General features: G+C 41.2%; 2 protein-coding genes across 12 annotated transcripts; one reads left to right on the top strand and one right to left on the bottom strand.

Moving 5' to 3' along the window:
- Positions 1 to 2,173: 2,173 nt before the first annotated feature.
- On the top strand, positions 2,174 to 11,853 carry LOC142960076 (14-3-3 protein epsilon). 2 transcript variants are annotated; one of them, XM_076101680.1, is made up of 7 exons: positions 2,174 to 2,377; positions 6,371 to 6,570; positions 7,439 to 7,545; positions 8,141 to 8,347; positions 8,472 to 8,608; positions 8,957 to 9,008; positions 10,684 to 11,853. In XM_076101680.1, exons 1-6 carry the CDS (start codon positions 2,314 to 2,316, stop codon positions 8,962 to 8,964), a joined length of 723 nt encoding a protein of 240 aa, XP_075957795.1. In that variant the 5' UTR covers positions 2,174 to 2,313; the 3' UTR covers positions 8,965 to 9,008; positions 10,684 to 11,853. The 2 variants fall into 2 exon arrangements, with proteins under 2 accessions (XP_075957795.1, XP_075957794.1); XM_076101679.1 differs by lacking the exon at positions 8,957 to 9,008.
- Positions 11,854 to 15,928: 4,075 nt separating this feature from the next.
- LOC142960538 (glutamate receptor 4) lies at positions 15,929 to 112,709 on the bottom strand. Of its 10 annotated transcripts, XM_076102406.1 has the most exons (17): positions 112,414 to 112,709; positions 107,627 to 107,785; positions 106,676 to 106,693; positions 65,957 to 66,196; positions 59,961 to 60,145; positions 54,815 to 54,868; positions 53,551 to 53,709; positions 50,166 to 50,333; positions 49,595 to 49,699; positions 47,778 to 47,888; positions 40,075 to 40,281; positions 36,322 to 36,695; positions 25,015 to 25,213; positions 24,392 to 24,639; positions 21,433 to 21,547; positions 18,849 to 18,986; positions 15,929 to 16,124 (listed from the first exon to the last, which is right to left on the bottom strand). In XM_076102406.1, the coding sequence occupies exons 1-17, from the start codon at positions 112,547 to 112,549 to the stop codon at positions 15,960 to 15,962; spliced, it is 2,781 nt and encodes a 926-aa protein (XP_075958521.1). In that variant the 5' UTR covers positions 112,550 to 112,709; the 3' UTR covers positions 15,929 to 15,959. The 10 variants fall into 10 exon arrangements, with proteins under 10 accessions (XP_075958521.1, XP_075958525.1, XP_075958524.1 ...); XM_076102410.1 differs by lacking the exons at positions 21,433 to 21,547; positions 106,676 to 106,693 and adding an exon at positions 20,681 to 20,795 and having other exon boundaries at positions 40,096 to 40,281; XM_076102409.1 differs by lacking the exon at positions 106,676 to 106,693 and having other exon boundaries at positions 40,096 to 40,281.
- Positions 112,710 to 144,179: the final 31,470 nt, after the last annotated feature.

Here is a 144,179-nt window from a genome sequence, read left to right on the forward strand (position 1 = left end):
TTAAAATGAACAAAACACCAAATGTTTCCACAGCGCTCGCATAAGCACACGTTCAACACAGCCCTGGGGTCAGATGTGTAAATGATGCCTATGCACAACTATCACTCATGTCACTTCCCGAACATCTTTGTAGTAAGGAACGCTGAGCAGGTGCACATCGTGTACATGCATCATGAAAGCATATGCATAGAGTGTGACACGGTAGAGCGGAAATTAAAAATAAGATGATCACGAAGTGTCGCAGTCTAAAAAACTATATTGTTAGCAACTGATATTTGGTGACATTGTGCTCTTTCGTTCTTCTTGCCATGTCTTAAAGTCCCGGTTTGAGCATCTTTGGCTGACTGAGTAATCCCCAGTGAAGCAGAATATCTGAGTGATCGACAGTTACAAGAGGGATGTAAACATTTGTAAAAAATGGGCATGCTTAGAATGTAGCACAGTTCGGAGCTACAAAGGACTGTGGCTCCACACACACCTCCCTCTTTTCCAAAAGTTGCAGATGGATGAATGTCATATTATCAGTTTAAATTGGTTTGGTACAAGCTTACCTACTGTAGGCACACTTCATATTGTGTTTTACAGGAAGAAAGGACGATTGGATTTTGATATAAAATGTGAAAAAAATAAAACATTTAAAAAATGTTTTGCATATGTTGTTAAGAGGTGGACAATATATAACTGGGGACGAGATATAATAGAGTTAAAAAGGCATTTTTATTTGTATTATTATCTTTAGAAGTATTGATTTGTGTCCAGGTTTAGCTATTCATTCATGCATCTGACCCCAGACATCCCGAAGCGTCATCTGAGTCTTGTGGAAAGTTTCCCTCCATTGTTTGTTATTTAGACTCAAATTTAAGGAGATTATCTTTTGTATGCTAAATTAAATGCCATATTTTTTATTACCGTAACATGTGTTTATCAAGGTAATTTACAGCCCTGTATATATTAATAAACAATAGTTTTAAGTCCCCATATTCCATGTGTCTTTGTTAAGGTGAAATATTTGAGCTCAGCTAAATTATTGGAATTGAGTACATTCAGTGGTTAATGCGACGATAATTGTTGAGTTTGTGTAACTAAGTAGAGCTCACATGGATATATAGTTGAACAATTAACACTAAATTACTGTTAGTGACACTCCAATCGTTATGATTGGATGCAAAAGGGCCGTGTTAGTGATCTTAAGGAAGAATGCTTTAATAACATAAACATCTGGTGTGAGATGTCTCCCAAAACACGGTATTGTGCTGCACGGTATTGTGCAATTTGGGACAAAACAAAAACTGAAAATGCAATGTCAATTCTCAAGTGTAGTTATTTTTTTGCATAGGTTTGACATCAGTTGGATATTTAAAACGATGATGTTTGATTGTTTCCATATCCCTACAGTCCTCTCCCGTCGTTGAGTGGAAAGAAGTGATCGTCACAGACTGCTCCGTCTGTTCTGTAGCGGTCCTTTTTTCCTATTTGTTGTAATATCTTTATGCAAAAGGGGTTTATCTGGTATTGCATTCAGATGCATGGCACTGAACTCACTAATTGTTGCCTTTTACAGAAACTATTCTCATAACTCTGCAGTTAGTTGTTTTTATAAAGAAGATACCACTGATGATCCTACAATGTGCACCATATCTCCTTAAGTCTCATCATGCCAAATAACGTTTAATTGTTCTTTTAGTTTTTTTTATTTTATTGATCATACATTTTTGTTTTTGTGCCATTTCGACCTCACTTTGAAGAGGACCCGAACAAGCAAACACAGGATTTAAAAAGAGAAGAGATTGTATAATGTGTCAAATATATTATTTGAACTTAAAATGTACCTTTTTTATTTTCTGTAGCATGTAATGTGTTAATATACATTGTCAATAAAATGATACCAAATTGTATATTGTGTGACTGTGAGCAAGTTAAAAATTGTAAAATAAATGCTTACTTATGAATTATATTTATGCCGAATGGAAGAGTTGCTACATTTTAATACATAGAACAATCATAGACATTTTAAATGTATTGAAAAGTCACTTCTTCTGTATTTGCCATTGTTTGAATGGAGTTTTGTGAGAGTAATCTTGGAGAATCTTGGTTTATTTCGGGATTTGGCACAAGGGTGTATAGTGGGCGTAAATGAGACCGCTGCGTGGGTTTCCCGGATGGAGTAGCGTCGCCATCTTTACGCCAGTGTGCTACCTACCGGTGGGTTGTTCAGTTCAGCGGAGCAACGGTGCTGTTGCTGATCCACCACCGAGCAGCTAGATAATCCTCACTTTCCACTGGGACGAGCAGCCCAAAAAACATCCGAGCACCATGGCGGATAGAGAGAACTTAGTATACCAGGCGAAACTCGCCGAGCAAGCGGAGAGATACGACGGTAAGACCCCCGTATAAATGATAATGGTCACTGCAGAATGCCTGGCCCCTCTTTGCCCCTCCAGTCTCCGTGCGCAAGGGGGGCTTTTGGAGACGCAGGTAAAACACTAACGTTACGCATGGATCTGTTGGGTGAGGGACAAAATGGCGGAGGTTTCTCCAGCCGAATGAATCAGTAAACGTCTTTTAATTAATTTTTCTTTCGGGTTCAGACGGAAGGTGCATTTAGATTAGCGTGCCTTTGTCGCGTGGCCTGGTTAAATGTTAGCTTACGGTAGCTGGTGAGCTAAGCTAGTTCATTGCGTTAGTTAGCTACCACTGTAGCTACCTAGTGCTAACTAGCTAAACTAGCCATTCTTCAGCCCCCCCCAGACACGCGTCGCACCAAACTCCATTCAGAAATAAATCAAACGTCTCTGCTTCTGTTGTAACCGTTGGACTACACGTGGTATATATCTCCAGCTTCAGTCGGAAGATATATCAGAAAAAATGTATCCGTACCACCGTTAATGCTAACGCACCGCCCACACCGAGTGTGTAAGAAAATACAGCTCCAGTCTCACAAAACCAATGGTCAACTACCATTTGATACACTACATTTAAGCATTTAAGAGTGACATTACTTTGCAACAACTCGTTTAAGGTCTGAATTGTTAGTTGAACCCGGAACAATTAGGCAAACAATTAAAAAAAAAACTGAAATATGAAGCTCTTTGTGTTGGTCCGTCTGCTATTGTACTTTAATGAGGCCAGTGTTGTGCTGGTGTGAGTTAATTGATTCAGAGGTGGAGCACCAATGGTGGACGGGAGTAGGCGAGGCACAGAGTATTTCTTTTATTTCAGCACAGCAACGTTAATTGAGCTGCCTATTGGTACATTTACACTGTAGTTGATTTTAGATATTCAGTCAATAATGTTGATCCTCGTGGTGCACAGAGGCCTCATCGGTGTGGTGTGATCCATCTCTTACACTGATGGAGTGACTGAACTACACACTGCATCAAACATTTTAGTGACAACACACGAGTGCTTCTGGTGTGAGTTACTGCATCTTGTCAAAGACGTGTACTTAGTTCTTCATGATAACAACTCATTTAGTCATGCACTATAATAAATCATAAACATTTGCATTATTTCTTCTCATCAAGGCCCAGGACCCCGTCTCATTGACACATTGACATCTGTCTACATGCTTTAAGTTAACGCACATCTTTGACTATATCTCTGTACATTGCATATTTTAATGCAAAATTCTAATGTGTACATTTTTAGCAATATCTGCTTTTCTTTTTCATGTAATCTCCTGTCACTATGTTAATGTAATGCACCAAATCAAATCCCTAGATACCGACTTGGCAATAAACCGGATTGTGATTGAGGCGTGGATCTGCACGGCTGCTCACTGCAGCACATCCTTTATCATCCTTAGTTCAACATGACCCCACAGGACCCCGACCATGCACTGTATTGCATCAATTTATACCAATAACGCACACTGAACCTGTACACGAGCAGACTGCTGGTGCAATACAGGGACAAAATATCTTTAAAAAGGGAAAAGACACTGCAGGTGTGATAATGGCAAGACGCCAACAATGATCTGTTCATCTTATTACATAGAAAGTTATTTAAATTATAAAAGATGGTCGTTATAATTCTGTTGATTAGCTACAATTGGTGTGAGTTTTCACTGGCATCGAATATTGGTAGCTAGGACAAGTTAGCGGACTGCGGTTGCAGAGTGCTGTGTGTGTGTGTGTGTGTGTGAGCTCCAACCTTTGTGTAACACAGGGAAAGAAGCTCTCCATTTAATGAGACTTAAACGCAGTTAAGACTCTTTTGTTGCGTGAATAGTCGGCGGTGTTTTAACGTGTCCGTGTCACAGCTCTACTTGTCTGACGGAAGAATTCATAAGATACACTTTCACCACGACAGGAAGTCAATGAGGTGGCATGTTAAAACTTCTTTAAAGCAACCGGCCAGATATTTACGTCATTGGTATTGATCAACTCTACTGTACAATGGAGTCCTCCCCCCTAAGTCCTCTGGACACGGCTGCACTGTGGTTTAGCTGAGCTTCAGCTGCTGCTTCGTGTGTCCAACAGTTGTGTGGTGTACAGCTCTTTCATGTGCTTTGGTTTCTTCCTGCATCTGGTCTATTTTTAAATGTATTTGAAGACACGTGGCTTTGAAATTTAGAAAAAAAAGTTAAAATGCATTTTATGGGTTAATGTCTGTAAAAAGACAAACAAGCCACTGGGTGCTATTTTTGTTTCTTTCTTTGGTTGAAGTGGGTGAGAGACAGACATGCTGTTCAGTAGCATACACACCAAACTGAGAGCTAGACACCAAGGAAAATGACTAACAATGAAACCGAAAAGCACATGTTTGAATTTGTCTTTTTTGGTGTTCTGAGTGGACATTGGAACCACAGCGATGCAGCTGGAAAGGTATGCAACAATCAGTAGGTACATGGCCATCCATGATCATATATGCATTTTAAATTTGCACCATTGAGCTAAATTGCCAGCTAACAAAAACATAATTTTGTCAGACAAGCTGACATGCGTGGCTGAGTGCTGCTTCAAATGTGACCAAAGCACCCAAGACTTCCCTCCATCAAATAGCCCCAAAAGAGCAATGATCAGACTGGAGACACCCTTTTTCATCCTCAGAGGAAAAGCCACAGCTTGTGCATGCACCACGGGTGACAAATTCAACCTCTAAAATAACACAAATGCCATCTTAGCTGGTGGTTAAAGAAGCCCAGTTTGTTTCATCAAGAGACCGAGGTTGACTGATCAGTTCAATGGAGCTGCAGAGCTTGCAACGCTGAGAACAGTTTTTTAAAAAGCACAGAGAGGTCATTGAGTGTGTTTGAGTGCGCGCTGGGCTGGAGGGTAAAATGATCAAAGCAGCATTAGTGCTCCTGGCTTGAAACCATCGTGTATCAGGTTTCACCAGTATGCTGCGCAGCACCCTGCCATTGGCTTCAACAGATAACACCCTGTCTGTGAAGCGGAAAGCCAAAAGACTGGCACACCACTCTCTTACCTCCAGGGTAGCACGGTTAGCATGGGCGCTGGGACTCGTCTGCAGCTTGAGCTCGATTCCGCCATTAAAGACAGTCATCACATTTTTAAAAAGGCATTAGCATTCCGCACATGATGCTACTCGGACGATTCGAAATCATCCCACAGAATATGTAGTTGCATTTTGATATCGGCATATAAGTAATAATCAAATAATATCCTAAAGGCTTATCCAGAGACAACTGCTGCAGTAGTTTAGTTCGATGTTGACGTTGCCTTCTATGCCCCCTTGAACTGCTCTGGGATTTGGTTCCAGAGGCCCCATGCAGTGTCTGTTGTTAATCCCCAGGGAAACGGCTTGTTTGCTAATTAGTAGCTCCTTCAGAGCGGAGTATTAAATTGTTGTTTATTGTAAATTCTTTATCAACCACATCCTACTGAATCACCTTGAGAGGATGTGAGGCTCAGCCTTCTGGTACATAGTCCTGGCTCCGGTCCCTGTACCGTACCATCGGTGTCTATAGGTGGTGAATCTCTGCATTAGAGGAGTCTATACTTGGGCAGAAAGCTTTCTAGGCTCTGCTCTGTGGTTTGAACTCATTCTTAATGGAGGGTGGATGTGCTTCCTTTATGTAGGCCTTATTTGGGCCATGGTTGATGATATGTTCTCTATATGGATGGGTCAAAACATCATTGAACACTAGTACTGGACTGTTGGAGAAACCCAACGTCCCACTGCAGTGACCAATCTCGTAACTGCCGATCAGACCAGAACCCAATGGAGTGTGAAGACATGTTTCACGTTTAGACACTAGATTTGGCCGTGTGCACCAGTTAAATACCCACCGTTCTGATAGGCCTCACGCCCGGGTTAGGTAAAGTGAATGCTTCACACAGTTCAGGTTGTTGCTCCTTCTGTACTGGCCTCCGCCTTATGCTATTTGTTTCCCCGTGTCTCCCAGAAATGGTGGAGTCGATGAAGAACGTGGCCAGCATGGACGTGGAGCTGACAGTGGAGGAGAGGAACCTGCTGTCGGTAGCGTACAAGAACGTGATCGGGGCCAGAAGAGCGTCCTGGAGGATAATCAGCAGCCTGGAGCAGAAAGAAGAAAACAAAGGCGGAGAAGACAAACTAAAGATGATCCGGGAATACAGAAAAACGGTAATAACTGGTTATTTTTCACTGATTGTAAGCAGTGTGAGAATGTATCTTTTTGAGGTTTCTAAGCTACACGGTTTTGATCATGAGAATGCAGTTCTTTCCATGGCTCTTCCTGCATTGGAAATGCAAACCCCTACTTAGAGCTTTAGGTTGCTACGTACCTTGTTGTTTCACACAGATCAGTGTATCTGTAGTGTATCTGTCAGATAATCTCATTTCCACATTTAGTAGCGAACTTGCTGGCAATGTTTTGCCGTTTTTGGCAGGCCTCTTTCAGGTCTCCTCCCCTGACCTCTCCACTTTGAGAGGAGATGTTGAGACTTGTCTGAGTGAAATAACGAGCTCGCAGCAACCAAGAATCGGCTGTAAATCAATTCTTCCTCATTTCTGCTGCAGAGTAACTCCCACTCACTGAGCGCAGCAGTCTTCCAATCATCGAGTGAGAGCAGAAACACATTTTATTTGCAGGGTTTTGTACGCATGTCCTTTCCCACAGCTGTATGTAAGATGCTGGAAAAGTTTCATGGATCTGTTTTGTGTACATTTTATTGAAAAGAGCTCAGAGAGCCGATTGACTGGCTGCCTCGGAGACCACGGCCCTAAACGCTGCCTTGTGCATCTCTGCCCACCTGCAGCTATTGTTTGTGTGACAGTTTGTTGTGCATGAAATATGAATGTAGGGTATTGTTTTATAATGAGTAACTGATGGTTTTGGCTCGTAGACATTCATTTATCAACTATAAAATATCAAACACGGTTTAAATTGCAACTGATTAGTCAAAGGGAACTTTATTCTAGTACCTGTGAGGTTTTATGTGACCATACAGGCCGTTGACTGTAGTGTGTGTGTGTGTGTGTTGGTCTGCAGGTCGAGAAAGAGCTGAAATCAATCTGCAACGACATTCTGGATGTACTGGACAAGCACCTCATCTTAGCTGCAGTCACAGGAGAATCTAAGGTTTTCTACTACAAAATGTATGTATCCAACACATGTGTGTATAAATATTGACCTTATCTCACTTCTCTCCAATCCACAAATTACCAGGTAATCATTATAAGTATGTGTTTATCTGAGCCACTTCCTGTTATGGTTTCAGTGCAGGGGATTATACGTGGATCCATAACCAAGTAATTTAATATTCTTGTGTAGTGAGAAACTAGACATGAGCTAAACCTCATAGTGGCTCTAGGAGGAGATTTTCTGTCACTGCGTTAGTTGCTAAATGAACTGTTATGTAGTCGTGTCTTAAGTACCTTATTCAGAGTAAGCCAGGGTCCCGTCATGTTTTAAATGTGCCATTAAATGGTAGGTGAAGTTTAGGTTTAGTGGCCGAGGAGGGAAAGTTATGCAACCGACACTCTTTCAGTTCTGCGAAAGTTGCAAAGCAAGCATTAATAATTGTTGGACCAGCTAATGGGGCTCAGTATTCAACAATGTAAATACAATCTATAATATGGATTGTAGGGGTGCCTTGATGTTCTTGTCCCAAACTGTATTGTTCTATACGTTAACTTCAGCGCTGCTGGTTTGTTAATGCGTTTGTTTGTTTGTGTTGTTCCCTCTGTTCAGGAAGGGAGATTACCACAGGTACCTGGCAGAGTTTGCCACAGGCAACGACAGGAAAGAGGCAGCCGAGAACAGTCTGGTTGCGTATAAAGCTGCTAGCGACATCGCCATGATCGAACTCCCTCCAACGCACCCTATTCGTCTGGGACTGGCCCTTAACTTTTCTGTTTTCTATTATGAAATCCTCAACTCGCCAGACCGTGCTTGCAAGTACGTGTGATCATTTCATGTTGACATTGATGTACGACATCGTTTGTGATTCTCAGATGAATTTCCCTCCATACAATGCTGTCCACCTGTTCACTGAATGCAACTGTTGTCTTGTGTTGGACAGGTTGGCGAAGGAAGCGTTCGACAATGCCATCGCAGAACTGGATACGCTGAGCGAGGAAAGCTATAAGGACTCAACACTTATCATGCAGTTGCTACGTGACAACTTGACACTATGGACCTCAGACGTGCAGGGAGATGGTGAGAGAGCCATTCTGTTTAACTCACGGCTTCAGTTATAGTTGGCATCTACTAGCATCTACATTCATCAGTGATACTGAATGAAAATTAGTTGATTTCAGTTTCTGAGATACTTGTGTTTAAGTGCTGATGCCACCAAAAAGCATCCTGAAAACTGAAGAACAAACTTTTTCTCTAACCTTTCCCTTCATCCCTGTGGTTTCTCTGAAGTGAGTCTCTCTCTATCTCTCTCTCTCTCTCTATATATATATATATATATATATATATATATATATATATATATGTACACACACACACACACACACACACACTGCTTTAACTTCTCATCTCTCCACCGTTTGTCTGTAGATTCTTAAGGACAGCCCTCTTCCCTCACTCTTCCATTATACAAGTCTAATTTGTAAGTCATTCCTTCTGCCTGTCTTTGTCTGTTTCACCTCAAGCTGTCTCACCACCCTGGCATCCCTCACTAACCTCCTCACATTATAAAGGAATGTTTTTTGGGTGAGAGGAGATTATCTCCTGCCCTGTCTGCCCACAGCTCTGAAGGATTACGTGCTGCTTTTTCACCTGTTATCCACCTATTTCTGCACGAGTGTAACTCGAGTGCTGTGTGCTTTTAGTGTCGTCGGAGTGTCCGCGAGTCGCTAAAAATTGAAATAATGCTAGGTTGCGTTTTGTTTGAATAGTACTGTCCACTAGATTTCATTTCCCAGCTCCTCTTATCTTCTGTTACTCATTGTAGTCTCTCATTGAGGTTTTATTTGTCCCTCTTTTTTTCCACAATTTTCTCTCAACACGCTTCCAGTGTAAGTAATGGGGGGGGGGGGGTACAAAACTAAAAGCTAATACGAGGGGTGGAGCCACAATCCTCTGTAGCTCCATATCGCGCTACATTCTTAAGATTGTGATTCCGGCCTTGGAACACAGACTGAAAGAACTTGCGGATGCCTTCGCCGTGCTCGTCCGTCTCACTGAACACAGCCCGTTGGGGCGGTGCAGCAGTAAGCCCGTGAACGCAGCGCTCTGGAGTGTGATGTAACGGATAAACTGCAGTAACAGCGTGCGAGGCCGCGGCTCCGTCTCCCGCGGCTTTCTCACATCCCGGTTAGCCGTGTTGCTAATGAGCACTGTTGCGGTTTCTGTTCTAATCATGATGGATTCTCGAGCCTTTTGTTATTCGTGCCTCTTAATTCTTCATTACACGGATGGCTGTGCTGTCTCTATGGTAACCTTTCTCAGCAACCAGTCGTACAGGTTCACAAGGCATTTCCCTCCCTCGGTACGTCTGACCGCGGCTTGTTGTGAAGGCACTGTGGACTAACTGGCTCACTCGACTGCATGTTGACACGATCGGCGCTTAACACTGTGGTCTACTTCTACGTGTTGGGATTGTTTGTTGCATGGTTGACCAATCCACACACTTCTGATGGAACGATTGTGTTTCAGGGATTTCAGTTTGACTCTTCAAAAAGCACCAAATAAGCACGCAGACCTTTCCCTCGTTGTATTCCTTTACGCTTTCTAATAACGGCACGGCAAACAACGTCTTTGTGCCAAAACAAACTGCATATCCTGTTCATGAGAGAGGACAATATGATCTGCTTAATGTTGAACTGGTAACCCGGTTGGCAACAAGTTTGTACTTAATACTAAAACTTTATGCTATTAAGCAATGCTGATACAGCTTTATTTTGGCACGACATTAATGTATTTTACTGTTTTGTAGTGACGGGAAAATTTAGCAAGCCCCTGTTTAGTTTTTATGCCTTTAATTCAGCTATTGATTAAATGTTAATGATAATAACATAATGCTAATAACAATAGAAATTAATCATTCGTCAATAACAAGCCGTGTGTTGTTATGGATAGAGAATACAATAATCTCAGCCGGATCTGTGAACTAGTCTTCCTCCTGGTCGACCTCATGGAAGCTAAACACCCAGCAGGGAGGAGCTTCCTCTGGCTGGCCTGTTCATCAGAACGGCCACATTTAATTAAGCCGCCTTTTTAAAGAGAATCTCTCATTGAGTGTGCAGAGATGACATTGTGTTATGTTCCTTTCATTATCTCAGGTGAAGAACAGAACAAAGAAGAAGCACCACCACCGCCGCCGCCAGATGCGGAGGAAGAGACCCAGTGAGACTCAACGACACAAGACGAGTCCTCTTCCTCCTCCTACCCATCCTCCCTTTTTTCCTCTCCTCCCAGCACTAGCTTCTGTCCCCAGCCACAGTTTTCAACTGGGTTTATACTGCAGCCCACACTCTTCCTCTCCCCTCCATTTCTACCCATCTGTCTTACCCTTTCTCCTCATATGCATGTCATGTCCCAACCCCCCCCCCCCCCCCCCACAGGGCCCACTTCCCAGGAGTTTTACCTTATTTTTGATGACTCATTTTGCAAGCCTGTACCCTTTAAGGTTCATGTCCTCTTTTACTGTTTTTGTTTTTTGTTTTGCTTTACTTTGCTGTATTATCTGTTGCCAAGTACGCTTGCCTGTATTTCTAACACACATATGCAAGAGTTTATTTAAAGACAATACTTAGCTGTTCAACTTTTTCCTGTATTTGGGTGTTTCTAAACAATATATTGTCCGTGCAGTCAGTCAGTTTTGAAACATTTCAGTTTGCAAATTGAGGAAATAAAGTGGCGATGAAAGATTTAAAAGGGATGTGTGAAAGCTTTTTGGAAGAACTAAGTGCCCTCTTTACTTTGTGGTTACCAAACCTGCTCCTTCGACACATCAATAGTTGTTTTTTTTTAAATGACAAATAGCAGAATGTCCCCCTTCTCCAAGCATCACTCTGACCTCTATTCTTGTCCATTCTCGGACCAAGTAATGTGCTGCGAGGCTGTAGCGCTTTTGCTAATGGCAGATAGTTAGGTAATGGCTTTTTAGCAGACAGAACGCGTATGTGTGTGCGTGGGAGGGGAATGCTCAACACTATTGATTGTAATATAATGCAGTTTTGCATTGGCACCATATAAAAAAAAAAAAAAAAAAAAAAAACGATTTTGGGAAATAGAGACCTGCTCTATCTTTACTGTCCTGACTATTTCAGGTTTCCTCTTCTCAACTCTTTCTTTCCTACTCCTCGTTTCCTCTCTTCATTCTCTTCGGTATGTGTAACGTGAATCTGATTTGTACTACTGGATATTCTCAACGGAGCCACAAGTACCATCTGTATTCTTACGGAAACACAGCATGGAATTAACATTAAACTTCAAATTCAAATGTGTAAGATGTTGTCTTTTCCCGTCTTTGGTTTGATTTTTCATCACTAGAGGGCAGTGCTGGTCAGCAGTAGCAGAATACATCTGCTATTGCATTGAAAGCATTGATTCTGCTGTAGTGGTTCAAAGTAACGAAGTACATTTACTCAAGTTCTGTACAAGTACTATTTTGTGGTACTAGCACTCTAATAATATTCTACTATATCTGACAGTTGGCGTTAACGGTTTCTTTTTAGATGGTTTTACCTGAAATGTGATGAGCTTGTAAAAACACACGGAGACAACTCCGCGGTTTAATGTAGAAAATATATATTTTGTTTTGTATGTTGACTTTTCGGCGCAATCGTATGTCATGAAAATGGTATCTCTAGTATCTCATGAAAAAGCAACAGTAAATTGTAGTATAGCACATCTTACAGTATGTCATGGAATAGTCAGTCTAATGTCAAAAATATGATAGTGATAGTATAGTATGTGAAAAGAAGTCGGTGTCTAGTCATGAATACATAAACATCCATAGTATGGTTGGCTTTAGCAATAAAAATACATTGTATTGTATGCCAAGAAAATTGATGAAGACTTGGTCTAGTATGTGGAAAAAATGTAATCAAAGATGTAATGAAAAAGTCATAGAATTCTTTGTCATACAAATGGGTCATAGTATAGTACATCATTATAGTGTCATTAAAAGTAATTGTATAGTATTCCATAGAAATCTCATTAAACATCTTGGTACATCAACTAGTAAAAATCATAGTTTAGTATACCAGAAATGTCAGTATAGTATTAAAAAATGGTTGGATAAAAATAGTACAGTAGGCATAGTACAGTATGTCAAAACATTTCATGAAAAAACTTGTATAGCATGTCAGAAAAAGTCATAGTATAGGCTATTGAAAAAAAAGTATCAAAGTACAAGATGCCATAAAAACTCAGTCATAACTTTCATAAAAGTCGTAGTATAGAATGTCGTAAAAATGTCTATATTTCGTAAAAAGCATAATATAGCATGCCATACAAAGTAATAAAAAGTCATATTGTTACGTGCCTTTCTTTAGTCTTCTGTTGAATTCCATTTCTTTATCTAGGTTCAGTTCCCTAATGGATGATTGAGGACACCTGTGTGAGGATCTGTGCTGGGTGGCTTCTTACTCTGCACATACTCTCCCTGACACAAGACGGCAACAGCCAAGGATAACACCGCTTTGTCAAATCAATGAAAAAAGTTGTAGTATATGTCGAAAAAAGTCATAGTATAGTATGTCGAAAACTGTCATAAAAAGAGACTGTCGGAAAAAGTCGTAGTAGAGTATGTCGACAAAATTAATGATGAAAGACTATTGTATGACGAAAATTGTCATAATCTAGTATGTATGCAAATTGTCATGAAAAAGGTCGTAATATAGTGTGTCGAATAAAGTCGTAGTATAGTATGTTGAAAATGTAATGACAAAAGTATTAGTATAGTATGTCGGAAAAAGTCATAGTATCTAGGACCTTGGGAAGAGGTAATAAATTGAAATTTGTGAAATCATGAATGTGATTTGAAGTTAGCTCACGAATGAGATTTTGAAGGGCTTTAATTTTGAAATGCTACATCAGAATGTCCTGGTTCTCTCTGAGTGACACCTTGAGGTGGTCTGCTATTAGCCTGTAGTGAAATTATGTTGTAACTATGCACCATTCCCTCTCAAATCTAATCTGAAATTAGACAAATTGTCTCTTTTGGGAGGGTTAGGGTTAGGGTTAGAGCCTTGGAAGTGGACTCAACCCCCACTAATGTGGCCATTGCCGTTGGAGTGGTACCAGTTTCGAGTCCCTACGGCCTTCGGAAGGGGTCGAAACCAACTTCACCCCAAGTCCAAATTGGCTCATGGGCTGTTTTGGGAGGGTTAGGGTTGTTCTTTTTTGTCAGGCTGGCACTGTCCAAATGTTAAGGAGGCTATAAGTTGGACTACTTTTTGGCTGGGAGTATTGACTTCCTGGAGGAATAAGTGCATTTCTAAAAATGTTGAACTAAACTGTTGAACTACTTTGGTGTCTGTTGGAGGTCTGGGGCCCTCGGGACGTTATTTTGCTAGGCTTCTAATCTAGCCTTTGCAAAGAGGTCACCAAAAACCTTAGAATTCATCCTCTCAGGACCATAATATTCATGCAAAGTTTCAGCACAATGTGGGCATTTGTCGACATATTTTTCTTGCAGGATACAAACAACGATGCTTCTCTCTTATCTCTACATGAAATAATGACAGTACATTGCAATTTGAATTCTTTTTTACTTAAAAAAGATCAAAATAAAGATGTACAATTGAACCAAAATAAGACGCCATATTACACTTCAGCTCTAAAGACGGATGGCAGGACAAAAAGGCATGACCTGAAATTTCAGCTGGTTACTTCGCTGCAAACTTCCCCGTCCTGCCACATCGTGTGTACGGAAACAGATGAGAATTGGGAAAACAACGAAAATGTTTAGAACCAACTCCATCGTGGGCTGGTGTTGCTGAAGATGTGGCTTGTTGTATCCTATTGCAGATTGTCCTTCCAAGAAGAGATGAGGACACCCAGCGAGACTGGAGCAAATTCATTTCTGCTACAGTGTCCAGCCTCCCTGGACGATCCACAGTGTTTCAATAAGGAAGGGCTCTATAATCATTGTTCAACATATAAACAGTGGCTTCATCAGCTCAGGTTCGACGTCTTACTGGAATTACCATAGACACTTCAAATAACATAATGAGAGAGAAATGGCATTTTTCAATTTCGCATCATGGTTTTGATTCATGTCTCCACACACATAATGGTCTTAAAGATCTACCCAGATAGTACTGGACTGTCGACATTTAATACCAGGACACAGACAGTTTCTTTTTAAGTTCTCGGTACAAAAAATAGATCAAAGAGAATGAAAAAAATAGTTATATTCTGACTGCAGAAACTTGATTTGTAAAGCTCTACTCATGAGCAACTCTCTGGGGTCTACGTCTGCACAGTGAGGGGTGTGGTTTAAGGATTGGGGGTGGAGCTACTTAACATTCATTGTTGAATATATTAATGTATTTGTACGCAACAGGTATCAGAATATTTGGGCAGTTGATACCCCATTCACATTTAGAGTTTGAATGTTCCTATATAATAAAGTTAAGTATTCAACACGTAACAGATTTTAACACTGCTCTCCACGTCTCCTCTTTCAAGTGGCATCATCTTTTTCATTATTGCGATGAATAAGATCTTTAAAGATGATTTACAAAAAAAAAACAACTGTCTGTCCACTACAGTATCTATGTACATCTGTTTAAAAAGCAAGCATGTTACAGTCGTCCCTATGTACAGCTAACTTCTTCATTTTGTTTTTCGTGGAATATACATATTTACTCATTTTCACAGTTTCCTATGTTTCCTCTTATATTCAATATCAATAGATTTCATTTTTGTAATTATGAATACAAATCATTTTCATCATATCTTCATTGCACTGGGCTTCAACTCTCCCAGAGTCACTTGTTGATATCTAGTGAGATTGTTGTCTCATGGACGCTGCTCGTGTCTGTGTAGCAAATACTGTTGAGTTTGAAAACAATCTTGATTGTGGTTCAGTTTTTTTTAAAGTTTTTTTCTTTGCCAATTCACAGCAATCCAAAAAATGCACAGTTTTGAATTTCAAGTTTACAGTTTTCTGGTCTTCATCTTTATCATATTTCATGATATTATTCATTTTCTTTCTTCTCTGTTGCTCTTCACATCAGTGGCGTGGTAAAGGTAGAATGGCTCCAGTGGATTCCAATGACCCTTTGATTCAAAACAAACGCTTCCGTGTGGCCACACAGTAAAATAAAAACATAAAAAAACAAGATTTTTCTGCCTCTGGTTTCCACAGGTTTCTGAGAGCCACAACAAGTTGTGACCTCTGGTCACAACTTGGATTTCTTGCAATGGGATTACAATGGGATTTCTTGCTAGCGCCTCTGTCGGTCTCGTCTCGCCCACTGGAGGTAACCTGTTGGCTGTGTGAATCCTGTTTCTTCGTAGTACGTTTCTGGTTGTTTCGTGGGCGGTGTGATTATTGTTTTTTCTTGTTATTGGAATAAGGCACTTGAGAGGTTTTTGGTTTTCACGGGAGCTCGGAGGAGACCAGGGCGAGGCCGGAGCTCTGGCGGAGGGGAGGCCCGGTGTGGACGGCCTTGGGACAATCTGGCGTCAGCACCCGTCCGTTCTCCCCGACGCTGCCTGTGATGGACAGACGGGCCTTGTTCCTCATGGCTTCTGTGAATGTTAGCTGAGGAGAGAAATAAAGAGATTTTGTGTAGGCGCAGGTGGAAATAAGACAAATGTGTACATTTGCAGATTGGAGTTTTAGGATGTGTTCATGCCAGATATGATCCTCAATCAAGATACCTTATAAAGCTTTATGTTTTCTCTGAAAAAATATAGCTATTCCCATTCATTTCGTCCATACATAGTACGTGTTTTGATCCAGAATAATCAAGTCTTAAAACATCCCTAACAAACATCAAAAGAACATCAAAGAACAAACTTTATAGAAGTTTGCTTATGATATTACCTGCAAACATATGAAGTTCTAACCATCATTTATATCAGTTATAACAGCATTGTACTCATTATAGTAATTGCTGAGATGTGGGAACACAGCATCACTCAAAAGAAGTCAAATGTGGGAAGAAACACAAGCAGTCTGACAAACATACAGAAAAACAACAACTCCTAACTGAATTTTCCAACCTTTCAGACTATACTGAATCAGCAACATGTTCTCACTCCCAATCCCTCAAATACCGCAGCTTGGTCAGTGGCCCTAAGCTTCAAACTTTAGGTACATCTCTAGCGTCCGTTTTGGACTCGTCAGGGACGGTATGTCAATATATACTTGTTACATGCACAGTGTCTTTCAAAAAGAAACTTCCATCTTCACAGGAAGTTAGGTTTAGGCAACAAAACAACTTACAGTCAGGAAAAGATTGTGGTTGACTTCAACTTGACTGACTAACAATTGACGAGACTAGCTAGTGACGAACAGCTGATGTGACACAATTTCAAAGATGATTATTACATTTTACAATGGACACAAACAGCAGTCTCCTGGGTGAAAGTCCTGTGTTTGTCTGATGTACGTGCTGAAGTGCATTTACATATTCAGTGACTTTGAATTTTCTAATTGAACCGAACGGAACAATTAAAATCAGTAAAATAATTTCCTCCTCTAGCAGCTGTGTATTGGGCTCTGCTTAAGCCCATTGAAAACACAAGACATTCGCAACTTACTCGAAAAAAATGTAAAATGGCTATACTATGTTACATTACTTAGCCTAGCTAAACTTCCAGATGTATGACATTTATATTTTAGTCATGGCAGTTTAACTCAACAAGTGACATTACTTCTGTCACCCAACAACTTGAGTAGAACTAAAACTCCAATATGCTTCAACATTATCAGTAAAACAATAGGTATAACAGTCTCATAGTACGGTACAGTTAAATGTAACAAACAGTAGAGTAGCAAAACACCTTTCACAGCCATTCAGTACAGTATCAAGCCAGACAGAATTATTACACAGTGAGTGATAGTTGCAGGCAGTGGGACAGGGAAGCTGACTAAGCAACAGTCAAGCTAATGAAGAGTTTGAGCTGAAGTGCTGATGGGGGACACATAACCATGTTGGACAGATATACACCGGGTGTGAAAAGATTTCTGAAAGTCTAATGGTCAAGGACCTGGGGGAAATATCCAGAGGAAACAGCTCAACATCAATACAGTCAGCTCAGCTCAAGGGATACTTCTCTTACGTTGACTTTAGCCCTACAATGTACAGTGTTTAAACATGGCGTTATTACATAGGGCTTCCTGTGTGCTCAGGGTTGACTTCTCATTAAATTTGTTCTGTGGCTGTACATTGATGGCCTATTGTAACTGACAGACTGGAGACAGTAATATCACTCAGCTGCAGCATGTACTACTCAGGTTCAAGTGTGTGTACGTGTGTCTTTAGGCCATCACAAGGCTACAAAGAACTTTTGATGGTTCGCTATGAGAAAAACGTTGAGGTTCAGACACTAGATGGACAGATGTACTGCAGTTTGATGAAATGTCCTCACAAGTGTAGACGTGTGTGTACAAGTAAGACATTGGTCCTCATTTAACATGCCTTTCCTACCTGTTAATATGCTATGGGTGCAGTGGGAAAGCTGCTCCCCACAGCAACGCGTCTGAACGGAACAAATTCTCGTGTTAACTCGTAATACATCTTATTTTATTTGTTTAAACTTGCATTTTCATTGTAACACTACTGTTTCTAATCAAATAGCAGAATTTTACAAGGGTGATCAATCATGGGATTTATTGTATATTTTCAACGTTATTGAATTCTTCTGAATATTTGATTTGATTATCATCTTCCCAACGAGTTCAGAATGAGTAATACGTTTTTTGATTTAACCAGCAAAATGGGTCACACGGTATGCTCGCTTGATAAATGAGGGCCAACGTCTGCAGCCACACAAGCTGCGAAGCAGTAGAGGCGACGTCATGTCTGAGGATGACTCATCGCTTCTTGTCACATTGAGAAAAAGCTAGAACGTAGACCAGGACGTCACATGACCACATAGTGAGCAGTAAAGACAGAGAAGTGGGAAGCATTTTTGCCACTGGTCACGACAGTCACTTAGCATGGTAAAGCTAGCACGAGGATATGATAGGTTTCACTTACAGTCTGTGCAGGGAGCTAGTGAGGGGGGGGGGGGGGAAGCAAAGGCTTAGGCAGACCTTCTATGGAAACCCCAACTACATCTTATCAGCTTCCCCATTGCTGCCATACCCATTGAAAACCTCGCTAAACTCGGCTAAGTTGTGGATGGTGGGGCTGAGCCTTGGGCTCTGGCTTTGGCTAGGCTCTGGGCTATGGTGGGGGCTGCCTGTCTGGCAGGGGTAGCAGTGGTCGTGAGGATGGTGGTAATGGGGGTGTTGGGACTGGGATTGGTCTTCCACCTTCATTCTCTTGGCCTCGTTGCGCGACTTGTAGCAGAATTCGATGAGGGCCACCAGCATGGCCAGGCCCAGGCCCCCAACGAGGATGTAGAAGACCCCCGCCACGTTGCTCAGACTGAGGGCCTGGGATGACTTGTCCTGTAGCCGGCGGCGGGGAGAGGAACAAACACAAAAGTCAGCGCAAGCTTTAGCAGAAGCAGCAAAAAGTGTATACAAACACTTAACATTTATATATAAGACAATGTGGAAAAATTACACATCAACTTCACATGCACACACACACACACACACACACACACACACACACACACACACACACACACACACACACACACACACACACACACACCCACACAACATATATCACTACTCTTCCTCTATCTTCTCAATCTGCTGCTCCACAGCTGGACGTAGCCATGCTAGCAAAATGATCTGCTATCATCATAAACAGAAATCAGTTAACTCTCTACATTAAAGAATCTGTTCAACCAAAGTACAAAAAAAACATGTTTTCTCACTTATCCCCAGTGCTGCTAAACATGCAGATAGTTTTGGTTATATTTGCCCAAGTTTTGCACCTTTGACATTTTTTGCCTCTACCAAATCTGTGGTGCTCACAGCATTGAAAAAAATCATCAGCAACGTATCTCTCAAGAAACAATGTCCAAATTTACTTTGGGCAATCCAGTTTTCATCTGAAGGCATATTTAGACTGTGTGACAACAGTTATGGTTTAACCTTATTGCTTGTCACACTGTGAGGTAGAACATGTTGTGGAACCTTTCACAGATGCTTCTATGTATAAGCCTGTATGCTGGGTTCTAGGATGAACCCTGAAAGGGTTACAGTGAGAGCCTTTATAAAATGTTCTGGGCCAAAAAGAGTTCTCCCATGGGAACCGTATACTCTTATTTCCAAGAGTGTAGAGATAGTTCCTGCGAAAACTGCTGACAGCATGTTCTGTGGATTATCTAAAGAAACAATGACAATGTTCCTGGACAGAGATGCTGCTATTGATATTTAAAAATGCAATTAAAAATGATCTGCATGCCTACATATAACTAGTAAATGAGAAAATCAGTTTTTGTAAGTTGGATGAACTAGCCCTTTAATTTCCCTGCATATTTCAACAGCCTGCCTTGTCTGTCAGCTCTGACATTCACCTTTTAAACCCTTTTATTCAAATGTATGCAGCTGATCTCTCTGAGCTCTGACTCTTGCTCCTCCCTGTCATTTATCTCCCTTCGATAAATCACCTACTTCCTCAAGGGGCATTGAACGCATTACCTTGACACAAAAAGACTGCGTGTCATGCTTAGTCTCATTTTGCAGGTGATAGCGTGTGTGTGTGTGTGTCCTGCACTTACGGGGTCTGATTACGAGAACATGACTGATGTGAAAGGTGCATGCTGTTCTATTAAAATGTGGCAGCTCTCTCCATGCTCCAGTGCATCAACAAACTTGCCTCGTGTGTGTGCTACCACAGCTGAGGCATACAATACTGGCATCTCGTGTGACATACAGTAACGTCTGAACATGCCCCGGGTTTGTCTGAGGTGACAACCAATGTGAGCGGGATCCCTCATCTGCAGTTGCAACACATAGCTTAGCTGCTGTAAAAGTGTTAGCGCTGCTCCATGCCTTGTTTCTCTCATGCTGTATCCCTCAGGCTACGCTTTAAGTCTGTCACTTGCTCTCTCTCAAGAGTATTATGTGTGTGTGTGTGCATATCAGCCAGCCTGCTGTAATAGCAGAACAGTACTGCCAGCGTTATAAAGGTGTGCATAGAGACAAAGAGAGGAGGGGAGGCTCCCGGGCTGGTGGGGACTGACCTTACTTCCCGAGTCCTTGGGTCCACACTCCCCTTTATCGTACCACCATTTGTTTTTCAGTTTGTCTAAGACTCCTGCTTCACTCAGTTTCAATACGGCAAGGTTTACAGGCGTTCTTCAAATCACGGGGGGCGGGGAAGGGTGGGGTGGGGAAAATAACATAAATAACATCATAGGACATGTTATTTTATGTTATTCAATCAGAAGAAGCCCAACAAGAGCAGCTCAGTACTCTTCACAAAGTGATGAAGCCGGGAAGGGGCCCCACTTGTGCTACATGTCTCTTTGCTCATTGGTTGAGATAGTGGTTTGCAGGGTCGGGTTTATTGGAAGATATTAAGGGGATGGGGGCCGAGCTAACAGACATATGTGGGGCCCCGGCTGCATCGCTTTTCTGGAACAGGCACATGCTGCCGGGACTTTTTTTTTACAACAATCACAGAGGCCAGTACTGTCAACCCAAAACTATTGGCTCAGAAAAAGTGCTTTATGCTTAGTAGTACACTTAAACACCTAATATGGGGCTTTCGTGTTCTAAGATACTTATTTTAAGGAGTGGTTTTACTTTTCCAATCTATCGCTACACAAGCGAATATTTCTACTTCGACAGTACTCGCTCTCCTCTTTGGATTAAACGTTTCCTAGTCACTATACTGTAGGGGTCGACCCGGCAGATGCTCCTGTTACCAACAAAACACATTTTTCTTTTACCCACATCAAGGTCACATGGGCATAGCGACATAGCGGCTAACCTTCTCGCCACCGCCTCCGCTGCCACACTCTCCTTTGTCGTACCACCACTTGTTTTTCAATTTGTCCAACAGGCCTTGCTCATTGAGTTTTAACACTGCCAGGTTAACTGCACTTCTTGAAAACGATAAAACATATTTGGTGAGAGGGGGTGAGTATGCTGTCCAATTTGGGAGGGAAGGAAGGGGGGGGGGGGGGGGAGGAGTAGCAGTAAGAGAGGGACAAGGGTGGAAAAGTGCATTAATGCTCTAAACGGTTACATTCCAGGACCCAAACACACACTGAACACAGATCTCTCCCCTTTTAATGTGCTGTCTTAAGTAAAAAAAAAAATCTATAATATGAATCTTATTTAATTTCATAAGTTTATACTTAGCCTGATGCTTCTTTTTTTTCAATAAAAAAAATTTGATTTCAGTTAATATTCTCCCCGTCTAAAAGGGGGGAAGTTACGTGTATGTGTGTGTATCCATTAAGTGCAAATTTAAAACCTTATGCTAGGTTGCATTAAACTAATCAGCTCGAAACATTAAAAAAAAATCAGTTTTAAACCAACTCTCAAAGTGTTAGTGTGTGCAGCTAGCTGATTAAATGTGCTAGTGACAGTAGATGAAAACAATATGAAAGAAAAATAAAAAATCATGCCTCTGCTTCATCAACAATGTGAAAAATGACTTTTAGTCATTTATATTTAATGACTAAAAGTATTATATTTAATTGTATTTCTTTTACCTCCACAAGCGAAATAGCTCTTGGGATTAGACATGTCTGGTAATGTAATATTTCAGTCTGGACTTAAATATCTCAATATTAAATCACGGTCCCCAGAGGATGATCCCTAAGGACTTTCGTCTCGTCTTTACTCGACAGGGCATAATGAACAGAAAGTGGAAATTTAAATTTGTCCAATACTTTGGTTTAACAAAGTTTGTATAGGTTTACCTTTTCAGGCCTTAAACAACTTTAAAAATGAATCAACCAGATCAGAGAACATCACCGATATACTGAGAGTAATCTGGGAGTAGGGTCGCATATCAACATAGCTTTGCTTTAAAGGATCTAAAGTTTAGGAACCACTGGTTATAGGAAGCAAACATCCTGAATTTATTTTGCGACAAGCATACATGTAACTGTCCCATAATGTTTTTTTCAATCCTAAAATGGATAAAAGCATTGAAACGCAATACTTAATTTAGTAATTCATTTCTTTCTTTTTTTGGCACAGAAATGGTCCAATTTAAAACACTAAATATTGGCAAAAAATTTTGGCAATCGGCAATGTGAGTCACAGAATATCTGCACCAGCCAGCGCATTGATAACCAGACACCTCCAAATAATTTGGACCTGTTTTACACATGTATATAGTGTATGCACGTCAGCCGATTCAAAGCTCACAGGATCTATGAGCATTAAGCTGTTCTGGAAAATCATGATTGACTTGAATAAAATGCATGAAAAGCTGTTTAAATTAAGTGTGCATTTTAATTTCATGGGTTCTTTTGAAGGCTGCTGTAGCGATGTCTGATGATAGTGGAGAGGAGAGGAGAGAGAGAGAGAGATTTGTATCAGCGTGTGTTTTGATCCTTTTAATTTATTTGCATCATTATGAAAAATAAAAACAGTCAAAAATGGAAATGGATCAGAAACACAAAGCGACACAGCTGATATTTCATTTTTAGCTGATGATGTTAGCGGAGCCACGTGAAATGACAGCACTTAGCAAAACCATTGCCTGCTCATGATGTTGCTGGTGTGTTCTCTCGCTGGAATCCGGACAATTGACTGACAGAACACGATAATCCCCCAAAATACAAGATGGAGGCCCGGAGGAGGGGGACTATACAGATCTGCCAGGGACTCTTCCCGGTCAAAGCAGTGGCTGAAAACTGGCACCAGCCTGGCTGCAAAACAAAACAGTATAGCTGCTCTGTACTTCCGGCTTCATGTGCAGAGGAATTTACAGAAAACCACTAACAGGGTTTGATTTACTGGCTGTGAGGAGTTGACTGCTTTGAAACACATTACTTTGTTGCTACTTATCCACACAATGAAAAAACGTAAGGTTGCACTCTCTAATTACATGTGATCAATGATAGCAATGCTCCCCTATTATCTATTTACACAGCAGAGATGCTCAGAGCCTTTATAAAAAGATCTCTCAGTGGTATATTCTAACATGTTATCGTACCTCCGCAGGAATACATAAGTGCAAGCAATCATGGAGCTGTTCTCCGCTGTTTTGCAGACCTGTACACACTCATCCACAAACACCTGTTAATCTTTTGCCTTTAGTATATTTATCCATTCCCTTCAGTGAGACCTTGCCACCGGGCTTTGATCAATGAGTGTGCGGATTGAAAGTGCAACTCCCCACAGTAATGACACTGTATTCTCTGGCAGGTCTGTACATTCCACTATGTGCAGTGACAGAGTCTGGCAGAGTTACCCAGGGCTGAGCATTCACATGGCTCCCAAAACACTATTTCAGTCACTTAGGTGCAAAGAAAGAACCAGTCAACCGTGAAGGAAAGCTGAAGTAGCATTAGCAAAATACTCGTTACTAATTACATCTGTATATAAAGAATGCAGATTATCTAAAATGGCATTTTCCAAGTAAGACATTTTAAGGAGTTTACTAACAGCCTCAAGCATGCCATTCCAACATCTCTGCCCAAACAAGCAAGCACAAGCACAAATATTTACCTGGTGTGGAGAGCTGTGAAGAAAGAAATAATGAAATAACCACCCCTGCATGATCACAATGACTCCCACATGCATGCCACAAAACATGAATGACAAAAAGCCACTACTTCTGCCCGAAAACAAACACATGAAAACGCCCCACCCGCCCACCCACACTAAGCAAAGTAGAGACAAATAAAGATACAAAAGGCGGCACACCAGGGAAGGTGGAATACCATAACAACACGTAGGACATATTGTTACACTACTCCACCCACCTTAACTGTGAACCCTTGGGTGTAGCTACTCCGTAGCCTTTGGAGTCCAAGTTTCCTCCCACTTTCATCGTGTCGCATGGCTTGCGCTGTTCTGTGTACTCGTTCATGGTGGACTCCAAGAGGAAGGCGTATTTCCCTTTGGACTTTCGGACCTTCGCCACGCCTTCTGCCGTGGTCTTTGTGAAGACTGTGGGCTCGGCCGACTTCATGTATCCCCACATCTTCTCGTAGACGGCGATTTTTGACCGCTGTGGGGTTTTGAGGGGGTTGGAGGTTCAAAGGTAGATGTGGTGTGAGAGGTGGAGGGAAGATGGAGACAGTATATCCACAACACCAGGTAGATGAAAAGTGTTTTTAAGATTTGAAGCACTTTAACATATTCTTACTAAATACATCCCAAGGAGAAATATATGCACTCGTCTTTGTATGAACTACTTCTATAATTTACCATAGCTAGAAACAAAAATGTATGAAGTGCAGTAGTGAACGTATTTGTACGATTTTTACGTTGCTGCAAAGAGTGATCCGTTTAGCCTTTTTCTCTGGTGTGTAGAGGATGCATGTACTGAATAGGTACCTGTCTGCCCGAGAGTAGATTATTAACTCCAGGAACACCAACTCACCCTGAAGAACTCTTTGGTCGAGCCGGAATCTAAAGTGCCGTAAGCGATGTCTGTCTGCTTTGCCAGATCCTCGGCACTCTCAATGGGGGAAACCATCCTCTCCACAGTGAGGAAGGCAGCCAAGTTAGCCGTGTAGGACGAGATGATGATGAGAGTGAAGAACCACCACACTCCTCCAACGATTCGACCCGATAACGATCTTGGAGAGGAGTGAGGTGGAAGAGAGAGGAAGAATATTTCGGGGACAGTTTGAAAGGATTAGAAAGCAGAGAGGATAAGAGGAAGAGAAAAGGAAGAGTAAAGGAAACAAAAAAAGGGAATTGCCAGAAAGAAGAGCCAGGAAAAGGGTTATTGGAGTGGTAAGGAGGAGAGGAGGATGAGGGATCAGTGGGGTAAGATAGAAAGACAAAAAACAACCAGTCAGTGTTGGAAAATACAGTGAAATTATAGTAAAATTGAAGGAATGAAATATGACTGAAGCATGGAGAGACAAGCCACCACTGTGGACACCAAAAGTGCTGGTGAGCCACCACACGGTGGAGCTCTGACAACACTCAAACGCTCCACAGCTGTATTCACCCCTCATTAGTGCCGATTGCCTCATAAAAAAATCCCCCACGCGTGTGTTGACCAGCTTTGATACAGCAAAGATTGGCTACTCTGGTCCCTCCTTCCCCGCGCTCCCCTCTTTTGTGTTTATTGGTGGGATGAAAAAGAGCTGCAGGTTCCCCGGCCGGCGTGGCAGCGGAGGCACTGTTCTTTTCTTGTTTGTTCGCTCGGGGGAGACAGATAGCCCGCTGCTCAGGAGCAGCAGAAGGTCGTGAGGAGAATCTTAAACCATAAATGCTGCATTGAGGAGAACAAACAAGATCTCCCCTCAGTGCAAATCAGACAGCAGAGGATACAAAACCCTCAGGCCTCGCTGTCAGAAGGAGAGAGAGCGGGAGAGATGGGCATATGAGAAGGGGCAGAGAGAGGCATCTGAAACAGTCAGTGTTTTCTTGGCGGGTATTTCCACTGGGTCTTATTGCAATCTGGCCATATTCCATTGTTCCCCATATACACGTGACTTCTCTACATCCTGTAATCTCCACGCATGTGCCGCGTTTACAAAAAGGGCGGTAGCGCCATTTTTCTCAATTGAATCCTCATACAGTAAAAAAAAAAAATATGACACAACCCAAAGAACCTTGATTACCAGCACTGCTAAAGAACCTACTACTACTACTTTAATTGAACAAATAAGAGGGTTCTGCCAATTCAGTCTCACGCAGAACGGTCCCTCTAACCACAGATTTGGTGCGGAAGCCTCTGTTTTGTCGGTCTGTGGAGATGAAAGTGCCTGTAGCGGCTAAGGCGACTTCCAATAGAGAAAGTGCTGCAGTAGAGCATGTCTGCTCCGCACACAGGAGGCTTTGCCCATGAAATAGACTTACTTGACGTATTAGCTCTGGATTTGAATACAAATGACTTCCCTCTCTTTTTCTCCCCACACACCATTTTCTCCTTGAGACGATTTGAGTATTTCTGTGGCTTTTGAGCACAGAGAATTAGAACTGTAAAATAATGAGTAAAGGGGTGGAGGCGTGATAAGATGCCTGGATGAGTTTTACCATCTCCCTTTCTCTCTGCTGCTTTATTTCCTTTCCCTACCTGGCAAAAATCCCTTCATTCTTTCTATCAAACCGTTTCCATCTTTCTCTTTCTTGCTTTCTGTTTTCTCCACATGAGCAGCAGTGGATTGTAGGCGTGTAATAATGGGACAAGAGGAGGAGTGTCTGTTGGCGTTCCCTCCATCCCTCTGCGCTGTGTGTTCGCTGGCTGATACCCCTGACTTTGATCCACTGTGACACACTGCTGTGTCTTGATGGGCCCGTAGTAAACAGAGGGGATGGGGGTGTTTGGCTAATTCTCAGGCCACGTCAGTGTTTCCTCTATTCACCTTGAATTAATGATGGCAAAAACAAAATGGATACCACATCCTACACTTCATGATAACAAAGGCTCCATCATTAGGCTTTTATCCATCCATTAGCGATACCCGCTCACCCTTGAGGGTCGCAAGGGAGCTGGAGCCAATCCCAGCTGACATTGGGCGAGGGGCAGGGCACACCTTGGACAGGTCGCCATTCAATCACAGAGGTGACACATAGAGAACACAAACATTCACATCTACAGGCAATTTAGAGTCGCAAATAAACCTAACCGGTATACGATTTAATTACATCCACCTTGAGATGATCATTTAACAGAACGTATTTTTAAAGTTCAGGGTCATAATTGTGTCTGGGGTTTCTTACAGACATTATTAAATAAGTGTATTGTTAAAAAAAAGGTAGATGCAAAAATTCTAGCTTTAGCCTGCATCTTTGGACTGTTCATTGTATGTTTCATTGTTCTTTGCTGGGAGTTAATCACCTTTTTTTGCTTTAAAAATATATATATATATTTTAGCACAAAGTTTTTGAGTTATTACTTACTGACCAGAATACATTTCAACTTCATTACAACAAAAATTCAGGGTAAAATATGTCATGTCAGGTTTTCTGTCCTTGAAATACAAACTTGTCAAATAACGACACTTTGTCAGTGGTACTTGGTGCACTGACGCACAAAGGCCCCCTTTAACGATTGTATGAGATGCTTTTGACGAACCACAATGTGAACCCAGAGCAAATGGCATTGTATAAAAAGTGAGAAAGTCTGCATGTTGCACGTGAGACCAAAGTCAAAGTTGACTTACTTTATTGTATTTTAAGTGTATGCATATGTCTAGGGCTTTTACTATGAATGGTTAAAATGTAAAATGTAACAAGTGGCTCTATATGCACTGCTTTTGTCTGTAGTCTGAAAGGAGTATTCAAAGTTTTCAGTCTTGGTTTTGACCAAAAAGCCTCCCTGTTGTAGTACAATGTACACAACATGATTAGTTGATGTCTTTATTTGCGGTGCGATAGCTCAGAACAATTTGGCTACACATTTCTTATTCATATTTTACCATATTTACTGTTGTTATATTGCACTATAATGCACATATTTTTACACAGATATGCTTTTTTCTATTTTCTTATAAATTTCTCTAAGTTAATATATATTTCTATTATAGAATGGGAGCAACTGTAACAACCCGTAAGTATTTCTGATCCTGGCTCTGATGTTAATGTCAGCGTTATGTTCTCAGCTCTGAGGCTTATATGACTGTTGAATCATTTGCATTTCTAGTAATTCATGTACGTATATCTAAGTGTGGTCATTTCAAGAATTTGTGTGCAATGCAAAAGCTCTACCAAAAAAAAAAACAACGAAAAATTTGAAAATGTTTCACTGCAGTTGTATGCAGTGAAAAACGTTGGGGAGAACCTGACTGTAATGATGTACGAGTTCAGTTTTCCCAGGAGTGGAGGAACCAGACGGGGGAAGTATTAGAAGAAATAAAGTGGAAACAAAACAGAAATTGGCTCCAGTGTTGAGGGAATGGGATTCATCGCAGCAGTCCAGGACGCCTCAGGGTATAAAGAGTACTAAATGTAGAAAAAAGAAAGAATAATTTCAGCAATTATACAGCAATTAGTCAGCACTTTCCCCCTACTGGTTAACTTGTTAAATTAATTTGTATTTGATGAGAGATCTAAAGAGGCTGGCATGGTCTACACTACATGTTGGTGGCATTTCTGCACTTTGCCTGCAACATTTTATGTAATTAATCTCAGCTAAATATGAAGTTTATCATTTTAATCTATTCATTTACTTCACAAAGTGAGGGCCTTGGCCAATTTAAAACTCTCATGTGTTGTCCAATCCCACAGAACTTTACTCCAAATCTAAGTCTTACAGTTTCCAAATATACTAGAACATAGACATCATTCTATTTGATGTATCTGTGTAGCCATGAATATGGCGGCTTGGGTTTGGATATTTCACACAGCAAATGACTCAAATCAACCCGTTCTCACTCCCTAAGAGTCAAATAGCGCAGCTTGGTCAGCGCCCATACAGGACTTTCACCTAGGAGACTGATGTTCATGTCCCGTTTGAAACTAAAAGTCAGCATTGAAGTATTTTGTCAGTTGTTAGTACCGTTAGACCCGCGAGTCGCTAGTCAGTCAAGTAAATGTCCACCACAATCTCTTCCTAACTCTAACTAAGTATTTTTGTTGCCTAACTTTCCGGGAAGAAGGGAGCTTATTTTGAAGAGACATTTCACACTTCCCTCATTTCTTTTGATGTGAAATAAAAAGGCTGTGAGAGATGATGTGGTGCTTTTTTTAGTGTGTGTTTAGGTTTTCCAAGGGATTTAAGGAAAGTTTGTGGGACACAGAGAAAGAAATTGGGGGTAGAGAAGAAAACACAGCAACATGAAGTGGAGGAGGTGATGAAGTGAAAGACGGGGAGAGCTCTGACCTCGAGCAGAGCCTAAATAAATAAGGTGCTAGTCAGCTCCCAGGATGTCACCTGCAGCGAGACCACACCATTTGACTTATTCATAGGAGACAGACTGTCACTCAACATCCCACCCTTTGTTTCTATACTTCAATTTTCTGTCCGCAGCCTCCCTCCCCACCTCAACTGCAGCCTTATTATACTATTTACAATCTCTGTATCACTGTAATTTCTCAAATAACAACCAGCACAAATAAATAAAGCCACGGTCGTGTAAAAAGGTGCAAATCAAAGGAATTACCTGTACTGTAGGAGCACACAAGGTTATTTCCACCTTAAGAATAACACTAGTCCAACCAGTCATGTAACACTGCTGCTCTTTTGAATACTAATACTTGACTTTCACATATTATTCACATTGTCTTGTTATTTTCGTTTCTTTTCATCGCTGCTTAGCTACAGACAGCGAAACTCAACTCTTCCTGTTGATTTTTTGTTTTAGTTTGTGTCATTGTGTGAATTTGGTGAATCCAAACTAATCAAAGTCACACAGTAACACAAACAAACTAACAGACCAGCAACATGTGTCCTGCGAGGTAAAATGACTGATTCTTTCAAGTCTGGTTTTTGCAATAGCATAGATGACGGCTTTAGCTCCGGTCAGAATCATAGACTGTATAACTTTCTCACGGCAAAGTAAAATGGCAAATATGTACTGATTATAGTTTATAGTATTGATTTTTTTTATGTCTGTGTGTCCGCAGCAGTACATTGCTTTGCTACTCTGTCCGTACTCAAGTCTGCATCTCCAGAAGTACCTCAAACAACCCCACTTCAAAGGACAAAAACGATCCCTTTACAAGCCACCTACGTAAGTTATGTAACAAACGTACTTACTCTAACCCCAAACCGCATTATTTTCAAAAACCTAACCAAGTAGTTTTGTGAGCTCATGTTGCTGGACATTCGTAGTAGAACGCACGGAAAATGACAAACAGCTGTTTGTTAGATATCATACGATCCCTTGTATGAGGATACGTTGATGTCTATCTGTCAGCTCCAATGGCAGCACTGGCTGCTGAGAAGGCCGGTGATATACCATCAAAGATGACTTTCAGCTTGGGTGTTCTGCAGAACCCATTGCCCCGGGTGCATCATTACCCTTTTTACTTGCATGATTTTCATTTTACGCATATTTAATGAGGATTGTTGAAGGGATTTTACAGCAACTGCTTCTCTGTAATTTTTGTACACACATGACAATGAAAAACTGAGATAGCATCTCTCCATTAGCTCCGGGGACGATGCCTTCCAACCTTGAAGAAAAAGGTCTTTTCCGTTTTATCATAAGTGGATCAGTGGTTTTGCATTCACGTTTAAAAAATATGCAGTTTGTTGTTTGTCTTTTAATTTGTCTGGTCCACTGATTTCCTTCAGAGTAATCAGAAAAACACTTCAGATGTGCAGATGTACAGCCGAATAAACTACCTGGCTAAGTGTGATTTAATTTCAGGAGCAAGACTTTCATCAGGTCAAAATGAACGCAGATGTTTAGAGACAAAATAAAGGGTAGCAAGATGATTGCTAGTGTAGGAAATAAGGAAAGATAAATTCTACTACTGAACATTATATTTATTTTTTTAAGCTTTTGTCCAATCTTTCATCCTTTCCTGTGAAACACTGTTTTGTTTTACCTCTTTAAGGCCATTACAATGGTTTAAATGAGGCACAATTTAGCTCACAAAACCTCATGAAGATCAGTCAATGTATTAAGAGGTCACAAGGAAACAATGGCGGCACAAATATGAATTTAAATGGTAACTGGGGAGGTTTGCTTTTGATGAAAGCTATTAATTAGCAAGAGCGACCACAAAATCAAAGGGGGAGACCGTAAATTGGCTCTTGACTTTGAAGCTATAGACCTCCACTCTACATACAGATGCAATCAGAGCCTCTAGCAATGGTGATAATTTGCAGGAATAGTGCGACGAATCAACAGAGTGTGAAGAAGGACAAGCACTGCTGACATGAGCAATAAGCGACGCAGGAGAACTGCTGCGTGTCATTTGGATAACAAAGCTAATTGGCATTGAATTAATAGAATAATGGGAATCTTGCAGATAGACCACTTGAAAGTAATTTCTCCTTTTCAAAAAACGCAGCTTTTGTTGGCCTGAATTCACAAGTCAAATTAAAAAGTTGTACACTTCATCTGTAGCCATCATGGAACTTTCCATCAGCACGCACACACTCTGAGCTAATCGGGGCTAATCACACCAATCACAGCATCCTCATTAGCTCGCCAGAGATGTGGCAACTGTGACTCAGCAGACAGAGACAAAGAGGATTCATCAGAAGCAACGAGACGGAAAGTGACTGAAAACACCTGGAATGACCAGTCACACCTGCACGCAGTGGCAGATGGCTGCCTTCATGCTCACATTGATATGTTCTGACTTGTTACACGGTGATGATGTGACATCCTGCAGTCTCAGGAGAAAATACCAGAATAACTTGAGTTCTATTCACCTGGGATTTGTAGTCAATTAAAAAGACTATTGTGTCACCGTTTCATTTAAGCTCCCCTCTTCTCCTGTTACCACGGAGACATTACCATCGGAGACCAGGATATTAATCACGGAATTAATTATTATGGGCTGCCTTGAGGGAGCGGAAGGGACTATTAACCCTTATTAAGAGAGAGTAGAAGAGAGGGAGGGGAAGATGTCTTGCGTTATTTCAACCTCTGTCTTTCCTGTTGGAGCTGTGTCATGAAATGATTAAAAAATAAAAAATAAATAAATATAGAATGATAATTCTCTAAGAGAATTTTTGCTATAATATATTTGGAGACATCGATTGACTTGTATGCTCATTATTTCTCGCTGGTGTAACATTAAAGGCTAGGTTCTCCATCAAATACATGTATGTGTCTGGCCACTAAATATTGTGCCACTTGCTAAAGTATTCTACCCACTCACTCATAGCTTACGTAAATCGTCATTGTATACAAACTGTAAAAGGGTACATTCCTCTCTCCCCGTTCATACTACACGTTCGCCCGGATACAAATGATCAATCCTGACAGTGTGACCACCACTCACCGAAACCACCAAATAATTATCCGCACAGATCATGAAGTTATCATGCGATCCTTTTGAGGTGGATGGACACCAAAAGTTTCAGAGTCTGTGTTGCATGCAGACTGAGCTTCCACCGTCAAGCCAGCTCGCGACTGCAACTCGTGAGCGAGCACTGCGGCCCTCGACCCAAGTTCGTCCCCTTCACCTCTGTCCTTGTCACTCCCTCCTCGCCCTTCTAATCTCCCCCGTGTGAAGGGATTTGCATGTTGCCCTGTCAGGCTAAACTGGAGTGGAAGCGCTCCTGAGCTCTGGGGCTCTGTGCTGATGGATTGGGAGAGGCCCATGGGATTAGCAGTGACAGGGGGAATGCAGCGGGGACCACAGCCAGAGACAGAGAGGTTTGAAATGTAGCCTTTTCATTCTGATGCCAACATTGTTGTGCGGCTCTAAAATCCTTATCTGCACTACACAGGCGGAGATGTGACGAGCACTGGTGGTGATGGTGGTTGGTGGACGGCACACATGTGAACAAAGCAAGTGTACTCGTTAAATAAGTGTGCTTAATCACAGTCACAGGTCCACTGCAGTCTCCTCTAAAGGTTGCTTACGTGAGGCCAGGCTAATGTAACTCGGAATCCTCCATCTGATCTCCTCTGGTGTGGGGGGGAAGGCTGAAAGATACAGGCTGGTTTGGTCTACCTTTCATCTCCTAAAATCTTACCAACTCTATTACAGTACATGATCCATAAGGGCTTAAAGCAGAGAAAAGAGGTATTATATGACAGACTTAAATATAACTACGGAGGCCATTATAGCAGTCGCTTAAAATAGCCCAAACAATCCATTTGCTGGAACTTTAAGCTCGACAAAGCCATTCAAACAGATAAGAAAGGCTCGACAGGAAATGGGAAACCATTAAGAATTACAGGCTTTACCAGTCCATAGGTTTGACCCTTACAGTTAGGGCTGCACAATTATGGCCAAAATGATAATCAAGATTGTTTTGATCAATATTGAGATCACAAATTTTCATTAATTTTAGCGACAACATTTTTCTAATACACTTTCCCATTTAAATAAACAGTCCTTATTCACAGAGCCTAGAAGTAAAATAAAGAAAGAAAGAAGTACATTTTTAAGCAAAATAAAGTGCTTTCACTTTCACATTGCACAAATTCAGTGCATTTAATTTTGCCTGTAAAATTTACAGTAAATTAGGGCCCACTGCACCTACAACATTGCCCCCTGGTGGCTGGCTGTTAGTTTAGAAAGTGTTTGATTTGATATGCAGCGGAGTTCATGTGAGCGGATCAAAGATAATAAACATCATTATCACAGTCGATCCTGTTTATTTAAATGTAGGTAGACGATTGTTTGTGCAGCCCTACTAACAGAAGATGTGGGCAGAGAGAATGCCGGAGTGTGATGACGGACAGGAAGCCTGATCTTTGATTGAAAAAACAAAGACGACCAGCCCTTAAATGCTGCAGAGGAACACAGACAGACAGTTAAGTGTACAAGCCCTAATTTCTCCACCCTTCTACCAAAGTACTCCATGTTGATTAGACACCAGTCTGCTAGTCTTAAGCTTAAGGGATGCTGGGTTTGAGTCTCGTAATTTGGACAAAGGGAAGAGAAGTCACAGACACGGTGAAAGACAACACCTTGACAGTGTGTTCTCAATGAATCACACAAGTTTCATATACTATGGAGCAAACAGCGGCTCTACAGAACCACGGTCGCCAATGTAACTGGAGCTCCCGTAGACAGACGTGAGGCGCACAAGAGCCAAGCCACAACTGCCGAAGCTGACAGACGCAGAGACAACCTAATTCCCTAACAAGCAGACAACATAGTGTATGCAAGTCAGACAGCGAGGAACAATGCGGCTGTAGAAGAGAGAGAAAGAGAGTAAGACAAAAAATCAATACTAGCAGAAACACACTCTTTCTCTCTCTCACACACAAATACACCGCATATACACAAAACAAGTGCGATGCCACTGTGCATGTACAGGTAAACACAGAGCGTGAGCAGCAGACACACAGCTACGGCCTCATGTGTTGCACTAAGAACACAAAACACACTTGATACCTAATACTATACTACTATACTACAAATATTACTATCTGTATTATGCTTATCAGTTCACTACAGTTCACATGCAAATTACCACTCATATACAGCAGGTTATGTGCAATAACTTACTTAAATAATTAAGCTAAAATTGGTAAGATGAAAATTAGGGCGCTTTCACAAGCCAACAATTGGATAGTTTTAATTGGTTCAACCCCTGGTGCGGTTCAACGTCTGGAGCGGTTGTGAACACAGTAATCGTACTCTGGTGCAGACCAAAACATACAGGTCCGAAATCGCTTGTGAGAGGGGGTCTTAGGTTGTTTTCAAGCGTTTCGATTGCTGGGACAAAATAATAGGACCCAGTTGCATGAAGTGCAAAACGCAGGCTCCCTGCACAGACTTTGACGAGATGGACACAGGTAAATGAGAGGTTAACATGAGTGGAGAGGACTGACTTGGACTTCTGCAGTCCGATGTTTGCCATTTGGGCCGAAGAGAACATAAAGAATATGCTGAATAAAGTCCACATAAATAATGACATGCATAAAGTAAGCGAGATAAACTGGAGGAGAAGGGATTCGAGCACACAGTAGATCAGTGCTGAGTCAAAATGGCAGTTTGGTGGCAATATTTCAAAGTCCGAGATTCCCTGCGTATAGAAGTGGCAGCTCTCGAGACTAAAAACATAAATTTGCCCCTTCGAACATGCCCCTCAGCAATCACTTTTCTTTTTTGGGCCGCTTTTTTTTTTGGTGCACTGTGAAACCGAACCAGTCAAAACAGAAAAACCAAAAGTATAAGTTTCTCTCTATTTCAGACCAGCCAAATAGACTGTGGCTTGTGAAAGCTTTCTAAAAAAATTGTTTTCAGTGTAATTGGTTGAAGTTTAAAGGAATAGTTCAGCATTTTGGAAAATTCTCTTATTTATCTCACATATGGGTTAAGTAAGGAGCTAGAGATGGGACGTGTTTAGCTTAGCTTAGCATAAAGACTGGAAACAGGTGAGAATCTCAGTGAGAAAGCAAACGAGTGAATTTACCAAAGCTTGAAGTATTCCTTTAACCACCAAGTTGTTTTCATCTTTAGGGTCAAACAACATGGAATTACATAATTCAAAACCTTAAATTTGGTCAATCTTAAATTAGTTTGAGAGTAACAAAACTGTGAGGTTTTCACAGTATAAAATAATATACTATAAGTAAATAAAACAATGTAGTCATGGTAGAAATGTATCATATATAAATCAATAGTAATTTTCACTTATTCCCATGGTTTACGATGAAAGCTTAAATGTGAACGTTAGTTTTGACTCAAGCTAAGGACACACTACACAACTGTTTTGTTCTGAATTAAAAAAGTAATGACAACCGTTATTTTCGTGCCAATGACAACTAAACATGATTAACAACATCAAGACTGAAAAACATCCTGATTTAGTTGTTTGTTCTTCTTTTTCACTGTCACACGGCTTGTCACTGGAGGGTGTCTAGACGTGTCCAGTTTGTGTCAATCAAACATGTTTAATATGATGATAAAGGTCTTAACAGGATTGGCAGGCGAGGGATTTAAGGACTCGTCCAGACAATCCATTTGGACGTGACGGCAGATAGCAATTATAATTGGCCTAAAAGTCATGTAATGTGCCCCCAGCCTGAGGACAAAAAAAGCTTACAATGTATTAGTGGGACTTGGTCTCAAACATCCAGTAACTGTTGTACTTTTTTGAGATGAAACTCTTTGACAGTTTTGTAAAGGTGTGTCTTACCTGGGGGAGATGTCACAGCCCTGCTGCATGAAGGCGCCCAGGGAGAACCAGAGGGAGTTGAAGATACCAAACTCATTGGGGGGCTGATCGCTTGGCGGACCGTCGGTGCCCTCCTCGGGCTCCTCGGTGTGCCATTCGTATGGGCTGAAGCGGCTGACCAGGAAGAGCACCACGCTCACGCCGATATAGGCGAACACGATGCACATCCAGATCTCGTAGGCCAATGGGTCCAGGAAGGAGAACACCCCTGGTTTGGATTTTTGGGGTTTCTTGATCATGATGGAAATGCCCAGCGACATGAAGGGCTTGGAGAAGTCGATCACCTCCTCCCGGACCAACGTGATAGTCAAAGGGGCCACAGCGATTTCCGCTTTCTGTGGGGATTTAGATGAAAAGGATTTTGATCAGCCATCTGAATGAGCCTCCTCTGAGAGAAACTCTAAATCCAAATGATGACAGATAAACAAAAAGCAAATGATGGATCATCTCTCTGAGCTGGGCCATGCAACAATCAAACATCACTTAGTCACAGATATGACACCCCGAAGGCCGATAACCATCCAGCCATCAGAAAACAAAACAACAACAATTACCCCATTTCTTTTCTCCTCAGCTCATGTCGTATATATCTGAATTCCTCCCTTGACTGAACAAATCTCAAAGCCGTCAAGTTTAGACGGCGGCTGAATACATCTCGGAGTGATCAAGTTTAAGAAAGAAAGAGAAAGAAAGGAAATTGAAAAATAAATTCTGAAACCCTCTGTAATGCGGAGAGGCTTAGCTGAAGCTCTGAGAGAATCAGCAGGGAGGATAAAATAATGTATCAGAGAAATATGCTTACAGCACCGGAAGGCAAAAAATGGGATACAGCCACCTCTGAGGTCTGCAGCTGTGGAAAGGTTCACACTGGCTTGCTGAGAATCCGCAAACCAGATTACAGTACGTGACTTAGCAACACTCGTGACCTTGTCTGCCTGGCTTGAGAGCAAAGGGCTTAATATCAGCAAGAATTTAAGGTTTCATTACGGCCATCTGACACTTAAGGAGGTAGGAAAGAAGAAAACAACGACGAGGGGAAGAAAATGAAAGAGATTTAAGTTCTTTCATCCTCAGCAAAATGAACTAAGATGACAGCCTCGGGGCATTTGGTGAGCGCTAAAATACATGGGAGGTTAAAAGGAGGCAGAGCTTTTGTGATATCGCGGAGTCTTTTTTCAGGGAAAAGCCGAGAAGAGATGAATGGTCTCTCAGCAAAGTCTTGGATGGGAAAGTGCTGACAGCTTCCATGTCCTCAGACATTCCCATGAATGCTGTAGAAAAAGCTATGCCCTAAATCACACACTATAGTGCAATACTTGCTATACACACATAGCACAGCATATCATTTCAAACACACACTGATGCAGGTATTACTATACTTGGGTGTTCATCCTAAATCCCTCACACTTCTACCCTTAAGTAAAAAAGTAATCATGTGGAATATTTATGTTTAACTTTCATGTAACAATTAGTACAAAATAATAGTGAGACCAAAACTATGACTGCGAAAGAACAAAAAAATCCTGCACATTATTGATTTTTTGGTCTGGGACTGATAGGGTTAAAGTCCCAAATTATCTGATGACAACTAGACTTGGACAAAGGAGTATATACATACTTACTACTATTGCACTGTGTTTATTGTTATGCACCATTCACATCGTCAAAATCCTTGTATGTGTAACGTACTTGGCAATAAACACTTCTGATCTGATCTGATCTTAAGTATTCCTGATTTTAGTTTAAGTATGTTGCTCATCATGTCTTCTGTTTAAAGCAAAGCTTTAGGACAGGACGTGTTTCTGCTCAGTGTGTTTGTTAAAGAGATGAAAATAGCAGAGAGCACATTCCTGTGCTTTGGACCAACCTGGTTAGTCTTTACACCAAAAATGCAGTGTACTGCTTGATCAGTCCTGACACATCCCGAACTGTGCATCTCCTCGCACTCGCTGCAGTCGACTTCACAGTGAGTCACTGCAGTACCGAAGAGGCAGAGCGACGAAAATGCCACTATGTGAAAAGGCCATTTATCTCATCAGGAGAAAAAAGGACTAGAAAAACTATGGTTTCTCTTTTTGGACTGAACTCATTTCAAACTAATTTATATTACTGCTCATGTAAGCCAACTTAAAAATTGGACAAAGGTTAAATAACTACTGTTCTATGGTCTCCATCAGTGACACAGCGGGGAAAAATCCAAATCAATTCAACCTAAATTTAGTGTGAGTGACCATTTTTTCACTTTAAATTCTTTCTATTCTGTATTAGTCCCCAAAAACATTCAAGTACAAGAAAAAAACAACAACACTCCTCTCTTTTCTCACTTTGATGTTTGTTTCGGCCTTGAACTCCAAACCTGAAATCGCATGCTTGCATAGCCTTTGATCCCACTGCAAGGTCAGCATCAGAAAGATGCCTCATCTCATCTCCATCAAATCATCACCTCGGAGATTCTTTAACAAGCTCCAAACCACTACTTTTCTTCTTTAAACCCCTCCAAAAGCTCAGCTCTAATGCTTCCTGCTCACTTTAATACCAACAGAGACTGCTGGCCTGTTTACAGTTTCATTTCAGGTGGGTTTAATTATCAACACAGTGAACATAAAACAGGAACGGTGCTTCAAACAGAGATTAAGTCAAACTCTGTAGATCAAGAAATACTGTTGGTACAGCGACTCCTTGTCCAGTTAAAGCTTTATTATACAGTATTTTACATACAGTCTTTTTAACTTACTCATAGTATTTTATTGAATAGTGGAATGGGACTTTTGAACCAGCTGTTATATCATCATATTTTATTAAGATCTGATCTGCTCCTCTTTTCATTTCCTGTTGATACAAACTGAAGACTTCACCTGTTGTCTTGATGAATTCAGGTTAATGTACATTTCATCAGCATTAATTCCATCACTTCGAGCTTCTCTTCACCGACAGAAATGCTGTTTGCATTCATTCATTATTTCTAGTTGCAATACATTTTTGCCATTTTTCACACTCGACACTTTGTAATGTTTCACAATAAAAGCATCCCAGCCGAAACTGTATAAACACTCATGTTCCTGGTTGGCTTTTAATTTGAAATATTTGCAACGATCAACGATTGGTGAGTATGACATGACTGTTGTTGTACTTATGGAATAAGTGCTATTAAAAAGGCTCATTAAGCTCAATTAACTATATGAGCTATGTTTCTTTTTTAAATATATAGTTCATATGTTTCTTAAAGGCCTTTACTTATTTGTGCTGGCCATAACTTTCATACTGGCTATTATGTGAGAATGTATGATAAGTTGTTTCCATGTTGACATTTAAACAAGCATAAATGCATTAGGATATGTCATTATGGCTTTATTATGTTTATAAAAGGTCATTGGAATAACAAATTATGAACAAACTGTTCCATTTAATATATCTTTGCTTTTATGAAAGCCTCTGCTTACAGTTTCACATGAATAACAGGACTTGATGACTCATTTTTGTGCATTTTCAGCCTTAAGAACCAATTATTCTGTCAAAAGCCAATCTGCCGTACACATTTATTATTAGCACTAACACATAAGAAGAAGACCTGATATTGTCTCTAAATACCATCTTGAATCTTACTGACAAATTAAAGTTTAAATGAGATGAGTCAGCTTAGATGAGTGCTTTAGGGAGCTTGGAGAAGAATCCCTTCCTGTCAGCCAAAGAGTATAAACAAACAAAAGTTCCTACCCCGTACACCAGCTCCCCGACCATGCCGTTCCAGATCTTGGTCTCTGGGTCCCTGGCGCCGTACTTTCCGTCAGGAACGATGGAGATTTTGTACTTGATGCCGATGTGTTTGGCGATCTCCGAGGCCAGGTCCACGCAGTATCCCTCGAACTGGTCGTTGCCCTCGTACATCTCCCAGTTCTTCTTGAGCATCACATAGGGACCCTCCTACACAAGGGACCATAACCAGTGAACCAAACCGTCAGACAGACAGACACACGGACATGAGGGCTCGCACAATGGTTCATTGACACACCAACAGAAAACAGAATGAAAAGCAGGAACCGCAGCTCAACCAGGGTTGAGGTTAAAGGTACCCGGTGGAGGTTTTGACCACTGGGAGTGCAGCGGAGCAATGTTTTGATGAGTGAGGCCCCCGTTTTGTTATGCACAAGCATGATGCGTTTTTGCTGATGGTTTCATGCTACTTCATTGAAAGACATTTGGTGGCAGTAACACCTCTCGAAACATAGAAATGCAGCAGAACAATATTTCTGGCTCGCAAACAAGGATGTAAACAATGTAGGCGTCAAATGTAGTTTAAGGCAGGATATACATTTGACATTTTTGTGCGGCGTCTAGGAAACACGCAATGCGTTTTGGTGAGAAACACAATCCTCCACTCCACAGGGTAACTTCAGTTTCACTTCAGTCAGTTCATGAAATTTAATTTCTTCTGTACTGATCATGATAAACATAATAGTTTGACATTTTAAAGCTGCTCCATTTAAGATGCTATTTAAAAAAATAGTTTGGCATCATCTCTGACTGATATGATGATGTGATTTAATTAAAGTTACTGTTGTAGTCGTTCATCTTTCGTTCATCTTTTAAACTGGTGATTCAACTGGGAGAACTTCATGTCCCTTCAGGGTGTGGAAGTGATCCAACTGTCTCCTAACGCTATCTGCAGAAAATGAGAAACACTTTTACTTCAGGAACTCTGAATTCAAACCAAACTCTCCTTCTCTGAATCTCTATAACTAAACATGTCCTGTTCTACTACCAGAGAAAATCATAGTGCAGCTTTAAATGTAATGATTTTAACACAACTTGATCCCAACTGCTTGGAGATAATTTAGTGAACAGCAGAAAGGGATGCATGTGTAATCATGATGGCAGCCTAACGCTGCATAAACACAGCACAGACTGAGGTTTAGGCAGGAAGGTGGGGGAAAAAAAGTGTTAGTGTGGATGCATGATACAAAGAGACTCAAAGAGAAGGAAGGAAAGCATGACTGAGCAGACATGGAGGCTGACATAGAACTGTAGGGAAATGAGAAATGAGCTGCAGTCAGACTGAATGACTTAACAAGCCTGACTCGACTCCACTCCACTTGAACACTAGTAATCAGAGGTGGCTACATCAGTCTCCACTGTGACCAGCAGGAGGTTATAGATCACTCGATTCACTGTTCTAAGTGTAAACCTTGCCTGCTTTCTGCGTTCATATTTCCAAACAAATTACTTTTGTCATGGAAGGCAGCGGATTTCATGTTGCGAACGACAGCAATTTATTGTGAGATGTGTTTTTTTTTTTACATTGCCCGGGGCCGAAGCAAGGTAAACCAAAGACTCCTCAGTGGGAAGAGAATGCAAATGCTCAGCTGAGCCCGCGGCACAACACAATGTGACTGTACAACATAATAATGGCACAAGTTTGCAGCTTCGCGTCAAAATAAGACATCAGAATTCATGTTTCCCAACATGGTGCTGTAGCACAAAACAATGCAAATATTTAAGCTCGGTCCTTGCAGAATTTACACAACACAAACAAGTTATTTTTACTTGGGGGTTTAGATGCATCATGATGCGCTAATAATGCATTAAATTAAGATTATAGGTAAAGGTTATAAAAAAATTGTAATACAAAGATTAAGACGCATGCATGTAAATCAGCATCTCCGGTTGTAATTGTATCTAAATGATGTCAGCCTAACTGCTAATATTGTATCAGAGCTTTATTAAGTTGCTGCTATTGCAAACTCAACATTTCCTACTGCCTCTATAACATATAAAGCAGGGTGGCTTTATTGTGAAACCTGGTCAGCGCTGACAGCAATTATTCAACAATACATCTACATAACAAAAAAAAAATAATCAATTAAACTTTTCGGGACAGTGGATCAGTTTGAGGTTAATGGAATTAGGGAGAGCAGCCACAGTAAGCCGTTGGATGAAGAGCTGTAGGCGTCAGGCTGCACACCGGCAACTCCTCATCAAGGTAACAAAGTCTCCTGACGCTGTGTGGAAACTATCGCCATGTGCAGCATGAAATCAGATTGCAGTTGCTCATGTCATGATTTTCAAAATGCCAGTCATTGACTAACTTCTTTATCAAAATAACGTGAGTTTGTTTTGGCTGCGCTGCAAACGGATACATCAGTCTGACAAAGCAGCTACTCGAGGAGTGTTTGTTGCCTCCAGATTACACTACACCTTTATCGCCAACTCAATCAGGACTGAACTGCTCCAGCAGTATTTGAAAAGGTCAAGTGGTATAATCAAAATAGACACGGTGGCAGGCAGCAATCCATAGATCCAATCAGGTAAGAATAGTTGGAACACAATACAGACTGCAATGATTTTCACTGGAATTAATTAAAAAAACAAAGAAGGAAGATGAGAATAAAAATTCTACACATGATGGCTTTTACTGTCCTACGAGCACCACTTCATGCAAAGCAATACCACGTTTTTCTTCTACTGACAACTCGAACAAAACAAAACAAAATTTACAACGGCTGAAAAATGGAATTCATGATACGCTTTTAATGAAGCTCGACCACTTTAATTATGAAGACTCTATTTACAAGTCGCGGATGTTTTGGATGTATATCAGAGGGGGAAGAAGGCCCTAATCCACGTGATTTATGATAGCGGGCTGCATGACAGTGCTGGCAGCCAGTGGAGCAGAGATAAAGGATGCAGTCAGTGATTCTGGCACGAGAAGAGGGCAGTGCTTCAGAGGTCTTCACAGCAAAGGCCAGCAGGGCTGACAGGCTGGTCAATAATCCCAACCACACTGCTTCAATCATTGCCTAATGAGACTAATTAAACATGCCATTAAAACACATACACACATCATTGTCATGTCACAAATCCATACATACGTAAATAAGGGCACACACACACACACACACACACAAACAAACACACATTCTGTATTTACCCACATTAGAGTTGTTTGACTGGGCTGCCTAGAAACTGACCGTTTGGTTTTGTGTTTGAATAATGTGAGATAAACAATCTGTTGCACATTCAGTTTGAATATGAGTAGAGAAAAGCGACAACATTCTGTTCCATATTTTAGAATAACTTGAGCACAAAAACAACATTTTATGAAGCAGAAACACGTTAATGCTTCTCAGTAAATGACTCATTCTGGGTCTCAGTCATCAGTAGCCACTTGAGGCACTAATTATAGTATTGAATTGATTGATTTTGGTTGTATGACAATGAAAAGAGGGATCAGATTTAAAGCACAAATAAAGAAATGCTTTTCTTTTGTACAATGAAGTTTACTCGACCGGCTGCTGCAGGGCGACATTACGGCCTTGTTAAGGGTTTTAGATCACCGTGGTGCTTCAATGAACGCTGTTATAGCTGAGCCTCAACCTGTACAGCTGCAGTACTCACTGTTTGTACTTGCAATAAGAATAAACATAAGGAAAACCGGAAAATTAAAGTATGGGTGAAAAACACTCAAATCACTAAATTATTACCTTCTAATTTTCTTACTTACTTTTTTTTAACATCCATGATCCCACAAACATACAACAGGCCTCATGCATGAACATTTCTGTGATTTTACCCTGCACCTCTCTTTCTCACTCATTTCTGTGAGATTAAATCAGATAAAGGTTGCTCACCGGATTTAGCAAACCCTCTTAAATGCAGAAACGTTTTGTAAATCGTTTGTTTCAACTTAAAGGTTCTCTATTCGATTTTCATAGAATTATTATTGCTATTTGCTATGTAAAGATATAATGTCTACTTGAGTCTCCCTCTGTGTGTGTTATGATCTCAGGTTCTTCATAAAAAGTGTTGCACCGGTGCACTACTCCTCTGTTTTATATCGTACGGTTTTAGCGAAGATTTATGTTTGGGAAGTAGTGAGTATGACTTGGATTATAATGCATGAGTTGAGAGAAGTTTGAAAGTATATGTTTTATTTAAGAATTCAGGGTAACACACGGTGAGCAATTGTTTTACAAATAGTCATTTTGTGGGCGAAGTATTTCTTTAAATCATCATGCCACTAAAAAACAAATCTGTTCATATGAGAGGTTCTTGGATGAGGCCCAATGTGCTCCAAAACATCTATGTAGTTGCATCTTCAGGACGGATTTGGGATACCAAAATAGTCTCAATCCAGAAAATCAAAACATGTCCTTCTCCCTCAGAGTTCCTTGAACAAAGGCTAACAAAAGCATGATTATAGCAGGACCTTGTCTGTACTTGTTTGCCCTCTGGTAGATTGACAGTGTGCCAGGTTTAAAGTGCAATGGATGAGTTTGAAGCCAAAGACACACTTCATCAAAGCTTTCAGCCTTGTCCTGGCAATACGATGACAGTCAAACGTTGTCCTTGTCTGCAGGAGCTTCACTGTTAACGCACTAACCTCCAGGAAGATATGAGTCATCGTTGATGTCTATAAACACTTTTAGCTAAAGACATATAATAGCTATTTACACTACTAATAAAATTCCACCGGACAAAAGAAGATCATGAGGTGGTTGCAGATCTATTCATTCAAAGTATACACGTGAATGGCCTTATGAAATAAATTTGCTGACAAATGTTGGGTTCTGAAACGGCTTTTTTTCGCCCCCATCAAAAGCTATCTATAAGGTTCAAAATAACAACTGGTGGCTAACAAGCAGCAGTAGCCCTGTTGTAAAGCTTGGGGAAGTGGCTGTACGCTGCTCTTTAACTGTGTGTTGCCATTGTAAGAAACTTTTCCAAAACAAGCATATAACTTTGTCTTTCGGTAATAACGAAAATAGAGCCTCAGGTCTTGGGTTAAGTTTGGGTCTAAAATGATCAAAACCAGGTGGTGCGTGTACAGGCCACGGTTCGGGTCTGGGCCTGTAGGCCAGTGCAGAACTCTAGTGTGTCACATCACAACAAGGGTGACTAAAACAACAACATCTTTAGCAGAGTAGGGGATACAACACATCGCTGAAATGTGTGGGGAAATATTTAAAAAGACAAAACTAGATTATTGAGAAATAAAAATCACAATGCCCAAACTACCAACTCAGCTGTGCCTAGATTCTGTCTGCGCTTAAACTTACATCTCATGTTCTCATAAACGTGACAAAATCGACAACAATACCATCCTTACTTCTTTTGTTATTGTTCTTGTACAAAAGACTGACAAGGTTCTTTAAGTTAAAGTTCAAGTTGAGAGAAGTCCCGGGATATGGTGTGTTAACTTTCTGCACTATTTGCCATTAAGTCTACTGTCACACAACAACAATGCTACCGATTTCACTGCTGTGCATACAGTACCAACACAGGTCTGGGTTGTGAATATCTAGCTTATTCACACGCTGAAACCAGAGGGCAACTAGCCCACACTAGGTGACAAATGACATATTGAAGAACTCTTTTATAACTGCTCCTTAAAAGTTCCTAAGACACGGAGGCAGCCTTGCTGCAATATAACACTGGGACACTTCATTAAGTTTAAACAAACATAACTCTCACAAACATTAAACGCGGGAGTGAAAGGAAGCCGTCATAATGTAACCATAATATCATGCTGCATAAAAGCGTGATGGATATGAACTGGGGTGATTATGAGAGCATTAGTCTTTCTAAGCTGTTTAAAGCTCACAGGAAGCCCTCTGAGTGTGTAATGTACTGTACGGGGGAGCAGGTAGTCAGAGGAAGTGACAGATTTAGAGCAGACAGGAACTCAGTTAGACATGATACATAATCACATTCTGGTGCCGCCTCACTTTATAGTTCAGGGCCCGTAGATCTTAGCAAAAATTACAAATTCAAATCAGGATGGGATTCAAGCTGTGATTGGCCACACAAACACACCGGGCATGACAATGTATGACTCTAACACACACAAACAGGTGTAGCGGGAGCTTGTTAATGCTAGTAAACAGACACTGTGCTCTTTGGGACCCATTTTAGCCTCAATGGGTGTCCATCCACAAGCACCGTCTTTTTTTTTTTGCCTCCATTTGCATTTCATTTTCCTCTCGAGGGGCTCCATTACAGCTCTGAGTGGCTCCATTTCTTGTTCAGTTTTCTGAACAGGGTGTCCATTAACAAAGTTGCCGTGTGTCTCCTCTCGCCCAGAGTCTTTAGGGCTTCATTTTGGCTCGGGTTGTTGTGTCCATCCCTCTGCCATTAAGGGCTTTCATATCCTTGCTTGCGTCCAACTGGGGCTCAGTTTCTTAAAATGGGGTTCCTCATCAGGGGCTGAAAAGAGGGAGGATTGTGCTGAGCTGTGACTCTCCATTCCCACCTCCTTCCCTCCTCCACTCAGCTGCTACATGTGCGCTCATAATTTGGCTGCTTTAACTGCAGTCAGCCATGTCAGAGTCATTGCTACATCCAGAGATTGACAAGCCATGCAAAGGCCTTTGATTTCTATCATTCGTAGCAGTGTGTAACTCTTTTATGAACTCTTTTATCTGTGCAATGACAGCCAAATTCGCAGTAACGGCAGCTGTTTGACTACTTTGTGAGATGTTTACTGGTGCAATACAAGAGGATGTAAGTGACAGTAGTCGATTCTGGAGTTGTATGATGGTTTGTTGAAGTTTTCTATTTGAGTAATAGAGAGTCTCCTTACTGATAATGTTGTATCAAAGCATGGATTCTAGTCAGTCATAGTACACAACATAACGTCCTTCAGGGGTCTGTAAAAAGCTGAAATCTGAGCATCCATGCAAATTTCATCGGTTCACAGTTGGATATTTTTACTATTCATCCTGAGATATAATCAATTTGACGGTCAAGGAGTTATGTGTGATGAAATGTTGGCTACAGAAGGGCACCTTTGAGTTGAGATTATCTTGTCACACCACAACATGTTGTTGCCGCTGCTGTATTCTGTTCTATAGCAGCTACTATTACTGGATGATTGGTATCTCTAACCTTTTTATGATGAATTTCTCCCAGTGAGAATGTTGATGTTGTGTCTGAGCAAAATGGCAGAAAACAACTTACTCTCTGATCTAAAGGCTGGCAACAAAACTTTTTTAAATAGCAAAACAAAAGTCAAGGTAGATTCTGCGCATACAGCATGTCTACATTATATCTGCATCGACGATAAAACACAGCATCAAACAAGAACAATTGCCCAAGAAAGCAAGATTCATTGAGAATAGCTGTTGACTGTGTTAAAGTGCAAATATTGAGAGTTCTGTAGTAATACTTGTAAAGCGCCTCCTTAAAAACTGAGGCGCTTTACAAGGAGGAGAGGATGAAGGATAACAGTGCAGCTGACCACCATACTTTAATGTCGGGTTATAGTGAATGCAGGTTTTGATGTTGGCGGCAAGGACTTATGACATGTAGCCACTGAACCTCCTGACTCTGCATATCCCAAACAGAGTATGTACTAGATAATAAAGTCCTCTTGCACTACAAATGTGTGTGTGTGTGTTGGCGAGCGCATGACGGTCTCTTACCATGATGGTAGTAACGACAACAGTGCGGTTCTCCATGCGAGAAGTGTCATTTGGAAGCAGAGGAGAGTCCTGGATCAGCACCAGTTTGTCTGCATCGTTCCAGTAGCCGATCTGCCGGGAAAACACAGTATGAGATTGTGCATATGTGTGTGTGTGTGTGTGTGTTCAAGTCAGAAATGCTTGCAAGTCATTTTTTTGTGTGTCCAAGTCAAGTCGCAAGGGTATTATGGTTGTAATGAATGTTCTATCATCTGCTGTATGCCATCCGGTCTGCTTACACCAAGGCATAGCTATATCTTCAATATATAATATTAATATTAATAATAATAATAATAATAAATTCACTTTAAAACATATGCCCCTATATGGATATAGACTTGTATATAACGTCAGCCGGGGTAACAGGAATATTTTGCTAACATTATTAGGCATGAAATAACCCTAACCAATTTTTCAATAACAGTTAGAGTTCAAGGGTATCGTATAATTACTTCTGGGTCTCCAGCTAATGACAGTTTATAATTAACTGTAATTTAACACATCCCTCTCGACTCTCAAACCCAGAGATGCTCGTAAGGAATTTTTAAACCAGTACAACTTAAGTCACTGTCGGTGCGCCTTGAGTCCAGGTCCCGATTTTTGGTTCATGTTTTTGTAATTTAGTTTTTTTTTTTTTTTTTTTTTTTAGATCTTTAAAACTCGTGGATTAAAGCTTGGATGCAGCAAGTGAGTAGATTATTTTTTCAAACTGCTATTTCCAAAGCCAAACATTACTTTCACACTCATTTTTTTGTTATTTCTAAACATGTATTCATCATGCTGAGATTCCATTTAAACAACAATAAGTGGTGATGTTGAATTATTACCCAGCCTGAAACGCGCTCATGCAGGATTCCAATTTCAAGCTCAATGTTGTGCTGCTTCTTTTTGTCAAAAGCTATTTCATGTTCGGCTGACATTACTGTCGTCTTCCAGAAATCCTTCAGGGTCAAACTGACCGAGTGGAACTGACAGACATGATATGCTGCGGTCACAATGTGAGCACGCTCTGTCTATCCAGAGGAGGTATAGAAAATGGCGCTGGCTTGCCCATATGCAATTTTTAACAAACAACCAATATCTGTAAAACCAATACTGTGTCAAAGTGATGTATAGATAGTGAAATAGACAAAGAGCTTTGACAGCAAATATAAGCAGCTATAAGTCAGAGGGAGTGGTGACGTTGAGCGCGCCAGCTGGCTGCTGGTTGGACGCCGCTGGTGGGGAAAGAAGAGCTGTGATTGGCTGATACCGCCTGTGTGTTGGGACATTGGGATGATTGAGGAACATGGAAAATGTAGCAGAGAGGCCATGACTGACACATGCGCGCGCACACTCACACACACCGTGTCCTGACAGGACCCTCACGGTGCACAGTAAGACAGGCCAAAGCAGCTTTTGATTGATGGGAACTCCTCTCTGCTCCCCCCCCTCCCCTGCCTCTACCTTGATTGCTCTCTATTTCATTTCATCCTCTCGCCATCACTCTCACAAGTGCTCTCTCTCTCTTTTTCCCATTTTCCCCTGAATTTCGTCAACAGGCATCCATCCTTGCACACCAGAAGTAGAGACGCCAGCAGAGGCTGAATCTTTTTTTTACAACCTACTTATGATAATAGCAAATGCCACACAACTGTTTGTGTCATCTCAGCCCCTAAATACTTCACATGACAGAAGGGAAAATAATGTGTATGCTAAAATATACAGTACTACTGACTTGACTTGGACAAATATAAAACATAACACACAAATGTGAGCAGTGTGGTGTGATGTTTTACCCGTCTGGGTCCGTTATTCTTCAGTTCAAACACGTCCATAGTGTAGTTGACCCTGCGGCCATAGTGGTCAAACTGGACATTACCTGTTAATCCCTGCAGTCGGACCTGCACACAATGAACAGCAGCAAATATTATTCAATTACTCCACATAAAGATTGAAAGAAAATGTATTTACTACCAAAAGAGTTTGTAATGGAGCAGCTTTTCACAGAGTGTTTTACAGTGAAACAACGTTATGCTTCATCCACACGCCCGCCACAGCGTAGGAAGGCACATTAATACCAGATGAGTGCATCTTTGTGTGGCTCATTTTCTATAACCAGTGTAGCATTGAACTATGGTGGAGTGAGAAAGCTACCCAGCCAACTAGCGAACAACTGGCTAGATAGCTAAAGTTCACCTCGACTTTATGCAAATGAGAAGCAGTTCTCATCCATTTTTGATTTTGTACTATGGAGTAGTAGAACAAAAGTTCTTGGAAGTAAAGGAAAAGTAAGAAGTAAGTTGAGTCTCCTCAAATCAGAAGATCCGTTTAGATCAATGTGTGATGTCGTGTCTTTTAGTCTCTCACCTGTTTGAGAGTACGCTCCATGTCGATGCCTTGGTTCCACGGGGCGGCGGGGTTGGCCAGACAGTCGCCGGCGTTCCCCCGTCTGGAAATGTCTACCTTCTGCCTGCGCAGGTTTCTGAAGGCCTCGGCCATCACCATCACCCCGTCATATGTCAGCGCTGAGGTGTACTGGGAGACAAGAGGAGGTGGTCAGATAGACTTCACTGTGTGTGGGCACTGTTGGGTTATGCGCAGCTTTCTGAAACAACGTACGATCACATGAACACACTGCAGTAGGTGATATGGTTCAACTCTGGCATATTAGATTTAAATAAAAGCCTGGTATGAATGTGCCGTGCGATTTGTAAATTACAGTCTTTGTAACCTGCAGGCCAACCTTCTTCTCGGTCTGTTTTGGGTACATACAGTACCTGGGGACACACACTATGCGGCCAATTAAATGCTGATTTAGCTGGATGGACAAAATGTTCTGCAATATTTGCTGGTCAGATCTCCTCTGCCTCTGAGAGCACGCTGAGTTTCTGCAGGACCAAGCAGTATGTTGTAACAGCCTGGCTTTTGCAAGAAGTTGCAGCCTTTTTACTCTGCCCATTATTTTCTGGAAATGGAAAGGAGAAGAGGGAGAGAGCATTTTCCCCACAGTGTAAGCCTCACAATTTCTCCTAATCTGTCTTTTGACACGAAGATTTTGAGTTGTCTCTGATTGTTTGCATCTACAAGAATCACTCTCTCCGTCAGGAAGGCCATACATTTCCCTAAAACTCACCTCCAGCGTGGCAGAAAATGAATTCAGTGAATGACAAACGGCAGGAAGAAGGAGGGCGAGCGGGGAAAAAGAAAGGGAAAAGGTGAAGGTTTAGTCCAGCCGGGTAGCAGTCTGGCATTAATTATCCCGGCTAGCAGGAGTTCATTAACTTTGCCTCCGGCCGGGGGATGGATCCTATTCATTAGCCCACTGCTCACTGTGACATTATGGCTCTCCACAGAGACTGCTGCAGTCTATCCCCCTGTTACTCTTTGACAAGCTGCCCAAAGTAACACACAAACAACCAAGGCGCAGGATAAAATCACTGAGAGTCGAGACCATCTTCACTGCTATTAGAGAAATGAACATGGACAGGTTGACATGAGGGAGTTGATTAATTCTGCAGTCAAATGACATGAGCCAGACTTAATAAATAAAATATATTTTCCTAGTTTTAATCTTGTGTCCATGTGTGAGTTGTACATTCATCTCATGTTATATGCCAAATAAATGCAAATAAGACAATCTGTATCAGAGTACATTTTAAATGAAAATCCGCAACAATTCCGTGTCTTTTCTCTTTCTGCAAAATGGTTTCAAATGTTTGATGACTCATCCTGCACCCTGGGCGTTAACAGAAAACCCTCCAATCAAATGACACTCTGGGCAACGAGCGCTATGAAGAGATAAGAAGAGATATGTTTTTGGATTTCAGTGGGCAAAATAAAACTAATGCATGCAAGGCAAACTTTGCAGATTTTCAGCTGGCTCTGCGACACTGCAGTGCAGGCAGTACGTGCAGATGAACATCTGCTGGATGACGCAAAGAGACCGAATGAGTTTTACCGGCAGGTGAGCAGGGAGCTCGGGCAATGGTGGCATGGAGGGAGACCGGGCGCCTTCTGCATCTGCTGCCCGCTCTGCAGTGACACAGAGCCAGCTGAAAATCTGCAAAGTTTGCCTTTCATTACTCCCTCGTCATCCTCCTCATCTAACATCATTTTTAGCAGTCCAATCAAATGCAAAGGATTTTATTCAAACTCCTCTTGTCACTGTACACCACTGATATTATGCTTAGCAAATAAGCATATTAATACCAGGTGTACAAAAAGATCTTAATCAGACGTCACTGTCAAGGTAGCGTGTGCAGATACAGATTACATGGTAATACCAAGTGGAAATGGGGTCCCTAAAGCTTGCTCTCACACAGTACAGTAAAGGAAGGGCTCATTACTTCACTACCTGCAGATTCCTGGAACTTACAAACACTACACATAGCATTTGTCTTTGCAAAGTGAGTAAACATGCCAGAGGAAGGGCCAAACTAACCGGTAGTGTTAATATATTATTAGAAAGAAGGGCTGACTGTGGCTGTGGACAAACGTAATAGGGAGCAGAGTAATTTAGGCTGAGTGGATTTTTAGGAGAGAGAGCAATTCATCAAGAAATGGAGTGGGGATAAACGTGCACGCACACACACCTACACACACACACACACACACACACACACACACACACACACACACACACACGCACACGCACACGCAAACACACACATAACCTCATGTGATATTGCCCTGTGGTGTAAACTTTTAATTTGAACCACCCCCAATCCATCAGACACACATACTACACACTGCTTGACTCGCACCGTTTCCACTCCACTGCATCTGGTTTTTATAATGGAAATCTTTGCTGGACACTGGACCACCATTGCGTGATGCCTTCTTGTCCCAGTGCCATTTGCAATCTGTGCGCCAGAAAAGAATCTAAAGTGGGTCAGTCTGTCACGTCTCTGCAGATGACAGTGGTGGACAAAGTGGAGCCGATTGCCGCTGCCGATGCCTCGTCTGCACACGCTCGTGAATGTGTTTGTTATTCATTCGTTTTTGCATCAAGGTGCTGCTTCTGTCTGCACACCTTGCAAACATGCTGCTGCTATATATTCATACCCATTTCATCTTATCTGGCATTGTCCTTTCTTGAAATATTATTACTTTCTTTGCTGCATCTGCTATTTTTTTTCGCTGTTGCAACAACTCCAGTCACCCGAGAGGAATCATTGAAGGGCCGTGGCTTTGCATATGTAGGCCCATTCACGACAAATAGCATGTCATCTACACGACCGCCCACTATTCTTGAAAAACATGCCATCCGTTCTTAATTCATTTCCCAACCTCCAGGTAGCCATTGGTTTTAGCTCATTTCACTACAGTCTCAAAATCCTATTTTAGAGATTTGAAATCGACCTGAAAGCTCACAAATGGGATTTGAGAGTTGACTTCTGAACACTGACGTTTTTGATGCAAGAGATACGGTGGCCCTGAGAGCTCAACGCACTGCAAACACACACAACACAAGCAACAGAAGAAACATCTTACACTACAAAGTGATGTACACAGCTGGGACTTGCTTGTTGTCGCTATGGTCTTTGCTAAAGGATAACGCAACATTAAAAATCAGGGATCACAACATTAAAATCAGCCCAAAGAAATCAGCAAAAAACACAGCAACAACAAGTGTGTCCCAGCCTGTGCATCAGAGAGTTTTCAGAAGGATCCCAGCTCACAGCTGCAGAACCAAACCACAATAAGATGCTGCATTGCTGATCTGATTTCATCTGATTTTGAGACTACATACCTTGGGTGGGGCGTCCGAGCCCGGGTACTCCCTCTGATCCAGCTTATTCCAGCGTTGCATTAGTTTGATGACCATGGGGTTGCTGAAGTCGACCAGCTGGAAGCCTGTCACGTTGGCTCCACCGTGCATGAAGCGCTCCAGGTTGATGTCCTTAAAACCCTTGAGGGGCAACAAGGGGAAAGAGCACACTGAATCCAGTGATGGCAAAAAGAAATATGTCAATGACAGAAACAATGAAATCTAAAGATACTCTTTCGACAGCTGTAGTATTGATGATTTGATCTCATTACATTTTTGGGCAAGACACTCACAGCTGGCCAGCACTGAAGTACCACTAAACTACTGTGTAAATGAGGGGAATAAGAGCAACTGATCCAGGACCATCATACTACATATCATGATCCTTGGAAGCCTTCAGAGGGAGCTGAACATTACAGCAGTCTGTGTCAGACCTCAATAGTTTCCATGGTTAGGAATTGAAGGCTGAACAGTTCTTACATTAAAGGATATGTGCATATACCCACATGCCCATATGTACACTGATAGAATCATTTTCTGCTGTCCATACTGGCCCTGAAGCAATCCCGTCCGAACAAGATTTCAATAGGAGGTGGGGGACAAAATCCACAATCCTTACTTTGTATAAAAATGCCCTGGAGCAAAGGTAATATGAGGCTTCAGCAAACATCTTCCAACATTTTTGTTTTTGTACAAAACTTGCTTTTTTTGTTTCCCTGGGCAGTGTTTCCCTGCTGAGCTGCAGTGAAGGGACAGTAAATCAAAGAGGGGAATTTCTTCCAAAAGTACTGTAACTTTAGAAGATAGACACTTGATGTGATTAACTCTAACTGCTGAAGCCTAACTTTTGCTTCGGCTGATCTTCAGCATGAAATTCAGCAAAGAAGAGGTCTGATACTGCAGCTTGGTCAGTACGACACTCTCCACAACCTCTAGCGTCAGTTATGCACGTGTCAACTTCCTATACCGTCTTTTCAAAATAAACAACTTAGTTAGGATTAGGCGACAGAAATACCACTTTGGTCCAGTATCAGTGAATCCTGCTAATACGTGTCTGTTATCTGCTTTAGCGTCTGTTCCTATAGCCAGCCCTTTAAAGATGCAGTCCGCACATCAACACCACAACACTGTTTCGATAAATGGACTAGTGAGAATTTATGAGATGGCAAGAGAGATGTGTGATAAAGATATGATTAGAAGAAAGAAAGAACAAACAAGTAAACCATCAGAAGTCATATCCCCTCACCAGGTTGGCCATGATGTAATGGTAGCCTTTGACATGTTTCCCGACACTGACGATCTGTGAGGAGGCGGAGCAGAGCTCAGCGTTAATCTGACTGGATTACAGCATAAACATACGTTGATTACATGAAATGATGCATGCGACAGGCGAGTGTGTGCGTGTGTGTGTCTTGACACATTGGGAACGTCAAGGTTTAATACGTAGAAGATGGGATGTCTAAACAAATGAACAGGTAGTCATGTCAGCGTCTCACTGAAGAAGTAAACGCTTCACGCTTCCAGAGACATGACAATGCTTCTCGACACTCTGACACACACACACACACACACACACACACACACACACACACACACACACGCGAGTGCAACCACAGAGCTGTATCTTGGTGATAAAAACTGATTATGAAAGCTGACACCTGCTGGCAAACCCCACTGGACATCCAGACATCCAGTTAATAAGGTCGTGAATTCAACTGAAAAAAAAAATAAAATCTGCTGTTGGTGAATGCTCACAGTTTACTTGTATTAAAGGGTCCATTCATCTAATGGTTTGCATTTAGTCAGCTGAAAGTAGTTCCAATCAAACCTATTCACAGTGAGGTCTGTGGATTTAATGTCTTGCTGGTGTTTTTATAGTGTGTTGAAATCAAAACAGACAATATCAATACATGTTTAAGCATCCTTAAAAGAGGAAGAAAAACATGTCAGTTACCTCAAATTAATACATTTTCTCGGTTTTTGAGAACCCAGAAAGACAATAATTGTTGTCTGGATTGATACACAGAATCCTGTGTGTAGTTTACTGATCTTATACGACGTGTTTAACGGTTATTTGTGTCCTCAAAATCCAATCACTTAAGCCCTTTTCAGACTTGGCATTATTTTGCAGTAAATGTTCATATTAATGACGGGACCGTCACGGAAAGAGCCACACGTGATATTTGGCATCTGCTGAGAGAGGATCGGTGTCACTGCGGGAGAGAGCAGCGGTGAGCTGGAAAATAATGATAAGGAGGAAGATGAGCGTTTTCTGATGGAATCTATTTTTCATTAAATCCTTAATTTATTAAATCACAGTGAATCGCACTCTACATTTTCTTATCAATTTAATCTTGTATCTGATGCTAAAGCCATTTTCATAATGTCCTACAGTGCACAAGCGTAAAATGATGAGACGATAAGTTGGGTCTCTCGTTTAATTCCTATTTGCCCAAACACTGGGTGTATGTGTTTTGCTGGATATTTACATTTTCATCCATGCAGTTGGCATTGAAGCGCTGGTCTGATTACTATTGCGGTTGTGCTGCACTGTGAGAGAAAAGTCCTTTCAACAGACGGACCGGATATCAGAAGAATCTCCTCAACAGCTCAGAATTGTCTCTGTCACAGGGTATTATCAAGCAGATTATTCAGTGCATAAGAGATGATAATTAAGTGACACACTTATAACGTTGCTCTTTAAAAAGCAGAACAAGACATGCATGTTTGACCTGGTGCTGCTGCAGCCTTAATGCTAATGTGATGACATTCGATTCAGACGATTGTGTCATGCTGGAAATGTTACACATCTGACCTGGTGACTTTAAAGTAAATGTGACTTTGGCATTTATTCAGATATGAAACCAACATGAAACACTGCTCATACATTTATATACAGTATTAGGCAGTTGTTGGTCTGTTCCTATACTACCTATGTGTCTTCATCACATAAAAATAGCAGATTCCTAAAAATGGCAATGTTTTTAAACTTTGTTTCGATTTTAGTTCCTTTAAATGTTTGTCCCCTTTTGTGTTTTCTGTCTGTAACTACGTGTTTTCATGCTGATGCTGCCTGTCCTGATCAAGTCACCCTTAGAAAAGAGATTCCTAATCTTTATCTCTGACTCTCATGGTTAAATAAAGTAAATAAATCAATCAATTACAAACCAAGCTGCATGTCTGAAAGGGGCTTAATAGCACATTTTGGTAACTTACTTACTTTTGGATTTTAATTCTAACTTTCAGCCAATCGATTTGCTGCTATGATACAGCCTGTCCAACTTGCAAATTAGCTGTCAGCAAATTACATTCCCATCTGTAAATGAAATAGGTTTGCATTGAGAGATGCTCTCATGCTCCGAAATTCAAAATAACATCTGGTTGCTTATATGCTTTGATATGTACTGACCGTGCTGTTAATTAGCAGCTAATGAGGCCCAATTATGTATTCAAATCCTTGTCCTGGATCAGGATAAATTTGGCAAGATGCAAATATGAAGAGGATGACAGTTGGAATGAATTCAGGCTAAAATTGTTGTTCATGTCTTTGGCAGTGACTCGGACCACCGCCTGAACAAAACAGCGTATCATCCCACAAGCTCTAAATATGACTTTCACATCTACTTATGAGATCCGAGCAAATAAGGAGGGAGCAGGAAGTCTGCTGCTGTGTGGGGCGAATAGACTCTCTTACACACATCTGCAAAGTAAATTGTTAGAGCTATGACAGATGTCAGAGTGGAGATTTCCTGAATAATTGAACAACTACACAGACACCAGTTGCCCCGGGGAAAGATGGTGGGATGAGGGGTGAAGGGGAGGAGCAAGGCACACATCATATTCTGAGTGTGCTTATGCCAACTAACACCACCGGAGATCCAAACAGACGGTTTTCACATTCAAAACTTTCTAATTAGCACAAACATACTCAAACAAACAAATAGTGAGTAAAGTGTGCAAAGTATTAACTTCTGTTCTTTTGCAGATATTCAGTTCCTAGGATCATCTCATGCCTTTCAGAGAACGGGGAAAAACAGTTCGTAATTTATGTAATTTTGCTCAACTTATGGTACGAATAGAACGAGCTTTGGATTTTAAAATTACATTTATTGTTCTCAGTCTCATATATAAAGAACAAATATTCCCACCATCATCACCTATCACATAGTAGCCTCTGCATTTATCTCACATATTAGCCTCTGCATTTATCTCACATAGTAGCCTCTGCATTTATCTCACATAGTAGCTTCTGCATTTATCTCACATAGTAGCCTCTGCATTTATCTCACATAGTAGCTTCTGCATTTATCTCACATAGTAGCTTCTGCATTTATCTCACATAGTAGCCTCTGCATTTATCTCACATAGTAGCCTCTGCATTTATCTCACATAGTAGCTTCTGCATTTATCTCACATAGTAGCCTCTGCATTTATCTCACATAGTAGCTTCTGCATTTATCTCACATAGTAGCTTCTGCATTTATCTCACATAGTAGCCTCTGCATTTATCTCACATAGTAGCTTCTGCATTTATCTCACATAGTAGCTTCTGCATTTATCTCACATAGTAGCTTCTGCATTTATCTCACATAGTAGCTTCTGCATTTATCTCACATAGTAGCTTCTGCATTTATCTCACATAGTAGCCTCTGCATTTATCTCACATAGTAGCCTCTGCATTTATCTCACATAGTAGCCTCTGCATTTATCTCACATAGTAGCTTCTGCATTTATCTCACATATTAGCCTCTGCATTTATCTCACATAGTAGCCTCTGCATTTATCTCACATATTAGCTTCTGCATTTATCTCACATAGTAGCCTCTGCATTTATCTCACATAGTAGCCTCTGCATTTATCTCACATAGTAGCTTCTGCATTTATCTCACATAGTAGCTTCTGCATTTATCTCACATAGTAGCCTCTGCATTTATCTCACATAGTAGCTTCTGCATTTATCTCACATAGTAGCTTCTGCATTTATCTCACATAGTAGCTTCTGCATTTATCTCACATAGTAGCCTCTGCATTTATCTCACATAGTAGCCTCTGCATTTATCTCACATAGTAGCCTCTGCATTTATCTCACATAGTAGCTTCTGCATTTATCTCACATAGTAGCCTCTGCATTTATCTCACATAGTAGCTTCTGCATTTATCTCACATAGTAGCTTCTGCATTTATCTCACATAGTAGCTTCTGCATTTATCTCACATAGTAGCCTCTGCATTTATCTCACATAGTAGCTTCTGCATTTATCTCACATAGTAGCCTCTGCATTTATCTCACATAGTAGCTTCTGCATTTATCTCACATAGTAGCCTCTGCATTTATCTCACATAGTAGCCTCTGCATTTATCTCACATAGTAGCTTCTGCATTTATCTCACATAGTAGCCTCTGCATTTATCTCACATAGTAGCTTCTGCATTTATCTCACATAGTAGCTTCTGCATTTATCTCACATAGTAGCTTCTGCATTTATCGCACATAGTAGCCTCTGCATTTATCTCACATAGTAGCTTCTGCATTTATCTCACATAGTAGCTTCTGCATTTATCTCACATAGTAGCCTCTGCATTTATTTTCCTGGAATCCATTGAAAAACATTGTTGGAGGATAATTCTGATTCATAACAACTGGAGCTATATTTCATAGTTTTGATCATGATTGCTATCAGTAAAGATAAGGTTGTACTCGGGAAGATAACTGCTGAGATCTGGTAAATACTCTGAGCTTTGTTCTCCAGAGGCCGACTATGTAAACCATTTTACTTGGAGGAATTACATTAATCGGTAATAATCCCGAATGCACAAAAACAGCAAGAATGTTTGGTAAAAGTTGAACCAGGACTTTTGACTCTAAACTGCATTGATGTATCAAAAGATATAAGATATGGCATGAGAGGTCAGCCTTGTTGCTGAGGTACCACAACATAGAAAGTCATTGAGCTCCATTATAAAAGAAAACGTGGACACCTCAAACAAGGCCAAGTATTACTCTTTGCACTATGAATTTCTAAACCATGAAAACTTTCATAAAGGCAAGAAGATCAACTTTTAACTGTCTGACATTGTCTCTCATCGTGTAAAGTCTATGGCATGTGCTGCTGGACTCAGGCAGAGACACTAATGAGCATGTGCTGCAGGCTGCAGAACACAAAATTAAAAAATAAAACTTAAAAAAAAGAAGTTTTCAACTTTCACTGTAATGAATGGCCGCCATGTTGGAGCCCAATTTAGTTCAACTTTTGCAGTGGCTGATTCAAATAAACAAGAGGCTTTAACATTCGTCTGAACCAGACGCAAGACAAAGATGACTGATGCTTCTTTCGAACAGGAAACACAAAGACAGACAAATAACAACTAAAGGCTGAGGTCATGGTGGCATCACCTGTTCCAGCATGTTCTGCAGCCTCTCCGCCTCGAGGTCGATGACGAACTTCTTCTCCTGTCTCCGGTCCAGATCCTCCAGCAGCTGTCGGTAGCTGGCATCGTTGAAGTTTTCGACGCAGATGGCGCTGACCTGCCAGTTGTTTTGTCCCGCCTTTTCCATGATGGCCTGCAGGATGGCGTATCCTGATGCAGTCAGACACAAGGAGGAGTCACATCAAAGAGGGCGGGGAAGAAAATACAGCTTAACTTCTCACAACGCAAGAGTATCTATTCACTTACTGGATCATAATGCATAATGATATGTTATTTATGTACCATCCATTCTTGGAAAAGATGAGCTCAGTATGCTCATTAACTTAGTTTAGCGTTTGCTATAACACTATGTAATCAGGAACAAACAGAGTTCAAAAACTGCCTAAAACTGCGTTGAAGGTATTTTCGTCCTAAATATTTAGGCTCTTCTTCTTCTTCTTCTTCTCTACCTTTTAAATCAGCGGAATTGCATGAAACCAACAGCAGTAGAGCATTTTGTGTTGTGCACATATCACATGCATCGTCATGCTGGTGTGAACTTTGCAAGACACAAACTGAATAGGGACCCACTCCCATTGGATCAATGGAACATTTTGCATGGTTGTCTATGGGTGTATTTTGATGCAGATCGGGATCTATTTTCTATTGTTAAAATGACATTAAGTGCTCCTTGAATGCTTTTGAGTTGTCAGCGTAACAACTCTTGGATATGTTAACTGATGAAACTGAGGCGGATATACTTTCTGGATGAAATATGTCACATTGGGCCATGTGATGTGATAACACATATTGCTTATAATTGCTGGTTTGACTCGCAAACTGGCTTCAGTTGACACAACATCCTTGGCAAGACCTATTTTACAATCTAAAAGAAGCTGTGCTGAAGCAAATCTCCTCTCAAGCTTTTATGTTTTTCCAACCAGATCCTGGCTTTTCGTCCCGTCTCCATGAGTCGGATGTGGCACTAGACTCTTGATGGGTGGGGGGGACCCTCGCTGTCAGGTTTGTGTATCAAGAAGATGAGTGTCAGAGAGAAAACTAGGGAGCTGCGAGGGCGGCTGTTCTCCAGCAGGAACAGATGTCCCCCTTAAACTGCCCCTCCTGGTAGCAATCACAATCTGGCAACCTGTCTCCCTTTGCTCCCAATTAGAGGATTAACCTGTGCTCTGGAAACCAGGCTCCCTCGCCACCTGATCTATCCCCTCCCTAGCCCCCATTAGAGGGATGTTGGTGCCAGGAGAGACTGCTGGTTGACAAGACATACACGTGCTCACACATGCATGTAACAGCATGTCCTCAGTTACCCCTAAAGGAAGACCTGGTTCATGACATTTTGGCTTGAACTGTTGGGAAGCCAGACCTTAAACAGGACGCAGTTATTGTTCATTTTCTCACTCATGCAAAAAAGACAAACGGGATTGCATGTTGCAAAAGCTAGAAACGAACAAAATGTGTTTGATGAGATATTTATTGTACCTCTATGACTTTTGGGGCAGACACATTTTCCTTCTGAGTTTTATTTTATGCCATTATTATAAAATCGACATTAGAGGGATGACAGGAAATGAGAGGTGATAGCTGGGTCCGACAAGAGCTGGTGGCTCAATCTGATACAACGCATTTCTTCTTATCGCAGCTCATACATGGTTCCTGATAAATAAACAAAATATAAAGGAGCGGCTCTGTGCAGGGTGGGATGCCACAGGCTTGGATAAAAATGACTCCCTGTGGTAAGCTGCAGCTACTTTGCTGCTATTGACTGAAGTTGTTTCAGCTACAAATGAGCAGCTGTTTGGTCTCCCCGTTAGTGTGAAACATGTCGTTACACTGGTGTGCTGCTATCCTTTTGGTTTGGCATAGAGTCGATCTTATAAGGGAAAAGAGGCATGATACAATGTATGCAATGCCACTTAGGCACACGAGGGCTACACATATGACATAATGCAAAAAGACTGAGGCTATAGCTACACGTCCCAGGCCAAAAGTCAGCATTCACACCAGATGATGATCCATGTAGAAGACATCCAGCTATAAAGCAAGGACTATCTGCATGTTCTTTCGTTAGAATCCACACAGTTACAACCACTATCTCACCAGATACTAATCTGCAGCTGGAGTGAGTTGCTTGTTCAGTATCTATGGCATGTCCTATCATGCCGCATGGTGTACACACAGTGCATGGACAGGAAACCGCAGTGGTGGCAGTCAGGGCAAGTAAAGCGTGCAAGGAGCCAGCTGATTACCAGCTGATAAATGTGTAGCCCTGAGGCTGTTTGTGGAGCAGCAGCCAGCCGCAATCAGTATCAGCGTCAAAGACACAGCCGCGGGCAAGTGTGCAGACTAGCGCATGTCACGCTGATTGGAGCAGAGCTGGACACTAGATGGGAAAGGAGAGTAAGTGCACATCTGGGTTTATGTGTGCGATCTCTGCTTCTTTTCTAACTTCTCCTCCCTGTTGTCCCTTCTGTACCCTCCAGTGTGATGCGTATTGTCGGTGTCTGTCTACAGGGCCTCCATCCTTCCTCCTTTCTCATTGAGCCAGTCCTTTCCTTTCACCTCTTGCTCTTCAGAGAGTACATAAAGAGGCTTGTGCTTTGAAAATGAGTCATTCATCATGGCCAAAACACACTGTTGCTACCAGTCAATCTGCTTCTCCTTTCCTCCCTTTACTTCCTCTTTGGCTCCTCTCCTCATCTCATCTCTCCTCTCCACATTCTTCATGTTCTTTCTTCTTCACCTCATGTTTCCTCTCCTCCTTTTTTATCCTGTAGTTTTCTCTTTTTTAATCTCCTTGTTTTCTCCTATCCTCTCTTCTTATGTCGTCTTTTTATGTCGAGCTTCCACTCCTCTCTTTTCCATTTCCCTCTGCTTATTTCCTCTCCTTTCCTTTACTGCTCTCTTGTTTACTCTTCTTTCCTTTCTTGCCGTATCTCATTGTTTCTTCTCCTCTTGTTTCCTTTCCCCCCTCCTCGTTTCAGATTCTCTCATTCCTTCTAGTCTTACTTCCTCCTCTCTCCTTTCCTCCCTCATCATTTATGCTCATATACTTTCCCTTCCACTCATCTTGTTTACTTTCCCCTCATCTCCTTATTTTTCCTCCTTCCTAGTTTCCTCTCCTATACTTAAATCTCCTTTCCTCTCCTCTCCTCTACAAAAACATGTTCTGGATATGTTTTGTATTTATTTGTATTTATTTATTTGTATTTATTTGTATATATGTCTTATTTTTATTCTTCTATCTTTGCACATTTTTTCCTCTTCATTAATTGTTCCCCAAAATATTTCCTGGATTCTTTTTTACCTTTATTTATTATATATATTTATTATATATTTTCTTATGTGCGAGTGTGTATGTATTTATGGAAATTAGGGAAGGCTGAAAGGAACAGCACTCACTACAGTGCTACAGTATCCGGCCCCTTGTATCTCTGGAGCTTTGATGCAGGGAATCAGACTGGCGCTCATTGACTGAGCTCGGCCATGCGTGGGCTGATTCTACATTATAGTCAATACTGGATGAATGCCTGGCCCTGTGTGTGAAAAAAATCCTCAGGCCAAAGTGCTGCAGCTTGCACCCAAAAGCCTTCTGAAAAGCACTCGCATGCGCAAACAGAACACTAGTACGTCAGGCCATGCTGACGTGCACAGACACATTCATACCCTCTAACAAAGACAGAAGTCCTCATGACATATTTGAGGGTTTTAAAATATGCATGTCTGCCACTTCAGACACTGAGTACACTCCTACTCACACTTCTTGAATAGTGCCTGTAGTACAAAAACTCCACAAGAAATACCAAAAAATAATAAAAAATCTCAAAGCCGGTGCCTGCCTCTGCTAAAAGAGATCAAACTGATCAGCTATGAAGCTGGTGGGCAACATGAATGAGTAAAGCACACTAAAGGAAAGAAATATAGGAATAAGAAACAACTGAAAACTCCAATTGAAATCCAACAAAATAGTTTATCATGAAAGAAATATATATATTTTTCCGTGCAGCATGGAATACAACTCAAGGTCATGTGTACATTACATCCACACAGTCATAGTAACCACGTTGAGCCAGTCATGTTTTTCATATCTGCTGTGTTGTATCCAGTATATGTTAGGATGACAACAACTTCCACAGAATGGCAGAAATAAACCATCAGCCATCAGGCAGTTGAAATAAGTTGCTGCTGCTCACTGATTTCAGCACCACGGACAGAGCTAGAGCTTGAGCAGCTTCACCAAAATACACAGCAGGTTGTTTTTCTTACATTTAAAATCTCTTCTAAACTTGTGTTGTGAAATAAATATCTAGAATGACCGGTCAAGGTGTACAGATCATGGTTGGATTGTTATTTATCATCATCATCAGACGATAGCTGATGGATTCCGAGATTGCTTTTCAGTCAATGCATTTCGGCTCTTTTGCAAACTTTTGCACGGACTGTTTATTTGCTTTCAACCAAAACTTGCTCACATTAGTCGATACTAGTCTTCAAAAGGAAATCAGAAAGTTTCCAATACCAAAATCTTGCCCGTTGCCTTTACAGATTCTTCCTATGAATGCCAAATCTGTTTATAGAGATTAGTTATTTCGGAACTATTTTCACATTACTGGATTATTTATTTTTTTGTGGTGAAAACATAAATCCTAGAACACCAAACATGGAATATTATTTTCACAAGCCTCGTTTTCCTGCAATCAACAGTCAGTAGAATGGGGATTAAAATCCATGCAAACCCAGTGTGTGGACGGGTTTGGACAATTATTTACACATGTTCGGGTCGGGTTGGGTCGACTTGACATAGTGCTTGTTTTGTGTGAAAATACAGTGTGAATCAAGTTAAAATGATGGTCTGTGTAAATGTGTGATTTCAGCTGTACATCAGACATTCACTGCGTGAGAGTTTGGTGCTCTAAATAACTGTATATTCCAAGAGTACTCCGAATTTAGGGACTGTCCAGTTTGTGCCAGAGTTAATTTGATTGGCTTACAAGAAAGCACATTAAAAGTATCTAGTATTTGGAATAATCATTACAGGCACTTTCAAATCAGTAGGCGAAAGACTAAAACATTACACAATAGCATCATCTGTATTCAAGTCGAAGGCTATTGCTGATCTTAAATCAGTTTTAATGCCAGATTGAGGCAACCTGAAAGCCAGCTTGTCTGTCTGTGGGGCAGCACGGTTGTACAGCTAGGAACCTTTGTTGTGTTTTTTGAAGAACACTTGATCAGATACAAATGGGTTTTGTTGAGAGGAGGCTTTTTACCCAGTCAAGCATGTACGGGCTGAGATAAGAGGAAAAAAAGAGACAGAGAATGAGTCGTTCTGCAAAGGCGGCCATCCTGATACACTCCCCACTCTGTAGCTCCTATTATAGCCAATCTGCTCAAACACTCACTGCAGTCACAACAGCAGCAGAGAGAAAGCATGAAAACCCCTGACTACCTTCTGGGAAAATGAAAAGCGAGATGTGGAGCTGTGATCCAAGCAGTGGCCCATATCCATTCTGTCTTGTAATGGGAATGTGATACGGGGGTGTGGGGGGGGGGAGTAAGTACAAACCTATTGACTCTGTGAGTGTGTATGTGAGGGAGAGGGAGAGGCGGAGACTAGGTGGGTGACAGAAAAAAGGAAAAGGGAAAAAGAAAAAATCCAAAGAGAGAGAAACACATACGGGTGACAGGAATACACGGTCCTCGTCCTCAGGAGGAGATTTGAGCCGGAGACAAATGGAGAGAGAGGTCCAACACTATCTACAACTTCTAACAGCCACTGCACTGATTGCTTGGTGGCCCCCGAGACATGTTGTGGATTAAAAACAGCCATTATTTTACAGGCACATCCATTCACACCGCTGCGTTTGCTGCCATGTAGGGACACACACACACACACACACACACACACACACCAGTGACTTATCTACAAGCGTCCGAAGTCAAAAGAAGTCCATCCTCATCACTCACCCCGGTCGGTGTCGTACAGGAAGACGAATTTGTTCCAGTCGTAGTGGTCGAGGAGGGACAGGAGCGCCCCTCGGATGGACGGCCGGAGCTGCAGTGTGAACTGGCTCTCGCCTTCGGTGGGGAAGCTGGGCGTGATGAGGGAGATGTGCAGGGCGCTGCAGAAGGACGTCAACGTGTGGACCGAGCGCTTGTCGTACAGGCCGAAGATGGCGAAGACACCGCGGGAGTACTGGGAGCAAACTGGGGAAGAAAAATAAAACAATGAATAGATGAGAAGATAGAGCTAGTGGGGTTGTGCACTTGGTTGTGAAACATTTAAAATTTTTTTTAAAAATGTCAAGAGATATACAGACAATGAAAGTAGCCAAATGAAGACAAAGTGGAAAGTTTGTGGACTGGAAACCAAAACAATGTGCTAAAACAGGTCGGTGCAGTTTAAAAAAACGAATACATTTATAATATATTTTCCTCTTCTTATTGGTCTCCTGTGTAAATACAAATCTAATTGTTTTTCTATCATTCTCAAATCAAGCATCCGCACAGTTTAAGGACGTTGTCAGGCTGTGAATCAGTTCACTTGTCTTTTATTAAGCGCATTTCCCCCCATGATCATTTCATTGTGTAGGAGCAACAACAACAGCAAACACAATGAGGGCTCATCTCCAGAGAAACAAGATTGTTTTAAATGATACAAATATTGGCTAAGTGCCAGGAAACTGATAGCAGAGCACAGGAAGTGTTGTTTCCAGTTTGCTTCGGATCAGCAGTGATAGCCATCTTATTTGACAAATGCACCGTGGCCAGATGAAAAGAGAAGAAGACAAAGGAACGGCCGCTTTTCTGAATGACAAGTGACGGCTGGCAAATGCGGTGAAAAAAAAAAACACCACAGCAATGACTGCTTAACACCAGGACTGGAGACAAAATAACAAACCATTATCCCACTGATTACCACTTTAAATCCTTTTAAGGGAACCGCTGAATGTGGTAAACAGAGATCAAAACCAAATGCATCCGTTTCCTCTGATGCTTTCATCTCAAAAGCTGTTCTCTTCCCGCATTCAAACAGCAACAACATTTCCTACTGGTGCACTGAATCATTCCCCTCACTGTTGTGTAGATGTATACTAGAGGACCTCTTCCCCATTAACAAAACTCATCACGCACTGCTTCATGACATCAAAACAACACAAACTGAACCTGCGTCTGTTGTGTTTTATTAGTCGGACTTTGAATTAAATGGAAACTTCCCAATTTGGTAAAGTCTACACAAGTTGTGCGGCGCGCACATACACAGTGTGTCCTGCTCAGGGAGATCTCCTCATTATAGAAAGGTTTGGCTGTCTTCAAGAGACGCGCTGTAATTGCCCACTTCTTTACTCACACGCAGAGCAACAACAGAAAGGGAAGATAATGAGCATCCTCTGCCAGTTTCTGGGTACGAGGAGAATCAGAGCGAGCGGCAAACTGAACGAAGAGGTCAAGATGTTGCCGTTGTTAAAGGAAAATGGGGGGTGGGGAAGCAAACAAGAGGGCTACTTTACTGACAAAGCCATTGTTTCCACTGTACTGTAGAGAGAGAGAGAGAGAGTCTGTGTCTTTTCTCATCTGCCTGCAGCTTCCTCCCTCAGTGAGACAAAGAAGACAACAGACAACAGACCGAGAGAAGAAAGCAATGCTTCTTCTGTTGTACACACAATTAAGGTACAAGGAGGTGCTTGAAACTACAGTATCAGGAAAAACACTCGACAGCCAAGGCTGCACTGTGGTGGGGTTTGTTGTAACAACACCAAAGTTTGCTTTTTCCTTGTGTCATGACTCATACAAAATGTGAGTGTTGGCTGGTCAGATGTTGCTTCAAATATTTTCTTATTTATCTTCATGGATCTAAAGGATTGTACGTGACAAGAGAGAGACCCACGAGTTATTTACTTATTCTCAAATAAACGCCTTCAAGTCCAATTGAAAGGCGACAGAGGTGGTCCACAAGCTAGTCTGTTATATTAAAATAAGGTTTGAATCCAACGGTCAAGTGTCAATCCAACACATTCTCACACACATGTATCAAATAACGCAGCTTGGTCAGTAATCCTTAGTTTCAAACCATGACTTTGCACTCTGCGACTCACATTACCGCAGTTTCACAAGTGTATCAGAGAACTACTATGGCCTTCAGGCAACAACATAAAAAAATAAGGCTCTAGATTAGATTAAAGAGAAATAGATTAAAACATCTAGAGAGGATTTGTAATATTTCGCTGACAGGAAGAAAACAGGTCTTTTTGGTCCTTTCGCCTCCAAGCCTCAGAGTGGTGTACGTGTTTGATCGACCTAAACAAACCTGTGCTGCCAAGTACTATGAGTATAAAAGCCAAGGACAGACAGCATATTCTAGTGGTGTTGAAGAAAAAAAGCATATAGATGTTGACATAGGTATGTTTTAAGATGTTCAATGTGCTACAGTTCATTTGGTTTCCAGCCCGCAAACTGTCTTTATAAGTGCACTTTTTTCCCTCTGTGTAGTGTTCGTTTGGTCATTCAGCTAGCGAAGGTGCAACACAAGACACATGTCCGTACTGGTACATAAGGAGACATTAAAACTGCTATAATAAATATGTTTTATAATAAAACTAAATCATATGACCACTTGGATGTGAAAGGAGTCGACTGACTCTGTAGATCCCCTCAGCTCTATGCAGCGTTTCAGCATCTTTCAGCTCATTGTTTGTTTGTTTTTTCCCAGCCTGCAACTTTGCTGATTTTGCTCTCATTCGCTCTAAAGATGCACTGAACACTACAGCACCAAACTGCAGACACACAAAGTTACAGCGAGTAGCTGGAAGGAGTAGCAGATGTTTCCCTCAAGAGGAAGTGGAAACCAAACAAGAGCTAAAAAGAGAGTGACTAATGGACTTACAGTCATCAGGTGGACACAAACATGACGTCAAATTAATGTTACGGTTGGATGTCATCCTGTTGGATGTGTAAATAAACAACTTTGTGACAACACTTTTATGAATATGTAAATGTGGTATTCAAAACTTGTGTCCGCTACCCCCAATTGGCTACAAGAAATCAGCTGTTTCAAAGCAAAAAGAAGGGTTGTCTTACTATAAGTAAGTTGGGTTATTTCACAGATAAGGGGTGCCGTCATGAAAACTAAAACTAAAAACATACGTTTGTCTGTTCAATTACTTTTTTTAATCTCAAAAGACAAAATGTTGCTGGAGAAAAAAAACAGCAGTTGGACTTTAACTACACATATGGACACACCTGCTCCCTGAAGACCACATTGACTAACATTTACTCTAAGGGTTGGTGTGTGTGCGTGTGTGCGTGTGTCTGTGTGTGTCCAAATTGAGGGACGAAGGCCCGCAGGATTCGTGGTAGAGAGAGCGTCTACTCAAGCAAGAAAGCAGTCCAGAGGTTGGTAAATCCACACAGCTCCCTGATGTCCCCTCAAGGGATGAGATGACATCAACACACACACATACACGCACACACACACACACCCACACACACATCCCTGAATCCTCATATGTCAACAAAAACCCTCTCTCTAGATGCTACATTGCTATTATGCAGAAATACCAGATTGAATAACAGCTCATGAATATGCATGTAAGGAAACCGTCCAATCTGAGATCAAAACCCGACAGAGTGGCTCAAACTTTGTCTCCCCCTGTTGTGTTTGTCTCTAATTACTGCCTGATATATTCCTCCAGGGTTTAACTCATTTGCTTATGTTAGACTACAACATACATATCATACATCAGTACCACCACAAACAAGAACATTGTATTTCAACCTCAACTACCATGCCTTTAAATGAAGGACGTCTCTGCCACTCTTGCAGGAGACCGTCAGATGAATGGGGCCATTCAACTCATAGTAATGGAATTAACTATCATAACACTGATAGAAATTCATCACAAACACACTCGTTGTCACATTTACATCACAAGCATGATGAAGGAAAAACAGGATATAACTGACGGTAAGAAATCAATTCACATGTAAGTTAATGTGAGTTTTGCTAAATCAATTGCAAGCATGGGTGGATTACCGAACCGGCATAACGGGCCTAGGCCCAGGAGCCCAAGGGCCAGAGGGGGCCCCGAAGCCAGAGCTTCAGCATGAATTGCTGATATTAACTTTGCATTTCTTGTTGCAGAGTAAAAGGGTTTCATGTCAATAACAGAGCTCTAAAAGGTCTACTGAAAAACCATCCTGATACATTTTAAGTTACTGTTCATCTCCTCAGTTTATCTATAGGACTACAAGAGCGGTGCATTTTGTTAATGTACTGTTATGCTGTACTGATTAACTGTGTGTTGAGATACAGATGAATTTATAATGAGGTTATAAAAGCTTTCCTGCTGTTCTCACTTTAGTGAGATCCTGTAAAATCCTGTGTGGGTTAGGTGGAGACTTATATTCTGACGGCTAGCAAAACCACAGTGTATACTTTGTTCTAAGTAGAAATGAAGCATTCAAAGGTTAGTAAGAATACAAAAGTATTAGCATCAAAATATACAAATGAAACAAATGAACAAATGAAATGATGAATTTATGTATCCATAATGTTTCAAGGTGGATCTCACTCTAATTGAGAACTTCCCTCCAAGGAATCATTACTCAATATTATAGCAGAAAATACATATTACAATTATCTAAAAATGACCACCGTTAAAGAGAAACATCTTCTTGACACACAACGTTTTAAAAGCATCATGAAAAACATCAGCGTTAGTAGGTTTGAAATCCTGAAGCAGCTGTCGGATTGGCCACCTTTCAGACGTGGCACCTCTGATGCAACAATATTCCGTGTGAAGTTTTTCACAATAAACATTCGGTCCAATTCTGAGCATGAGAAAGGTCCTTCAATGTCACAACATGCAGGAGCTGCCAATGAGACCATTCCGCCCAGAGAAGCTCTGGCAGAGCTTCCGGTACAGGACCGAGCTACGCTACATGCCAGTTGGCAGATGATGAGCGTTTCATTAAAATAGAACCTCAGCAATGAAAGATGAATCCATCGAAACCACAAACAGCTGACAGCTTGCCCTGTGCCTGTTCACCGGGTAATTAGTTCAGTTTGTTTCCTTGATGACAAGCACAAGGATCACTTCTAGATTTTCCATTCAGTCACTCACTGTTCTTACTACGCGGGCTCTTTTTACCCAAAAGCAGAAAGCATTTAGTATCTGCACAGTTTCTTCTTATTTAATGTTGCATGAACATTTCTGAGTGACGACAAAAGAGAGCCAGGGTGACCTGTACGTCAATATTATTCCCACGAGTGTGTTTGAGTAGGGCTGGGAGGTGATAAAGCCAAAATCTTCTATCCCAATATAGGTAATTTCATATCTCGATAACGATATATATCACGATGTTTTCTGGTAACTCAATAAACAAATAGTCTATATAAAATAAGCACAAGGTAAAGCATATTTTTGTATATTCGTGTGTAAAATATATACTTATTTTATTAAGAATGAAGTGAAATAAAAACATATAGCAGTTTCAAGGGAAGTTCTAGAGGAAAAATATTTCCATATATACACCGTTTGTTAATCGCACTGAGTGGTAATGTAAAGTGTGATGCAAAAGCAAAAGCAAAATCTTCAAATGATTTTCCCTCAAAATATTTCACATCAGATTTTTTTTATAAATTTGACGAAATGTTGGAATTTCCAACTAGGAAATTGAATATTCCAATTCACCAGTTCAAATGCAGAACCTCAACAAACCCAACCTCAGAATCCAAGATGGCTTCTCCCCAGATCAACAATAAAAAAAAAGCTGTAGTAATATACTGTTATTTTTTATTCATTATGTCTCGTTAAATCAGTCGTAGACACAGTGCTGCCCAACTTCTATCTGTTGCTGTTAAGTTTTTCAACTTGATGTAATTGAACACAGTCAACTCTGGTGTGACTTCATTCCTATTTCCGAGGTAAATTGAACGCAGCATGTATATAAAACAAAAAAACTGGGATATACTCTTTGACCAGATGTAATGGGAAACAATATTGTAAGGTTTTAAAATCCCACTGTATAACGTACTCAACTCATTTTTAGTGATATTTGTAGCCTCAGGGGTTCTTTGTGGGAAAACGGGACAAACTATTTTATGACAAAAATTGTCTCAGTGATTTGTACTCAGTCTGAGATGTGCGTTTTAAGACACACACAGTGATTTGTACTCAGTCTGAGATGTGCGTTTTAAGACACACACAGTGATTTGTACTCAGTCTGAGATGTGCGTTTTAAGACACACACAGTGATTTGTACTCAGTCTGAGATGTGCGTTTTAAGACACACGTATTCACAGAAAATCCAGAAGAGGATCGCAAAGTGACAGCAGCGGCCAATAGTAGCGAAGAGTCAAGCTGTATCAAAGAGTTTGCTCCGTATGACCTAGTAGTGATGTGACAGCAGTACTACTGACAGTGAGGGGGAGGCCGCTAGTGACAGGCTGGCCTCCTGGACTGGTCCATTTAGTCCCACACCAGCACTGACCCTGAAACAGCATCCGCTGGCCTCACACTCTACTGCATAAACAGGTCAGAGCACACACACACTCACTGCAGCTCACGCTGATCAATGGGCCAGACATTTTGCGTGTGACGCACTAACAGAGCAACGCAACAGAAGCTCTCCTGTCATTTTACATAACACTCGTCTGAAACCAACTCTTCGAGCAAAAATAGACCTGTGAGTGAGTGTGAGTGAATTTGGCTGAAGGTCGTCTTCTGTCAGGATCATGCTGAGCCAAACGTTGCTAGGCTATATGCTAAGGTGAGGTAAGCTTATCCCAGTCTGTTCCTGTTGACGAGCGGGACTTTGGGCGGCTAAACTGCTTTGTCATCAGTGCTCTGTGTAAATCCGTGGACGGTTAGATAAAGTCTGGTGCCAGTGACACGTTTTCCCCTCGGTCCCCCTGGTGTCAGAACCCGCCCACAGCAGAGGGCAGTTTGATGATGGCTGCCCCCAACCTCTGCCCCGTCAATATATCGATCTCAGCTGCACAGAACAAACCTCCATTATTTATCACTTGTTTTAGAGCAAATACAGCCATCGCTCTCTGCCGGGGAGTCAATCCGCTGAATCTTGAGTTATGGCAGTGTCTTTGGAGCTCAAATCATTTGCCAGGGAAATATCCAAACCCGTTAGAATCAATTACATTTCAGGGGAGAAGTGGAATGGTGACTAATGAATAAGGGCATAGTTAGCCTACATTATTTATGGCTTCCTCGATTTCACCTACAGTAACTCCTCAAGATCCATCAGCCTTTTAAATTTCAATGTGCTAAATTTATTGCTTGTTAGGCACCAAAACAATACCTACAGTTTATGTACCCATTTTATTTCTTTTGCAATAATAAAGATCCACAAGATCAAATTTGGAATGACTTACAGTACACATTATTGACCAACACAACTGTCAATATATGTAGTAGATGGTTTTGAAAATAGCAAAAACAGAATAAGAATTGATTCTGTAAAGATTTTATAAATTTAGCTGACAATAATACAAATATAGAATGATACCAGTCCCTTTGTTTGAAGCTGAAGTAAAAAGTATGTACCATCTTTATGATATTATTGCATGATTCATCATTCATACTACAGTGTGAATATGTTTCACACATTTTATTGGATTGATGGAGCACCATCTTTGGCTCTTTATTTATGACGGTTATAAACTGCTTCATAATCAGCTATACTGTAAGCACGATATTGAACTGAAATAAAGTTGACACCAACTGTTTAAAATAGTTGCTTAAACTAGCAATATTTCAAAGGACGGATAGTTTGAGATTTTCAGAAAAGTATATTGTGTGTAGTAAACTTTCTAGGTATGATCTGGTGACTGGAGTTTTTGCAAGAAGCCATTTATGGTGGTATTTTCTATCATCATCAGCTCTTGAAGTGCAAAAGCCATAAGATGTCTTCATCAATTCACAAAAGAGGCAAGCAACATGAGTGCAGGTCTTTTATGAAAAATAATGGCTAGGACAAGAACGAAGACCCTTTGTGTCCGTAATAATTTCGACACAGTAAAAATCAATACAGACCTCTCGTCTGAGCAGACCAGATGAAAAGAAACCATCAGTATTTTACCGACCATACACAGCGCTCACACTGGGCAGGCAGCCATTTTGAACACAGCAGCAAGCAATCGCTCAATTCCCTCTCTCAATTCAACACCTCTATTGACGCGGTCAGAAACAATGTAGCGGCTTCAATGAAGCTCACATTCCCTTCATTTAAAGGGTAAATTACTGGGTTGAACGGGTTCCCATTGTGTCAGCTGGACAACTGAATCATCGTCAATGTATCTGACCCACAACGATAAAACTTAAATTATGGCAATTACACCTTTTCCTCAGCAGTAAAACTAGTGGTGAGCCAATGCTACCACTGAATGAATGACTGTACATGACTCCTATAACAACACAATACATTTTATTTGCCATGCTTTTGTTGAAATATTAACAACTTTTGGATGGATAGCCATGAAATTTGGCACACACATTCATAGACTTCTATGACCAAATACCTGGGCAAACGAATGACGTCCCCATCAGCCACAGCTTTTGTAATAACAAATTGCAATGACACTAAAAACAGTGCTATTACAATTATATTGTACAGTGGACAAGGACAACACTTCCCAGAAATGTCTTTGTTGCAGAGAAACAAGGTACAGTATTTACAGCGACCTTCTTGCATGACATTTCCATTATGTTTGCATGTTTTTTTCTGCCTGTGCACATTCATGCTATGGGCTGATATGACCAGCGCCATTATGATCCACCGTTGAAACCACCACCAACCCCAACAAAGGCAAGGCTGAATAATCACACTAAATCAGTCGTTTTAATAATAGAACATGTTTTCCAATCTGTAGCATCAAAATACAAGTAGTTCATTAGAAAATACCAATAATGCAATGTTGAGAAATCATATTCAAGGAATCAAGGATCTGCCACAAAATGTGATCTTGTTTCTTTTGTCCATTGCAAGACTTTCGCCCAAATATCCTTCTTACTAACAAACAAATAAACAAACAAACCAGTGGGACAGAAAACATAACCTCATTCACAGACTGAGATAGAACAGAAACTGGAGCTGACTGGCTGTAGACTGGCTGTAGACTGAATCAGTATTGTGTTACACCAGCAGCTATACGGAGAGCGGCAAAGCAGACACGAAGAGTATCTGAAAATGACTAAGTACGTAGAGCGTCTGGGTCCCTGTGACAGCTAACAACACACTGCTGCCTCCTTCATTTCCTGTGTGTGTCAGATTGAATGAGGCCTTTGTGCCATGTGCTTGTGTGCATTCAAGTGCATGTACGCATTTGTGCGCATGAGTTTTCCTTTGGCATCAAACACACAAAGACAGAGAGGGAGAGAGAGAGAGAGAGAACATTGCAGCACATTTCCCAACATGCATGAGTGCCACTGACAGACCACGTCTCAATACATACACACGCACACACACACACGTGTACATGCATGTACTCATGAACACACACACATGCACACATGCACCGTGCAGTGCCGCATTCTGTCTGCTTGACTCTGTCTCCCACCATGCCCTGGGTTAAAGAGTGGTGTTGCAGGGCGAGAGATAAGATGAAGCTCTGCTCTGCACATCATTTGAACACTCTTCCTCCTCTTGCTCTTGCAGCCCCTCCATTTCCCTCCACCCATTTTCCTATCCACAATCAGGCAGCCTGAGGTTGAATGCTAAGATAATTTGAGGTAGCCTTGCGTGTTTGTGCACACAAATACAAGGAGGAAGCTGGTTAAAAAGATCTCATTTTCATTATCCTGTCAGGACAACTTTCTTTTTTTGGTGCACCAAGAAAGACAAATCTACATTGCAGATAAAACACAAACCTGAAGACAAATAACGGCAACTAAAACAAACAGAAGAACATACTTACGTACGCCTGTGTGGAATCTATTCAGAAAGCTTCATCACAAACCATGCAGTAAACAAATGCAATCAAACAAACTGCATCATATCCATCATATGCCAAAGATATTGACGGAATGTTGGTTGATTTTGGTGACACGCATAAAATCACACAATCAGAAAGTGAACTGGAGCTACACAATTACATTAAGTGCACGCTGCAGCCAGTGGAATGCGTCCTATGCTGTTGCCCCTGTGGGAGAAGCATGTGACAGATGGGTCAAATACCGCTATGACCGTAAGTCAGCCATACAGCAGCCACCGGCACTGCCACTGGCCAATTGGCCTCTATATACCAGCAATACCTTGATGGAAAAAAGGGAGGTGAAACACACATTAGATTGTTAAGTAGAAAAAAACAAAACGACAACAAGTGTACCAGCTAATAATGTAGCAGGGATCCACAGAGAGATACTCAAGAGGCACAAAACGCTCCAAACTATGCAATATTTTAAGTGCAACCACCGAGGGATGAGTGAACTAAACTCCTCATAAATCCTTTACCACTTAGCATCCATAAAACATGAGCTAACGGGGGGGGGGGGGGGGGGGGGGGTGAGAGTAAGTCAGAGAAAGAGAGGGGGGGGGGGGGGGTTATTAGGAGGTGATGGATAACAGTCAATCAAGCTGGCCGCTCTTCCTGCTAAGACTTTTGCTCTCGCAGAGGAAGAAGTGATGATTAAAGTGACATTTTTTTAGCATAAGCGCCAAATGACATTATAGCCCCATAGCATAGTGTGCAGCCATAAGCCTTTTTTAAACATGTCACAGTACAAAAAGCTCACAGGTGTAAATAATGAAAAAATTAATGATGGCTAAATTTCATTCAGTTTAACGGTTGTGGGTTTGTGCATGCCGGATCGCCGCCATGACTTGCTGGGAAACTTAAACAGAACAGAGTCACCGTTAATGTTGTAAGTAACACCTTTGCTTTTACAAATATTACAAGTCAAAAGAAAATGTGCTGTGAAAAAGGCCTCTATTCATAGGTTCTGCCTTTATTTCCAACTAGGGAACTAAATTCCAGCACCGCTCAGTGGGTGATACCAAATCCTAAACCTCAAGCTCCTGGTACTTTCAGGGGTTGCCGGCAGTGCTGTTGATCCAGATGGGTCAAGCAGAGGATTCATCACATCACAACAAGAACAGCTACAACAACGTCTGGCAGATATGAAAAGAAAAAAAAAAAAAAAAAACACGCACCTAAACAGTCCAGGAATAAGATTAGAATCTAACAGTGTAGAACAATAATGGTTTTCACAATGCGCAGAGTGGAGCAGCCTAAAACTATAAAGTGGTCCGATGCGCAGGACGCCGTTCTTGCCACCGTTCTTGGCTTGTGGCCGTCCCAGCAGGGCCCTGCATTATCTGTCAGTGTATGAACTTGTATATCACGTTCTTGTAAATGTGAAAGAAAATCAATAACAGTATCAGCACCGCTTCTTGTGTTCCACGGCTACATATTTCACACGGGCTATCAGCACATAAAAAGGTCGAGGTCAGCCCCACTGTTGCTTCCTTAATGAAGTAAATCCGACAGTTTTAATAAATCAAACTTTACTTGTTCAGCGCCTTGAAAGCGATCCAAAGATGACTGAAACAAGACCAAAGAATTTACAATTTGAGACAACTGCACAGAATTGTTAGGAAATATGTACATCATTGTATTTTTGATTCAATATTTGTTTTGATAAAAAGGAAATCTTATTTGTTTAAACTATGTTAAAACTATTGTTAGGACATGAAATAGGTCATAATCCCCTCTCTATTTCATATCTATTTCATATTGCTGTGAGAACCACTGTATTTATTCAAGTTTCTCAACAATAACTACAATTTACACAATTACTTTTGCTACACTATTTGATGCCCTATGACAACGTTATACTTTACCATTGCACAATACTTTATTTACTGGACAGAGCTTGAACACATCATAATGTAACTGAATGCAACCTCCGTTATCATTGGCTGTTTCCCTTTGCTATGTCTCCAAGCAGGACTGTGCTAACCGCTAAAGTCAACAAGCTAATTTTGAGTTCCTCGATGAATCATATCAGCCTTATTTCTCACTGAAAACAGCTGCCTGCTGCGTTCATAAACCAGAAAACCAAAATAAAATATAAAATAAAAGAGTGAACCAGAACCGTAGCGGGCCGGACAGACAATGACCTGAAACTCAGTGTAGAGCTCTGTAAAGCAGAGGGGAGCTGTAAATTCAGGTGATAATTCTCTGTAATTTTATCACTACGAGCAAACCATATTTTTCACATGGTCATCCATTAGAGCCACTTATGAACCCTCCCTCTCCTGGATAGACGACCACTGTTGATGGAGTTGAGGAGATGTCGAGTTCTACAATCAACATGCCGTCGAAGTAAGCCGACAGATTTTGTTTTCAAGGAAACCACATTTCAGCAGAGGGGAATTTGATAGACAGATGGCTGCCAAATATTGACAAAGTGTGAAAAAACAGACTATTAAGTAGCTACTGCGCCACGAGCTGGTGTCCGCTCAGAGACACTCACACGGAGCCTTCACACAAATTAATATCTCAGCTGAGGAATATTCATATTACGTCAAGCTAAAGCATGAAATCTGTGTTTTTCAATGGTTGACTGGAAAATGACCATGAATTAATATCACTTTATGTGCCAGGATGTGCAATAATTTCACATTGAAGTGTGTACAGCATGTTATTTGTAGATATTTTCCATGTATGTGTCCCCGTTTGTGTCCTTTTTTATTTTGAATCCCTTCATGAGAACAGACGTTTTTTGGGAGACCGACCATTTTATCAACTTTGTCTCTGAAAAGGAGTTCTCGTTTACTAACTTGGGTGTTATTTGTGTACTTTTGGCCCGCATTGTACTCGCCAAAAGATAATTGCTGATTAGGGTTGAGTCGGGATCATTGAGAAAAGGTAATTTTGACAGCAGCTATTCTGCCCATGATAGATTTTGGTGTGTTCATGCATTACTAAAGGCCAGTTTATTGTTTTAAGCAATACAATGAAGTTTTTTTCCTTTTTTCTACTTCTCTGTTTATTTATATATTTCTTTAGATCTTCCCATTCGCATAACTTCCAACAGTATAGAATAAAACTGTAGGAGAAGTGAAGCAGCGAGTTCCGTATTTACGGACAACCCTCTCGCCTGAAGACATCCCTCCTACCTTCTATTTCTTCACAAGCCTCTATGAACTCAATGCTCTCATGCGTTTAAATATGATGCTCTAACAGCTTAAATGGGTCCAACCCTCACATGGAAGACACTGAGACGCACACACACTCATAAAACATGTGAGCATGTCAGTGAGAAATCCAATAAGCTACCCTGACGAGCACCACCGCTGCTGCCGCTGCTTCATATCTGTGCGGCCTGATTTACAGCAGCTGCTGGACATTTCTCTGCTCCACAGGTGACTCGGCAAATATAGTCGAGGTTCTTCCAATACAGACATCACCAGCGTCACCCAACAGCTGCTGTACTACCTATTGCACATGGATAAGCATCAATAATTCCTTCAATGTATTGGAGCTATATTTTAGGCTATATGTTGGAAAACATAAGCAAAAACATGATTTAAAAAAATCTAAAAAACACTGAATCCATTTAATAAATACATTTATTTAAAGGAGGATTTAGAATAACCTTTATTATCTTTTTTACTATTTTGCAGAAAGCAATATGTCTTTGAGAGAAAATGGTTGATTTTATCCATGGTTTAAATGTCAGCAGTTACAGAAATAACCGAGATGAAAGGGCTATTTATGTCACACGTCATTTGCATCCAAACGTGTGCTCCCTCTCTGAGTCATAACTCGGTCATGACTCGGTCAAATCCAAACACGCATACATGTTACACATATTTTTAGATTCCGCATGACTTACACTTCCCGCGGGTATCATTAGCTCCATCTACCCAAAATAAATATCCATAAATCCGCTTACAAATCATAGGGAAAAAATGCTCCTTATTGCTCCAGAACATCCAATAGGAACGCCCTCTTTCTGAAATGACCTGTGATTGGCCAAAGACTCCGGTTACTGGCTAGATTTTCTAAAGCCGGAAAACAGAACCAAGATGAGGCCAGGAAGTCTATTTTTGCTCAGACCACTTGAATTACTGCTACTATTGACTAAATGTTTTATATATTTTATTCATTTTTTAATCATGTGACAGTTTAAATAAAGACAAACAATATGGTAAATTTAAGGTGCGTGGTCAGTGGGGAGTGCCATAGATAATGTAAGATGATGTCATATTACAGACTCTCTGTTCGCAGGTTAGCTAATGGCTTATGACTCACTGCATGGTCAGAGAGCACTGCCTGGGCCTCGGGGAAGAGCTGCACCACAAGGCCTCCACCTGCTCAGCTCAGTCAGGTGGCTGCTGGTCTGCTGTGAGGCCCGGGCTGCGCCATAGGGCCCGAACTAGCTACCCACAGAGGAATATTATTGCTAATAGGATCAGTTTAAAGTCGTAGTAGTGCATACATGAGCGGACACACGTGTGCACACACACTGAGACATTATGGGCAAGGGCATTGAGAAAGAGGAAGCGCACTGGTTGAAGAAACACTCTGCTTCACTGATTAGTGAGACAGCGCGCACGCCCCCCACACACCAACATGCATGCACACTAACAGAGCTGGAAGATTCTTGGTATGAGGACAACAGTTCTTTTTCGGTTGATGCTGTCAGATCCGCTCATCCTCAGATATGCATGGAGCTCACTGGGAACATGCACACACACATGTGCACACGTGCACACACATGCACATGCACACACACACACACACACACACACATACACAGGGTCTTACTGAAGCTCTGTCTTCAGAGAAAGGGAGTACACAATGACAGGAAAGGATTTAGGCAAACGAACATGAATATTCATGGTAAGCAGTGTATGTGTGTGTGTGTGGGGGGGGTGTAAAACAAAGCTATGAGTCAGGAAAATGAGGGACAAGAGGATGAAGAGGTTCAGGGCAGAGAGAGGGCAGTACAGAGAGTGGAACAACACACCAGAATCTAGACGTGCTTTTTACCTCCCTGCAGCTTCCCAGCCTTCCTCCCTTGATGTAACCTTAGCCTCTATATTTCAATTACATCACACTCCCAACTTCCATTCATTATGGTATTTGTCGCTTTTATCCACACAGGTTGCTTCTTCTTTTTTTTTTTTTTTTAAGGTGCCTAATTCCAAATTCAAAGCATACAGCATCTCTGATTAATGAATTGCCACGCGGCTCATATCAGCACTAACCAGCACGGATCAGCTATGTAAACAAAGCACAGAGAAACTGAGATTACAACACACAGAGGGAGAGCGACGTGCAATTTACTGAGTACATTGATGCTCCCCAGAACCCTTTCTTTCTCTTTCGAAAGATATTTACTTTGGTTATACCTTTACAATACAATTCAAATTTTTTAACTTGATATCTCATAATGATATCTTATAATCTAGCCTGTACATTGCTATGAGATAAATACTTTGAGATAAATTACAAATTACAGCCTCAAGAAATGAATTGACGCGTGTCTGTTAAAAACAACTCCAGCGAGGTCAGATTTATTTCAGGGATTATAATAGATTGCAGTGTTATTGTATTTAACAAACTAGTAACAGACAACGTAATTATTAAGATTCTTTGCCACATTGCCTTAAAGACACTTCCATTGAAGAACATAGTGTTTCATCTACATTCCTATGAATGTGGTCCAGTCCCACCACTGCTGTCACACAGCTCACATGTTCTGTCCTGCCCCTACCTTGCACTGTAGCGATATACTTGCCCTATTTTTAGAAAGTGCTGAAAGCAGCTCAGACAAGCAGAAAATATCAAAAAGCACACAATACATTTGCAGAGTTACCCAGCAAAGGCATGGGAGAGGGAGGGAGGAAGAGGAGGAGGAGGAGGAGGGCAGGCAGTTATTTAGAACCTAAAGTAATCGTCAACTTGGATTGCCAGGGAATGCCAGGAGGAGCTTTCCATCTCTTGGCTGCCTTTTATCAACACGAGAAAATGGGAACAAAATGCTGCAATGGCTTTATCTAAATGCTGTATATTTCAGTGATGCATATACATCTGCAGAGGGTGCTTATGTATGTGCATTATAGCTAATAACAATATGCAATAAGATAAGAGAGCCTTCCACTGACAAGGTCATCTTCTAAATGACAACATAACGGTGTATGCATGCTGCAATCTTATCTTTTCCCATTTGCTATTTTTGCTATTTTTCAAACAAACTGTGAATACTGGCATTAAATGTCTGTTTTTCACTCTGCCCCTCTAAAGGAAAATGGGCCCAATAAGACTTAAAGCAATACTCAACGTGGAAAAAATATACATGTAAAAATGAGAAAAACACCACGTCAACGAACACGCACATAAATTCATTTAAAAAAAGTTAATGTGCGCAAAAAGTGATTAATTCAGTAATGAGATGCTATCACCCTTGGATGATAAACATAGAAGGTCATGGGGTGGATGAAAAAGACGTCAACCAACAATGACCTTCAGGCTTACCAACACACACACACACACACACACACACACACACACACACACACACACACACACACACACACACACACACACACACACACACACTAATACAAGCCATAGTACATACTCGGGCATGTATTAATGGGAAGACAGAATTTAAACAGAGACATGATGAGACAGATGGGAGGAAGCAGAAAAAAATAAACAAGGCGCTGAAACTGAAACAAATGGATGATGAAGTTCAGCAGGTACATTGTTATGTTGTTTGCTGTCTTAGTTTAGTGTGTAAGCATGTGAATTTTAAAGTTTGATAACATGCGAGCCACGAGCCCAAGCGAGGGAGTTTAAGTATCCCGGGGTCTTGTTCACGAGTGAGGGTAAAGTGGAGCAGGAGATGGACAGGCGATTCAGTGCGGTGTAGTTTAGAGGGAGCTGAGTCGGAAGGCAAAGCTTTCGACTTACCATCTATCAGACCCTCTCATATATGGTCAAGAGCTTTGTGTTGTGACCTAAAAGAATGAGATTGTGAATACAATCAGCCAAAATGAGCTTCCTTCGTTGGATGGCTGGACTCAGACATCTGGAGGGAGCTCGGAGTAGAGCCTCTGCTCCTTCGTGTCTTAAGGGGCCAGCTGAGGTGGTTAGGGCATCTGAGCATGATGCCTCCTGGACGGCTACTTTGTCCAACTAGTAAGAGGCCACAGGGTAGAACTAGAACACGCTGGAGAGATACCATATCTCATCTGGCTTGGGAACGGCTCGGGGTCCCCCAGGAAGAACTGGTAAACGTTGCTGGTAAGAGGGATGTCTGGAATACCCGGCTAAGCCTGCTACTCCGGCGATCCAGCCCCAGATAGTTGGAAGATAATTGATGGATGCAACATGGAAATGAGCAATTAGCAGGATCTGCATCACAGATCAGGCTGATGGGTTTGTCGTTAGTTTCTGTGCAATGCAACCAAGTATTACTGGACAAATTGAAACGACGACCAGACAAAGGCACTAGATGAAAAGTTGGGATCACCAAGGTTACAATTTATCCTGAGCATGCTGGTAGGTTTAATCTATATTTCATTCAGGATCAAAGTGGTGAACTGACCAACTGACAATCCTAGAGGGACGCCGCTAGCGTGGCTAAACATGTAAAGAGCTTTAACTCATACATGGCAGAAACAACTGGAAATGTATTTTTCTTATTGACGCTAGCTCGTGATTGTGCTTCTACCACTTCAGAGACGGAAGGCGGTGATTGAACAGTCGGATTTTGAATGAAACATCAACAATCAGCATCAATTATGAGTCTGACCCTTTGAGATGAGAAAACCTGAGAGGCTTAAGGAGAACCACAGAAAGAGAGAGAGAAAGAGAAAGACTCGGACAACAAACCACATGAGAGAGTGAGAAAACCCCAGTGTGAACAAGGAGAGGAGAGGTAGAACAGAGAGGAGAGGAAGTGGTGATTGAGTGACGGTGCTTGGAAGGCATGCCTCCATTTAAAATCCACCACAACATGCATCCAGATGGGAGGGTTAATGAGGAGAGAGTCATGCCTGAACACGATGCCACGGTGTTGGGCTGCACCAACAGGGAGCATGGAAAGACCCAACATGGAGTGTGTGTGTGTGTGTGTGCGTGTGTGGAGGGTCTACAGTATGTGATGAAGGATTGAAGGTTGAAGCTAAAAACTGCATCACTGGCAAACACCATCTGGGTGTTCAGAGGAGCATGGACATCCAATCCTCTTCACACTCACACACACACACACGCACACACACTTTGAGTGTAATTGTTGAATGAGAGAAGACTTCATCTCATCTTCTTTCCTGGGGGTTTCTCACACAAAGCAACATCTCACTTTCACTGTTATTGTGAAATATGCAGTGAATGTAAAGTTAAACACAATGCATAATTAAAAAGTCAGACCATGAATAATCCAGGCACAGTGTTGCATTTACACGGCCGCACGATATAACAAGGATTGCTTTCTCAGTCCACATCGCTGCACAATCGGACGGTAAGCTCCCACCTTAAAGATGACAGGCTGGCCGGTGTTGAGAAACCATTACATCATTTTCATTTTCTCAGTGTTAATAAGTGATACAAATCTATGCACACACTTTCAGCTGACTAAACGGACACCCCAAAAACAGGCATATGGTATGCAGGAAGCGTTTTTTTTAGGGCTTTAGGATTTGGCATGACTGTGGCACTATACATATTCTAGGACTGTTTATATTTATATTTTTAAAGATTGATGCAATTTGACATTAATTGGCTTCTTTGCCTTTTGCCTTTTAACATACAGCAAATATTTGTAGTAGAATAGATTGAGGAGAGTTTCAGTGGACCAGGGATACAAGATATGATATCATAAGATAACATAAAACTGTATTCATCTCGAGGGAAATTGTTGTGCAGCAGTTGAGTAGGAATTAGGAAAGAGCACAAATATGAAATAACAATTAGGTATAAATCCAAAGTATAGACAATCTCACAAATATAAACAGGTTAAAGTAAGGATCATTCACTTGTCACATTTGGATGGGAATGTACTTAATGAAGAGCATTTTTACATTTATTAAAGAAAAAGTAACACATTTAAGTGCACTTATGACCTCAAACAGTTCAGTGTCTTCAGAAGGTCTTTAGGTTTTTGATTTAAAAGAAAATCTGGATTGGTTTAGAATTCCTATGTGCCTTTTGGGTGGAAGAAAGAGCTCATCAAGAGCATCCATTTAATATATAGTATATCAATTATTTTTAGTTCAAACATGCAGTTTGTGCAGTCTAACATTTTAGGTTGAGTGCAGACGCCGCACAGTGGTTTGCAGAGACCTTCAAAGCTACACGGACAGGAAAAGTAAACTTTAAGATTTAGTTGTGGGCTAACACATGTTTGTTATTATATTTGGCATGATGCATTTCTTGTTTGTAACGTAACCATGTATGAATAGAAAACAATCAACTGGATTACTTTTGATAGTGAAGAAACAGTCAAAATTTGATGACTATGAGGCAAGATCTTAGAGGGATAGTTCATTCGAGTGTTTTGAATTGTACATCGAGGATAGATGCACACTTTCTCCTGCAGTTGGCGGGCGTAATTTGGTAGAAAGAAAATAATTCCTACATGAAACTGCTCACAAGGGCTGTGGATTATCCTGGGTAAGTGACTTCTGAAAAAACACAATTGCACAATTGCAAATTTTTCAGAGTTTTTCCAAACGGACCTTTTGGCATGAAAATTCATTACAGGTTAATAATATCTTCTTTTTACTTTATGTGGTGCTCAATGTTGGGATGGGACACAGTGACACCGCAAAGGATCATTTAATTAGCGGGATATCAGAGTTTTTGTTTGCATCTACTCATGAAGGATAAGGTCGCCAGAACAGGTATTTCAGGCGAGACAGTTTTCCTGCTGGTGTCCTGCAATTGTCCTGCTGTCCAGCTTAGCTATTTGGAGATAAGCAACCAACAGAAACTAAAACCATCCATAATACCTCCATATCTATCCTCCAGGACAAAATGCTGAATCGGGATAGAACTGTCCTTTCTTTAATAGATTATCAGTGGGTTTTAACTGGTCTGGATTCAAATATTTTGAGGATCAGGATGTTTTCAAGGTTGTCACATTGATCCGCTGCAGAGGCAGTTTCAGCTATGCACAGTAGTACTGCAGAGACCGAACAGTATCAAAGATCCTGCCGGGTCCACTATATGACATTGAGATAAAGTTTTTAGCTGTAAGAATAACTTTACTACTTCCCACTGGACAGTCTTACAGAATCCTTTATTTTGTACCTGTGAAAGGGGCACCTGGTAAACTGTCACCTTCTATCCTTGCGGGAATGTTCGGCTCAGTTCCAAACCACACACTGTAGCAATACACTTCCAAACTCCATCTGTTTTCCCCTGTGTTTTCTCTTCTTTGTCCGTCTTTCTCTTTTTCTCCAGCATTCTCGTTGACTGTAAATGTGTCTGTTCCCAGCAGCCCATTCCTTCTTTGCCCTGTATTTGTTCTGCTGCTAATGTAGTCTCTTTCTCGCTGTGGAGAAAAGATGACATGGTGGTGGGTACCTCTGGTCCTTTCATCTCTCTTTCTCTCTCTCCTCCTTCTGCTAGTGTTACACTTTAGTGAAGCTCAGTACAGTCAAGCGGTTCAGCCTGTGTGTTTAATTGCTTTACACTTCCAAGAAGCTTCCCCACTGGCACAGACCGAGAAATTCATACATCAGATGATCGGGGCGAGAGTCATAAAGTGCTACTGTGGTAATTCATTTGTGCACTTCACATTCATGAAAATAATCTGCTCCCATCTCCAGCTTGATGACCCTGAACTTAGGCCCAGACACCATAGGGTAACCAGTCAACCATTACTCAAAAGTGACTGTTATAACAGCGAATCATAACCTGCCTACTATCTAAAAGTAAAGCCAATTCAGGCAAAGATTAATCTGCACGACTTGGAAATCTTTCAACCTTTACAAAAAGTTTTCTCTACAGATAAACGCCCAAAAAGACAAAAGGACGAGTGATTTAACATTCTTCATGATACTTTTGACATCATTTTATTTGACTAAATATGTAGAATTTTAAGCAAAATAATCGGTGTCCCTTCATATAGTATCACGTGACACTTGTCCTGTCACAATAACAACTACAAGGTAGTCCATTGTAACTATCGTGAAGGCCCTACGTCACACAAGTACAATCACTTTTAATTTATGAGCCGAATGTTTTGCACATTGCCTTCCGTTTGCTTTACTATAAAAGAAAAAAACCAAAGCAGTCAAAAGTCAGTCAAAGAGACTTGCCTGTTCAGGTATGTGTAGCTACAGATTCCAACATAGATGCAATCAGAATTCTCCCACCACCCACTGTCAGAAAAAAGGGACACATTATCTTAATTTGTTCACAATGTGAAAGCTCAATTTGGTGCGAGATGGCCAATCATCAAAAACAATCGGTGCCGACTGTGAATACCATTTATTGTACCCCATGTAACCGTCCAGTGAGTCACTTTTCTCCAAGGAGTGAAATGCCCCGGCTTGTTTGTTCCACCTCCGAATCAGACCACCAGCATTCTCTATCATGCCGGTCACCCTTCATGCTCCAAGCTACTCAGGTAGATCTATCTTTATTGGTATGTGCTGTGGGAGACAGCTGGACCTCTTCAGTTGTGTGTAAATCTCCATCGGAGGCAGACAGCGGCGACTCTGACCTCATTACGGCTGGTAACAAGCGTTATCAACACCATTTGGGTTCAGGATTTATCCTCTTATCCCCCGCTACTCCCTTGCTCCTTTTGCCACACAGCCTAGCAGAAGAAGCTCACACAGCATTGGAAGTTAAAGGAGGGCCATTGAGGTAACGTACATGTACAGTAGGTATAAAATAACATCCTTAGCCCTGCTGGTGGGGTGGCTTTACGGTGGCTCTATGGATGGCAATGTCGACTGTCAATCAGTCACTCTCTCACTTTGGTTCAGATCAATTGGCAACCTGAAAAGTGAAGCCAATGCGCAAGAGCCTTAAACTTACATTATTTCTAATAGCCATCAGGGAGAGACTCCTCAAATTGCAATAATTAGTCAGATTGTATAGAAGTCTATGAGAAAATGACACTACATCTCACTTGATTTATTACCTCAGTAAACATTGTAAACTTGAGTTTATGGTCTCAATCGCTAAGTGTTCTTCAATACAGTATGATGTTCATTTTGAAAATGATGGCCCATTTAGAGTAAAATAGACAATAAATCAGAGTATGCTTTAGGACGTGGCTACCTAGTGATTGACAGGACGTTGTCCAGTCTGGGCCTTTTATAGTGTGTTTTCAGTACAGTGAAGTTTGTAACATTTTTGCCGCCTAAAAATGTCTTATTCACTGTTCAGTTGTAGCTTTGCTAAACTCTCTCGTTTCACATCTGGCCTAAAAAAAAACAGGATGGGAAGGCCTGAATTCAAGGCTTCAACACGGCATTCCACAAACCCATGGGTGAAGTCACGGTGACTAAGTCCACTTCTACAGGCTATGGTCCAGACTGAATTTTATCAACAACTATTGGATTTATTGCCATGAAATTTGCACAGACCTGCATGGCTCCCACAGGATGAATCCTAATGGCTATGTAATCACTAAATCTAAGCTGATGACATTCCCCTTAGTCCCAGCTGTACTTTGTGTTTAGTGCTAATCAGCAACTGTTAGCATGCTGACACACTAAAACAAGACGTTGACTATGACAAGCATTATACCTGCGAAACCTCAGCACGTTTGTATTGTCATTGTGAGCATGCTGACACAGCTGTTGCCTAAGTACAGCCTCTCAGAGCTCTCAGAGTATTGCCATCTTCTTTCAAACAGTAAAACTACAGTTAAAGTTCAGAGTCATTTATAATAATGCTCCTTTGGGAGAACTCATTTTGGAGACGTTCATTTTCCACATTGCTCGAAGCCGTGTGTAATATATGACTTACATTACAAAGGGAAATAAGGGCAAGCAAGAGGGCATGTCACAGCAGGGCATGTGAACTAACCAACAGTATTTAGTGTTTGTGACACCAATATATCTGCAGCCCTGCTATTAACCTCTGGGTTGCCACACTGTATTATTGTGTCAGTATGATTTAGCTAGCTGTAATACCACATAGAGGTTTTCAATTCAATTCAAAATGGGGGTTAAGTTTTCCATAAGCTTAAGTGAGCAGACCATTAATTACATCTGAAGACCTCCATGGCTCTCTCACTTGGCTGCTTTTGTCAGTACGAAATAGAAATTATTTGTAATATTTAGGATCATTTTAAACATTCATTCAAGTAAAATATTAAAGGACAATTCAAAATAAAAGTCATTGTGACAATTTAAAGCCATTTAAAACATAAAATAAAGGTTTGTTTCAGTCCTTCATTGTCTTTTCTTTTACAAGATTTTAGCCAAGACATTACATTAAAACTGTCTTGACTCAATGTTTTCTTCCTAACTTCTTACTTAACATCAGCAGCTGCATTTTGAGTTTACAAAAGGATCCTAGAACTTTGAACTTTGAACTTGGTGTAGTTTGTAGAAAACCTTCCAGCTTCCCCTCACAGCAGAGCTGCAGTTCAGAAATAACAATGAGCACAGAGGAGATGATAATGGGTCTACTTCAATAAAGACAATAAAGTTGTTGTTTTTCTTTTGACCCCTCAAGTGTGTTTGAAGTCATAGCTAATGTCTGAAGAATGAATCCAAAATAAAGAGGCAGTAGGAAGAAAAACATTCTGGTGAATTTTCCAGCGAGAACAATACATGTTCACACAGCATTATATTTTTTAGCACAAAATTACAAAAACTGGTAGTTGTCTATATTTTATAGTATCCAGTGTTGGTGTGGATCCGTTGAACATCAGTGGGGCATGAACAAATGCAGTTGTGGTACAATTTTCAACTAACGGCAGCCCTATAGAGGTGTGATGCACCTGCAAACATTTTACAGGAATCGAGACAAAGAGTCTGTTGTGAGAGTCAGCAGGTAGGCTTGCTGCTAGTGTGGATACAGTTAATTAAAAAACTGCTAGCTGCCGATTATCTGTTTGTTCAGCTCTGCTGTTCACTCACTTGCAATGCGGTTCAACAGTTGGGGTACCTGGGGTAAGAACAGCAAACATAGGATTGAAAATACATCAGGATTTTACAGCAACTAATATATTCAAAGTTCCTTGATCGGAACTGATCCCGATCTTCCAGACTGGCTCGGAACAATCCAAAACTGCAAATTGGTGGATTGGTTCATGAACATGTCTTCATGGGTGAACGTACATTTTTGCAAATCATTAAAATCATTTGCTTTCGTTGTTTCAGAGGTAATCCGTACATAGCCTACTGTGTCTTGTTTTTCCTTTGCTGCTGTAAAAAACAATTTCCCTGCAGAGATCATTAAAGTTCCGTCATTTTTCCTCGGGTCTTGAAATAAACAGAAATTGTGAGAGGATTGTGAGTTTTGTGCAGCAATAACACAACTCTAATCCCCCGTTGCTACCTATCCATGTTAATGAGTAGCTGATATGTGTGTGTTTACGTTTTATATTAGGCTGGTGTCAAACCGCATCAGAAAATCGCTCCTCTTTCCCTTGAGCACACTCCCTTCTTACACTCACTCCTCCTCTCTGTTTTTGTGCCTATTATCTTTTATTCCCATCACTCGCCCAAACAGACACCAACTTCAATCTAAACCATCTAACAACTATGCACATCATCAGGGTTTAGTTTGTAAGACTGACATATCAAACGTAAACACACTCTGGCACACACACAAGAAATTTATGAGCTACGAAAAATGTGAGAGTGTTCCAGGAGTACCTTTACGTAAGACCAATGCCAGTATTTAACCACATGGCAACGCCGGTAGGTCCACATCTTTGGGTCAGACTGAATTATCGCAACAATCAGAATGTGGATTATCATAAAATGTTGCACCAACATTCTTACTCCCCAGAGGACGAATCCCAAAGGATTTGGTGTTCCCCATCAAATGTATCGTCGCGAAATGCGGTACACTTTTATGTCACCCTCAGGATGAATTGTAACATCTCTCCTGATTTGGTAACTTATTATCTAGTGCAATCAGCACGTCTTAAATTTAGCTTGTTCAATCCTTTGGATTGTGACTAAACACAGCTTTATGGGCCACTGGACGAGGAAGATTGCTGGCTAAACTTATTTGAATTTTATACTCTGAAGTCAAACTTTTTTTGCCTCATGTGCCACTTTCATAGGAATGAACGGGGCGCCGCCTCCTACGCTGTATTTAATTCTCTTCATACGTATATAGTTGTAGTAAATATATATAGCATAGTAGATCCACTTCACATTCTACTTGTCGACTCACTTCCAATTTAGCTTGTGCACATGCTGAAGAAGTAACAAAGATTAGGAAAGGAATATTATTCTTGTCTGCAAGTTTTGCAAAAATTTATATGGCATGGCACAGATTGTGCAGTTTTCATTAACAATAAAGAGACTCCAGTTCTGGCAAATAGCTCCACAGCTACCTAGTTCACTGCAACGGATGCACAGATTTCTGTGTTTACTGATGTTAAAGATGATTTACTCTAAAATCTACGTGTTAAAAACACACAGAAGTTTCGGCACAGTGAAATAACCTAAAATAGTTTGTACTTGTATACAGGGAGGTCAACATGATCTCATCCTGACATGTCATGTGACTCAGTGACATAGCGTCACTTGACATAACATCGTCATCAGAAATAACTCAACTTTTGGTTTCATACGAGACACGAACGAATGTCCCCTTAGTGAAAGTCCTGTGTTCGTTTGACCCATCCACCATCCCTCCTGGCAGTGGGACCAGACTGGGGAGGTTGTTGATCAGACATTCCTAAACAAGTATTATGAGCTGAAAAAGCCTAAGACACTCAAATCTTTTCAACGGCTTTTTATCTCATGTTCTCATGCTTCTTTTTTTTGTCAGACATGGATGTTGCATAATGTAGGTTTAAGGAACTTTGGATGTTCTTCACCAGGAGGAGCATCATCTGGCCTGTCTGCCTCATTAACCCACCCTCTGCTCCCCATGGAGACAGGAAATAACACAGGCAGGAGGGCTGGATCCATGGGGTGGTATGAATAATGGGGGGAGGGGGATTGGGCGTACACGCGTGTGTGTGTGTGTGTGTGTGTGTTTGGGGGACAGATAGAAAAATGGGGCAACGGAGCACAGGGACAAATGTAAAGAGATGACGCACAGAGGGCGGGCCCAAGAACATCAGAGCAACCAAACACTTTGTGCAGACGTTAAACTTACTATATGATTTTAATAACACCAAGTTTGGTACTTAAAACTGCAATTACACAATGCTGAGAGTAAATATAAAAAAGATTCAATTTTCCTGTCAAAAAACGTTTGAATTATCTGCGTTTGTCCTAAAGACTTTCTTTCCCACCAGCTTTCAGATCATCACATAAAACACTTCGAACACTTTGTCAACCAAAGTGCATCATATGCTTGATATTACAGTAGAGTGATCTCACATTCAATAAAAGGGCTACCCAGTATCTTCTTTTATTGTGATGGTGATATACGGGCGGAGACAACGTTGTCTTCACTGGGCAATGAATATGAGTGACTGTGCAATGGAAAGACGAAGGGAAATGATAACTAAGGCCAGAAGAACTTAACAGCTGCTGAAGAATCAGTGTCGTCTGAGCCTCCTGTTTAAAGCGCTGCTAGTGCCTTTACATAAACATAAAGACGTTTTATAATGCTGTAGTTACGACATAATGATAGTGTACTGCAACATCGGATATTCTTGGTATCGGTATCAACATTTATTCAACTTTTCCAGATATGTTTGTTCGTAACATTTCCTCAAATCAGTACTATATAAATCTCATTTCTAGGAGACAGGATTGTAAAATCCTCTTCAAGTTAAATTAGTAAACAAGCCAAGCCCTAGCACATAGCAGGAAAAGTGTAGTAGTTTTCATATTTAATACCTGCACTGCACTGAGCAGAATGAGTTGATTTGCTGTTAAAGCTCTAATGAAAAATACAAAATCCACCTGTCTGCACTGCATGCGGTGGCATCTTTTGACACACTCTTCTTGAAAATTTGAAATCTTACTGTTGCATAGCGAAACGATTACCCGTGCCACGCCTGACAGCTGGGAACACAGTCTGACTTTTTCAAACAACTGCGACTGGCAACATTTCAGGGCAGTAGCACAATAAGGACCAGGCATTCCTGCAGTAGATACTTTATGTAACTTGTGCATGTCGAGAATATTTGCCTTTACTCTGTTCTTACAGAATCCTCACTCTCTCTTTCTGTCTTCAAACATTTGCGTCTTAACGCTGATAATATGACAAATCAAAGTCAAAGATGATTTTCGTTTCCCTCACACACTACTTCTCCCATCTTCGTCCTTCACCCCGTCTCCCTTTTCACGTCCATATCCTTCTTTGTTACTCCTACAGAATCAAACTTCTCATCGTTCGCAGTCATGCTGCGTCGGAGGGAAATGTCTTTTCTCCCTGAGCCATTAATGTACATCATCACGCAGTCTGTTCCCACAGGATCGGGCAAGTCAGCGAATTTACTCTGAGAGGAGAGGAGGGGGTTTAAGTTCCCCAGTCAGGATTCAAGGACAATTCATTATCACCGCAAGGGTGCGGCAGGGCACAAAAAGGGGGCGGGTGGGGTTAGTGGTGTGCTGTCCGACCGCCGTTCAATAATATGCGTTTTGATTCGGTGACTGAGCTGAAATGAGGAGCCGGGAAATGTCAAGGGCATTGCAGAAACAATCCGCTTCCCCGCTCGCACTTCAAATCCACTGCAAGCTGTCTCAGAAAATAAGCCCTGACGTCAGCTGTGTGAATGTGCATCTGTGTGTACAGAGAGAGAAGAGAGCAAAATAGGGCCTCGTTAAAAATCAAATCACTCGTATTGTATGAATCTCTTTTTATCTTTACCATTATCTATAACCAATGGCAACACTACTGCTGGCACTAATGCTTCTCGTGCTATGGCCACTGCTAACATAATGTAACATTGTTCTATCAATATAGCACCTTTAATCCTCAGCAAAAAAATACAAATGTATATAACACCATGCACATGCGCACACTTCACAACACGGGTCTCTCACAATGGCCTCTAACACAATAGTGTAAGTTATCCCTTACAGCTGTGAAAATGTGTGTGCAGTGCGATTAGCATAGTTAACAATGTAACATCCCATTTAAATGTGCATAATTGTGTGTGCTGTGACGTATTTTCACTCGTAGTGATTTTATACTTCACTAAACAAACTAGCATATATTCCCACTCTTAAATCTGCCTACAATTCTATTTCTGCTGCCGGTAATCTTCTTGCTACAGCAGGTAACAACAACAATAGAGGAAGAGTACTTCTTCTTCATCTCCAACTTCTACTTTCTATCTTGCTACTCACTCATAGGCACCACCTGGTGTCAAAAACCAGGCCAACCCTGTCCCTAAACACTGATGAAGTGAAGTTTGTTTAGATTGTCTTCACAATCCCAGACAAATCATTTGATGATTAGCAGTGGAAGGTTACACATAGGGATACTATTTTAACTCATGTTGGATTTAAAGCATTTTTATTTTGCCACTAAGATGCCTTGTTTTTGTCAAACAATCAGCTTCTGTTTCTCTCAGCTAAAGCAGCCCTCTGTATCCTTTCCCTTTTGTTTTTTTCAGCGGATGTACTGTGAGCATTCCGAACTCAATCACAGTCATCAACCCCGTCACTTGAGTCATTTTCTATAGCGTTTAAAAATGTCCAGCTTCTTCGGATCAGCTCATCCTCTCCCTCCCTCTGTCCACCGACCAAAGAGGGGGTATATCTGGTGTGATAAAAGTGCAATAATTGCTCAATCATGTTGCAATCAGAGGCTCTTCACTGGTAGAGCGAGTTGGAGCGAGCTCAAATGCTGAGACCATCCAACAACAGCTTTGTCAAGCTGAAGCGTGCGTGCGTGCACGCACACACACACACACACACACACACACACACACACACACACACACACACACACACACAGTGCACAGAGGGTGAAAGGCTTTCAGCGAACTGATAACTAGTAATGATCCGCTCTAATAATAGTCTCATCATTGGACGCAGCAGTAGGGTGAAAGGTCAGTGTGTGTGTTTGTTTATTGCTGTATGGGGTTTGAAGCATATGAAAAATCATGCATGTTAGTAGTTAATTGCCTTACTCGCGTCTGACAAGACCTCTGCGATATGACCAACCTCTGACAATACACCTACAATTTCCAGAGACTTGCACTGGTTACACAGAAGTCATGCACATGTGTGTTTCATTTAGTTGAAACATTAACACCCGAGCATGATCGCCTGTGCAACACCTACGCTACACTTTATGGCGTATGCACACTTATTTCCAGTTACATGTAGAGGCAGGTGCGACGTTGTCGTGTTTATTGTGCCGTATCAGTGCAGGATTGAGTGAAGCTGATGCCGGCAGTCCCCAAACCTAATACTTCCACCTAATGCATTGCTCTAGGAAGGTTGTATTTATCCAGAGAGAGAGGAAACAGAGTTACCATTTGTTAGTAATTATCGCAAGTCAAATTTGCATGTGTTATATGTATGAGAATATACATTGTAAACAACATATGCTTACCAGCAAGCTGCATGGTTTTCACATGGACTTCTGTGCAAAAAGCTGTTTTTTTATATCAAATAGTGACCAAATATTCGTCAATATATTATTAATTAACTTAAATTTGATTAGGAATTTGTCATGGACACCTTATCAGACCCCAAATTTGGTCCTTCAGCTTTAGTCAACCCTGCGCTGATATGCCACACCTGCCTCTATGTACAACTGGACATATTTTCCAAATGTTAGGTTCAGTGTCAGATGTTGCTCGGCCATTGTAGCTTCACTCAACACCACACCTGCCACTACACGTAACTAGGTTAAGTGAGTGAAAGTGCAGGTAGGTACACATTTGACATACTGGTGGGCATGATTTCTTGATGTGCTTCACCTCTCATAATTGCTGAGGTGGGGTCCTGTGTTTCATCACTGACTGCATGTCTGCCCATAGAGACGTATGAGCTCGCTAATGTTGGGAAGCAGACTGTGAACAGTGCAGTGGAGTGTAAGCTAGTTGTTCAACTGAATCAATGCTGACTGAACATGGCTGGTTAAAACGTGTTACACCATGATCACAGACTTGTTTCTGAATGGGTGCTTGTTTATAATCTTCTACTTAAAAAGGTACCCCAGGGCGTGTTTGACCACTAGTAGTGCTATAGAACAGACTGAACAATGTTTTTACGCGCACAACGATGCAAATTCACAAAAAAAGAAAGAGCAGAAATGTTATTTAATACACATTCGTAAGGATAGTTTATTCCGCTGACAGTTTGTTGCCATAATGAGCCAAGAAACGTAGCAATGCACCAACAAAGAAGAAGAAAAATAAGAAGTCTGCAAGTGAGTAGACATGGATGTACTACAAGGAAAAAAAGATTGAACATAACACTTAAATGTTAATGTTATTTTGGATGTTTCTTTCTATGAGTCTGAAAGAAGACATGATATGAAATCAAAATAGCCCAAAATCCCACAAGTCCTTAAACTGTGTTACATTTTGATATGACTCTGATTCCTCACATGTATGCTTCTAAATATAATAGTCTGGTTATGTGCCAGTGTTAAACAATGTTTCCCATCCAGAAGAGACTTACATTTAAAGTTGTGATTCTTAAAAACCAATACTAGTAATACCTTGACGTCTATAAACCTTTTTAAATGGTTGAGAGAAAATGAGCCCAAATGGAGAGAAACATTTTGGCTCCTCTCCATCTTTTTTCTTTGCCAAGAAGGAGGGCTTAAAAGTGAAGAGGTCATAGCTGAGGGCCAGGGAAAGCCAGGTTACGACTCATTCCCTCCTGAGGCCTTCCAGTGGAAGTTTGACTGTTTGACCCCTAACTAACCTCATCAACTCACACTGGAAATCTAATGAGCATTAAACCAGAACTGTTAATTGTTTGGACACGCCCACTCATTTAACTAACAGATATGTTATTAATGGGGTCCGGAGCAGCAGGGTATGTTATTTCTATCAGAGCTGCTTGTGTAAATTGCAAAGTAATTTGGGCTAAACGTGTTATATGAGGTGACAGGGACCTATGGGTCCGACCACACCGAGACGCGTTGCTAGAAATGCGTCGCCCGCAAAACCATTGTTTTCCTATGGTACAGCGCGCCTGCCGTGCCTTCCTCTCTTGCGCCGCATGCCTCGTTTTTGAGGCAGTTTTTAGACACGCATGAAAGTTAAAATATTCTCAACTTTTCAGCCCCAGGCACGGAGTCGCACCGCTCGTCAATGTCAAAATCATCCGAGGCAGCCAATCAAATCAAACAAGGCAAGCATGTGAGGCAGGCTTTACTACTTTACCACCGACTTCCAGACAGTTGTTATGAGAGTAGATATGGTTGGAACGGACATTGATATTTGTGATAGTTAATTACGATGAACTATATAATTTTCCCCTCCTCGTCATTCAACAACAGAGCAACAGCACCGTTATTTTGTTGCGACGCATCTTGGTGTGATCGGCCTCTTAGACCACCAAATTCTTATCACTTCAACTTTGAGTCAAGGTGGACGTTTGTGCCAAATTTGAAGACATTTTCAGGACAGGATGGACGTACGGACAACCGTAAAACATAACCAGATATAATGCAGAAGCATGAAAATAACATCTTCAGAATAAAAGTAAGATAAGAATGCAGAGATGAGGTGCATAATGAGCACAACATACTCATGAGGACGCATGCATGTAGTTTTGTACTTGATGATTTTTACTATTGAGCATGATCTCCTCAGTTTTGTCCTTTCCACTTGATCTGCATACCAAACGAATCTCTTGCAGCTTGAAATTTGATGGTGTTGCAGATACTTCCTGCCATTTACAAAATGTGATAGCGGCTCATGCGTGCAGTACGTATGAGTACGTGCGTGAGCTGTAACAGCATCTTCCAGTATGTGAGAACAACTCCCCTGGCCAGAGTGTGTTCCTGTTGAAACCCATCTGTGAATTCACGCGACCCATTCACTGTGATCTGAGAGCAGCAGACCTACTGCTATTTCCCTCCCACTCCCCCTCTCCGTCTCTGTCAGTCTCTTAAAATATTCTCTGTCTCGCAAAGCAATTCCCTTCAATCCGTTAGGCTTTCATTAGCGTTAATGTTGCATGAACAATGTTGGTATTAGCAGTTGACTGATACGGTTGTTTGAAGGTCGTCATGGACTGAAAAAGTTTTCCATTGAGGCTTAAAATACTTCAATGGTTAAACACCATTGAAAACTAGTTTTGAATGTCATATTCAATTTCTTCTAACAGATCCCCCAAAATCCTACACGCTGGCCCTTTAAATTTGCTGTGGATATGGTTGTATTTATACATGCTTATATACAGTATGTATACACACACACGTGTTGAATCATATTCAGACCAAAATGTCCACTTGGATACAAGAACTAAAAAAAACAATTACATTTACTTTAAAGAGCAAATTCTAAGGTGAAGGTGAGGTTGTGACCAAAAGAGAGCCCAACTATCTGTGAATCCGCACTGTTGAAACAAGTAGAAAAAAAATACATTTCAACTAAATAAAGTTAGATCTGGTTCACTTTCTAACACACAGTACAACTCTTTTATAACCATTAAGATAAGTTCTTGAGTACATTTTCGACTAACTGGTGAAGCAAAGGTGCACATCCCATTTTGTAATCTTGGGTGGGGTGATTCAGGGCAACCGTGGCTTAATTTATGGCAAATTATGCACTTTTTAACCCAATTCTGCTTTTCCTGCAGCTTTATTTCTCTCCGTATGCAAAGTGATATATTAAAAATCAAACAGCAGCTCAAAGATGCTGAAACTTGGAATGGAAATCTGTAAATGATTAACACAAAGTAACTGGCATGACTTCCTGTCCTAGTTTGGAGAAAATTCATCCGAACATCCTCATATCCCAAAATAGATTTCTAATTGAGTAAGAAGGTGATGAGGCTGCTTCTGCTTCACACCCCTGATGGCTTTTAAATGTTCACTGATTCCTTTTAAATGACGGAGGACATAACTCATTAAACTTCTGTCACTCTCTGTGTTGCATTGTCCTCTACCTTTTCACTGTCCGGCATGACCTGCTGACACACTTCAGCAGTTTTTCAATAAGCAACCAGCAGAGCAATGCACATGACTTATTTAGGTATAGAAGGGGAGTGCAGTTTAATAACATGACCTCAACATGTTGCTATAGTACTTTCTGTTTGTGTCGTTGAAGATTGAAAACCATTACAGCCTTTCTTTATACAATGGCACTTCCGGCGCTTCTGAAACCCCTCGACATTTAAATATTCAAACAAATACAAATATTTTTCTTCTGGTAGAGTTTGAGATGTTTATTTTGAGCCTCTTTTACAGATCTCTTGACAATAGACCAATATTTTCCTTCCATACGGCCGCTAAACAACAGTCAGGAGAACAAGACAGTGTCATTTCTGATAGAAGGAATAACACATTCTGTCTCTGTACAAATAAATAGCTGAATTCATTAAAAAAAATAAAACCAAAAAAAAATGAAGTAGGTTCACAGCATAAAACGAGCAGCATTAATAGTAGAAATAGCATAAAATCTACGTATGACCAATATCATGAACAGTATCTGCATAAAATCAGCACACTGCAATCATCTAAAACAACATTATCTTAATGATTTGTTCTTGATTAACAGCGCCGGGATCCCGGATAGTGTTAGTAATATTGTTATAGTATTATTTGTATTTTAATAATTGCACCCTCAGCTACAGCCTTCACGTCTTGCTTTGTGTTTAATTGCGATTTGTGAATCTTTCCTGTCTTACAAGAACACTATTTTGATTTTACATACACTGGAGAGGCCAGACACGCAGCATCCAACGCTAAAGATATTGTGCTTTCTTGTAAAGTGTTTCACAGTTTTTTCCACTTTTCTGTAATTCTGTGCTGAAAACGGTTTAACAGAAGTCAAAACTCCTCAGACAGACCATCGATTTCATGAATCAAACAACATCTGAAGGATCAGATTAACAGTTAACTGATGCTCAGTGCAGGATGTCTCCACAGAGTTCTTACTCAACCTTACTCCACTAACACAGACACACGTGTACACACACACACACACACCTCAGGGGGCCACTTACATAACCAGTACACAGATCAAGAGGGGGAGGTGCAGGGAGGTTGATGGGGAAAGACGGGGAGGAGACCAATTTGAATGAGAGTAAATCAAAGAGATATCAAATGTCTGCAGATATTCCACACTTACGTGTGCGGTTACAATGAAATGAATGAGCATTTATGTGATTGAAATCCCCCAAAAAGATGAAGATGTGTATAATTAGTGCAGTTTACCTTCTTCAATTATGTTTTCTACAAAAACTGAATGAGTCACACTGATTAAAATACTTAGTGCATGTTTTTTTTTAAATATATATATCTAAGATCATGTCAAATGATTATATTTATAAGTTATCGACTGGTGAAAACTTTTTCTAGCAGTTTCGCAGATTGTGATGCGAAGGGGAAAAGGACTGTGCTGTTCCTCTTGACTGCAAAGTCAACTCTTTCACTGGACGACGTCCTTGCATTTTTTGCCCGCAAAACACAAACGGTGATGCAGGGGGCACTTTTCATCAAAATGTCTCGACTAAATTTAGCCACATATGACTAACGTTGCACCGTCACACATTTCGGGGGCAGGTGCTAATACAGCTGAGTGTAGCTGAATGTACAAAAGTCGTCTTTTACTTAGTACAAGACATGAAAACTGCCCAGACTCTGCTCTACGTGAGCCGGGGTTGCTTACATTATCATGCTTACATTTGACCTTTTACCAGGCTAATGAATCCCCCCTTGTAAAAATCCCCACCACCTTGTCTTCACCTATTCAACTCCCACATCTCCTCACCCCTCATTCCTCCCTCTTCCTCCCTACTTTGCCACAGTAATCTCTCATTAGCTGCCCCCTCCCCCACTTTCTCTCTATCCTTTCTTTCTCCTAACACCAGCCATTACACACACACACACACACACACACACACACACACACACACACACACACAGGTATACATCTCTGAAAAGGCCCGCACAATTTCACCCGTGCTTCAGAAGAATCCTCAGACTAATGAGGCGCACGGGCAGCCATTTAAAGGGCAGCACCCCAGAGCAGAAGAGCCCCTCTGAATGGAGCCCGTGGAGGGAGAGATAATAGACTTGAATAGAGCCAACATGCTACACAGCCAGATTATTTGTGCTTCAGACACACACAAACGGGAGAGCTTCTTCATCCTCGTGGACAGACAAGGAAGGCATGTTTTCATGTGTGAGCAGCAGAGAGTATGTAGGGTCTCCTATGCCGCACGAGTGCATATAGGAGCACCTGCTGCTCGCTATCTGGATCTGGAGTGAGTCAGAGCGCCATGCTGAATATAAATGACTCAACGCAGATTAGGATGTCACTGTTTCAATGAAGGCGAAGGCAGGGGCAGCATGTAGGAGGTCACGTTAATCCCTTCCACTCCCCACACGCCATGTAAAACCTTTGTCTGGCTGCGTGGTTAAGAGGTTACCACGAGGATCAGCTGTGTCAATGAACTGCAGATGAAACAGCGCTGAGGACTCTGAAGCTGCTCTGAAACATACTGTTTTGATTTTAGTTTTATTTTACACAAGATGGTGGTTAGAGTGTCCAAATCTTCAATTGGGCTTTTTTTTGGGCATGGAGAGCTAATACCAACTTTCTCCTAAACTCACTAAATATTCATTTTTGTTAGAGGCTAATTTATTCAGTATCCTCATTTTAAGCCCCTAATCATTCTGCGGTCTGCATGAAGAAATTCTCACCTTTCCTCCTCAAATCTACTTGACTCTCCTATCAAATCATCCTTACATTGTGTTTCCAAAGTTATGGATGGAGTACACATGGTTTTCAGTAGATTATCTCATTCGTCAACATACCTACATACATATGAACGAAGCAGACATTCTTAACGTAAACATAGCAGTCAATCATGGTCATTTAATTGTGGGAAGTCAAAATTGCGATTGCGATAATTTGATTGTCTGTGATTAATATTTTCAACAAAAGAAAAGTTTAGGTAACAATTTTACTGTTTGCTTTTGTTTTCTCTTCCAAACAAGTGAGCCTTTTTGTTTACGTCCTGTCTGATCGCCTGCTGCTTGTATTTATCACCCTGTTGGACCTTTTTTTACAGACGTTGTCGAATTCCCAGATCTCATTAACACAATGTTCCCTTCACAACATTTAGGCCAGAGAAAGAAATCAATGAGACCGTCCACATCCAATGCTAAACAGTATTGTATGAAAGCCCCCGAAAAAGCCGGTCAGCAAACCTCAGATTATTTTTTCTCACATATTAATATTGGTGAATGATGCCATTTGTTTTTATTTTCTCACTCTTACTATCGTGTAACATTAACTCTTAACCCGAAGCCAGTCATCAGATCAGGTCAGAAAACCGTTCACCAAGATGGAAGACTTCCCGTATGCTCCTCATTTTCAATCCACTTCAATGTGGAGAACCTGAGTGTAGGGAATTATCCTGCAAAGTATTGTTGAGGTGAGGTATCATTCTCAAGTGTATCAGCTGCGCTGTACTGAAAATAGATGGGATAGCCCAAGTTCTTAAGCATTACACACGTACCACGACCACTGTGCATCGATTCTCTGCCTATCTTCTACGTTTTTTTCCTCAAAAATATTTCACTGGCGATGTTGATAACTCCCTTCTTGTACACAAGCTTCTGTCAGAAACACCTGGACGCTCTCGCCGACTTTCAGTCTGAACTCCCAAAGGAGATGTCCTCATGTCCAAAGAGACAAATGGTTGAGAAGCCTTTCAAGTTCAAGGACTCACAGACCCTAACAGTCACTCTGAATCCGACTGTTCTGAACTTGAGCACATTACCAGCGATGGCACCTTAACAGCTGGGCAGTGATCCATGAAATGATCGGCATGCTGCCTCAGTGTTTCATAATAAACCAGGCAGTCTGTTGTTTTGGCATTTTACTTCCAGCCCTTCCACACATGTGAGAGACGAAGCATGTTCCGTCTTAATACCAACAACAACATAAAAAAAGCACAGACGGACTGAAATCTGCATCCAGGGTGCATGGATGCCTCATTTATCAGTTTCTGTAAAATATGATGCAAGTGATGCATCATGTGGCATCACTTTTGGACGTGTCACTGTTTTGATCTAATGGCCTCTTTAGAAAATGAAAGTAGTGAGATACAGCTTGTCTCATTATCGCAAGATCTGATAATCGCGTCTGCGAGACATTGTGTGCAGACCAATAAATTAAATGAAATGAAACCAAATGGAGGGACAGAGACCAATTAGATTCCCCTCCTCACTGGAACTACATTTAAATTAAGACACAGCAAGTAAATAAACACATTTGTCATAATTATACGCATCTTATTAAATCTTCCATCAATAGATATACTTCTGGTGCACAGAACTGAATTTTAGTGCTTGTGAATTCAACCTTTCAGTTCGAAGAGGAAGATTGTCTTGCTTTAAAGGATTAGGGTGGTGTTATTCTAAACTTTTCCTATTCTCAACAAATCACATTAGAAGACCGAAACAAACCACTCAGACTTCCCCATTTTGTCCGTTGCACACAGGCCTAAGTCCATTTGTTCCAGCTGAAGATGTAGTCACAAATATATACTTTCATTTCTAAAAAAACTCTAGGCAGCTGTTTTATTTGTTGGGGACTATTTTCAGTGGCGGATTAATACATTTTCAGTGCTCCAGTGAAAATTGACTGCACCACAACTGGGACTGACTCAAAATAAACTATAGCGTGTGTGCATAACACTGTGACTCATTGATGTGCAAAGATTAGTAAAAACCCAACCATGAAGCTGTATGGCTCAATGAGATAATGTGTCAGGGTTTGGCTGTTTTTTTAATTCATTGTTGGTTTTGGTCTTTTCATGGGTTTGTTGACAATAAAAAAATATATAATATCTTAAGCCATATCCTTTAACGTCACTAGAGTTTTAAAAACGCCGGAGGTGGCAAAGGTGGTGTAGAAAAACAAACAATCAGCCTGCTGGAGACATTAAATACCACCACTGGGACGCAGAGAGTAACAAATGTCCACTGTCTCATTTGTTAATGGTAATTATACCGAGGCGTCAAAAATTGATACTGATACATTACATTGCTGTATGAACTACTAACAGTAGGACCATTGAAAGTTTTGTGAGATAAGCGACATAATAAAAATCCTATTAGTAGCTTTGCGTCACAGTACGACACCAGTAACACTGGTAACCCCAGTGTGAATAATATGGAGACTATACTGTTAATCAAACAAATGAAACAGAGTTTATCAGTATCTGGGTCTACTGAATGATTATCAATGACAATGGGGATGCAACAACATTCATCCCCGTCCTCCCACCAATTGTCCCCATCAGCCTTCCTGACAGCAGAACGTTGAGCCACTGAATGGCCTAATCTCCCTTCACAAATGAGCTCCTTCTCTCATCTCCCCTTCCCAAATGTACTCGATGTCCTTAAACGTCACATGGTAACACCGCCTATTCATAACCATTATCTCAGGGCCACCGATAATGGAGGGAAACTGGGGCCGAGAAGGAAAAAGGAACAAAGACACTGGGAAATGTAAAACAGGGGGAATGAAAGCAAGCGATTCGATCTCAGATTCCCCGCTGACCCTGAGCTATCAGAGCCATTGATTGGCTCATGTAATTCTGCTCTGATTTGGCTTGGCCAATCAATGCGCTGCAGACTCGCTTCCTGTGGCTATGCAGCCATTAGGTGAAAAATCCTATAGTTTCTTCTGTTCCTGGAAATATACCGTTTACACCCACGCCTCTACTACAGGACAGCTCTCCTCTTATTGTAACGGCCATTGAGAGCTCCTCTAACACACTTTTCCTCGTCTCACTGCCTCACTTCAGTGTCCGTATTGACCGGGTGAACACAAAATGCATGTTTCGACGGTGTAACCTTGCAAGTAAAATAGAAGCAAATGCAATGATTATTCAAACAAAGATGTTTCAGACGCAACTATGACATAACAGAGAAGCCTCTTTTTGGCAAATTCTTAAGAATATTTTAAGTAGCTTATAAAATATAAACCATAATGATCTAGATCCAGAGTGCTGTTGTATAAGTTTCCTTGTAATAGTGAAATGCACTGTATATATATACACACACACACTGAGTATACACTGTAACGCTCTGCAATTGTTTTAATTACAATTCCTCATCATATATTCTATTCTTGTACTCATTACCCACTTTTCTATTTTTTCCCTGCATTGTTCTATCCCTTGCTCACACAACTCAGTTCCCAACAGAGATCAATACAGCTTCATCTACTGTTATTTCATCTTAGAGGTCATTAATAGGCAAATACCATACAGAGGTTGGTTTTAGGTATAAAAGTATTCAAACTGAATATTGACATCAGCATGGTTTCAAGCTACAGACCACGAAACCCACCAGAGAAAAGAAAATGTACTGGTGCAGAAAAATACTGGACTTTTTGTTTGCTGCATGGTGCAGAGGTAAAGATACCGCATGAGGTAAAACGGACAGGTGCATCAGAATCCCTTCTTCTCTAAGTCATAACTCAGTCCAATCTTAATACGCAGACATGATGCACATGTTTTTAGATTCAGAGTGACTTACACTTTCTGAGGATATCCATATTTGTCAATTAAAACTTCCATAAATCCGTTTATAAGTCAAAGGAAAACAGCTGCTCCTTTTAACTCCTTAGAATCATCATGTTTTCTTCAGTATTAAGGTAATCCAGAGAGAGAACATTTCTGAAAAATGTCTCTGGTCATCACGCACACACTACCCCCCCCCCCCCCCCCCCCCCCCTCTATTACCAAACGAACATAACAGCACTTCATTCTCTGCTTAATTTAGCCATTGATTTTCCGAACACCAGATCACAACACAGATAGTAGAAGACATCAGGCTGCAGTGCTTTATGGTCTCTGTGGGAACCCCCACCCTCTGCACGCACACACAGTCACACACTCATTCACTCTCTCACTCAGAAAGAAGCAAAGAAACAGAACGTTTCCCCAGGGATCACAAAAAAAAAAAAGAAATCACTGCCTACTACTGTTTAGCGATTGTGTGTGACTGTTGTCTGTGTGTGTGTGTGTGTGTGTGTGTGTGTGTGTGTGTGTGTGTGTGTGTGTGTGTGTGTTTCCTGCTGCTGTCCCCTTTAGTGTGTGGGCGGCGTTGCTCAGATCAGATGTGAACCAGCAGACACTCACAGACACTGCTGTACTGCCACATCATCTCACACACACACACACACACACGTACACACACGTACACACACGTACGCACGCGCATGCACACTCATGCACTCATGCTCATGTGCACACAACGAGCTGGTTTAGTGGCAGGATGGAAACACGCAACCTAAATATGTGTCAGTTAAAACATTTCCACTTTTTTTCATTTGGAATGACAAAGACACTCATGTTTTAGGAATATAATGGTTAACTACTAATTATAATCATCATTTCTATCCATCATGAAAACATTGTACTCACCAAAATAATTGCTGAGATCTAGGAACACAGCAAAATCACAAAAAATTGGTCCAACAGGGCATCATACAAGTTATGTGAATAGCGATGTGAGAAACTATCAAAACACTCGAGTACTGCGATATTATGTTTTGTGATACTCTCATTCTCAAAAACAATGTATTGATTCTTAATTAATAGTTTACATGCAAAGATTTGTGGCAGACAGTGGTTCGTCATTTTGTGTTGTGTTGTGTTTTGATGTTGGATGTTACAGGGACTGTGATAAATGCAAATGCTGTAAAGTTCTGATTCAATTTAAAAAATAAACTTTTTTTTAAACAGATGTTATGCATATGGTCATGTGTTCTTTATACTATGAGAGTTTTCCTAAAATTAGATTTAAAAACAATTGCAATATATCCCCTCCCTTACAGTATCGCAATATATTTTGCAATTTATTGGATCGTAACCCCTGAATTATAATTGTATTTTGTAGCCCCAGATTCTTGCCAATACACAGTCGTGTACGTGATTAGCCTTGCTTTATAGAAGCTGGAAGCAGGGGGAAACAATGAATCAGGCTCTGTCCAAACTTTAAAACATACCCTTCCAAACTGCTCTAAAGATCATTAATTAATATGATGTACCTTGTTTGTTTGATCTGTGCAAAAACAGAAATGTTAAAATGACAATTTGTGGTTTCAGAGGAAGTTTTGTCGTTTATTCAGCTCCTTACTACAAAATAACTACTTCTATAACTTGAGTACAATGTTATTATCCACAGGAATGATGGTGAGATTAGGACCCTAGCTGTAATAAAACTGAATTATCCTTTAATAACAAGACAATTTTGTCCATATATCTTGGTAAGATCCTGGTCACCTCACACACAGGAAGCCTCATTTTCTTGCTCAACCGTGATCAAAACCCCAAAGTGCACGAACACAAAATGAAACAATGTGACAGACTTACAGGCGTTGGTGACAGCAAAGCTGTTGGCCGTCTCGATGTTGTCCACGTGAGGCACCAGGTTGAACGGGGCTTCCGAGGCGTTCGGGCTGGTGTTGTGCAGGAAGATTGCCAAACGAAAGGCAGTGTACTCCTGATCAGTGTTTCTGATGAACAGCCCGCCTGCACAGAAGAAAGGCAGAAACAACAATTTCCCCATTATCTCCAGATTTTCACTAGTTGGAAAACCAACAAGATTTTAAGAGCCACACATGCTTATTTGATCAGATTATGTCTCCATGTCCATAGCTCTTGTTTTGTTAGAATTGCACCATCTTTACTGTACACCAACATTTCAGATTCAGAGAATGAAAAAACGTGATTTGTCTACATTGTCTGTGGGAGAGGATCACAAACTTCAGATCACAGTGAATTTAAGTAGAATTGGACTAATATGGGCACCAAACCAAGGGACACAAATAAGCTGGGTGTTATTGTTGCTGAGATATTTCAATACCCTCTTTCCATTCACATATTTTCATGCACATTTTGAAGTATTGCATGAGAAAAGCTTTATGGAATTAAATTAAAATCGAATTAAACTTCCTCAAAAAGGTTTTTCCGCTTGCTTGAAGATGTTTCTTGCCTTTGATGCATTAAATGGAACATTGAAACGAATAAATTCTGACATCGCAAACATTTAACTCACATGACCGATCAGCTGTTTCTGCGGTTAGCTTTTACCCAGATACACAGGAATGCTTGTATTTGTCTCCGGACAACATGAATTATGGCCAATAGTAGCTGACATGAAAGAACAATTAAAACGTGCCCAGTTTAAACTAATTCATTTAGACCTCTCTTCATTTTTCAGTAGTCCATGGGTTAGACAGCCAAGCGAACTTGTTTTGTTTCCAGTTCGCAACCTATACGTCTTCTACTCTGTTAACTAGCGAACTACAGGCATACATAGCCTAAAGCACCATATGCATTAGGGTGTTACTGAGTGTTTTAGTAGCTAGCTTTGGTCAGAGAGGAATCTCTGTCATATCAGAGGTGGACACAGCTGACTGGACACTATATGAAATGTAATAAAATTCAGTATTAATCTATAACAACTCATGACTCTTTAAGCACCACTGGGCTATGTAGGATACATTCTGATTAGCATGTCAATTACCATTGTTTCATATCAATGCAGGCAGAAAGAGTGATATTATATTCTCAGAATATCCTTGTGGATCAACAAAGATTTTCATTCAGTTTTGTATGCATGATCTGCTCGAGTATCAAGAATCAGTTTGGCATCAGAGATAAGACTTTGCTCTTGGTTTCTTTTTTTCTTTCTTTTGACATTACAGCCTTCTTCATATACAAAGATCTTGACTATGCTGTTCATGGTTGTGCAAATGTCAGTGGTGTTTTAGGTTTGAAGCAGTTTGCTTCACATTTACAAATCTAATTTAAGGCTACATTTCTTGGGATTAGACGGTATAAATGTCACATAAAGCAAAATGCCAGTGTGTTCTTTTTATGGCTGACCTCTATAATATGTAAACTTTAGAATAGGTTACTCCTTTATGGTGCTCACTCATGTAAATCCCTTCCATATTTTTGCATGGGTAAAAGAAGCACTGGAGCTGCTATGAACTTCATATAATTTCCACTATGATGGTTTCACGTCCCACTGACTCACACTTGCAACCAAATGCTCACAGGAGGTGTTAATTCCTGATTTACAAAAAAGGTGTGAACATTATGATCATCTTGGCAACCAGTAGGAATTCCCTTTACATATTTAGAATCAACACACTTTCAGTCCCAACTCGTCAAAACAGGCGCCTGGTCAGTGGCCCAAAGCCTCAAACTATGACACTCTTGGTACCCCTCTAGTGAAGGTTCTGGATGTGTCAGTTTCGGCTCCTGACATGCAAAGTGTCTTTTCAAAATAAACTGCAATTGTAGGTTTACTTAGGTTTTAGTTTTACTTGCGCAACAAAAGTAATTGGTAAGGTTTAGGAAAAGATTGTGGTTTGGGTTAAAATAACTATGTTTGTTATGTAAAATAATTACATTTAGTACATCAGTTACATAACAAAACTACGGTAAAATAAGTCAATGTACACTTAAACATTGGACACAAACAGCAGTCTCCTTGGAGTAACATTAGAGTTAGTTGAATGCCCGATGTGTTGGGAGTAGAAATGGGTGGTTCAAATATGAAAACTTATCTTCACCGCCAAATAAAAGAGAGAAGAAAATTGAGCTTCGACCCGAATCCCACTTATTCAGCTACGACTTTCCCATCTGCTAGATGTTACACAAATTGAGATTGAGTACAGAAGAACACACTGTAGGGGCCCCAGACTTTGAACCATCACTACCATATGGTTTGACAACAATAAGACCCTTGGGGTTCCAAAGAGCCTGTTATCTGAATGATGACATCTGATCACAGGCCTTTGAATTCACACCTGCTGTTGACAGTGTCCGTGTTACCTCTGCTCGCTATTTGATCAGATCTTCGTATGCAAATCAGGCAGGCTTGTCAACAAACAAAGCGTGCCTTACGTTGAGAGACGCAATGTAGGATACTCGTCAGAGGACGCCAAGATGTGCAAAGTGAGGGTTAGATGTCCGATAGAAACCAACGATGGTATCTATATGATACTTTTCAATAGCCTTGCTAACTACGCTAATGTTACTAACTGTGAGACAACAATCAGAGCCAGTGGAGACGCTTGCTAGCACAATGTTAGTCATTTGTCCCTCGTCTTGCACATCAAAGTGGTCCCCCAAGAGTTAATTTTTCCTTTGAGAGGAAGCGGATTTCTTTGCCATCTTAAGCTTTCCGGCAAGCGGCTTAAGGTAGCAAGAATAGGTGAATTTACGTGAACCTTTCATTTACAGCAGGCTGAGATCCATGTGAGCCAGATCACCTCCAGATGTGGTTTGTCCAGCCAATTCAGATTGTGATGCATTCTGCTACACCGTGTGGGATTTTCTTTATTGAGATAACGTGTTAATACTTGGTGTAAATGGAGTTTCACTATGAGGTGATGCGACTGGTCTCATTAAGTCTAAGAATCTGGCAACACCTCAGTAAAAGAATCTCTAAAGATTACATTTGCGCGCACACAACACACACACAGCCACTCAGATGTTGTTAGGATCTTCTTAAGATGTGACGATAGCTTCAGGATCCTTAAAAGAGAAGCTGTAGAGCCTTACAGAACTATGGAAGAGCTTTTAGCGATGAGTCTTCACACGTATCAATGCTGTCAGAATGAATCTGTGGCAGTGGTGAAGCCTGTTTGCCATGGCTGTATTTGTGCACTTGTTTCTGTATTGCAGGCATGTGTACACAGTAAATGTCCCACCGCTAATAAGTGTTGATTTTTCAGTGACAATTATTTGAAGCTGACGAGTGTTGATTGCAGAGATGTTTGCCTTCTCTGAGAACAGATGGAGCTTTGTGGTGGTTGCTCAAAACTAGATAAAAGGTTAAATTGAGTCTGGTGGGTGAGGAATCACTGGCACGTAGTGGGTTTTTACACTCCCAGAGGTCAACTACAGGGCTGAGAGGGGAAATATGACGACACTGGTATTACATCAGCAATGTTTGCTATCATTGGCAGAGATGCTGTTAGCCAAACAATACTGAGAAGTGCTTATAATTTTAAAAACATCAGGAAACGGTGTCTGAAATTGCAAAAAACATGTGAGCAAAAAATTCACACACAGCAGTAGTTTTGCTTAAATCAGTAGCAAACATTACTTGAATGTTCACCATGATGGCAGCAGTTCCACAGATGCAGGTTTAAACCACCCAGCTCAAGTGTCCTCAGTTCCACGGGTGCTGTCTGTAACAGACCCTGACCTCTGACCTCCCCCGGAGAGGCCGGGGATTCGGGTATCACGTTGATATAAAAGGACAAGGGGAATCATTTGAGCAGCTTGTCATTTTCCATCAGCCCGACTGGTGCTGATGTGCCTCGACTCCGCTACAAGCAGGGGTGCAGTGGAGGGCAAAACCACGAAAAAAAGTCAGTTTGAGCAAATGCTTTAAAAGATTTTAACACCTTCATCAGGATTGTTACAGACAACAGCATGACTGACTGCTTTACTGATAATTGATTTTTTTTTGGGGAGGGTTGTGATGATCACCAACTGGAGGTCACAGTTTGTCCTTCTTTTCATTCCCTGCCTTTAAATCAACCAAATCAATCTGCCTGCTCGTGAAATGAAAACCATGAATCCATCACCTTTATTTCCACCCACGACTGTTCAATTGTTAAATTGAAACATGCAGATATATATAAAAAAAACAGTGAAAGAGTGGAGCTGTAAGGCCCCTGGGACCGTGGCAGAGGTTTATTGCAGCGGGGTCTGCGAGACTGTTAACAGCGGTCAATGAATACAGGCAGCCGGCATAGGGAATACACTCACTCACACACACACACACACACACACACACTTTGCTGCTCTGATCTGCTGCAGTGGCGGAGTGCACCGGGATACACACTGTAGCCTGCAGATACAAAGCGCATTTGGTGTGTGCGTGTGTATGTGTGTGTGTGTGTGTGTGTTAAACATGCACAGCATCAACAGAAGAGAGCACCTGGTCTGCCTGCACGTGATATTTTAGAGAAGAAAAATAAAAGACTGCGGAAGGAAATCAACAATTTCCACTTTGAGTATAGTGCCGGCGTGTTAAATGGCAGGTCAGCGGCAGCAGACAGGACGTCCACACATTCATTCACATGATTCATTTTCTGGTCGGAATTTACATTTAAGGCTCTCACACTCACCGATCTGAACGCTGCTCGGGAAAGCACCCATTGTCAGTCCCCAAAAGCCAGAGAATATCAACAGGAACCAGTCGCGAGAAGAAATCCTCATTTTGTTTCGGTTATAAACTGATGAGAGACATCGAGCAGGTTTCATTAACACCCCCGGGGCAAAAGCAACATCACGGGGTCAAAAAAAAAAACAGAGATAAAAAAATATATCAAATGCCCGTTAAATATCCATGTCTGTCTTTGGATGTTATTTTCCTGGATATCCCCCCGCAGTTCCGCTCGTTTGTGCCGTCAAACTGCGTCCGTCCGTCCGGCGCTGGAGATTTTGCGCACAACACCACCAAGATGAGGTGGAGAGGGGTGTGGGGGGGGGGGGGGGGGGAGCATCAGCCAGCGGCGGCCAGTGCGTCTGGATGCGGCTCAACTCACATCACAGCGATAACACACATGCGCCTTTTACCCGACCGGGGCAGGCAGGCAGGAGGGGCGTCAGTCAGTCCGCTCAGCACCGAGCTGCGGAGAAGTCCCCGCACCTCGTTTATCCCCAAAACTTCCAGAGCTGCTGATGCGAAAATACACAGTGAATGTCTGCGAGGAGCACTGCGTGGTTCACATGGGATGGTTTTACTGTGTGACACATTATTACAGACAGCTCTTTTAGCGCAAGGAAATACTTGTTCCTAGCTCGAACCTCTTCATGCCAAACCATTCTGCATGGAACCTTTAAAGGTGCCATTTAAAATGCATTAAGTGCCCGAATTAATAGGATTAAATAAAACCCATAAGGATTGTTGTCTATGAAATTTCTTTTGCAGGATTAAAATGACTTCACATGGGATTATTTCAACATATTCTCATTTCAACTCGTTGCATACTGGCATCACTTTCTAACGCACTGAGCAGCCCAGAGCATGGTTGCAGTAAACACTCAAAGTTCAGAATAAAAACAAAATACTTACTTAGGTTTAGGCAACCAAACGACTGAGTTAGGTTTAGGAAAACCTCTTGGTTGGGCTTTAAAATAAAAAGCAAACAATATATCATTAGCCCACACAATCACTGTCTCAACACTAGTATCCTGGCAGTAAGTTCTTGGTTTGTTTGACCCACTCAGCTTGTGAGTTTTTTCAGTTTACGTCATCACGCTCCAGTAGCATTTTCTCTGAGCATCTGACAATGATGCCACCGGGTTTTACATGGAAGTTACTTGAAAGCCCAGTGATCTGATTCAGATGATAAGGGTGCCTTGTGAGTCGTATCAGACGCTGCGGGGCAGGACAAAGGGGCATGTTTGACGCTTTTTTGGATCACAGCAACATTAAATGGTCACAGCAGCTTCATGTTTCAAAGTTTCTGCAAGAAAATTGGTATTAACAGCAACAAAACTGTCAAATGAATAAAAGGAATGAATGTGTCTTTGGCTGCAGTTCCTCTAGTGGCCACTAGATGCTGAGACCAAGAAAACTTTACCCTAAATCAGTGATACCCAACCACTAGTACTTAGACTTCACACTTTTTCAAGTCTCTCTTAAAACAAGACTCGGATGTACATTGAAATAGCTTTGGCCTCTCCCTGATGCATGATGGGGGACAACATCTACAAAGAACTATGAAGAAAGAGAATTATTAGGTACATCTGGCAAAAACTAATGCAGTCTGACACAACATTCCTGAAATAAATCCAACACCTTCATGAAGGTTACAGTGTTCTGCTTTTGTAGAAACTGTTGAGTTATACTGACAGATATCTCTATTATATTTTGTCCATCCCATTTATATCAATGAAAGTAGGCTGAATATCAGAAACACCTCCCTGTGTCAGAAATAACATATCTTTGTATACTGTGATTAGTATGACACTAGAGCCAGGACTTGGTTAGCATAGCTTAGCATAAAGACTGCAAATCAATTTGGAAGTCATGTCAGTAAATTGTAAACTTGTATTGCAACTTGCAGTCTTACCCTTACGGGTTCAGTATTTTGCCCAAGGACACATAACCATGGACTGGATGAGCCGGGGATCGTACCGCCGATCTTCGATAACTGAAGAACGACTCTGATGCAATATTCACAGGAAATAATGCTTAAACTTCTTCCAAATCTGAAACTTCCTGCAGCTATTGTGTTCTCTTTTGGGGTTTACTGTACAGTTTATCAGTTGACCTGTTCTGTTATTGTTATGCATTGAATATAATATGAAATATCCATAAAATATGTCACTTAGTCAGGGGTCGTCAGTTTACTCAATGATAGAAAAAGGTTGAGAACCACTGCTCGAAGAGAAGTTAAAATCAGTAATGAGACCTTAGGGAAGTGTAGGCTACAGTCTCCTTGGGGTGATGCAGTTAAAGAAGGAGGGACTGCAGTAACTGCAGGAGGGAGTGAAGCTGCAGTCCGCTCAAGTTTGGTTGATTTGTATGTAGCCTCAGGTAGACCTGCTTGAAAATGAGCAATATGTGTGAGACACTGTTGGAAGCAATGCAGGAAGTTGATTCAGTTTTGTCGATGAGAGAAAGACTGGGTGCCATCACTAAACCGTCATGCGGAAAATCCGAAAAACTCAACTTCTGTTAAAAGGAGGATGAGCACACAAAAACTACATTACATTACATTACATTACAGTCATTTAGCAGACGCTTTTATCCAAAGCGACTTACAATAAGTGTATTCAACATCGGTTTTCGAGAGAACAACTAGTCACCAGAAGTAATAAGTGCATGTCCTTTCCTCAAACAAGCATCTGAGAGCATAAACCAGAGCCAACGTACAGTGCAGAAACAAACGAATGCAATAAGTGCCACAAACTAATATAAAAACAATAAGTGCAATAAGCTAGTATGAATACAATAGATGCTAAGTAAGTGCTAAGCGGAAGGGTAGGCCTTCTTGAAGAGGTGAGTTTTCAGCCTGCACCGAAAGATGGGCAGCGACTCTGCCGTCCTGACGTCAGTGGGGAGTTCATTCCACCACTGTGGGGCCAGGACAGAAAACAGCCGCGACCGGGTCGATCGGCCGCAGGGACCTCTGAGCGACGGGGCAACCAGTCGCCCCGAGGTAGCAGAGCGAAGTGGTCGGGCCGGGGTGTAGGGCTTGACCATGGCCTGGAGATAGGAAGGAGCTGTTCCTTTCACTGCCCTGTAGGCTAGCACCAGAGTCTTAAACTGGATGCGGGCTCTTACAGGTAGCCAGTGTAGAGAACGGCGAAGGCAAGTTGTGTGGGAGAACTTGGGGCGATTGAACACCAAGCGAGCTGCAGCTTTCTGGACAAGCTCCAGAGGTCTGATGGCCGACGCCGGGGCTCCGGCAAGTAGTGAGTTGCAGTAGTCCAGGCGGGAGATGACAAGAGCCTGGATTAGCACCTGCGCCGTCTCATCAGTGAGGAAGGGGCGAATCGTCCTGATGTTGTAGAGCAGGAATCTGCAGGAGCGTGTAACCGATGCAATGTTTGCTGAGAACGACAGTTGGTCGTCCAGGGTCACACCCAGGTTTCTCGCAGTCCGAGTTGGCGTCACCGCGGTATCATCAATGGTGATGGACAGGTCTCGGTGCGGGCAACCCTTCCCCGGGAGGAACAGTAGCTCGGTTTTGTCCAGGTTGAGCTTGAGGTGGTGTGTCGTCATCCACTTCAAGATGTCAGCCAAGCACGCAGCGATGCGTGCCTACCAGGGGGAAATGACAAGACCAGCTGGGTGTCATCGGCATAACAATGGTAGGAGAAGTCATGCGAGCGAATAACAGAACCCAGAGATGTTGTGTCGAGCGAGAAGAGAAGGGGGCCCAGGACTGAGCCTTGTGGAACCCCCGTAGTCAGCATGCGTGGTTCCGACACAGAGCCCCTCCATGACACCTGGTAGGATCGACCTGTCAGGTAGGATGCAAACAGGGAGAGTGCAGAGCCTGAAACGCCCATCCCCTCGAGGGTGGATAGGAGGATCTGGTGGTTAACAGTGTCAAACGCCGCAGACAGGTCCAGGAGAATCAGGACGGAGGAGAGAGAGGTAGATCTCGCTGCGTGAACTAAAATTCAGCCTGTGACTCTTTCAAGCCAAGCTGCCATCCCTAATAATATCAATGGACGCTTAAACTCAGAATCCTAAATCTAATTTAAAGACCATCGCCACAGAAAATCATATTGACATTTATGAGATTTTATAATGTAATTCAGAAATTCCAACTCCTCTGATCTCTGTGGGTTAAAACTCTACAGCAGGTTGCACTTATAGACAAAGATCCTATCAAACTCAAACAAGTTTGACCAACAGAGATCCTCCCGCCTGTACCATTCAAAGATGAGGACCATGTGAGCGGTCTGGAACATACATTTTGAGCTGAAATAATTTTTTGCACATAAAGTTCGCAAGGTCAAGAACAATCTCCCATGCCTTTTTTTTCTGTATATCCTATTACATTTGCAACTGCAAAGGTCTGATTTCCTCACTTTGATCAATACAGATTCATTTTATTTACACCCTTGGAGAAAATGCTGCTGATGTTTCGAGAGGCTGATATGATTCCAGTGAAACCACTCAGCAGTCTGTCAATACTTTATCACAAAACCATCATGAATGTATATAGGAGCATAATACTCCTAAATGATCACCACACACTGTTCATTTTCTTTAAGCGTTGCTGCTATGGAGCAGAAAGTGGTCTCTCACTGTGCAACAAATCTGCAAAAAGCAATAGTCCTCCACGGACTGTTAGGCTGATTACGTGCTCCCTAATTGCAGTTTTTGGAATTTCTGTCTGTTCTCTTTTTGAAAATATTTACTTTGGTCGCACTTGAGGATGATGAGGAAAAGAGCACAAGATTGTTTGTCTCCTGGTTTGAGGTTGTTTACAATAAAATGTAATAGAATGTTCATTCAGTTTGTCTCCAGTCAGAAAACCCATTAAACAAGACATTTGTCAGTTCAACCACTCTAAATCTCGGCTCCAAGGTGTGACAATTAGGAACTGTATTTATGTTGCTATATTAAAACAACTGCAACTGATTTTCCCTTCAGCCCTCAAGTCAACACAAACAAGCACATTGTGAGGGTTTTTAATGGTTACCACTGTGCTTTATTGGGTAGACTTAGTGTGTGAACAACAGCTCAACAGGACCTCACAGTGAACATGGTGGTGGAGCTGACCATGGTGCTGAATACTTCTGACTGTGTTACTATGGCTGACTCAAAAAACAGCAACAGCTAACTGGACATCCTCTGATTTGCTTAATTTAAAGACACAACATGTTTTAAAGTCAGGACACAGTACCAGCCTGGCTCAGTCCAAAGTTTAACAAAAAAAAACAGCGGCCGGTATCTCATGTGTTTGATCCATACAATAACAGTAATATAAAGACTCCAATTTGTAGTTTTATGAATCCTCCCAGCCCTTTTGTGCAGCATGGCCATCAAACCTGGCAACCTCACTGTGGCAACGAGATCATAGACTGTATAAACTATGAGCGTAGTCTCTGTGACGTCATCCATAGGTTTCTAAGAAAACTTTTGTAGAGATTCTGGTAGAAAATACAGTGTTTTTCCATAATCCTTATATTATGTCTTTTATTCCACAAAATTAATCCTAAAAATGCCGATAATGGGCTTAACATGTCTGAAAACAAGCTATCAGAGGCCAGCGAGGCATTGCAAGATGAGAAAGCAGAAACCCATGCCTGGGATATCAAGGGCGACAGCTGAGGGCAAGTAGGGACCACTTTTGTGTCATTTGGAAGCTTGTGCGAGCTCTTTGGAAGAGGCCGAAATCTCCCCACCTCGTCAATTTGGAGTCGATCAATGGAGATTTGGAAGAGATGCACAGGGGAGAATGTACATTTACTCAAGTACAGTAGGGGAGACCCGGTATGAAAGGAACACTTTTCAGCCTCATTTCAAAAGATACCATTACAGACAAATACTATTTTTAGTTGTGACCAACAACTCACACGAGTGTCACTTTTGACCGTGTCAGTCGGGATAAAAGACACAGGTGGGTAAAAAGTAGCTCAATGGTATAAAGTAGTTGTTTTTATCAAAATGTTCTACAGTGTTCTTGTTAATATGTAATTGCAAACATATTGTGGTCTTTACTTTCTTATTATATTCACTGTCACAGTAGTGACAGATCCAGCCTGGTGCTCTGCGTCCTCAGTATAAACCTCATGGGACCAGTGCAGACAAAGGAGACACTGCCTCCACACTTCCCCAGGCATATTCTGTCGGTGAAATATGACATGCACATTTGAATAAATCACCATTACTGTAGAGGGACTAAAGACATCTGTTACTCTCGTCTCGACAATGACTCCTGAAAGGGAAACCTGACTCGCTGCCACACTGAAAAACTTTGCAATGGCAAACCTCAGGATGTGTTAAAGTAGTAATCTGTCAAATGATCATGACGATGCCACATGAAACAATAAACACAACTCGGCATTCAAAAAGAACAACCGCTTGAGTGAATTTAGTTTCCGTGATCTAAAACAATTTTCGGGGTAAAACACAGCGACAGTGTGACAAATCCACATGAATGTTGTGTTGCGTGCTGTTAGTGTTAACATAGTTAAGCATGTCAGACTCGTAGGGGCTTCACTGCGTTATTTTCATCTTATGCTAATTTCTTACCGGCTCTCCCCTACTTAAGTAAAGTATAATATATTAATTTTTTTCTACCACATTTCACAGGGAAATATCTAATGCAAGTATGCAAAGAGTAGTCAATTTGATCAGGAGCCCACGTTCAGCTGTAGCGTTAGCATCCTTCTGCTGCTTTACAGCCGACAGTGACCCTCCCTCCTCTGTCACAGCACCTGCTGTGCTGCCTTCTCCCGTTTCATTCGTTAGCTGAAGTTCCAGCTGTTATTTATTTTGTCATTGCTCCCCAAGGATGTGCCATTGTGTGTGAATGGGTGCGAATGATTGGTTAGTATGCTATATTTCAAATATTTTTTACCACTTTACCTTGCCATCAGACAGCCTTTTTCCTAATTGAACTGAAGCCTTTATACTGCTCTCTTCTTCAAAAACTGTCAATTTACCTTGCAGAACAGGGGAGTTGCTGGTCTACCGCTGCCACGATCGGTTAGTTTCTTTGCGTGTATGTGTTTCTCCGAACCAACACTACGTCCACAGCAGTACATTGCTTATCTTCCGTGCCAACTAATTTGCTCCTGTCTGCTTCTCCAAGTTGCGAGCGTGCCAACCACCGCCTAAGTTACTGTAGGTAACACACAGTGACTATGGATGAGGGTATATATGTACAGTATGTAGCAATGTCATCATGCAAAACTCTGTTAGGTCACGTGGGAAAACGCTTTTAAAAACATACGTAGTTCAACCAAAATGTTAATGTTTGGATTTGAATACGAAAAGAACACCATTGGGAAGCTAAGTAAATTAAGTAAATGTACTCCTCTACTTTCCACCACCTGTCTGTTATATAGGAAGTAGTGACTGAGTGAATGAGGAAGAGACAGTTTTCTTTGCACATTCAAGTTTTAAAGTCCGGTCCATCTTTGCGAGCTGCACTACAGTTCATTTCCAGCTATATTAAGGTCTGTATCCAAACAGACAGGACTCTGTTCATACACTGAGCAGGCTGACTGGGTAATGGCTCTAAATGGCACAGTATGTTAAAACTAGACTTCAGGAAGAGCTTTTCTTACACTGCTGCTATACTCTCTCCCGCACTCTGCTCCCAGTGGATTAGAGTCTGACCGACTTTATGAATGAGGTGTGTGTGTGTGTGTGTGTGATGGATCTCTGCCATAACTCTGGAGTTGAACAGATGGGAAGCCTCCAGTAGGTCTTTCCTGCTCACACCAGGGGTGATGAAGAGTGTTGTTCAACCGCTGCTGGGGAATCCCACACACACACACACACACACACACACACACACACACACACACACACACACACAGTGTCGTTCTCTACGTGTACGTGTGTGTGCTTCCTTAAATGTGTGTGTGTTTGTAAAAAAGAGACAAAAATCAAGCTTGCAGCTCAACAGGGTTCATCCAGCCTCCTTCATGTACCCTTGAGAATTCAATTTCCAGCTTTTGACACCCAGTCTTTCAAAACTGGTCGGAAAAGTATAAAAAAAAATCATTTCCAGGACTGCAGAGTAGGAAAGAAAGGAAAAAGACATGGCAAGAGAAAAGGTTTGTAAAGATAAAACGAGGTCTCTCTTCTCTATTGTGAAGTTTCCTTTCAACAAAACCATCTGTCAAGCCCGTGATGCGTCTGGATGGAACTTCAGACACTTAAAGCGTTTAGTTGAACCATGTGCAACAACGTGCAGTACAACATCCTCAGTAAGAAAAAGTGAAAAGTGGATATTATCAAAATGTTTCATTTGTTATCAAGCAGTAGCTGTAATCAGACCATAGACTGTATATAAGAAGAGGATGTAGTCACTGTGACGTCACCCATTGGTTTGTGGACGACAGTTTTGAAGCCTTGTGTTCGGCATTTCGGCCGTCCCCATCTTGTTTTTGTTTTTTTCACCAGAAGTGATCATATTTGGTCGAGAGGGTGAAGCTGGGGAAGAGCAAGTTACCAGCAAACGCTAGCTCTTGGGATGCTCATTTTACCTTGGATGCTAATGAACAGCTGGCCTTTTAAAGTGTCTTTAATTACAAATAACACTGAACCACGCCATGGCAACAACATGTCAATCACAAGGTCGCCACGCCTTAAAGCAAGCCCTGTTTTCTTGTCTAATTTACTCTAAATGGAACCATAATGTACTGAATGATCATCACTTTGTATTGAGGAAGACTTGAAAATAGCAATCGAGACCGTTAACCGCAAACAACTGTTCACAATGTTTACTGATGTAATAAATCAGTTTAAGAGTTTTCTCATAGACTTTGCTACAATCGATGATTCTCATGAATATGAGAAAGATAATCTTAAATTCATGAAGTCCTACACAAACTAGCTGACTGTATAGCAGCAGCATAATATCTGCAGAATTCAATTTCCACTGGAACCTTCATTAAAAATGTATCCATTCCACGACTTTGATTGCTTTGATTGTGTCTCTTGGGATAAATTAGAAGAAGTGCATTTCTTACTGATTATCAAGTTATTTTTCTGGCATCTCCTCACACAAACGCAGTGCCAATACTCTGTTTTGTTTCATCCCCACTGTCAGAGTTGAGAGTGATTCATATATATTTGTCATTTGTTTGTTTTACTGACCTTTTCTTCTAATTGTTCCAGTGTGATTCAAAATGGTAAAACAACAAAGCATTTAGAAAGTAATTGTGGTTGCTGTAAGATGGCTTCAGAGTGTTAATTAGTGTAGAGGTTTAGTATTGTCAGAGAGGTATCTCAAGGAGGCATACATCAGAGTATGTTATTACATATTAATCAAACATCTCAGAATCCCTCCAAGGAGTCACGCTGAAAGTTAATGCATGTTTAGTTATGATGACGAACTTTTTAAGACGGTTGCAGAAAATACAACGCAGTGGCTTTACAAAATGTCGGCATTGTACATTTCTGCAAACAACAGGATACGTTGAATGTCAACGTTTTCAAAAATACGGTTCATATCAGCCTCTTACGCTGGCAACGCACAATGCCACGTGGTTTATGTTGTCAAACAATTGGTTTGGGGCAGGTAACACGACAACCACATAACTTTCAATAACAGGTGCTAAATATGCAACGTCACTTACTCTGACCAAATGCCAAGAAAAACCTCCTGGTGACAAGGCTGGAAAAATGCACCATTTTACTCCAGGCTTTATGTGTATCGGAAAATAATATAGGTATGTCAATTATCTAGGTTACATTAGCAAATATATGGTGACAAAATTAGTAAATAGCTTAAATCTCATAATGATATAAGTATAATATCAAAAAAAACAAGCCCTCCGGATCAAACGTCAAAATACGTCGTCTGTCCAAGCTCTCTTGGAATCACAACTGAAAATGTAAATCTGTTTTACAAAAGGATAACCTTAAGGTTTGGTAAGGTTTAGGTCTTTTGTACCTAAACCTTAAAGTTAGGGACAAATTGTGGTTTGGGCTGAAATGACTTAGGTTAGAATAATAAACACTTAAATCAGGGATGGGGACAGTTGTGGTTATGCTCTAACCTCAACCTTCCCCTAACCTCAATGTTTTCATGTGACAAAACAGGAAGAAAATACTGTGCACATGTTCTTCATATAATCATGTTTCTGTGACATATAATCTAATTTGTGGTGAAGACACATAATTTGTGCCCCAGAGTTCTGGCTCGTATCATATCATCGTTGCATTGTTATATCATGTAGGGAATAAAGAGACATGGGCGAAGACGAAGAAAAAAAATCTAATATAATTCACCTTGCCCCCCTGTTTTATGTAATAATAAATATTGCAGACTGAGGCACGCACAATCTGACACAATCGTAACCCTGGGCGAGTCATCCAGATTACAAAATGGTGGCGGTTTAATCTTAACTAACAGAGACACCATAGCTGCATGAGGCCCCATCCAAATTGCCAATTGTCTTACTTTGTATATAGAGTGGGATGCATGTGACTAGTCATGCAAGATATTACTCATGCAAACTGAAACAGATCTGATCTCGACCAATGATTCTGTAGCGTCACCAATCGCTCTAAATGGGGTCCTGTGGGCATTACATGGTGTATGAAGGACGCTTACGTAAGCACACCTCCACTGGTGACAGCTTTACCTCCAGAGTAAAGGGTGGGGGTGGGGGGGCAAAGAGCAGAACAGGGTGGGGGCAATTAATTTGTATCTCCTCCATATAAATAACCCACGACTGGATCAAATGTCAAATTAAATGGCTGAGGTCTGGAGAAGGCGCATTATTGATTCCCACAGCCAGTCGGTAAATGGGGGAAAGAGTTGAGGACGGAGGGTGATTTGACTGCGCAAGACCAAAACAATAAGCAGCCCCAGCACCAGAGCAAGCAAGCCAGAGGGAGGGGGGGCTGTGTGTGTGTGTGGGGGGGGGGGGGGGGGGGGGAATAGAAAGCGACAAGGAAAGACAGTGAGGATACGAAGCCCTGCAACAACCCCTGAGAAAAGGTCTGAGTCACAGGATGCTTCAAGAGGGAACAGCGGTTTCTACTTCCGTGTCAGAGCCGACAGACGGTCAACTCCGGCCAGTGTCTCCTCTCTTTATCTGGTCTACCCTGCAGATTCACAAATACATATCTGTGTCAGGTGCAACAAGTCCTCCAGGTGATCGACCTTCAGCTGGGAAAATATTACGACAAATACAGTTTTCAGGTTATGAATACAAGCTGCGATGCGAGCGAGATGACTCCGATGAGTCACATGTATCCTTAATTAACCTCGATTCTGGGGTCACCAAGGGCAAAATTGTGCATTCATCTCACATGAATCCACTTGAATGGTCTTCATCACAAAAACACTTTTGTGAATGCAGGGAAGCCTTCAAGGCAAGTTAATGTTATTTGTGTATCTACATTTAAAAAATAAAAAAACAAGCCTTTTAATTGGTGTCTTTAGTGGATGCTGAGCCTGTGGTGGTTCACAAATATACCCTTTTATGTGCTGTCGGGCATGCTAGTTTGTCATCGCAGCTCTAATACACTATACATTTTTGGTTTGTGTGTCATAGTATATTGGTGTATTAGTGCTTCCCAACCGCCGGTACGCGTACTCAAGAGGGTCCTTCTGCAGCCAAGTGGAAGGACTCTGGAGCAGGAAATTAATTAATAATTCATTTTTTAATCCAAATATTTGTGTTTTTGAGGAAAATAAGGAATCTAATCAGGATTTGAGCTACGGTGAGGCTGATCTTTAGTATATGTATTGCTACAATAACCTGTAATCTTCCAGCTATGACTGTAATGAAGACTTGATAGCTTGGACTGTAGTTGTTTGGGAGTATGTGACCACAGTGCTGCAGCAGCAAGAATGCAGGGATGCTCGGGTGTTATAGGCTGTATTAATAACAACAGGCGGGTGTTTGTGGTTATGGCAGCTAACAACATGTTACATCCGATTTAGTTCCTCTCTCAGACACTTTTACCGCAAACTACCACGAAACCTGCCAGCCAGCACATACAAGTGTTTGTAGAGAAAACCAATAACAAGATAAAGGATGTTTATTGTCATCGTAAAAAGATACATTCAGTTGGCGACTCATCAGTCAGTTCAGAAGCAACAAGGTAAAAAATGTATTAAAACATTAAGACAAGACATTTCTGATTCAAAACAAGACATTAAATAAATATATAAAAGATAAAACACAGGCATCAATGGCTTCCAAGTGACAAAATATGGGCGCTGATTGGCTGATCCTTGCCACCTCAAACGAGTGACTAAACTGCTGTAATACACAAAATGACCAAGTCTCCCATTCAGCTCAAAGACCCACAACTGAACCGAACAAATTCTTATTTCAACAAGACAGCTCGGAAAAAAGATTTTTGTTTTTGTGTATTGGTGCTTTGTTTATTCCATTTAGGAATTCCCACAATGCAAGTTGAATATGTTGAATAAAGCTGCCCTGCAGGGAATCTTTACTCGGATGTTACAACCCAAAAAAACACGACCCGCATGGTGTTACACAGAGAGGCACCTTACTTTTCGTTATTACCATTTATCCTTTTGTCACGTCAAGCAGTTCTTAATCTTTATATTTTTAGATATTTTGCAATAAAAGGTCTCTGGATGAAAACAACACTAATAGTCTAAATCTCCATGAGTGGTGCATAGAGCTGCAATGTTACACTACAATCCACCAAATGAAAGAGTTGGAAAAGAATTGACTACATATACACAGCCTGGCTGTAGAGATGTACTGATAATGGTAGATTAAAGATCATGAGCCTGTTAAGATCAAAAGGTTTCATTCCCTTGGGAACATGAATGTGCTCAGCAAATATCATGGCATTCTGCTGATTTGATTAGGAGATAATATTGTTATTTAACAAATCATGAGCATGAAGGTTTCATACTTTTGCTTTTGCTGGCGCTCTTAACTGCATCTCACACTATTTATTGGCTCAGCTTTGAGTTGTTGAAAGCTCTGGAAAATGCTTGTAAGTGGACCTTGATTTTAAGATTGTTGTTGTCTGATTTTAATTTGAGCAAAGCGTTGGACTCACGAACAAACTGACATGGCGTTTATTAGGCAGTAACGATAAGAGAAGAGACACGTTCTCCCTTGACTAGCTTAGTTATGAGATTGCAAATGAGCACGGAGCTTATCGACACCGTGTTTATTCGATTTGGGAATTCTTGAAAAGTGCTGCAGTCGAACTTTAACACTGCAGCTGCAGTACAGGTGCGTTCTGCTTGTCAAGCAGTACGTTGCAAAGGGACCGTCTTCCTCCGAGTAAGCAGTGAAAAAAGCCCAGTTATCATTATGCTCTCGGAAAAGATGAATAAGCACTCTGTTTTAAATCATCTAAACAAGTGGCCCTTGTTCACGCTGGAGAATACCCTCAGAGGTGAACACAACACGGCAGAAACTATTTAACATGCACCTCCTCAGGTACCACACCTCAGTATTTCTGTAAACTCTGATTCTTAGCAGTGTCATTGAAGATGGGTTGACTCCAGAGAGCCCTTGCAGAAGGAAGGAGAGTAATAAAGTAATCCCAATTACAAATGCTCCTGGATAATAATTATCGTATTGATCTGTGCCTTTCAAATGTACCCACAGGCACACATAAAAGACTGAACCTGCAGGCCACACAGCAAGAACAAAAATCAATTAGTGCACAGAGGAGAAGTGTTGTTACAGTTACACTGCAGCTGTGTAAGCTGCATTTGTATGTTTCTTTAGTGTCAGGCTGACAGTTTCCTATACAGCCACCAGCCATCTCTTCTTGTGCAGGCCAAGTGGAACCCACTGCAACAGCACTCCTCCCCCTTTCATGGCCCCAGGATGGTGTATACATGTAATATGTGTGCAAGTGCACATGTGTGCATTTGAAATTGTGAAGCAGTATGTGAATGCCTGTGTGCTGTTGTGTGTTATTTGTAATCTTGGTGAGCTGCTCCAGGCTAAATGACTGTGTTGTAAGTAGGAGGCCTCACACACATGACATTTGCTGCAGTGAAATTCTTTTGTTTTTCACAGCGCTGCACTCTTTACTCTCATCAACCTGCACATACTCGGCTACAAGAGGCTCTATGGCGTTATTTAACTTTAACTAGGCTTTTAGACCAAAAAGAAGTGATTGTTTTTTGTCTGGATTCAACAAACAAGTTTCAATGCAACACGCAAAGGATAAAATACAACATGATTAGGTTTTGCGAGTCGTTATGCGCTGCATCTTGGCAAGAATGCAAATGAAAATTGTATTTCTAAAAATGTCAAAATATTCCTTAAAGCTGGAGTGGGTATGCATATGACGCAGGCTATGCCTGTAGGTGAGCTTGCTGAATCCACGGTGATTCGTGTTAGTCCTTGCAGCCGATCACTTTTTTTTTTCTTTAATTCTTGGAGATTCTTTTTTATTAGAAGCTTTGTAATATTTTCCACCAGAGCTTCTGCCATACTTCTAGCTGCTACACCGTCGCTATGGTCTCTGCCTCTTACTTTCTTTTTTTCCTCAACTTTATTGAGACATTTATACATCAAGCTAACAACACCTTGTGTATACAATTTGGGTCTACAATTGCAAACACACCGGCGTTTTTGTTCATAGCTAGCAGAGGTAGCTATTGTTAAATACCAACTAGCAGCATGAGCCTTTTTAAGTTGATGTGCTTCCCAAGCCTGGATAGTTTCTGGGATTCTTAGTGCCCTTCTGCTTTCTCTCTTTCTTTTTATTCCCCCACCTATGTTCCTACTGATTATGTTAACTCGCCAGCTGTATGACAGTTTTATGGTCAGAACATTTTGAGGCATAACAATTTAGTTTTCATTACCCAAATTACTCCAAATAATGGTTCCAGCTTTATTTAAATCTTCCCCTCTTAACCTTGTTGTGGTGCAGATGCAAACAACCTGAGGCAACCAAGGTCCACAAAAACATTTAAGTCATTAAAATGAGTTTCAAGATGAGTAATTAAACCACTATTTCCAAAACATGAGTGCAGCTTTTGTCTAGGGACATAGACAAGCAACCCAGCAACAAACACCGTCACCAAAGCCGTCAAGCTATGGCTTCAGATACACCCTCCTACTTCTAGTACATAAGATGTGACAGCTCTTCACTGATCTACAGGTTCATTGATCTGCACCCTCAACCCATGCCGATAGTTTCACCTTCTATGACAACTGGAGGCTCCTTGAAGCATGAATGGGGGGGGGGGGGGGGGTCATTTATGCTCCACACCGTTTTCTTTTTTTTCCATTTTCTTTGCTCATCTCATGAATATAAAACATGGAGTCCCCGCAATGCGCTTGGTTGCTGCCACTGCAGAAGGTCTAAACCTTTAGTGAGAATAATCCACAGCTATGAACTCTAGCGTTTTGCACTGTAACGTCCTTTCTGAACTGTGCGACTGGCAGAGGTGGGCTGGATAGAATGAAAGCCAATATTATCAGCTGTTGGACTGTGTGTGTGTGACTCACAGAGCATGAGTCATTATGCGCTGTAAAGACTTTGACCTATAAAAAGTAGTGACTTTTATAAATAGGTTAATGTATGCTATCACCTTTCCACCTCGCCCTGGAGTAAAACATCTGACGATGCAACACAACTGCCTCGGTGCTGAACTAACACCCAAGGTTACATTTGTTGCCTTTGCTCATCAGTTTTAAATCTGAGCACACTAGCAGAGTAGCTATAGGGATGCCGATGTCAGTCCGTCTTTGGGCCAGACCAGGAGGCAGCATTCGGTTCCAAGAAGTGAACGCGGAAGTGCCTTGAATTTGCATTCTTTCTAATAGCCAGCAGGCGGCGACTCTTGCAAAAAAAAAAGTCTGATTGTATGATTGAAGTCTATGAGAAAATGACCCTACTTCTTACTTGATTTATGAACTCGGTAAACATTGTAAACACGAGTTTCTTGTCTCAATCGCTAGTTTCAAGTCTTCTTATGGTCCCGTTTAGAGTCAAATAGAAGATAAAGCAGGGTATGCTTTAGGGCGTGGCTACTTTGTGATTGACAGGTCTGGATGCTGTCAATTATATCACACCATATTACAACACCACAGCACGAGAGAACTACAGGCAGTTACATCGCGGAGGTACTGAAAACTGAACCTGGAGGAATGGGACATAAATGGGAAAGACCCAGCCATAGTGACAGACAACTTTACTGAATGCACTTTATTTCATATGATGTTTATGACATCTACATGTAAGTTAAGAGTGGTCGGTGACACAATAAGAACAGAATACAGTATGTTTTTTTTATTTTCAAATGAAGTTGTGGCAAGTGCATTTGAGTAAAAACATGTTCAGTGACACAATGAGAAGACAATATGCACTTTATTTTCATATAATTTTTTATTGCAAGTGCATTTCAGTTCAGTCTGTTCTCTGCTGAGCGACTATGTGCAATGCAAATACCTTCAATTTGTCCTCTGAGTTATCAATATGTGATGTACGTATTATAATATCCAGGTGGTATACAGCAAATTGTATTTTCAGCTCTATTTTTATTTTTATTTTCCTAAAAATTTTAAATTGAGTATTGCAATATATTGCAATATGTATCGTAATGTATCGCAATACTTATATCGTGAAGAGCTGGCCAATACACAGCCCTAATCAAGACCATACTTTAGTTTATACAACACTTTGGTTTATGAACAAATACCTTTGTATGTTTGTGTCATTCCCATCAACCTGAGCTGTTCTTTGTGTTTAGAACTCTATCTGTGACTGGTATCGTCATTGACATGTCTTTCCGTTTATTATGTCAAATCACTATAAAACACAGATGTTATCAACAGTCTCTGTGTATCTGCTTAAAAATGACAAAAGTACATACAAATACTTCAGCTTTTTGTCCTTCACTTTACTAAACGATAACATTCAAAACTTCTTTTATACCCCATCATTCTTTACATATCAGCAAACAGATATATGGCTCTAACCTCACACTTAACTTGGTCTTCACAGCTGAACCAAAGCCAGCCACCGTGATTTAAAGCCCTGCAGAGATATATTGCTACAGAAGACAAGGCTCCACTCTTCTTCCTCTCTCTGTCTCGTCTCTGTGTGTGTGTGTGAGAGTGCCAGGAAGCCCAAGAGGTCAGTCTGCATCCATCAGCATCTTCCACTGGGTGTGAACGATTGCTGCCAGTTGTGCCAAAATCACTACAAGCAGGAGGAGAAGGATGGAAGGATGTGGAGGGAGGTGAAGAGGAGAGACAGGACTCCCCCTGTGTGGGTTCATGCACTGAGACAATGATAAGACAGATCCTCACACATCCCCAGGTGCTGCATGTGTGTGTGTGTCTGGACTGCCATACATTGCAGCGTTTCTCACCTAAATACACACGTACATTCACACTCCCGTCCACAGAGGCAAGAACGCTCATATCAACCTCTTTTCTGAATACACACTTCCCCTGTGACGCTTTTTCGTTTCTGCTGACAGAACAGAATGCCTGCGCTCTTGTGATTAAAGCTGCTGTCACTGGGTTTTCAACAGAGGCCTCTCCCCCGCTCTTTCTGATGTGGTTCTTATTTCTAATTTGTCAGCTCTATCACGGCGCAGCGACATCGTGGGAGGCTCGATGGTGCTCCAGGAGGACATGGAGGGCCTGAAGAGGACAGCCACTGGTAACAGCCGTGATGTGAGCTGACGGAAGAGCAACTAAGATTACGAGAAGTTTAGATAGGGGTGTATGGCCAAGTCAACACTTTCATTTAAGGTGATAAATCTGGTACAATAAAAACGTTTTAAACTGAAATTCCAGTTTATTTCAACTTAGCTCTGGGGGGAACAGAGTGTAGCACTACATCGCTAAGTCCGACAGGGCAAGAGGGGTAAGGGCACGATCACACCAGCCTTGTTTTGTCCGGTTACACTGAACCCTGGAGCATTAACTTCCCCCGGTTCGTTCGGGTTGGTGTGAACGCCAGACTGGAGCTCTGGTGCGGACCAAACAACCGCCCCCTGAGGGCTAGAGGAGATGTTTTGAAAAAAAGTAATTTCCTTTACTCCGCCAGGGGGCATCTGCGTGGCTCAGCTCTGACGGAGCTTTGGAATAGAACTGCTAAGCTTTTAGCAAGTAATACAGTTAAAGTTACACGATTAAACATTTATTTAAAGAACATTTGATCTAAAATAAGTTATTTTAGATAACTAACTAAGTTCTGTGCTTGGTGCGACAATATCACATGTATAGTGTTTTGTTGAACTATATTACCTTATCTTTAATATCGCATATCATGCCACAAGCATATCCAACCATAACTAGGGCTGTGCTCAATATTTTGAAGCTCAAAAAAGAAAAGATGATACAACCGTTTCCAAAATTCCCAACATGGTTTTATGGAACATAATATTCTGCTTTAATCCATATTTACTCACGTTTAGCCTTTCAAAAACAGCATTTTCACTACAGTCAAAATCTGCATCCAACTTGCCGGCTGCCACGCACCTATGCATTCAAGCAGTCTTACAGCACCATAAATTATATTTATATAACCACAATAACTCAATATGACGACAGACGTTCAAAGCTTCATTCAAAAACCTCAATAGAATCTTTGAATGTAAACAAAAAAAGACATTCGATACAGCCCTATCCATAACGTTAACTACTCTTATGGAGCACAGACCATAGTTTTGGTGAACTAGAAACATCTCTAAATGAACAGTAGGGCTCAGATTCTAGAGACTGTGTTTTATAACCTCTTAGTTCTGATTGTAAGTAAGTTAAAATTACATTGATATATGAAAAAAAAAAAAATCGTCTATCATCCCTTCACTTCCTGATTTCCAGTCGCCACTATGTCACTATGTCGAGGTGAAGTTGAACGTGGGTACACCTGTTGCATATAATCCCTTATTGCACAGGAAAACAGAGAATGCGCACAACTAGGGCAAGTATAGCATGTGATGTGGGACATGTGTACTTCTGGTCAATCTTCACTTTGATGAATAATACAAACTCGACAAGCCTCGGTTCACAACACAAATCTGACATCAGAGAAGATATTAGTACAGCATGTATGCATGGACGCAGACATACCAAGTAACGTTACATTCACTCAGATTTATATAGTACGTCCCACTTCATACAGAATCATGTATGAATACGCATGAGGGAGGAGGCAAGCACTGTATGTAGTCCTTGTTCCAGTATATTAACCATGGGAGTCTGGGACATCTACAAGGTCTTCATGCTACTTTGAGACACGCAGCGCCTCCTCACATAAAGCATGCCAAGTGTGAAGGCCCTTCAAGTTACCATATGTAAATTGTGATGGATGCTAAAAGGAAGACAGCTTGGGTAATCATTTTAGTAATTCCCATGCTCTGTTCTACAAGTTTGGCTAACCTTGGGATTTACCATATTATCTAAACACTCTCATACAGTTCATTAGTTCTGGATAAACCTCATGGATGTCTTCCAGAAAATGTCTCATTGCAAAAGCCTTTCTTTGTTCATACTGTGACCATTAGAACAACAGAACGTCCTTTTCTTGTCATCATTTGGAAACGTTCATACGAAATGTGAAGGATTGACAATTTTTCATAAAATAAGCAATGGAAGCAATGGAAAAATATATGGATAAAAAAAACAGGAACACCTGCATTTCAATTCATCAAGATCACAAATAAGATGTGGCCCTAATGTGTGGACATTTTTTAAATTCTATACATTATATCTTAATAAAGACAGTGTTAAAGGATTACTATACCTTTGAGGGTTACACCATGAATGTGATACTATACATATCTTTGCCAGCTTAAAACAGACTGTTCAGTGAGCTTACCCTCCACTAAAAGTACATCACTGAATATATGTATTTCACAGCAAACAAATACGAAGCATATCTGCCAGTTCTGCATAAGCAGAGAAGAAGGTATCATTATTCTTACACGGAGAGTAATATGTTCCCTAAAAAGAATGAGACACGACACCGCTGCGGTCAATAGATTACATTGTACGACAGGCCAGCTGTATTGCATGATGAATTGTTTCTCATTACATTTTCAGTTTAGGTTTATCAGAGTTGTTAGTTCATACACAGAGCTGAGACGCACACTGCTGAGAACCAAACAGCAGCAGAAAGCCACCCGATTCCAAATGTAGAGAAAAATTATGTTGCTTTATTTAATTATTCAAATTCAGTTTTAACAATTTGTGTTTGACTATGAGACCAATATTGACTAATGGCACTTTTTAGGATACAAGCAGAAAAAAGTGCAGTAAGACTGCAGTTTAAATGGCTGTGGTTGTGTTTCCAGGGGTCCTTTGGGTTATTAGTAGCGGGGGTAGGGGTCGACGGGTTATTTTGGTGCTCCCTGAGAGGCGCGTTAAGGGATGTCCAGCAAACAGGCCATCTGACACCTATAAAGTGAACATTTAAAATGTTTTATTTATGTATCTTGCTGCAGCAGTGTGTGCTAATATCAGTAGGTGACAGGAAATAAATGGAGGCCCAGGCTATTTTCAGACAATGTAATTCTAATGAAAGGTCTGTGTAAGAACAGCTTTTCTAAATCACAGGTCTCACGTTCAGCACTGCCATCCCCCAGTCCACAACCGCGACAGCTCTATAATTAAACTGTAAATAATAATGGTCACAAACAACAGCAGTAAATATTGTATTGGCTGAGCTAATGACGGGGGCAGTAGAAACTTAGCCACCCATCTTTGTGTCTGCACAGTGAACATTTGTACTGGATGCATGACACCGTTAACACTACTTCTCAGCTGCTGCACTACGTTTTCACTGCATTCAAGTGAAAAATAGCAAAAACATCCCTTTCAAACAAACAATGTAAATCTTAAAGAAAACGTTTTTTTGTTGTTGTTTTTTATGAAAATTAAAGTAAAACAATAGGGTGAGGGTTAAGAGAGTTAACATATGTTGTTCGGCCATGCCCTCTACAACAACACACAGGAGAAGTGTGACATCACATCATCATGAATCAGTTCATGACGTGACAATGCTCTGGTTTGGTTAGGTTTAGGCACAACAACTATACAGGGAAAGATCATTTTGGGGTTTTAAAATGACTACTTCATTAAGGTTAAAGGACCATTGTCATGGTGGTAAAATAACGACATTGACTGTCGGTTCGAAACAAAACAAACAGCAGTCTTCCATGTTAGCATCTGTTATTTTGTTTACCCATCCATCCACCCAGACGTGGTGCGTACACTGACTTTGTCGCTCTTTATCAACGTCACTGTACTTCTTGCTTTGCTCCAGAGCATCAAAATGACCACGGCCACTAGAGGGCTCAGTCGCTTGAGCAGAAACATGTTGTTTTGGGACATTGCTGACACAATGCTGTTCTTTTTTGTTTTAGTTGTAAAAGCCAATATCGCATAATTCATTGTGTCTCATTGGGTTCAACAGCCTAATATCTACTGTGGCTCCCAACACAGCCAAAGCTCAAAAAAAAATAAATACACAAAAGAACATATTGTGCACATAATGTGAAACAATGTGGAAAGCATAGGGAGATGCCATTTATAGTCAAATCAGCCCTCTTCAGACAGCTTTGGGTGTAATAGGAGCCATAGATGGGAGTTACTATTAGCATACAGGCTTTACAGGGGGTAAATCCTGATGGCTACACCCCCTGCTGTGACACAACATAACATTAAGTTGTGGAACAGTGCGTCCGGCAAAAACAGCCACTCAGCTCCACCATGATTTTGTCACAACGCCTTGTGACACAAGACTGATTTGACAGCAGACCGCTGCACAGCAGGTCATCGAGATCAGCTACTGTCAAACACAGGTCCAGGGCCCACTGTGTCATCTATTGGGCTGCGGAAGTACTGCGAAATATTTTTATTATTTTTATTCACTTAAATAAAAAATACAGTATTTTAAACAAAGCCTATTTTCTCCCTTCTTGTCCTGTTTTTTTTTCATGTATTTGGGAAAGTGGTCCTGGGAAAAGTGGGAAAAAAGAACAATGGTGAAGGACCTTTGATCTAGGTACAGTGTAACCTGCCCCTCACAGACTATCCTCCTTGCTCTGTGATGGACAGCAAAGCTGACAAATGCAGATCTGCACAAACGCTCACACAAAAGAAGTCAGAGAGAGTCCTAATCACACCCGACAGTCAAGAAGAAGCCATAGCTACACAGTTCAAAGTGATTGAACACCGATCCAGTTTTGACACTTCAAAAAACACCTTTGATCAAAGCTCCATCACACCATCACACAGGCTTATGAGCCAACATTGCAGAACTAGTTGAAGAGTCTCTCTCTAACAGGTTTGTAGGCGTGAAGGTGCTCTCAGACAAGGGCCGGTTGCCACCGCTCCCTGTTCTGCATTTTGAATTGGTGGCAGGAAATATATAGCAACATGACACGGTTAATATAGTAAGTTTTGATTACTATCATCTTAAACGTTGTTTGTTATCTCAGACCAGATAATCACACTTTTCCGAATGACAATCAGATACGGTTTTACTGCCAAGTACGTGACACATAGAGGGAATTTGGCTTGGTGAAAAAATATGAAAAATTTACAATAAAATATGATAAACAAACATTTAAGTTATTGTCCCGGGGATCTAAGTGTACGAGTCAGTGGGGGTCCCAGGCTTTGCTGATGAACCCATCTGCAGATGTCTCCATGGCCACACAGCGAGAAGCCCTCCCTCCCCTTGCCACTGCTGCTGCAGACGGTAACATCACAAATGCTTTTGAAAGTCAGAAAGTGTTCACATATTTGGTACCTTTTCGTTGAGTCTTGCCTCTCCCAATAACAACAGGTTGTTCGCTCAGCCTTCAAGGATGCCCTTCAGGAGTGACCAGTTTGTCCTTTCCACCTCACCTTCCGACTTTTAGTGGAGTCACAGATCAGTCTGACGTCGCAGATTGAAGCTTTGGACAAACACTTCTCTCCAACTTGAAGCCTCTCGTCCACAGTAGCCCTCAATTCAGAGAAGACGAAGTGAACAAGGGATTTACTTCAGTCTGACTTTACTTTGGGCTTTTTCCGTCTGCTAGATAGACTTTTTCGGAGATTGGAAGATATTAAATGATGGCAGTCGATACACATTATATTCGGAACACATGGACGATGAGTTGCAAAACTACCAAAAGTCAACTTACAAGTAGTTAAATTAAATATACCGTAGTTGTGAAATATGTCTTAGCCCCAGAAAATTTATTGAACTGGACTATAAATGATTCAGTAAAACTTAAACCAGGATTAATTGGGTTTTTCGGCCACTGGGGGGTAATAGAACTTGTAAACACATCACCTAATAAAGTTGTTGTCGTTAATCATTTGCAAAAAATTGCCTATTTACACATCTAGCAGACACAAAGCAACAGTCACATTCATTTGAAATCAAATATCTGGTAACTTGATGAATAGAAGTTCAATATTCACTCTCCTTGCAGGCCTGTTTTTGGTCTACACAAAGTTCTGACAAAAACACTTTAAAAGGAAGCGGCTGTATATAACCATCCAGTCTCGCTACCCAGCGCAGTCACAACACATTGTCACACCTATGCGTCAATTGATTTTCGACATTTAACGTATCCCGTGGTTTGCAGAAACATCCAATGCCAACATTTTTTGCGCTGCCACAGGTATGACACACGCTTGTTGACGTTGAGTTGGAGCGATTCTGCAGAAAACACCTCACAAGGGAGACTTCCTGCTGAGGACAAACGCACTGCTGTGAAGGAGAGGACAGACAAATCAACAGCAATAAGTATTTTCCTCTGGAGACAAACAGGACTGCGTTGGCTGTCTTATTTATACCAGCAGATTAACCCTTACACCACGGTCTGATTTGAAATGAACTAGCCTAATTAATTGCTTTATAGTCGGTGTGCAATTATGCTTATTTAGTGTTGCGTCGCAGAAGGGATAAGTATGGGTTTAAAGAAGAAAAAATCAAAAACTGGCATGGAAGGAATTAGACATTGTCAATGCTTTTTAAATTATATTTAATGACTGCGTCATAAAAACAAAAATAAAGACATATCTCCAAGTCTAAGTCAACACGGTTAATTTGCAAAAACATCAATGAGCAATGCTCAACCGGCTAATTATGGTTTTAATAATGCACGATGAGACGGTAAAATATTAATTGGTATTTTATTAAGCGCTTAAGTATTGAAGAGAGGCGACTGCATGAACTTTTAATTATGTCTTGCTCCAGGAATGCAGGAATGGATTTTTGTCTTCATTTGTTGTCTTTTTGTCTTCATTACTAGAGAGCGTATAGCATATGACAGAACACACTCATCAACATTAAAAGTTTGGGAGTTGGATAACGTCACAACCAAACTTTTCTTCACTTCCTTAGAGTCAACAAGCACAAAGCGGGTAGCCAACATGAACAGTGCCACTCTGCCATTGCAGCTCAAATTGTATGTTTTTGCTGATAAAACTATGAATACTGCACATATGATGCTGGACAGTTTAATTAATAACAAAGCATCATCTTTTTATTGTTATATTTTGTCAAATCTGGATCTGCAACGTGACCAGTAACACTTCTCTGTCAGGTAAATGTAGAACTACAATGTTTTCCTCAGAAGTAGTACACAGCAAGTAATAAGTAGTTGAGTAGCATAATTTTTAAGTGTTTTGAGGGCCTGTTGTAAGCTATTTCGGGGTACAATGAGTTAGAATAGCAACACAATTCAATATTTTTCATACAGTATGTAAACATTATAATAAATCGGTAGTTGTTTGGGGCCCATTTAGTTGGATCCCAAGGCCCAGGCAAGTGTGCCTGTGGTGCTTTTTCCTGAACCAGAGTATTTCAACATCGTTTCTGAATAGCTACGACTTGGCTGAGTACTATGTAACTATGTCTTGGCAGGTGTATTGCACAGGACCCAGGGAAGTGCACTGCACTGTTTAAAGGAGGATTAAGGGGGATTTATTGGCAGAAATGGAATATAATAATCATAACTATGTTTGGCACATTTGGAAAGGGAGGGGGGAGACGAGCGGTATTCAGTTGGCTGCAATTTGCAGTCTCACCGCTAAATGCCATTAAGTATTACACACTGCTCCTTCAATAGAAAATGGGCAACTTGGCATTCCAGTCAAAACTGCTCTGTTCAGATTTCTGTCTCTCTCTGTCATTCGCATCCTCTTTTACTGCCTCCACCCCCCTCGCCCTGTGCGCACAGCTGGTGTGTAATTGGTCAATCTGTGCTTATATCTGGTACGATTGGCTGATGTCTCTCCAGGCCCCAGGCCCCCGATGATCTCGGTGACACCTGCGTTTCACACAAGAAGACAGTCAAAGACACAAAAACCGCATGGTTCCCATTAATTATAAAAGGTTAGAGCATGGATACGCATGGAAAAGAAAACTCATACTATCATTGCATCCCAAATACGCTCTCAAAGACCCTGAAATAGTTTGGGGAAATCGGAGAAGAACAAAATACTGGGTATGTCAAAGTCATATCGTTATTCGTGAAAAAGTAATCCTTTCTCCTTCATACTGCTGATGAAACAAACACATGTTAGCGATTGAAAATACCTGCATGTAGCTCATTTTGTGCTGATGCATAATTTTACCGCAGTATTTCTTTCAAAACAGGGCCAAGACTCCAGCGGATGCCTGCAAGACACCAAGCTTGAGTTTATGCAGCTCATGCCATAAATAGAAACATGCCACCCCCTGTAGGCTAAAATTCACCCCCACCCCTTTAAATTCAATGCTGGCCTAATCCCTTAGCTGAGCTGAGAGCTGCACAGCACTGATATTTTACTGGAAGGGAACGCAATGGCAAATGCTTTGCTCCTCCACAGCAACATTAAATAGAGCCTATGAAGTGTGGCCTGTGGCTCGTGCTTTCTGCTTTCTACCCACTTCGGCGATCTGGCTGAAATAATTGCATTTGTCTCTGCAAAGCAGGACGTCTGAAAGGCCTGAGCTGTTTGGGTAGTCTCCAATGTGCACCCGCTTTAAAGCCATATGACATTGTGCGTACTGTGAAAGGAGAGATAATGTGCATTAGCCTCTGTGTATGTACACACAATTAGATCCACTATTTAACACCAGATAGACTGTGCTAATCAGCCTTCTTTACACAGATTTAAAGAGATGTAAACATGATGATCATGGTGATCATGATCACGTTTTGTAAAAAAAAAAAAAATACATATATATTGTCAAACATATGACAGATTATCTTGCATCATCAATGTTGTCTCATGGTGAACAAAGCTGTATATGTTATTAGTATCATTATTATTATATCCAAATAGGCACATTAGTGTCATGCTTTTAGGATAACCAATAAAGTAGAGCATGAATTTAAGGTGGTTATGATATAAACTAGAATGGCAAAGACTTTGAGTTAAGTTGCAATGGCAGAGCGGCGCTGTTCTTGAAAGCTGTCCGCTCATGCTGGATGACTCTACGGAAATGCAGAATAATTCAGTTAGTATATTCAGCATCCATGTAACGTAGGTACATCCAGCATCGAGCAGCGTGAGTCATATAGTCACTGAGCCGTAGCCTGCTGCTGCACAGATTGGGTTTGCTGTTTATTCAAAGTTTATTCATTTTGAACATGTCGCGTGTCCTAGTGCACACAATTTGACAATGCACCTGACGGGTTATAATGATATGATTGGCACGCCGACTACTGCAAATGTTTAAGCAGTGGTTCTCATTTTAACGTTTTTATGTCATGCATTCTTGAAACTTAGAAGTGAAAAGTGCATTACATTTATTAAAACTGCCAGAGTTTCTACACACAAAAGACAAAAACCTTTTCTACTATTTGATAGAGAACTCAGGTGCAAGATATGCCATTTACAATATAGTACATTTATTTATTTCCACCTTCTCCACTTGAGAACCACCACGTTAAAAGCATATACACTTATACAAATATGGAGTAATAAATTGCATTATAAGCTAACATAAGAAACTAATTATAAGAAACATCGCATGTGCCTGCATCAAATCAAGTTACATTTCAACAGCAAATAATTACTTTATTGAAATTTTACCCCAATACACTAGTGCCTGTAGTAATAAAATTACTATTGGTCACGGCCAAGTGAGTGTGCGTTGGTGTCTTGATATATAAAAATAGGATCACCAACAGGAAATTTGGGAAAACATAAATGAAGAACTGAAGATGTAGAAGTTTGAGTTACAGTTCTTCCAAAAGGATGAATCTGGTATGTTCATATAATTGTCTAACACAATGCGTTCCATATAATGAAAATTGACAGGTTTAAAAAAGAAACATCTCTCTTAGTGTAGCAGACAGAAGCAGTTTCCATAAATAAAGCCTTCAGTTGACAGATTGTTGGCTCCACTGTCACACAAACATACAAGTACTCTGATTCTGCATCTACAATAAAACCAAAACTGGCCTCTAATAGAGAGAAGCAGGCTTAAGCTTGACTGGTTTCTCAGCGCTCTTCTGTCACAACATGAACACTTCATCTCATCCACACACACAGACTCTCCAGTCTTCTCCGTCGACCCCAAACCAATCTGAAGGGAAGCAGAGCGACCCAAATGGAGTCTCGTGGTGTCAAGGGGTCCTCGGCTCCTTATCCGACCAAACGTCCTCTGCTCCACAGAGCAGCTCTGCTGAATCCGCATCGCTCACTCGCTGCGTGTCTGCTCATGTATATTACAGTTTGTGTTCACAGATCGCTAGACTGTGTTGTGTGTTAAATATTAAACGTTCAGCTATCAGGCGTGATGTGTTTCAAACCCAGGCAGAAATACTTTGAGCCCTTCAAATTGAATTTGAATCAAAATACTCAGTTTAATGATATACACTGCAGCAAACATGGATACCGTAGCTTGTGCTGAACGCATTAGCGGACAGATGGAGAGATATTAAAGGCAGTGTATCTGACTGGTGTTGTGGCAATCTCTGTACCCGCCAGCACATAGACTGAACATTATCACCCATCAGCTCCGTTTATGAAGATCATCTGGCCTCTTGGCAAAAGGCTCTCAGATATTTTTGCCTCAGTGGATAAAAGTCAAGCTACGACCAGACAGACACCATTAATATGTTGATTACTTATTGGATGATCCACGATGGAACCGCACTGTTCAGAAACGTTCCACTGATTGGCTTGACGGAGGCGTCATCATTAATGATGCATTTTGAAACCTTGAGAAGCCATAAGTGCATCACAGCATGTTGGCTGTGCTGACGCTGGAGAGGATGACTCAGGGATGAGTTGTTTCACTTGCTCGGTGAGTGGTGTAGTGAATCCCTCTCAGGTCAACTTTGTGTTTCTTAGTTCCTTTGGGCACTAACAAAGACAAATGATTTGTGAGCACTACTCCTAAGTGATCACACAAGCCATGTTTCCATTCACATACTTTTATTTGCATTTGAAATATTGCATTAGAAAGGCTGAAACATTTTTACGCTCACTTGAAGTGTTTTTTTGATTTCATCGAAAAACAGTTGTTGCGCTATATGGAATAATCCATAATGAAAGAGTGAATTCTGACGTAGCGAACATGTAACTCATAAGACTGATGAGCTGTTTCTGCTGCTGGCGTCCAACCAGATATCCCCACAATGCGCCGATACATGCTTGACTTAGTCTCCTGACAGCATGAAACATGGCCAATACTATTTTAAAAAAACAATAAAAACTTGCCCAATTGAAAGAAGTTCATGATTACATCTTTCCATTTTTTTTCCTTGACTTGTGCATCGGTATCCAGGTGCTGAGGGTCACTGAGCATCAGTATTTGACACCCTGAGAGTGAGACCAGGCTGGTGAGTGAGACAAAAAGTAGTATTGGACAAATAGAAATGATGACCTATTGATGGTGTTAGTTGCAAAGATAAGGAAAGTCGTTATGATTCATCCTCTAGGCAACATGTATATCATCAAATGTCATGGCGACCCATCCCATAGGTTTGAGATTTCACTAAAATCCAAAAACCTGCTTGTGGTAGTAGAGGTAAAGTCGGAGTATCATCAGTAAAAGTCACCCTTTTGGGATAAATGAATAATGAAAATTTCATTGCAATGTATTTAACAGTTCCTGAGATGTTTCTGGACCGAAGCGGTGGCCTGACTGAGGGACTGACTGATTTCAACATGGCCATCCCTCAAGCTGTGCTGCTAGCAAAGTAAGACTTTTTGGGGGTTACTCATTTCCATAATTCTCTTCAGAGAGTCCTCTGGCACTGAACTAAATCAAACAAATTTGATTACCTGTGAACACTCCAACATAACCACATGCCAAGGAGGATTTTTCTGACATTTACTTCCTGGAAGGACTCCAAGAGAAGAGGTCTGGTTCTAAAAACTGCAGTGTGCGTACAAATATACTTCATCTGAGGTGGCTCAATCGTATTGACTGAACCCATTATTTAACAAGATATCATGACAAAGTATTGACCCAGCCAAACTTTCTGTTTTCCCCATTGCTGCCTTTAAGTGCAGGGCAGTGTTCTTTACCTTTTTTCCTTTATGACCACGACCATGTGGTGTGACAACGGCTAAAGTCTCAATTACACCAGCAAGATGAGAGCAGGAGGCAGGCTCATCCATCACAGGAGAGAGGCGAGGCGGTCTGAATTGGCAGCTGTCTCCACCGGTGCCCTGAAAACTCAGGAGGCTTGTTTGGAATCACGATGCAAGGCCGGTCTCGCTGCCAAGTTTTCAATGACACCCAGATCTGTTACGTGCATCTGTTGTGTAGAGTTTTGTTTTTTTTACTTTACTGTGGGCGAGCAAACCGAGCTATCAACAATCATATTATTATATATTGTTAGTTCTCCTATCAACATCTGTGTTAACCAACTTCAAGAGGACTTAAAAAGTGTTTAAGCTATGACAATGTTACGTTATTAAGTCAAGAAAAATATTAATCAAGTTAAGTCTTACTTAAAGCTCCATTAAGAATTTTGTAACCACTTGGCGGCAGCAAAACTAGCTCGACATCGTAAAAGACTGATCGGCCGGTCAGCCGATAAGCCAACAACCGTCCAGTTTCAACCAGTGGCCGATCGATGACAGCCCATTTATAAAAAGGAGCAAACATGGTGTCGGTGCAACATGGAGCAAAACATATCCTCCTCCTTCCAACTAGTCACACTCAGCGATGCCTGAAGTTTGGCAAGTCTCATACGTTATTAATAAGTGAGAGAAAACAGTCTGAACAGAAAACTGCAGTGGAATTAGTGAAAATAAACTTCCTGCCTTTAAATTTGAATTAATTTAAATGAGGATCCAAATTGTAGCGCATGAATAGTGCCAATTAAAAAGTCTAATTTCTCCATCAGCATATGCAATTAACAATAATTCTGTTTAATTGTTTGATTTTAATTGTCATTGCTCCAGTTGCAAAATAGAGCTTGGACATACAGCTTATGGGTTTCTGACTAGAATAACTAACAATAATAGGTTCTGGTATGTGTGAACGTTTTATATTAAAAGATCTGGGTTTAAACGTTATGTTAGTCTGTCCAGGTCACAGAATATGTATGATCATATATCAATATCAATGATTCTCTGCAGATTTCCCCCTGAAAAAACAATTAAAGCCTCTTCTAAGAAATACTTTTTATGAAGCATCTATGTGCTCTTGGTCAAAGAGTCTCTCTGTGTGATTCACGTAAATGTGCCACAAAACAAGGCTCAGAGATGGTGAGATAACACCAGAGACTGTGCAGTGAGCAGAGGGAGGGACATCGATGTGATACATGGGTGCCCTCCAAAACTGTGCCACTACGCTGCCGATTATGTAGTGATAAGGGCGGGGGAAGCACTTAAAGAGATTGGTCGGTTCTTTAGAAGCGGTGTTGTATGAGTTGCTTATTCATAGACGGTGTATACGGCGGTCGGCACGCCCCCAGATTGGAGAAGTAGACAGGAGTATCGGCACATCAGCAAAGCAATAGACTGATGTGGACGAGGACATCAGCAAAATGTATATCAGCCGTCAAAAGCAAAATCAATATCAGTTTAAACGTACACTATATTTAGAATATTTTCGCTGGTGTACTTGAGAAAGCTGTTTCCGACAAGGATGGCAAGCCGTCGTATCCATCTATATACTCTCGCCAAAGTCACGAGACTCCATTGGAAAAAAACTGTAATTTTAAACACGGGTGTTGCTGCTCTACCGCTACCTCGATCAGTTTGTTTGTTTGTGTTATTGAACACAAAAAGGAGAGCAAAGCAGAGCGGCACAGTCTGTAGAACTATATCAGTTTTGCCTCAGACAAAGATTTTATCACTCCGGGCAGATAGACATCAGTAAGATATGAACTTAACAACCTGCTGAGGAATAACGGAATGCTATTTGACTGAATCATGGCGTAACATGAGGTACATGAGGCTATAGGTCAGAGTTTAGCCAAATGTTTTAAAACACTTAGATAACTGAAAGTGAGCACACTTGAAATGTTGCCAATAATCCCCAATTGCACATGAAAACAGCCCCAAACCTGCAGGGAGGACAGTCAGACACAGTTTCACCAGGAAGTCAGCCTGCAAACAGTGATGGATGTTTACAATGGACAGTTTGGGAAACAACTTTACTGTTTAACTAACCTGAGGGGTTTTCAACAACCAGTCTGATCGTCTGGCTGCTTGTAATTCTTGCTTCATGGGACTTTGACGTAGCATACATTTAGTAAAAACTATTAAATTCAAACCTAAATTGTAATAAACCAGAATTATCCTTTAAAGCCGGTCCTCAATTGTGACTGAATCTTTGACA

The sequence above is a fragment of the Anarhichas minor genome, unplaced genomic scaffold, assembly GCF_050575085.1.
Source record: "Anarhichas minor isolate MPS153535 unplaced genomic scaffold, ASM5057508v1 ptg000027l, whole genome shotgun sequence".
In the NCBI taxonomy this organism is placed as follows: domain Eukaryota; kingdom Metazoa; phylum Chordata; class Actinopteri; order Perciformes; family Anarhichadidae; genus Anarhichas; species Anarhichas minor.

Bases quoted from the DNA above. Each gene is read 5' to 3' on its own strand.
- LOC142960538 (XM_076102406.1), bottom strand. From the start codon at position 112,549: ATGAAACCTGCTCGATGTCTCTCATCAGTTTATAACCGAAACAAAATG. The intron at 50,334-53,550 runs GTATGTAGTCTC...CTTGTCTCCCAG, and splicing joins GCTCGGACGCCCCACCCAAG to TACACCTCAGCGCTGACATA. The intron at 47,889-49,594 runs GTAAAACATCAC...TTTTCCCGGCAG, and splicing joins AGAATAACGGACCCAGACGG to ATCGGCTACTGGAACGATGC.
- LOC142960076 (XM_076101679.1), top strand. From the start codon at position 2,314: ATGGCGGATAGAGAGAACTTAGTATACCAGGCGAAACTCGCCGAGCAA. The intron at 2,378-6,370 runs GTAAGACCCCCG...CGTGTCTCCCAG, and splicing joins GCAAGCGGAGAGATACGACG to AAATGGTGGAGTCGATGAAG. The intron at 6,571-7,438 runs GTAATAACTGGT...GTTGGTCTGCAG, and splicing joins TCCGGGAATACAGAAAAACG to GTCGAGAAAGAGCTGAAATC.